Source organism: Netta rufina (genome assembly GCF_964035555.1).
Source record: "Netta rufina genome assembly, chromosome: 16".
Classification (NCBI taxonomy): Eukaryota; Metazoa; Chordata; class Aves; order Anseriformes; family Anatidae; genus Netta; species Netta rufina.
In genome coordinates this window covers 14,037,899-14,182,077 of record NC_140140.1, presented here as the reverse complement: position 1 = coordinate 14,182,077, position 144,179 = coordinate 14,037,899, and the positions used below count along the sequence as shown (strand labels likewise).

At 46.6% G+C, this 144,179-nt stretch overlaps 1 protein-coding gene across 1 annotated transcript; it reads left to right on the top strand.

Annotated features, from left to right (window-relative positions):
• Positions 1-136,446: 136,446 nt before the first annotated feature.
• On the top strand, positions 136,447-137,112 carry BHLHE23 (basic helix-loop-helix family member e23; the record flags this gene model as incomplete). The annotated part of the gene is made up of 1 exon (XM_084296503.1): positions 136,447-137,112. The coding sequence occupies one exon, from the start codon at positions 136,447-136,449 to the stop codon at positions 137,110-137,112; it is 666 nt and encodes a 221-aa protein (XP_084152629.1).
• Between the last annotated feature and the right edge of the window lie 7,067 nt (positions 137,113-144,179).

Sequence of the window (144,179 nt, the reverse complement as noted above, 5' to 3'; positions counted from 1 at the left end):
TAAAAACACAAGTCAGAATCTCTTGAAGGCGCCTTGTTTGGTTGTTTTCATAAGCACGGACTGGGTGAGAAGACTCACTTCTATTTTGTGTGCAAAGTTGGCTGTGAAACTGCATTTCAGTAAAACAGCAATAGCAAAATATAACAACAAATTTCAGAAATGTGCATCTCTACCTTTATGGCAGGGTAATATTTTAAAACAAACGATCGTTAGCTATCTACTTGGTCTCTCACCTAGCGTATGTCAGGAAATGTGTCCCCTTTCCTCCCTTGTTTTGAACCATCCTAAGCAGAGCAAAGAGGGCGGCTGCTTCCAGCTCAGGGCAGTCGCTTTGCAGCTCCCGTCGGTATTGTTCATTAAGAGGTGAAAGTGGTCGTGCAGTGCACCAAGGAGAAATGTCAAAAAAAATCTACTCGTTTTGCCTTTGATAGATCTTGCCCCAAGTCTTGAGCATGAATTCCTGTCTTCTGGATGACAGAGGAACAAAGTGCCTGAGACTTGATGTGGGAAATGATTTTAAAACAAAAGAAACCAAAAAAAACCCTCAGAAATACACATTTTTAGTACAACTAATGTGCTAAAAAACTAATTTGTTGGTTTAAAAAAAATAAATATGCATTTAATAGTGTGGGTGAGGTGTTATCATTATGGATATTCAGGGTACAGGGAGGTACTGCTGGGAAGAGCTGCCCAGAAGCTGGGGCTGTTGCCCTGTCGTGCTCTCCTCATGCATTACAGTCTCGCAGGGAGGCTGAACAATTGCATTTCTGGAAAACACATTTTTATCAGTAGCCACTGCGGATGCAGAAAACACTGATTTAAGCGTGGGCCATGCCCCAGAGTCCCAGAACGGGTAACCTGCACAGAGTATGTGCCTTGTCTGTATTTAGCCATGAGATACCTCTGATAACTCAAGACCAGGGAATACAGATTTGTTGTCTGCTTGGTAGCCCTCTTTGCTAACACCTCTTACACCTACACATCTTTGACATAATACGGATCAGATTTTGCCCCATCCTCCAGAAGCTGTGATGAGGAAGGTTACCAGTTGATTCGGCCAAGCCTATGGGCATTGCCTGAGTGCCTACTGGTGCCTTGTCTGCCTGCAGGTCCTCAGGGACACGTCCGAGGTGTGGCTATTTCCCTGTCCTTACTCCCAATTTAGATTCATCCCCCATGGTCGGCAGTAGTAGGTGCTCAAGTTACTCGGAAAATGCAGAATTTCAAAACTCTTTTTCATGAGACGTTGTTGGAAGGCTGGTTTTTATAAACTGAATCAATCACGAGTTGAAGTTTTAATGGAAATGTCACAATTATTTCTGCAAGAAAACTGTGCCCAGTGTCACACACTCCTGCTAAGAACCCATTTGCGTTCAGACAAAACCTTTTCTGAGAGCCGTCCTGGGCAGCTCCCTAGATTAGATTCTCCCCACCCTGTAACTCTGTATTTTTCTCCATTCCCTGTCCAAGCTAACGAAACAGCTGCATTTTTAACAGCCGCTCTCTCCACCCCAGAGCCAGCCGCGTTGCTCGGGAGGGAGCAGCAATTTGTACAGGCAGTGCCACTCGCACAACCTCGCTGCAGCCTTTGCAGGGAGCACACCCAAATGCCAGCTCAGGACAGCAGCACAAGCAGCGTTTTGACAAGCCTCTATATTGAACAACACCCAAGCAGATATTGCTTTCGGGCTAAGTTTTTCCTCGTTTGAAGTTTCCCACTCTGTTTAATAAAGGAGAGGAGCGCCGGCTTGCTCTTTGGCTGGCGGGGACTGCAGGGCTCCGCAGAGCGCGGCGCAGCGCGAGAGCAAAATGTTCTGAGCCGCAGCTCCAAAGCTGCTTGAGTTCCCTTCTGAAAGCTGGGTACAGCCGTGACGAGCGGCTCTGGTTCCAAAATAACTGCACTTTGAGCCAGTCTGCGAGCCCTGGCTGTGAAGTCAGCCACCCAGCGGGGACCGGGTCCGAGCGGGGCAGGGGCAGCGTTAGATCATTTGCGCTTTTCCTTCTGTAGCCGCCGAGATAAAATACCCTCACGCCGCTCTAAGCCTCTCGCAGGCCAGCTGAGCCAGGCAGCCGGGGCAGGATTTGCTTCAGTTTGCAGAAACCTTTGCAAACAATAGAATTAAAGCCTTGTCCACATCCCAGGCGCGTGGCCCGGGCTTCATCTGTTCCACGCCATTAAGCTGGCACCTCGCAGCTCGAACGAGGCCGTTCTGTGCAGAGGAGGCTTCCTCGGAGCACACCAGGATGCTCCTCAAGGATCACGATTTCCCAAACAAATCCTTCAGGCTGGATTTAAGGCAGGATCTCATTCATATTTAAAGGCCAGCGCCTGGGTTGTGGCAAACTGCCCAGGTTTGGTTCCCCGGGGAGGAAGGTGCCCAGTGGAGGATGTTGTGCCCCGCAGGGATGAGCATGAGGGATGTCCTGGGGGCAGAGGGAGAGCTCGAGGGAGCACACGTCTCAGCTCCCTGCTCTCTCACAGCCTCCCCATGTCCTCAGCTTCCCCGTGGAGGTCCAGATCACAGCTGTCGCATGCTGTGTTGGAAAACACCTCCCCAAAAAGCTTTTTAGAGGAAGCACAGTTAAATTTTCAGGCTGTCTGCTCCTCCCAGCACCATGAGACTAGTGAGGGGTCAGAGCACCGTCCATCCAAAAGGCTGCTGAGGAGCCGTGCCTGAAGGATGTGGGAGTGCAGGGGACTGGATTTGGGGGAAATGAAGCAAGGAGCGGGGCACCTCCATCCAGAATGAGAGAAGAGACCCATGCAGGTCTCGAGGAGGCAGTAACTGCAGCGCACAGCGCCTGCTCCCTGCTCGCAGCAGGCACAGGACCATTCTGCGCCCTCGTTTCTAGCAGGAGTGACAGCAGCAGCTTTCCCAGCTTTCCCTTGCTGAACTGGAGTCATTCTCCCAGCCCAGTTTACAAATCCCCCCTTGTACTCGAAGGGCTTTACCCAGCACCAACCCTGCAGGCTTTGTGGCTCCAGGAGCATCCCCTGATTTCTGCAGAGGGGTTGGAGCCCAGCGGGGCAGGAGGCAGGCAGGGAGAGCCACCAGCCGCAGCACCAACCTCATTTCCAGCCTCTTGCTGGCACCTTCCCGTTACTTCCAGTTCACAGCAATCTCGACATAACCTTGGAGAAGAGTCAAGCAAGAAATCCCGAGGCAGCCCACAAACACCGGGGAGAAGGAAGGGGTGAAGGGGAGGACGGGCTCTGCTCAGCACCTCTCATGTTCATCCTGGGCTGCAGCAACGAAGCAGTGCTAGGACAGGGGGCCAGAACCTGGAACTTCCTTAGAAGTTATTTTGTATGATTCAGGGTAGTCAGCTGGCATTTATTGTAGCCTAAAGCGTGAAATAAATTCTGGCCTCTGACTAGAGGATGGGCGATTTCTCCTTGTTAGAAACATGTCCTCGTGCCTGCAGTAGCACGGTTTTCTCTGAGGGCTGTGTGCCTGTCGTAAATCTCAGCAGCAGCAGTGCAAGAGCAGCAGCAAGTACACCTTTTTTCCTTTTTTTTTTTTTTGCTGCATTTTTGGAATTGAGATCAAATTTCAGTTGTGCTTATTATAGATTATTACTGTGCCCTGGGGGGTGGAGGTTGGGATTTACAGGGAAGTCCTTCAGGACCAAACCAAAGGAGCACCTGAAAGGCTGCCAGAGTCTGAAGTGCACTATTTAATTCCAGGTATCTCTGTTCCCATCACCAGACTGACTCCTGAGTTAACTTCTAATTAACACCTGAGATATTTAAGAGTATAAATGATGAGTCCCGGATCTTGCAATTGATACAAACAGGAGAGCTGCCACCTGAGGCTGGAAACCCAAAGGGCATCCCCAGGTGTCAGCCGGACCCCACGCTGCTGCACTTGCCAGGAGCCACAGGGTGTCCCAAATTAACACCGTAACACAAGCGCAGGAGCTACAGGGACGTGTTGCCTTGTCACGTCGGGCTGGTTCTGCACAAACATCTTTCTTTCGGGCTCATCCGAAGCTTCAACGCTCCGCTTGATTTTAAGCGCAATGATTTTTCTGTCAAAAAAAAATAAACTTTGCTCTCAAAATAATTAGCACATCATCACAAGCCTCATCTTGAGTGAAAGAATGGAGTTATGTGGGTTATTTTTAAATAGCACAACAATATATGCTGGAGAAAAAAAAAAAATCGTGTAAATTATTTACGCTATTTACACCATTCTGCTGAACAGAGTCTTCAAAAACATGTTTTTAAAAAATGGCATTATTAATTGAAGGGGTTTTGAAGAGGATTTTTTGAAGTTTCTGGTGAGCTGGTTAAATACTGAGAACGACCCCAAAACACATCGCGGAGCTCCTTGTTGTTTTTCTGGGTGTTGGGTCTCGTGCAGGGTTTGGACCTTCCCAGGGTGGGCGAGCAGCTCTGCTCCTTGTGAGAAAGGATCCAGGGCAGTCAGACTTCAATAATGCAGGGAACCAGCCATCTGGCCCCAAACAAATGGCCTTCCAGCCTGATCCTCCGATTTTCTCCTGCGAGCAGCCCAAACGGACCTAGCCATGCGTGGAGGAAGATGCCCCGCGTGTGACCGGCGCCCTGGAAAACCTCGTGCTGGGAGGTGACAGCCCCATGGGTTGGGGACCGGGCTTAACCCCATCAGCAGGGGCTGAAGGCTTCAGCACGAGGTTTTGCTAGTGAAAACACTCATTTCAAAACTCAAAGCTCGTCCCTTGGGTTCACAAAACGAAGCTGCTTCGTGCATCCCTGGGGACGGGCGCGGGGGCACCTCCGTCCATGCCAGCCCGCGCGCTGCCCGCCGCCGCCGCGCCCCGGCTCGGGGTGAGATCAGGCCCCAGCTCTGCGACGGAGCCTGACCCTTTGTTTCGGCGGTGTCTCTGTTGGTGACAGATGGTGATGCTGTCCTGGTGAATTTGTTACCTTCTCGATGACATGCAATATGTCTGCATCCTGACAGTGAGAGGAGAGACTCCAGCTGTCCCTCCAGTAATTGACAGCAAGGAGCTGTTTTCACTTCTGACAGAGCTAAGAAGCATTAGCATCATATTGGCTACTAGGAGGAGTTTTATTATTATGTTTATCATTTGAGAAAAGTCATTGTGATGTGGGTTTTTTTTTTTACAACTTCGCTCCTGCACCCGCCCGGGCTTCCCGTCGCAAACCGTCACATGCTCCAGCGGAACAGAAAGGGAAGAAACGCCGCCCGAGCCTCCCCGCTCCCACGAGCTCCTCTCCCGCTGATCCCCACGGCACAACCCCACCTCCTTCCTTCAGGAGCCATGGGGGAGGCAGGAAAAAGGCAGGATTATTTTAGGATAATGAAAGTGCAGAAACTAGGTCACCGAGGTTGGTCGGAAAGAGACGCTGCGCCGCGTCCCGCATCCCCGAGTTGCCTCTCGCTGTCGGAGCGTGGATCAGATCCTCGGCAATTTGGGAGAAAGAAAGAAAATGGTCGTGCTTTTCCGTGGGTTTTAGTTTCTGCTGGCTGGCATTCTGGATGATTTATGTCTGGTTTGCTTCACTTCCACTCTTCCTCTCTCACACACGCACCCCTCGCTAGCAATAAAGGGCACCTCGCCCGCACCCTCATGGATTCGGCAGCAGCGCTCACTCTATAATAAGTCCGTAATAAGATTGGGGGAGTAAAATCAACTCCGAGCCCATAAGTCACAAAGACATCCCTACAACCAAGATTCCTCCCTAAATTAGATTTGAGCTGACCTAAAACAAAGGTTGGGGCTCATTCCAGATCTAACAATAGCAAAGCTACCGAGACAAGCAGTCTCTTCCCGAGGAGCTGAGCATTTCCCACTAGTCCTACGAGCTGCAGTTCCCTGCACGAAAACCACGCACCGGCACACGGCTGAAATGCTATCAGAGGAAATAAGCCATCGCCATGAAATTCATTCAGGGTTTTTACATGACCGTATCCATTGTCCCCTGCGTGTCACCCAGCCGCAGAGGGACGGGACGCGCCTGCTCGTGGGCCGCTTTTATGTTTGCCCAGCACCTGCAGCCGCAGGATGCTGCTCCTGTTCCGCGGGGTGCTGATAGCAGAGACGGGCATTTCATGCCGGATTAAGGCAAATCGAAGCATGAGAATTCAAATGCAGCCCGGCAAAGCAATTTGCAAAGGAAGATTTCACCTGGCAGGGTAACCAAGCCCAGTGCTGCACGCTTCTGTGGTTTCTGGTCGGCGGAGCAGGCTGTGGGCACGGCCACAGCACTTGCCCAGCACCTGGAGCAAGGCAGGAGGGAGCAATGAACGGTGGGTGCTGCACCAGCAGCTTTACCTCTGCAGGGGGAACCTCAACTTCAGCTAGTTCTGCCCGCAGATCACTTGTTCAGCTCTCATTTCAAACTATTTCAAAACCAGGTGTCATATCTGAATACTCTAATCCCGCTGTTTTCACTGTGTATGAGACTTTCAAAACTTCCCGTGAATTTTTCAAATCTCCAAAGAGACTTCTGTGGATTTCTAAAGAAAAGTAATCTGAACGAACAAAATACGGGGGTTCTGCTGAGTTTGCCAAAAGTCCTTCAAACTTTATTCAATGGTAATTCTGGATCCTGCTTTAAAGAAACTTGTGTTCAGCTATTGTGTCCACAACCAGCTGCTCTGTGAAATCAAATCCACAAATTGTTAAATGCAGGAAGTATTTTTCAGCTCTGATTTATGATTAATCCAGGCACTTTAACAATGGCCACTACAATATTTTGCCAGCATCTTCAAACCAGAATTGATTTTTAAGTCTCACTGAATAACTTTGGTGAAAGGTCCTCTTCCCAGGTAGCTTTGTATATGCAAAGATAGCACTCTGTTACAAGGCTGTTTGTGCTGACTAAATTCTGAATGTATCGATCTGAAAATGTAGCACCAACCTCAGAAATTAGCTAGCTTGTGAGCAGCATCAAACTCCCAAACTCTTATCGGTGTTGACACAAGCGCGTGCCAAAAGCCAAGTGGAGCTGGAGCTGCTCCTGGTGTGGGGCCAAGAGCTTGACTCATACCTTGGCCCGGAGTCTGGAGGAGGGCAAGTTTTACTTCCCGTTTGTTTCATTCAGTAATTCCTGGGATCCAAAGCTTTCTGCAAAAGGAAGGCCCATCCCCAGATCTGCATGCACTGCTGTGTGTTCACAGCGTGTCGGCGAGCGCTGCTGCAGAAGTGGTGTAGGGGCCAGGAGTGGGATCTACCAGGGATGCAGAGCCCCTGGAAAACCTTCTGTCCTGAGCAAGGAGGAGGTAGGGAGTGCCAGCAACACACCTGCCGTGCCATGGGAAGCACCGAGGGGTGTGCCTGGCCCTGTGCCGTGACTGCAGGTCGGTGCCATGGAGCCCAGCAAACCCCACGGCTCTCCTCTCCCTTTTGGGGCACCCCAAGAAGCCACATGCTGCTATGTCCCAGTATTACCGGTATTAAATTATTCCTGTTCCCTTTATGTATGATATGCACTACATGTCCCTGGTCTCAATTCTGAAAGAGAGTGAGGGAGAGGGCACGGGACCACGAGCAAGGGGGAATCCTCTGCGTAACCAGTATTTGTCAGAAACGGGAGTAATTGCTGCTCTTTGGTGTGATTTATTGAGGTACCAAAGGTTAATAACAATGCCACTCAGTCAGTTTATTCTATTCATTTTCATGTCATTACAACGTATCAGGCACGGTGCGTGTTGCAGCTGGGGTAAGGGCTGGGGCTCCCCGGAGTGATGCGCCCACCACGGCCCCTTGCTGGGGAGAGGCGGGGGGGGGCTTGGAGCTGTGAGCATCTTCCCCGGGCTGTCGCAGGAATATCTCAAATCTCAGAGGCCTGAGATTTTAGGCAAACAGAGAAGGAAGTAGCGTGAGCAGGGGTTAAGATGGGCCCAACGTAGCGGAGCCGTGCTTTGCTGGAAGCACGTAGGAGTGAGGGCAAGGGTGGGCGGAGAGGGGGTGGAAAGCAGCCTGCGACAGCAGCTATCCCCACGGGATGCCCGAGGGACAGGGCTTGATGTGGGAAGAGGTGGATAATGCAAAGGAGCCGTCTGTCATGCAAATGTGGTGGCGAGAGGAGAAATCCTGGGTGAGCTCCACGGCTCTCCAGCATGATGCTGCTGCCCCGGCTCCGGGAGCAGCCTCCTGCAGGGGCAGAAGCAGGGACAGGTTGGGTTATTTTGCTGTTTTCTCCAGGATTTGGCGAAAACCAAACACCACAACTAAAAATTCAGAAAATCAAAGAGGTTGTTGCTACAAATTAACGAGGTTCGGTCCATTGATGAGGCTGCAGCTACCCAAACTCTCACCCTGGCTCTGTGGACTTGAAATACATTCAGTGAGCCTTCGTTTACCAGCAGCATTCCCTGAAACCTTCCTGCCCCCGCCATCATCTTGTACTGCAAACAGTTATTTTAGGTGATTACAGTATCCTTCCTGGGCTTGCAGAAAGAACTTGGGAACGTAATGGCAGTGTGATTCCCCGCTCCTCGGGGCTGGGCGTTGCTGCTCCGCTGAGCGCGGGGTGCTGCAGGAGGTGCAAAGGGCCTGAGTTTCCAGAGGAAAACCGAGAGCAGCTCCCAGCAAACTCGGCCATTTCCAGAAAGCAAGTGATGTAAGAAATGGAGCAGACCCTTTTCCCCCACGCTGAGCATCAGTGGCCGCATGGGGCTTGGCCCCTCACAGCAATCCTGCCCCCTCCGTGGGCTCAGCTCCGTCCTTCTGTTCGCTTCCACCCAAGCACCTGGAGCCTGCAAATCTCCACGGCTCCAAGTCTTCCCGGGCTGCTCTTTGTATGAGAGAGGGTTAAAGAAAACCCAACATCTTGCTACAGATCATCCCTCCCTTCCACCCACTTCTGCGCTGGCAGTCTCACTCTGTTCTTTCATCCAAGTGGGCATCAGCACCAGCCCCACATTCAGAAGTGTCAAGAGGTGTTGATGCACACCGCATACGGCAGTCGGCTGCTTTTGCCCACCCCGGAGACTAAATGCCTCGCACCTCCGCTCGGCTGCTGGGACTTGGCTGGCTTTCAGATTTTAATTTTTAGAAGGACTTTGAAATTTTTCCAGCTTGCTCTCTGCTGCTTTTCACTGCTCACTCAGTCAGGTACCTGGGCTGCTTTGTTCTCGGAGGCGCGCTGATAAATTAGCAGTCGCCAGCTATGGCAAGCAGCGCTTTTCTGCGGCATTTCACCCAATCTCGGCTCTTGTTTTAAGGCATGAGATGGATGGCAAAGGACAGCAATGCCTCAAAGTGCAAGATTAACAGGAGTCTCTGTCTAATTGCTCCTGCTATAGGTTCAGGGAGAGGTGAAGAGCTGGAAAGCAGGGAAGGGAAAAGCAAGCCTCCACCCAATGCAGTCGAAGCCCTAATGCCAGGGGACAGCATCAACAGCATTGTCTTGCCCCTGGGTGCCTGAGTGAGGTGGTCTCGCTCAAAAAATCTGCCTGCTTCACGTCCCCCCAGAGCCCTGCGGCAGCTCTCGGTCTCAAAGGACTTTTTGGTGCGGGTGAAAGTTTCTTCAGATATTTTTGGACTACCTTGAAAAGTCCTTGAGCATCTTCTTGAGGTTTTGTAACCCTCTGGGGACAGGCCATCAGGGTCCGTGCTTGTTGATGTCTCACAGACATGACAGCAGCCCAGGAGGGATAATGGAGCTAGTTAGTGCCTGGCTTGGGACTGAGAGCTCTGTGCAGACCCAAAATGCAGCCAGGAGCGGTCAGTATATGGCCTAGCAAAGAGATCTGTGTTATTACAGGTACATAAGCTAGCTCATTTAAGTCATCCCTAAGTCTTTGCTTCTCTGAGGCAGTGGCAGCACTTCATGACTAGATCCATGACCCGCTGGTGGGATTCAGCTGCCTGAACGTCGGTGTCCCATGTTCAGAGGGGTGGATGGAGGAGCACGGAGAGCACAGGGCCTTGAGCTGGGCTAACAAAGCTGGGTTTGCATCCACACCCTGAGAGGAGAACAACCCATCTCCTTCTGGCTCTCCTGCCCCCAAAGCTGGCCAGAAATGCCTCTCCCCTGCCCCAGACCTTCTTGTTTTCCCCCATGCGTGCACCTCGCTCACCGGGGCTAAACGCCTGGTGTTGTTTCCAGAGGGTGTTGGGAGTATACAGATGTACAGGGGTGTGTGTGGGGGGATGTTTTTTGGGGGAAATATCCTTGAAAAGGAATACATCAGGGCAAAAAGGGGAGAAGCACAAACGGGGAAGTAAACCACCTCCCCTCCAACCCCACAAGGCCTCGCCTTGGAGCAGGACCCAGGCCTGGAGCAGGCCACGTCCCGCTGACCCCAACCCCGCTCGCACATGGCTGGCTCCCCCCACCCTGGGGGCCTCCCCCCGTGTGCGCCATCAAGGTCTTTCTTCTCCGTAGCAAGGTTAGGCTCTATATGTCTTAACCATATGCCCCGAGTGAGGAATTCATTAGCATTCATTACGCATTCAGAAGAAACAAATGGGCAGGGGAGTGGGAGGTATTGCAATTCGTCTCAGCTGCTCCTTCACACCCGGCCTGCCGGGGGGAGCGAGGCCCCCGCCAAGCGCCCGCCTTGGGCCCCCGCCAGCCCCTGCCACCCCCCCCGGCAGCCCTGGCCCGGCCGCCGCACGCCTTGCACGCGCGTTGCACGCCGCCGCCTGATTTACAAGTTCGCCGCCGCCTGCGCGAGCTCCCCGTCGCTTCATTTAACTCTACAACATAAGCTGATTACGGAGGGAAATGGCTGGAGCATAAATCTGGCTTCTTTCTTTCCCTTTTTTTTTTTTTTCCCTTTTTTTTTTTCTTTTCCTTCCCCCCCCGGGTGTGACACCCTCCCCTGCCTCGCGTCCCATTTGTTCCGCACGCGGCGAGGCCGAGGCAGGCGGCTACCGGCACTGCTGTCCCCCCGGGTCCTGAGATCCCTGCAAGCAAAAATGGGAAATCAGGATGGTTTTAAGGCTCAGCAAGGAGACTTTGCTATTTCAGAGGCACTGGAAGCGAGTTGGCTCAATCTTAGCTGCAATTAGTCCCAGGGTGAGATTCTGGGCCAAAATGAAGTCCGGCAGAGTGTTTTTAAGACATTGTCATGGGCTAAAGTCCTACGGCAAGGGGCAGGAGAGACCCTGGCCCAGCTCTTGGCTCCCCCTGGCACAAGGAAGCCCTGGTTTCAGAGGCACCAGACCTACAGCAATAGTCATTGTTGGCTATTTTTTATTTGACCCCTTGAGAGAGCATCTGGAGGATGCCGGCTGCAGGCAGGACGATGGCGATCTGAGCTCTGCTTTGTGACGCAGGAGGTCCAGTCCTGGGGCCAGCATCCCCCTGGCAGGTGACCCTTAAAATTGGTGGGGACCACCAAGGACAGACGGTCTGGAGGGAGAGATGATGTCTAAAAAGCTCCTGAAGAGACAGAAACACAATGTGCTCAGGCTCTCTCTGGGATTTGGGGTCCTGACGCTCCTGGGAGGAGGTTCTCGCCCCCTTGGGTTTTTCAGCTTGTCATTTCAGAACAGCCTGGACCCATTTTGGTCTCCTTTGACAAAGCCCAGCCCCTGGAGCAGGAGCACGCTGCTAACACCGCCACCTGCTACACTGTCGTTTTTTCCCTTAAATCGATTGATAAGCCTAGAAACCCTACCCAGAAAAAAAAAAAAAATATATGTCTCATCTAAAATGTTCAGTGATAAAATCCTGGTGTCTTTGGCATCCGAGCATCATCTGGGACCCCTGCAAGGTGAAAGACAGCTCTTGGCTGGGGCCGTTTCCGTTCGTTGCTGTGCCGGTGTGAAGCCCAACTTGCCTCCTGGTGGAAGGTCTCATTACAGCAAGGAGCTATCAGAAAAAGCAGGGCACGAGCTGCAAACACCGTCAGAAGAGACTGACGGGAAGAGGGGTGCCTGGCGTGGTGTTAAACCCGAGCCAAGAAGCCACTGCATGGCCCAGCAAACCCCTAAAACCAAGGCAAGCAAAATAAAAGAGCCCACGGCCCTGTGAACCTGTGTGTGCCTGCCAAGGACTCCTCCAGGCAGTAAGTCGTGTGCTGTAGGATGCCTCGTATATTAGCAAAAATATCCTGATGGGTTTTTATCATGCAGAAGGAGGGCTGCAGCCAAGCACACAGAGGAAGATTTCTTCTCTTTTCACCCAGATGTTTTTCTTTTCAAGGATATTTCCCCAAAAACATCCCACACACACCCAAGGAAGACTGTGTTCGTGCAGCTCTGTTCCCCACTGGGTTACAGGACTTCCTACAAAGCTCCACGAGATGTTCAACTGGGTGAGAAGAGCCAGAGTGGAGGTTTTCCTCCCAGAACTGCTGCACCACGGGCACAGCTGCACAATGTTCCCTGTTCCTGTTCCCCTGCCCTCCTCATTGGTGATTCCTTTCCGTTCTTCCCAATCCTTGGCCACGGCTGCCCATGATGGAGATGGGAGATGTTTGTGTCCCCCCTGTGCACCAGAATCCTCAAAACCTAGGTGCTGCCAATGAGCAGAGATCCAGGAGGGCTCCACAGGCACAGGTAGCGAGTAGAAATCCCAGGCTTTGAAAACTCAGCCTAAGAAAACTTCAGCCTAGGAACAGCCATATCCCAGCTGCTCTTTCCTTGCAGTCGGGGCTTCTCTTGCTTGCCCTTTTGCATAAAACAAACTTCATCCGTGGCCTGGAGGGAACGGGATAAGGCCAGTGTCTTCACACACCTCCAAACCTCCAAGCGGTGCTGAGCCTGGGAGCACCTCTGCTACCCGAAAGGGCAGCGAGGCAGGGAGCAGGCAGCTCCTCTGCAGCCAGCACAGCCCCTCGCCAGCCACACGTCGACTCCGAGCCGTGTGGCCCCCTCATTAGCAGGCTAACATCAAGGACTTCCATGCAGCAAAATTAACTATTTTTCATGGGATGTTCAACAAAAGAAGAGATACTAATGAGGTTAGTTAAAGGGTGGCCCTCTTTCATTAGCTCTGCTGGGCTAAGTCTGCCAGTGAGGAACTATCAAGAAGATTGCTTTTTTTAATTACTCTGTTAATTGATATAAAACAAAAAGGACGCAGATTAGTTGCATGCAATTAGCAAATTAATTCTTGGCAATTACAGACTTAATAATGGAGTACTTTTGCTGCTGCATGTTGGATTCCGTGGCCTATATTCATTGCCTGTATGAGCTGAATAATTTATTTTTTATTTATTTTTGGAAAGGAACAAGAGTTAAATATAGGCATGCACATGTTTCTTTGGAATCCTCTCCATGGCACGACGGGGAAGGTAAGGTGCCTTTTTCACCTTTGGCACAGCGGTGCCTTGTAGCTTCTGTACCATCTTTTTAACCCCAAAACCTAAGGAAGGGCAGTGCAGTGCTGCCAGGCAGACACCCTCCCACCCAGCTCTGCCTCCTGTGCTCACCATTTCAGTGAGATAAGAAGTTAGGCACAAGTTTCAGATTCTTTCCGAATGGGCAGGAACATTGGAAATCAGGTCCTTAGGGTCTAACCTCCATCTGGGCCTCTGCCCAGGCTGCAGCACTCTGGAAGAGCGAGCAGGCTGAAAAATACCCCAGTTCTCCTTGGAAAAGCCACTGCTTTGGGGTGGTCGCTATTAAGTGGTTAAGCAGAATAATGACAAATTCCCTTCGTGATACAGAGACATGGGAGGGCAGCCAGGTGATGCTCTTCTTTTTCCTGGGCACTGCAGGAAGAGGAGGAGGAGGAGGAAGGCTGGCAGACAGCAGGACGTCTGTCTGACCTGTCTGTTGGCAGGATGGAGGGGTGCAGAGGGCAGTGTGTGCCCACACAAGGACCAAATCAGCACGGACACTGAGTAAGTCATGCTGTTTGACTCCAGACTGGGTAAATTTTAGGTTACTTAGCATTCAGATTGAGTGTCACCAGGATGACTGTTCTGCAAAACCACCCATTGGGTTACGGCATTTGGGGAGAGGAGGAGAGGTCTAAGCAGGTGGAAATTCTCCCCGTGAAATCGGACTCTGGTCCTTTCTGGGTGTTCAATGTGGCAGAGCCCCTCGGTTCTGCAGTCGGGCCCCCAAAAATGTCCTCTCAGGCAGCTGGGAGACCATACTCAGCTGGAAAACTGCAGTGACTCCATACATTAAAATAGTATGGTGTGGACACTCCATAAGGGACTGTCAGGGAGGCAAAATCATCTGGTGTGCCCGGCTCTCTGCTTCACGAGTGCTCAGTATTGACAGGGAGAAACACACCTGCAAAGGGAACGGATCAGACTTGCTCTTAAAGGACTCTTAAAGAAGGAAATAATCCAACAGCCGATAATTAGATAGTTTTCTTGCAGCTTTCCAAGCACAGAGCTTATTTCCAAAGCCTCCTTTGGTTTCCCCACAAGCGGAGGCTTTGCACTGGGGTGAGGACCATGGGGCTCCCCACGCCCAGTAGCACCCAGTAAGGTCGTCCTCTCTCCCCCATCCAAAGCAGGGCAAGGAGAGCTGGCTGAAATCTCTATTTTTCCCCTCTGGGAGGAAATTTGGACTTGGGAGGCTGCTTGGAGGAGGGTTTTGGAGAAGAGCAGGCAGTTTGCTGCATTGTGCTGTAATTTTGCCGTGTTTTCCCTTTCCTCCTCTCACTTGTCTCTAGTGCGTGGCAAAGCCCTGCTACTGTTTCAAATCTATTCCTTTCCATTTATACAGGCTTTTTGAGGGGAATTATTCCATGTAACTGTCCTCTCTTCACTCACTATTGCTTTCCTGTAAAAACATGTGCCTTGCTTTAAATTCTCTCTCTATTTTTTTTTTCCAAATGAGACATCTTGTTTATTTTTTCCCCTGTCTTTTCTCCCCCCTTACTGCGGCTGCTTCTCCTGCTGGTGCTGCATTGCTGGTTGCCAGAGAAATGTTTTTCTTTCACTTTTATTGTAATTTATTGATTTTTTTTCCCCCTTATGGGCTCAGAACCTTTTGCTTCTACCAAGCGAGGCACTAGGCATTATCAGCCTTACCATATACAATTTATCCATGCATTACATTAATGAGGGCATGCTTGTGTCAAACGCGGTCGGTAAGACCATGAGAAAACCCGAACCACAAAGCAGAAACCAGTGCCATTGCCTGTCCGACCTCTCCCTCTCTTCCCACATGTGCCAACTGCTTTTCTCACTCCTCGGAGGGGCTCTGCAGCCCTGGCCTCACCTGCTGCCCTCTCTGGGTGCTCGGGGTGGAAATGGGTGGAAATTTGCTGGGTTTGCTCACGGCTTCCTCCCCCAGGGTTTTGGGAGGGGAAACTGTGTGCATTCACTCCGAGCAGCCTTTTTCCCAGAGTTTGCACCCTCTCCTCTGTTTCTGATGAGCCTTGTCCCCAGCTAACACTCATGGACCATCAGTTATTATTTTGGGGGAAACTCCGTGGAACCAGAGGAATTTATTTCTTCCCCAGCCCTTCCTCAGCATGCCGTGGAGCTCTGCCCTCCTTTCCCTCACCACTTCAGTTTCCACTCCTCTTTGCACAGGGCAATTCCCCCACACACAAAGGTCTCCATATGATGATCTGGGCGGGTACAATCTTCCCCCTTACAATCATTTCAGTCCTGATTATTACACGTAAAGTTATCTCACAGGTGCCATTGGCTCCAGAGTTGCATGAGCTGAGCTCTTACCCAATCGAGATTTTGGGGGATTGACTTCTGCTAGATCCATCCCCTAGTACCCGTCTCTTCTGAACTGAATTGAAGCTTTTGGAGGCTTCTGTTTGGCTTCCAAAATGTAACGGCTAACTCATCTCAGGCTGCTTTCTTCCCGGTGTTCATTGAAATGAGAAATGCAAAGCTTGGTCAAATGTTCCAATGGAGGAGTCACCTTTCTGCCCAGGTCCCCCTGCTGCCCATCCCTGTCACCTCCGGTCTCTTGGCACAGCATCAGCAGTGATCGGGTTGTGTTGTATCTGTTCGTGCTAATGTTTATGGCAAAATTCTTCCATGAGTAGGTTTTGACTTTTTAAGCTGAGAAAAGTATTTGTGGAGCAGAGGGTGCTCCAGGCCTGGGTCTCCTCAGCAATCACAGTAACAATTATATGTATATGTTGTTTTTTTCCAGATTTTTTTTTACACTAATTGCAGCAGGACTAAAGGAAAAAGCAAAACCAAAACAAAACAAAAGCCAATGTTCTAAGTTTCATCATTTTTGTTCCAGTTTTTTTTCCCCTGCACAGACCTTCAGGGACAGAATTTACCAGTTCATCAAGCCACACATTAGTCTTCATGAGTAGAGGTTCAAGAAGCTGGGTCGAATCCTCCAAGTTTTTCTTACACCTCCGACCACATTTGGTCGATAAATTCATTATCTAGACAGCACACAGAACTAAAATTGGACCGGCAGCTGACAGCCCGGGGACTGAGCTGGGACTGCTGGAGCTGGCAGCGTTTGCTAACGCAGCTAAAGACAGACACCCTCCTCTGACCCGGGAGAGCCTGGCACATTTTGTGGGGTCAGGCAAAACAGGACCAACCCCAAATGCTTCCCAAAGGGTTTCCTTTGAAACGGCAAGATGCCTTGGGTTCAGGTGTCTGAAAGCTTGTGCAGCTCAGGCTGTGTTGTTTGCTTTTTCACAGTCAATAGGCAATCGTACATGACAACAAAATATTGGATCTCGCCTGCAGCGTTGCGTAGCCTTTTTCTTTAATGTGCTGGCACCGAGAAAGAAACTTCCCCAAGTTGTGCGAATCGCTGCTGGTCAAACGAGAGCCTCGCTGTAGCATGAAATGCGAAGTGGCACCTCGGGTACAGCTAATGGAGCCATCGCGGTCCTAAAAGTTACTTAGGGCACCTCAAAGGGATGAGCTCCTTTGCGTTCAGCCTCCTGGGGATGTGTTTCGTTGCTTGTCCCTTCAGGCTCGCTGTTAATCGCCGGGCACTGGGGCTGCAGGCACGTACGAGCACGCTGGGAGGAAGCCCAGACAATGCATCATGTCAGGTGAGGGTAATGCTGAGCTTGTCCTGACCTTGAACACTGCAGATGTATACAGAGCAGGATCTCAGGGATCAGCTGGCATGGAAAGGGTTCAGCTCAGGCCAGGCACCGGAGCGCTGCTGGAGCAGGATCAGTGCTGGTGAACCCCACGGCACTTCTTGGTGCAGCAGAACCAGCACCACAGGGTGCAGGGGGGATGATGGAGGGGTAAACCCAAACGCAGGCAGCCTCTGCCCCCAAACCTGGTGCAAAGCTCGGCCCCAAGCCTGCCTTGAGCAGCCAGTGCTGAGGATGGAGCCCAGGCACGGTCCCAAGGTGAGATCTAGGCTGGGCCAGCAGTGGTGGGCTTGGGTTGGCTTCTTCAGAGCCCACCTGTAGATCAATGAGAAGAATGTAATGGTGGAAATGGAGGTAGAAACATCACCATGCTTGCAGGGAAGTGAGCTAGGACCCCACCCCTGGAGCTAATTAAAACAGTGGAAGCTTTATTTTAGTAATAATCTAAATCTTAGCTACCATAGCAAATGTGTGCATATATATATTTTATTATTATTATTATTATTTTATTTATTTTTTTGCGTGTGTGTGGCTTTGTTTTTAAGTTTTGTGAGTGAGCAGGGAGGAGAGGAGCGTGTGTGTTCCCCCATGGTGGAAGAAGCTGCTCTCAGCTTTTACCTTGACTGTGCAAACGAGGCAGATCCTACAGGAGCCAGCACACTCCTTCTGCTCGTACTTGGGTACAGCCACCAGACACGGAGGTAGCTCAGAGCTCTGGGTTCTCAGCCTGGTCCAGGATGGGCAGATACTTTAAAAATAGTCATCAAAGTAACTTGAAAAAAATAAGTAGCTCATCTCTCCTGAGAAAGGGGTTGGCTCCCACTCCAGGTAGGTTGCTTCTAACCTCATCTGTGCTGCTACTTCTCCCCAGCTGAGCCAGAGATTTCCTTTCCCGTATTTCTAAATGGATTGAGGAACCTCCTGAGGCACGTGTGAGGTGAAGATGTGTAAGAAAAACCTCAATTTAGTATTCTAATAAGAATTAGGTATCCAGATCTCTCAGACAGCTTTGCAAATATCAGGCTTGAGGCATGAAGGGATCTTCTCCTTAGCTCAGGGGCTGCTCCAGCCTTCTCTGTTCCCAGCAAATTTTGGTTTTCGCCCTCCAAGGCTCTTCACTTTGTTTATGTCATGAAATATGGAGTTGTGGAAAAATTCACGGTCATTTAGAAAGCTGAAAAATACTGACAGAAAGGCAAATGTTTTGTGTCCTAATAGGGGAAAGAAAGAGACCTTTCTCTGCTGGCTTTTTTGGGGAAAAAAAGTATGCTCAAAATACTGAGCACAGAAAGATGTGCACATGCAAACCCTCTAGCCTCCTCACATGTATTCACAAGGGGCTCAAATTAAACTCCAAATCGTGCTACTGTGATCTGTACAGATTAGAAGCGGACTTAGATTGCAATTAAGTCAAGGGAAGTCAAGAGCTTAGATAGCAATTATCATTTTTTCCTATTTGGAAGAACCAATTGGAAAAAAAAAAAAAAAAAAAGAAAGAAAAGAAAAGAAAATACATTATATCTGTGCATAAGCACTAATAAATTGTCATTAAACAGTTCCGTCCTTATTGTACAAAGGGAGATAAGTATGAAATATTTGTATTTAGCAACACAATTTATAAAAGCTGCGCTATCTTGGCTTGGTGCTGTTGCACAATCAAATGCAGTTAGGGATTTTGCAGCCATCCATTTTTTTAATCACTGGAGCACTTCATTTTTAGTAAATCCAACCCTAATTTTTGTTATCCCCTGCTGGGCTTTACTTGGGGGAAAAAAAAAAAAAAAAGAAAAAAAAAAAAAGTTTAATTTCATTGAGATCCCCTCAAAATCATCTCTGCTTAATGCCTTCCAGCCTTCTGCAGCCTGCCTGCCTGCTTTGCACGGAGCACACAGCAAGCAGTAATCAGCAGCTCTCCCCGAGTCTTGCAGTAAATGTCATCTTTGTGCCTTGAGATTTTCCTTGTGCTTCTGCGAAGGGTGTAGCAGGATGCAGCCCACATAGGAACAGAGATGCAGCAGCAAAATAGCGTTCATTATCGGAGGGAAGTAGGTAAATGATAAGAGATGATTTAGAGATCCTGAATGTAAAATGTATGATCCAGGCGTGCAGAAATGGACTGCTCCTAGACTATTAGGAGTTGAAGGTCACACCACATGTCATTGCAAAGGTAATTTTCTCTAGATTTTGAAATAGGATCTCAGATTTGACCTCCGCCCCCTGTGTCAAGAACATCTGGGCATCCTTAATACATCTATTCCTTTTCCTTTTTTCCTTTTTCTTTTGTTCCCGGTGCTGTAGGACTGACTCTGGTTTCGAGGACAGAAAAAGACCTACTGATTTTCAGTATTTGCATTGCCATGGACTCGCCTTCAACCCTGGATCAGTCATTTCATGCCTTTTAGTCCTCCCTTGTCAGGAAGAGGCGTTTGGTATAGAAATGCCTTGATATTGCTTATGTAGGTCTCAGTACTTAATTAATTAATGCTTGCAAGTTATTTTGTGATCCTCACATGAAGTAAGTTGCTCACAGTGCATTCAAAAGTGCTTCCATTGGTTTAACAGGTTTGGGATTGAGAGTTGTTTCCCATAAATAAAACAACTTTTTATGTATCTGTAGGAATTGAAGTGCGATCCCACAGCGTACAGAATGGCATGAATAATTCTGAATGCTTTTATTGGATATTTTTTGCTGTCTTTGGAAATTGGAATTAAAATGTCCATCTCTTAACTTCTGCTCTGGTTGAGCTCAGCAAGAAATTCGGTTGTTTAGTGCATCTGCAAGCCAGACCACCATTTGCTGAGGCCAAGCATCCAAAAGCATAGTTCTCTTTGAAACATTTGCCTGTTTTATTTTCCCTCATCTTTAAACTGGGAAAAAAATGAGGTATATCTATACAGAATAAAGGGAAAAAGGAGGAATGGAAAGCATAAAAACAGCTGCCAGGCTGTTTCTGTGCAAGTTTTCTGGATACTATAAGGCACCCTCTCTGTGTGATTTACATCCCAATACCTGTTTCTGTGCAGAAGTCCAGCTCTTCAGAATACTTGGGTTCCTTATTTCCCAGGAAATCTTTATGAACAAGAGGCCAGGGTTGTTGTAAGTCTTCCCAGAGTTCCAAACGTCTCTGTGTATGAAGCAGTACTAAAAATCTGCGGGCACAAGATGGTTGTTGGGCAGCGATTGTCCCCCTCAAGTTCTCTCACCCCCTTCAGACCCCTTCCCAGGATGGGTGGACTTGATGTGTAATGGCATAAAATGGCTTTTAAGATTCTCCAGTGGCCATCAGAAGATGATGAGCTTGTTTCCCTGTGCCCAACTTGCAAACGGGGGCTTTGCTTGCAGTGTGCATTTCAGTGTTTGCAGTGCTGCGGGGCAAAGAGGGTGGCTGTCCCTAAACAGTGTTCTCCCTAAGGCAACAGCTCATTTTGGGAGCAGGAAGCTCACTGCACTCTTGGTGTTTCAGGCTGAAAATAGTGCTTAATTTCTGCTTTCACATCAGCCTTCGTGGGTCCTACCTAAATGAGCACAAGCCTGGAGAAGCTCCGAAGCAGCATGTGTGCTGCTCTGGGGATGCTCCTCCTGTTATCCCAGTTCCCATGGCCATCGCTCTCCTTCCAGCTCCTGGTTATCTCCTCCTTGTGACTGGAGCTAATCAGCTGGATGGCCAGGATGTGAGTTAGAAGCACAAAGGGTTTGAAATCCCTTTCCCCTCTTCAGGAAAGCCTTTCCTGGGTGCTTCTGCGTGCCCCAGGGCACAGCGTAGCAGGTTGTGCCTGGTACCCAGGGCACCGCAGTGATTTACAGGCAGGGACTTGGGGCTCACGTCACACTCCTGGCTAAACCTCCTATCTAAGGTGAACTTAAAAACAAAGTCGTCTTGCAAATGGTTCCCCCAGCAGGTTGAGACACGCTGTTGAGGATAATGTTAACTCCCTGCAGTCTCAGAGAGACAGGGAGAAAGCAGCTTATTTCCATATCTTAATTAAAATTTCCATTAATCCCATCTGAGGCCTCCTAACTTCAAAAACTTGGACAAAAAAACCCAACACTTATTTCTGATAAATATTTTAGACTAATTGTTCTGAGGTAGCAGACATCTCTGGCTGGTGAATATCAACGAGCTGTGGGTCTCGCGTACGACTTAAAGCGAACCGCCAGGGTTTTGTTTGTTTGTCCTCTGCAAATTACCGAGCGCATTAAACACCAGAGATAGGCAGCACATCGAGCAAACGCACCAGGCTGAGCTCATGTATGATTGTTATGATTGCACAGAAATAAGGCTTTCTGTTTTGAGGCTGCTTTTGTGCCTTGCACGTGCCTCGCTGGGGGCTCACAGCCCTGGGGCCTCCCGGATGCTCTGGCTTGTCCTGCACAGGAGCTGCTGGGCAAAGGAGCTGATAAATCAGGACAAGATCTCTGAATGATGCTGTGCAATGTTGCTGTTGGCTATGACAGTGGGTGGTTGTGTAAAAAAAACAGGTGAAAAGCAGGGACTTGAAAGCAAAACTGACCCAGTGCATTTCCCCAGGCTTTCATCTCCCAAACCACCAGCCTGAAGGTTGTGATTTTTGAAAGGGGGGGTGTGGGATTTGGGTTGTGATTAAGGATGGAGAAGCTCAGGTTATGTAGTAGTGGAGCACCCAGGGTGGGACCTAGCATTGCCTGCCCCTTCTGCCCCATCCTAGGAGCCAAGGGTTCCTGTTTTCCTCATGTGCAAAGCGTCTGTGTGGATTGGAAAACCACTGCTCCCCTGGGCATTTGTTCAGGAACCCAGATGAGTTCAAGATTTTTCCCTCTGTGGAGGAAGTAAAGGTGCCTGCTCTTTTAACCCTAGACCACCAGCAATGCCTAAACACCCTCCCTTAATCCCACAGCAGAAGAGCACAGTCAGTGGCAGCTGCAGTCACCTGTCTGGTCACAGGAGGTGGCTAAGAAAAAGCAGAAAGATTTAGAAGAGGTAAAAGAAAAAAAAAAAAAAAAAAAAAAAGGGATTTGGGTTTGCCATTTCAAATCCTGCCTCTGCCCCATTCCTAACCAACAGTGTTTTTAAAGTCTGGGTTGGGGAGCCTGGAGCAGCATTGTCTGCGCTTTTGACCAAAATAAAATATACTATTTTGAGTAGTTTTTGTTTTGTTTTGTTTTGTTTTTTAATTGTTATACTGAGCACCCAAGCAAAGAATAGACCACAGGGCTTGGGGACCACTTCCAAACAAGACTCTGCTGCCCTTCAGCCACTTTCTCCTCACTGCCCAAAAGTGGGCTGCTGATTTGGGATAAGAAAATACCGATTTAGGTCCTGCAGAATGTGGATGTGTTTGGGAGTTGTACTAAAGTGGGCATCAGGGGGTCAGCCAGAGCACAGGTCACCCAGGTCTTCTGATGGGGCTAGGCTGGGAATTTGTGTGCAGCCTCCCGTAGCGGGGACACGAAGGGGACGAGCTCCTCTCCAGCCCTGCACTCGTGTAATGGGCAGCCAAGGAGACGAGCAGCCGTAATTAACCCGTGGTGCCGAGCCCTCGTGCCCTGGAGGTAACATCCTCAAAATGAACTGAACATCGAGAGTGGCAAACGGTGAGGGACGGCGTGACAGATCCTTGGTGGCCGCAGATCTCCTCGGAGTGACAGAAAACGAGACGCAGATCATGGGGAAGGCAGGAGGCAGCGCTGGGGAGGGCGGGGAGGAAGGGGAGAAAACAACCGCTCCAAAAATGAGCCTAAAATCTGCCTGGTTGCTAGGGAAGTGGGACTCCTGGTAGGTAATTTCCATCCGTACCTGTATTTATAACAGTATGAAGATACGCTTTATAATCTGTGTAATAAAGAACCTCATCAGCAACTTCTCAAAGAAACTTGTTATTACGGAGAATGACACTCTAATTGCCTCCAGACATTTAGCTTGTCTAGTGAGTGAAGTAACCTGATAAGCTATTGAGCTATTAAGTGATGTAGAATCAATTAATGTAGTTAGATAAGAAAGTAATACTCTACCTGGGTAAACTAAGTAATATGTGTCAAAGTAGTCACTATTCATTCCGGTCCAGAAACGCACGGTGGACCCACATAATCCCCAGTAACTTTTTGACCAAAGAAAACTAGTTTTCAAAAGATTGTTTAGGAAAGGAATAAGGGCAAATACAGAATTTGTTATGATTTTCATTTTCTGAAGAATATTTTTCATGACAAACAGGTTCTGGGCACTAACTTCGTGAGAGCTGTGGGGAAAACACATCTTGAGTTGATGAGCGTGCATGGGCATGCCATAGGATGCAGATAGCTGGGTGTAACTGCTGGCATCACCTCTTGCACATGTAGCCTTGCACACACAGCAGCAAGCAGTGTGCACATCGCTGTTGGTGTCCCAATATCCCTTCAGCTTCCCAGCAGAACAGGCTCGTACGGTGTGGTGACACTCTTAGCTGATGTGAGGACAAGGCACAGGTGGGGACAGGTCGCGGTGCCGTGTGTAGGTACACACAAGAAATGTGTGAGGTCTGATTCCAGCCCAAGCTCATTTTGTCCCTGTCTGACCCAGCTTTGGGTGTGATTATCCACAGTGTGTTACAGCACGGGAAGGCGGGGTGGGTAAGTCATTCTCCCTGTCCGTCTCGCTGTTGCGGCAGGTTCCCTGCCCTGATGCTTTGTCTCTCCGGCTGGGGAGCGCAGGGGGAGGTTAATGAATCTTAAACTGTCTGCAAGTGGCACCGTGTAGCTCCAAGCAAGCAACTTGTAGTCTGATGGGGGTCTTCCTGCAGGAGCTTGCTCGCACCCAGGCCTCCAGCCTGTGCAGTTCTGCACAGGATTGCACCCCACTGCAGTGCTAGGAGTGTACAGGGCAGGGTTTAGGACCGAGCCCAGGATCTTCCTAAACTTTCTCCCAGGATCATCTCCATCATGGAAAGAGTGTCGTTATGTGCCTATGAGACTTCTTGCTCAGGTGAGAGTCCCACAGTGCTGAGCCAGGGGTGGCACACACCTCCAGGTCCTGCTGGGGTGGTTGGCAGCACGGCAACCTGCTGTGCTTAGGTAGCAAACCTTCTTAAAGCACCTCAAAAAATCCTCAGCATGGCTATTTGTGACTTTGGACACAGTCCTTCGGAAATTTGGGTCTAAAACTGCGGGGGAAATGCCAAATTCCTGCTGGAAGCTTTATGGTGTATAACATTACGGATGATCTTATCACAGAAGGATACTTGGGAAAAAGCTAAACGTTTACATCCCTAAATGACATCCCTAAAAGATATCCCTAAAATGTCTTCCTTCCAGCCCATTACACGAGGTGTAACCAACTTGATATTCTCTCCGTTTAAAAAGATCTGCAAAGGACCACAGCAGCTCCCTCTGGACCACAGGACGGCAGTAAAAAAGACCCATCAGCTGTGTTAAATTCAGTAAATCCAAAATAACAGCAGTGCCTATTCCAGCGCGTCAGCTCTGGCATTCAGATGTGGTAGAGAGGCTGAAATTTTGTTTCTGATCTTCTTTAAGCAAGAACAACTTCCAGCCATCTGAACTGATTTGCTTAATGCGCTGCTCAGCATTCACAGCGTAAATTGAATTGTTAGCCTCTCTGTCTTTGCATTTGAATGTTTTGATTCCAATATTGCCAGCGGAGCCACCTTCCCTAACTGAATTGTTCTCCCCGGCAATGTTGATGCTTCACACTCCCACTCAATTGATGTCATTGTGGCTACCGACAAGAAGGTGCCTGTTAGAGCAACGGGGTTGAGACCGGATAAGAGGAGGGAATGACAAATCAGAAACATCTCATTTCTCCTTATTTCACAAAATCCTTTTCGCCGACCTCCCGTTTCTCACTCCCTGCATTTCTGACAGCACCAGGCTCGCAGTTGCCTTGCACGACTTCTGGGTTGCCTCTCACTGAAGCCGTACAGGGGTCAACCCCCTGGGCTCCAGCACCCCAAGGCTTTGGCTACAGCCCCCCAAGGGTCGGGGCGTGCTCTCCCCGGAGCTGCCCACACCAAGCTGCCTGCTATCAGAGCTGAGGCTGTTCAGGACTCATCTTGAACGTGTCTGTGCCTTTGCGTACACCAAGAAAACGTCCATCATGAACATTTCATCAGCCTCGTGATACTTGTGTGCCTGCACAGGCTTCGTGCATGGTGCTGGGAGAGATTGGGACAGACTGGTCCCACTGCTGGAAGACAGCAGTCTGGTGTAGCTGAGCTTCTCCCAGGTCATCTCTGGGCCCTTATGGTGCCACTGTAGCTCCCATATATATATAGATATATTATTTTGCAGTAATTGGACCTGAAACAGCAGAGGAATGTGCAGCAACCTGGCAGCTGTGGACTTCAGAGAGCAAATAAAGGCCTGGGCTGCGGGGAGAGATGCGAGACCTCCCAGTGTTTTAGGGCATATTGGGATTTCAGTGAGCATCTCTGGTGCAGATGTTGGCTGTGCCTGGACCTCTGTGAGTTGGATCTTGCTAAGAAACGAGCGTGGACACAGCAGAGACTGTGGGGACCAGAGCCTCGGGGTGCTGAAGGGGGCAGCCCAAGTGCCAGCACAGGCAGAGCCGCGGAGAGGCGAGAAGCAGCAGGAGGGACTTTGCAAGGTAAATCTAAGTGCTGTACAGACAGCATGGAAGACTGAGAAAAGAATTTCGGCTCTAACAGAAGCGAATTCACCACGAGATCTCAGCAAAGTTTCGGAGACCTGTTATTAGAGCCAGGGAAACGTGCAGCTCCTCTCCGGGACCCTTCGTGTGTGGCGGCTGTGAGCGCCACGGTGCGCAGCCTTCCCCACAGTCTGATGTTTCCTCCACAGACAGTTGCCAGGGGAAATTTTGCTTACACCATAATTTTCCATTTGCTGCCAGCCTTCAGACAGATGAGTGCAAACTGTTCTTTCTGCAACTCAGGAGATAATTTTGCAGTCAGTGTGAACACTGTGAACCTTCTAATTTTTTTTTTCTTTAATAACAGTTTGGCAAATCAAAGTGTCTGTTCAGTTAGTCAGTAAAAACACCTAGGAACCACGGAAAAAAATTCACAGGCATAGAGATGAACTCTGAGCTGGCTGTGGCTCGGATTAGATATCCTCAGAGATTAGGGGTATTGACCATTTTTTAATTTCACTGGTCTGCGTTGAAAAGGAAGTGCCAAAGATGACTATGGAGGGGAGAAATTAACACACACACGCTATTTTCTGAGTGCTCTTATTTACACAAATCCCTTTATTACATTTTCCAACGTTATGTGAAGAGTGATCATCAAGATAAATTCAGTAATCTAGCTAAATACTTTCTACCGGGAGGAGGTCAAATGGAGAGAAAAGAAAAAAAAAATCAGGATAGAGAATATTTGTGCTCTCTAGGGTGGAAGATGGCGAGACACAATTTCCTTTTTAGCCTTTTAAATAATTTCCATCTTAACCCAACGAAGATGTTGGTGGGACAGCACGTAGGAGGATTTCACCAGTGAATGATTTTTAATTAGTTAAAAAAGAAAAATAGGGTAAATTTTGAGACATTCACCCAGCCTGGTGTATACTCACTAAATAACAGCAATAAACTCTCCCCCTCTACTCCTGCCTTGCACGTAGAGAAGTACGGGCAAGCCCAGGTTAGCAAAACCCCACTTCCTTTTGTTCTCTTTGTTCCCTTTGTTCACCACGCGGTAATGAAAAACGACAGCCATATTTATCGTAACGTTCCTCCAGGAATGCAGAGATAATTACCTGCCCTTAGCACGGGAGAGGAAAAGGAGGGCGAGCCACGGCCCCGTCCAGCTTGGAACGGCGAGCTGGAGGAGCTGGGAGCAGAGGAGCTCTGCTGCCTGGCGAGGGTGGCTGGAGGGCTCAGGTTTTTGTGGCTCACAAAATACCACTTCTGGAGAGCTCACGTGCCTCTGGTAAAGGGAGATCATTTTGAATTCCTCTCCCATTCCTAAAGAAAAGGCGCCTGCATGCTCAGTTGAAGTAAGCTTTACTTTATCAGTGATATCTCTGTTCTCACATGGGCTCTGGCAGGGTCTGCCCAGACAGAGCTGACTTCAGCCCTGGCTGTTTTAGCAGCCATTCCCTCCCCATTACAGGAAACTCAGCCTTCATCCTGTGCGTTATGAAGAGCTGACACGGTGTTTCAGAAAAGTACTGGATTTAACAGCCATTGCAACTGAAAATTGTTAATCCAAAACAACACAGGAACCTTGCTGGTGCCGTGAGAGTTCGTGAGCCCTGTTTGCTCCTCACCTTGCTCGTGTGAACGGTCCCAGCGAGCTCAACTGCGAGCTCCAGCCTGTGCAAGGAGAAGGGAGACGCGAGCCTGCATCGGTTCCCACCGTGCCGACATCCCCATAGCGGGACCCCACTGCGAGGAGAGCTCCTGCTTTCCTCTGCTTTTTGGGGGAACCCCCTGGGTGTGCACAAACCCATTTCAAAGACCTAATGCAGAATACCAGGGGGCTCTGCAGCTCTTGCTCTTTTTTCATCCCAATAGGAGCAAGGACAATCTGTCCCAGCAAGGGCCTCTCACGTAACTAGGTGCCTCCCCACGGTTTTTTATGATTATTTTATAATACGCGTTTCTCTTTAATGGGAATTTAAAAACAAAACCTATTTAGGCTTTAATAAGAAAAATCTTTCCGTATCTTAATATTTTTGTCCTCTGCATTTATTTCCTCAAGTAGCTGGGATTTTTCAGGCTGATTATTTTTTAAGGTATTAAAAATATAATCCACATGATATATTAAAATATAATTAAAAGTGTTATCATATTTTCAGCAGCATGCTATGCCTAGGGAGATTTTACAAGTGCAAATAATGTTTCTGCCTCGCCCACGCTGGAGAGGGGGAGCAACTGACCACTGGTAACCCTTTTACTGATAGGAAAATGGAAACAAAACGAGAGGGAGAGGATTTTGATGCTTCCAGGTGTTTCGGTGACCTCCCAGCTATTTCCTTTCTGATCCAGAAAGTCTCCCAGCGGTGCAGCAAAAGGAGGTAAGAATTAAGTTCATAACCTGGATTGCCACAGTCTTCAGACTGTGATGAAGATGCTGCGTGATGGGGATGCAGGTGCTGGAGCTGCTCGCAGGAGAGCCGTGCAGCTTGTCCAGGGCACAGCAGCTTCTGCTGGGGGCTTGTGGGGCTGGGAAAGGGGGGCAAGGCAGCCCTGCATGGCTCTGTGGGGCTGTACATCCAGGGGAGTCCTTGTGGAGACCTCTCTGTGCTCACAAGGGCTCCCTCACCATGCTACGTGACCCAGCACTTGCCTTTCCCAAAGTGGGAATGGTGAGTTCCTGGAGAAACCCTGATATTGCGGGCTGTGGTTGTGCCAGCTGTACGTCTGGGTGGCTTCACGGCAGGAACCAGCACTAGAGGCTGATCTCCCGGCTCTTTTTTCATGCTCCAGAGCCTGATGGTTTACAGGGAACTCAGCATAAGGCAGGCAGGATGGACATGAACTGAGGGCTTGAACCCCCAGCCCCCTGGCCACCCCCCTTGTACATCTCCTGACTCTCCAGCAATGGCAAAGTGATTGAAAATAAATACAAGCAAAGCGCCCAAGTGTTTTAGGAACCCGTTTCTCTTTATTCCTCCTTTCCTCTTGTTCTCTGTAGCCCCGGGAACTGTTTATGATTCCACAGCTCAGTTTTCAACAGGCCTTAAATAAGTGTTTAATGGGATTTATAAAAACACCTGAGCAGGTTAGGCAGGTTATAATTCCCACTGATTTCACTGACCTCTCTGTAGATGGGACACGGGATCTGTATCACACGGGCTTCCTTGAAAACATTATTCGGAGCATGACAGAAAATGCTGCTTGTGTTAGGTTGGTGGGTTTAGTCCTGGGAGGTGCCAGCAGTGGGACTGGTGCGCAGAAATATAAATAAACATTAGGGTGTCTTAGTGCCTGCCTGTGCGTCCGTGTGCATGGTCTTTATTGGCGACTGGAAACCTACTGCCCGCTCTTCGGTTTTCCATTTTAGCTGGCCTATTATCAGAGATTTCTGGAGTGTGAGTTTCATAAGTAGAGGTTATCATACATTGCAGGCCATCTCTCCTGCTGGGGAGCAAAATGAAGGTTTGATAATGAGATCGCCCAAAGGCAGATAAGAGCTCTAGCTTGCTGAACAGTCCCTCAAGGTTTCCTGTGATGGCAAGAAGGAGGGAATGCAATTTATTATCCTTCCCTCCTTGTACCTTCCCATTGTCTGAGAAGTCAAAGCAACGAACTATGCACGTTCAAAATAAATAAATTAATAATTAGAGTGGGCGAGCCGGCTTGCTGTTATTTTCCTCTGAAGAAGGCGGTCTGTGATTTGCTCTAACGCCACGAACAAAGTCTCTGAACTCCAAATCCTGAAATCCCAGTTAAAGGACTGGCTCTCCCCCCTCCCCCCTTCTCCCCACCAGGATGGATATTCTAAAATTGAGTCAAGTGCTTTATCTTGATAGACGTGGGAGGATGGCTCTGTAACTGCTGCCGATAACCTCCCCGTCTCCAATACTGTTTGCTTCCCTTTCATGCTAAACACTACAAAGTGCATTGCAGTAAAGCGAAAGGTCAGGCTTAAGCCATAAAACATGGAAGATTCCGGGCTGAAGTTGCCACATCATTAAGTCACAGCATCTTCGTGCTTATGTCTCCTCGCACATATGGTATATAAAATCACCTAGTGTTTCACAACCCTCTTAAATAATTAGGCACCACAGGGTTTGCCGGGTGACCACCTGGATGAAGTCAGAGCAGTGGCATCTGCACCAGCCAGATGGGAGTCTGCTGCCATCAGGAAATGGACAGCCGACCGCCACTCGAGTGAACCAAAACCGCCGACTTCCAGATAAGAAAGGGAAAGGACAGGTCAGGAGAGAGCGATAAATGTGTCTTCTTTCAATTTTCAGGTTACCGAGTCCCTGCTGAAGCCGAAGGGGAGGGATGCTGTTCGCCCCAGCCTGAGAAGCAGCAGGGAAGAGGTAAGGTGAATCTGTACGTGATCAGCAAGCCGTGCACATGGCAGTGATGTCCTGAGCGCTGGTTGAACAAAGGCTCGTATTTTTATTTGTTTTTGTCATTTGAAAGAAAAGAGCTGGGAGAGAGAGAATATTAGCAATTCACTGTGAGGCTCCATTAGATCAAATCAGCGCCAATGATAGTCACTTATTTCCTCCATTTCATAATGATTTACTCTATAAATTAACGTCCGCCTATTGAAACACCCTCAGTGATGCAGTTCTGGGTGCCATGGCGATGTGGGATGGGAAGGAGGCCTGAACCCCCTGTTGGGAGGTGCTCAGTGCTGTCCGTGTGCTGCATGTGCAACGATGCTACAGGGATGGAGGGCCACGTGAAAACGTAGACAGGTATTATGCAAACATCTACCAGCTTGAATATCAACCCGTCACTGGCATAACTCGGTGTAGTGGCCTCACCAAAGTCATCACACATCATGGCGTGTTAAACATCCATCACACGTGGAGGTTCGGAGAAGCCAGGAGGAAGCTGGAAGAAGCTCCCAACACCCAGAGCTGGAAGATGCTCACACGTAAGATTTTCACTCCCTAGCAGAGGGTTCCTTTTTCTCACTCCTTCCACTCCAAAAAAAAAAGATGATTCTGAAATAAATTGCTCACAGCTTTTACAGGAAAAGAAAGAAAATCCTCTTGAGCTTGTATGGGGAAAGCTAACTGCAGCAGTAAAACCAAACTAAAATCTCTCCCATAAACATCCACACAGACACAAATACTGCTGGTGGGGGAGAAGCTGTAGCCTGCCTGTGCTACACAGTGGTGATGGGATGTGATCTCTTCTCTGTACATTTAGAGGTCACTTGTCATGATTTTGTGGTACAAAAGTGGAGGGGGATGTAGCCCATAACTCAGATCGGTCCTTCCTCCATCAGAAACTTATCCCAGGTAATAATAACCTGGATTCTCCTGTCCCCACTTTTGCAGGGGGTCATTCCTCTTTGTGACCAGCAAGGTCCCATTCAGGACAGGGTGAGATACCTGTGGGACAGGTGACTGAGGTTAAGATCTTCCCCTGCTCTGCATTTTTTGGTACTTTCAGAGGGCGATGGTTCAGCCATCTCAGGCTGAGTGTCTGGCACGGGCAGGTGGGGATATTTCATTGTTCACTGCAGACTTGGCTATTTTTTGCTAGCATAATGTACGTTTTGCAGCCAGACCAATGGATTGGAAAAGGACTCTGTTTAAGGGTTAAGCAGTTGGTGCTCCATAACAGGTACGGGAGGTGACACAAATCTGAAGTAATCCAGAGCGATTGGCTTGGTCTCCAGTCAGCTCGGTGCTGTAGCCAGGGATAAATGCAAGTGCACAGATTTCTAAAGGGAGTTTACCCACTGCTTGCTGCTCAGCCTGAGCACTCAGCAGTGCATTTACTCACTTTTTTGTGTACTAAAGCAGTACTGATACAGCTCACAGCATCCTCAAGCTGTTGTATAGAGGGTCAGGAAAGAGGCTTAATAGACTGAAGGTGCCTGAATGCAGCGTTACAGTAAGTAACCGACTCTTTAAAAGGAGAGACTGGTAAAAGAAAAAGCCCAGGGAACAAACACTGGATCTGTTGTGCTGTTACCATTTAACCTGCATTCACTGCCAATTGAAATGCACTTTACATTACTTCAGTCAGATACTTCAAGGGAAATCCTGGAGATGGGAGCACTTAAGCAAGAGCACTTCTGGTGGTAATGTGTGTATTTGAAAGCCTGGCAATTGGGAAGGTTGTGAATGCAGCAGCGTATCCAAATATAGCTGTAGCTTGTTATATGTAAACGGCAAGACTCATTCTGATATTCCTGCTCCTATCCTGCCCTTCTTCCCTGCAAAATGGTGTGATTCCTCCATCTGTCAGCATCTCCAGTATGTGTCTTTGCATGTAACAATGTTCGCCTGTGCACATTATCCCACTTGGCAGCTCAGTGAGAATGGCAGGTGTAGTATCAGGTTATAAAAAGCCCAGAGGAGACGTTAGGGAAAGGGTCTTTGAGGAAAGCGTTGCTGCTTCTGCAGAACCGCCTGTGCCACACAGGCCCACGGAGGAAGCCAGAAGTGTCAGATAAAGCCATGTGTGCTGCCGAGGGCAGGCGGAGGGTGTGCAAGGCTGGTGTCTGCTTCGGCTTTGTCAGGTCATGCATCATCAAGAGAATCAGCGGGTGAAGGTGTAAAGCTAGAGCAGCTGCAGCCCTCGCATGGGAGCTATCAGTTTGTGCAGAGATGGGAGCATGAGGCTGGGCAAAGGTGCAAGAGAACACCAGTGAGGGGCAAAGAATGCAGGTGAGACCCCACAGGTACTTAAATGTTGTTTAGGGTCAATCTGCTGAAGCTCACCATGTCATAGAATAGACACAGGACCAAGCGGGACATACAGGGTGCACCATATGGCAGGGGCAGTGTGGAAGGATGGGACAGCATGTGGCAAATCCCAGTGACACGAGGAAAAATGTAGCACCCACACTTTCCTGGTTAACTTTCTCAGACAAATGATGCTGCTGCCTTGGCTTCGGTGTTTGGGTACAATTTAGTCTCTGACTTCATCATCACAGGGGCCAAAAGTTTAAAAGAAAGATTCCTTCTGGTTCTTGGCAAGAAACTTCTCTTTATGGGTGGGTTCATAAAAAGAAACTGAGAATATCTGGCTGGAGAATAAGTGAGCATGACGTCTTGGAGCCAGGAAGAGGAACCACAGCCATTCTTCCCTAGACACAAACGGGAAGACTGTGAGAACACACTGACCTTTATTCAGTGCAATTAAATGCCGTACAAACAAATCGCTAATTCTGTTTAGCAGTGTTGCTGCTTTTATCTCCCTGTGGCATTAACCAGGTAAAATTTCCCTTTGCTGATCTGACCACGTGGTGACACATTTAGGACTGCAGCATGTGAAGGAAATGTCCTGTTTGCTCTTTCCCTGAATGTTTCCTCCTTGGTTTAAATGCTCACGTAGGATCTGGAAGGGCAGTCACAGGGCAGGCACTGCTCCCTTTCCAAAATGCAGGGAGTGCGGAAAATTGGAGGACAGGCTGAGCATTTCTGGGTCTGAGCACCCCAGTATCTGGGACGGTTCCTGCTACACAGGTGGAAAATCAGAGCAGTGACTGCCCCAACAGCACACACCATGAACCTCCTCCAGATAAAAGACATGTTCAGGGAGTAGCATCTCTTCAAATGAGATGGTTTTTCTAAGAGCCTGCCCCAACCTGTATTGCACACTGATGTCCAGGCTGGAGCACACTCAGCCCCTGGTAATGGCACAGCTCCAAACTACTCAGGTGATTCTCTCGAGATCTGAGCTGCTCAAAATAAAATAAATAAATAAATAATAAATTTCTACAGAGCATGTGCAAATAGTAATTCCTCTAATGTGTATAGCATGGCCAAATTTGAACAGATTTTCACAGGAACTTCAAAAGGCAAAAGGCATTTTCCCAGCATAAAATTCTTCCTCATCCCCCTGTAATATTCAGAAATGTAACAGAGCAGATTGCTATTAATTTTTTAATATGGGAAAAACTGCTTGGTTGTTTTTTTTACTCCTCAGAAATCTCTAATCTGCGTTAATTGATTTTTTTTTTCAGCATTCACCCTCATGAAATTTCAGGCCAAATCATAAAATCCCAACAAAATAGGCATGGCAGCAGCCCTGTATTACAGGCAGTTGTATCTGAAGACCCAGATCACTTGATACCCATTTCTACCTTTACCACAGGGATCCTACATGAAGTGCTTGCATTTCTGGGGTAATTAATAGGTGTGAGCTGCTCATTTTGGGGTACCAGGGACACTCTGGAGTATCAGCTGGTCTTAGTGGGGTGCTGAGTTCCCCCAGCCGCCCAGGCAGTGTGACAGAGCAAGCACCCTGGGATGTAAAATACCCAGTTCTGCATCATCAAAAATTGCGTACAACAAATTAGTGTGTTTTGGTGAACTTTCTGCTTGTGACTCAGCACTTTCATCTGTAAAATGGCAATAATGTCACCCTTCTCCTAAATTAATGCTAAACTGATGAATGCCATAGGCAAGGCTGAGAAGAAATTAGTCATTGCCCCCAGAGCAGAGTTTGAGTAGTTTGCTGGAAATAAAATATTGAATAGGTGCTCTTTAGAGCTGCTCTGTACTTTGTGTAGATGGAAATTTTGGAAAATAAATGGCAAAGCATAAAGATCATATGATCATGGATATGCCCAAAGGAATCAAGTTGAGATCATTCAGGTAAATGTAATTTGACATTTCTAGCCTATGTATTACACAAAGATTGTGCATATACCATCTTTATGCTTCATGGTCCCCCTGAATTCCACATTTTAGCACCATAAACTCAGCAAGAACAGCCTCTGGTGGAACTGTACTGCTCCTGGGCCTTCCTTGCTCAGGACTTCCCTCCTCCTCAGACCAAGCTGCTGGCTGGAGCCTGCACTTGGGAGAGTTTTGTAATAAAAATCATGAAAGGGACACCCTTGACTTTCAGATGTTATGATAAGCACTAGGCACGTTCAGCAGGTTTATAATTTTTCCCCTCCTTCCATAATCTCAGCTTCAAAGACTCGGCTTATCCTTATCTCGGCCTAGAGGCCTGCATTAAGCCTGGTGTGCTCCCAGAGCCCAGCCAGCCACGAGTTCCTCCTTCAAGCTGCCCCCAAGGGCCATGGTTTGCGTGCGGCCAATGTGGGAGATGTCAGAGGTGCTCGCTGCACTTCCAGAAACCATTTTTTTCTTTTTTTCCTCTGCATTTCTGCACTGCTCTGCACCACACTGGTGCTGGACATGCGCTCCCTGTCAGACGGCGATGGGAAGGCCTCAATGTTCAGTGCTCGTTCAGTGCTCAGCAACTTCCCACTGCCTGCCATGAACATAACAGTTGTTATCGGTGCTAATTAATCTACGGAGGTATTAATTGCCAGAGGAAATGCTTGCTGGAATGGCACGCCTGATCCAGCACAGCCAGCCAGCCCCACCTGGCTGATAAAGGTGAAAACTATCATGAAAATTATCATAGGGTTATGATTCAAGTTCATGTTTTAAAGTTGAACTTATGATGTAAAAATGCTGGCCCAGTGACCAAGGAGAACTCAGGAAACAATAGGTATTTTTGGTAACTGCAACGTATTGGGAAAAGACATGCAATTTCCCTAGTAGAAGCTTGTTCCTGCTGCACAAGCGAAGTAGCTTTGTTACCATTTTATTTATAATTTCACCAGATACAACCTATTAATTATTTGTAGCATGTTCAAGAGTAAACACGCACTCCAGGGGGAAGTGAATGCTGTTTAAAGTTCAGCTCTTTCTGGCTCCCTTCCCCTATACACAAACGTCCTCCCCGCTTCTCCTGCTGCCTGGGAGCCCAGCAAGGCCATGGTGCAAACAGGAGTCTTCCTTCGTTTGCTCTTTTATCAGCAGCTCAAAGGTAAAAATATTTTTCCTGTTTGTAGTCTGATGTTCCATGCTTAAAACAAGAAAAGCAGGAGTATGTTGCTACCTTGGCAGCATCCTCTCCATGCAGGTCTCTCAAATACGCTAGCAATCAGATGGGCAAATCTGTGGGCAGGATTCCTCCTAATTCACGTCCCCTAAGCTGCAAAACTTTGGAGTTAATTTTATTTTTAATTTCGTAAAATAAAATTAATACTTCAAGTAGGAAACATTTGAGGACAAGTTTCAGCTCGGAGCACTTTATTATGGCTGAGTTTTAATCCTCGGTGCATAAGAAGGATTAGGCTGAGAACACTGACATCACCTTAAATATAGCAGCACGGACATGCTGCTGTAATAAATCTTTTCAGCCTATAATTTCAATTCGGGAAAAATGCTGGTTGAAAATATCTTTTCTCCTAGTAACCTTCCCCTGGCTCAGATGTGCCCACGCTGCTGGACACCATCTGCCCCTGCCTTGATAGTCATCAGCATGCCGAGGCGCTCACCCCAACACAGCATGCCTTGCCAACACCTTCTGCTGGTCCAAAAAGAGTGGCAAAATCGTGGTTTTACCTGTTGCAGTCGCCATATAGAGATAGTGGATGAGGAAGTGTCTGATTAAGCTGTCACAAAACGTAAAACTGACCCACAAAACCTAGGTTTGAGCTAGGAAAATTCCCCCCTTGCACTTTTTGGAGAGGCATCGTGAGGGTGAAGTCTCGGTGCGCTGCTCCAGGCAGTGCGCAGCAGGAGGATGGGGCACCGGCCAAGTAGCCAGGAAGGGCAGATTTGATTTATAAGTGAAGCATCAGCAGATGTCTTAAAAGGTCCCCGGAGGGTTTGCAATACTCTGGAAGAGCTGAGAGTAATAAAATGGAATAAAATCGATTGCAGAGGCAAGTTCCTATCCTGCCTGCCACACCTAGAGGAGAATGTGTGCGGCTGCTTGTGGGCAGAAGCAGCTGCAGCCAGAGTCTGGGTGCCCTCCTCCCCAAAAAGCAGCACGCTAGGACTGATCCAGCCCCAGCTGATGTCTGATGACCTTCACAGGGAGGGCACCTGCTTCTCCGGATATCAGAAACCTCCTTCCTGGCATTCCAGTATCACTCGGCACTGCTGCGATTGCACAGGGAGGTTAATTGTAGCTCTTTTGTCTCGGAGATACCGTGGGACTGCAGAAATGCTCAGAGGCTCGCACAGTGACTAGAGGGAAGATAATATCCAGGTTCCTTGCAGAAATGTCAGGTGTTGAGAAATCGGTCTATGAGTAAAACAATTCCATGTTTGCGGGATATTTGATGGTTATTTTTTATGAATCAGCATAATAGTTGTCATAAATGGAGTGCTACAGAGCCAGCTCCTACGGGCCCTAGATAGCACCAGTTCTGGCCTGCAAGTGACGTGCCAGTAGCATCATCTCTGGCAAGAGATGTGAAATGTTAAAGCACCCGTTTCGCTAGCAAAAAAAAAAAAAAATCCCAGCTCTGATATCAGCCATCTTTTACCGCATATGGAGTATTATCATCAAGCATGGCTGGGAGCACCCGAAGGTTCGAGGCTGCCCTGATAACACACCTAGCATCCAAGATATGTGCAAGACAAACATGTGTAACAGCACCGCTGATCGCCGCTTTGGCAGCCAGCGTTAATGGTACGGCTTCGTGGAAAAGCGCAATTCACAGCATTTGTGGGTGAACATATGCAAATCAGCATATAAATCAGGCTGATGAAGCTGCAGCAGCCACCACAAACCCAAAATAAGTGTCTCTTTCTCCCTTTAGGCTAACACTCGCGCTAGCTGCAGTAACAGCTGCACGAGCCTGATGGGACCCAAGAAGGCCATTAGAGCGCGGCGCTGTGGTTTCCAGCACAGTGGACTGAATGCAAAACCCTCCTTGCAAATTTGTGGTCTTGCTAATTTTTTTTTATTTTTTTTTTAGTGGTGGTGGTTTGATCAGCATTGTGCTGTTGCATATGTTTTCCCAAAAGGGTCCGTACTGGGCTGTTACCTACACGGAGGGGAAAATATGACTTTTTGTCTTGTGATTCCTAGCTTGAAATTAACACTGCAGCCATTTTAAACAGACTCCGTTTCGAGCTGGTAAAACCTTTGGCTCAGCCTGATCGGTCTCCTCGAAGGCTGTCAAGCTGAAAGGAATTACAACGCAGAGAAAATTATTTAGAAAAGAAATTGCTACTTTGCAATTTAACTTTGCTACAGGGATAAAGTTTTAAGAAAAGATTAGCAGCTTGGGTGTCTTTTGTCTTGGGAGCCTGAGGTCCGACTCATTAGAGAGAAACGATTTCCTGAACATATTGAACACCCACCTTTGGAAATCTGCTCTCTGCAGGTAGCTCAAAATGGGCCCTAAACTCCCCAGTCTGTTTAAAAGGCTCAGCTTAGCCTTTGAGATAGATAGATAGACAAAATAAATAAATAACCAACTAAAAAAATAAATAAAAGACTTAACCATGTATAAGAGAATAATTGTGATGCTCCACATGCAGAAAGGTAAAAAGATGTTTGAACAAAGGCAAGTCACTGGTGTAAAAGCAGTGACGATGCTGATGTTAGAAGGAGATAAAATGGAGATAAATATTATTGTGGGATAATAACAGAAGGCGCTGGGTTTTGGTAAAACAAGGGGTGAAGGTGGCTGATGTTCATCAGCTATGTAGACAGAGACGAGGTCTCTGTGATGTTGGGATGTGTTGCTGCTGGTGCTGAAATCACACAAGTTTGGTGATCTCTGGTTGTGCTCTATAGCCACTTGACTTGCTTGTGAGACGATCGCTTTGATGCAGTTGGGATTCTGCTGCTTTAAGAAGGGCAAGTTAAAGAATGTAAAGTCTTAGGTGGGCATTTCATCTTTTAATGTAAATTTAACTAAATAAATAGTCAGGAATAAAAACAGGGACTTGGTGCCACTTCAAGAGCTGAATAAAATGCTGAACCTAACTAAAACCCACCAATGGTGAAAAATAAGCTAGGATTAAAAAATTAATCCCATTATTGTGCTCTAAAACATTATTAATAGGTGTAGGGGTTTTGGCAAATCCAGTTATTTTAATACTATCTTTTCTCCTAAATATTTCATAGCCAGTTTTTATTTCTTTTATTCAATAGTCATTTTAGAAGACAGATAAACTCCCTATTAGCGGGGTTCAGTGGCAGGTGACCTGCCAGGTCTGGCGATGGAGATTTAAAAAAGCATCCGTGGGAATTAGCAGCCACGGAGAAGGAGCGGAGAGGGCCTTCAGGCTGGGCACTGCTGCACCATCCCATGTCTGCCGTCCCCAGCACACAGCTCCGCATTACGGCATGATAACATGGCATTTGGAGGATGATAATATCATGCTGATCAATTCATAACCACAGAAGGCCGGATTCTGTAATCCCCATGCGCGCGGAATAATCACCGCACTTTGCAAGTAGTCCCATTCATTCCAGCGGGACTCTCTTGTAATCAATATATTTGTTTCCAAATTATAGTGTTATTGGTCCAACTTGATCTTTATTCCCGTTAACCAGTAACATGTGCAGAAGGCCTGGAAACGATGCCACGGCGAGGGCTGCTCTCGTCCCAGTCCCATTGTTCGAAGGCTCCAGCCCTCGGCGGCATTGTTCAAGCTGCCAGTTCTCTCCGAGCGCTCCCAGCAGATGTTGGGGGGAGGGAGCAATTTATTTATTTTTTTAAGAAGTTCGCCTCTTTAAGGACCAGCCCAGATGAGAGATTAATTCTGTTTGCTCTCCCCTGCACTGTGTTTTGTCTATTTAAGTTGGAAAATATTTAGAGAGGAAAATGTGTTTTCTTGCTGTTCAAAATAATAATAATTTGCCAGTGGAAATTTATTGCTGACTTCAAAGGGAGCCCTAAATTTGCTGATAGTAAATTAAGGGCAATCCTGCTTTCACTACAGTCAGCGCTGCTATTCTTGTGGGGTTTCATGGGCGCTGATTTGAATGCAGAGCTGTCCGTAATGTGACATTTCCATTCTGCGAGCATCCCCTGAAGTTCAGGATTTGTTTTGTCAGCAGTGGAACAAAAATAAAAGAATTTGTGGCCAGTTTTTGAAGACATACATTTGTATCAAAATACTAGCTTTCAACTCAAAACCTAGCTAATGTAAGAATGTTTCTCATATTTGGGACTGTTCAGTCCCCTAAATAACTAGCAGAGTGCCTTAGGCTGTAACCTGGTCCTGGGATAGTAGTCTCCCTCTCATGAAAGGTTCAAGCTCCTTCTCAAGAACAGTTCTGCCCTCAGATCTCCTGTTTGATGATCTGCTGGACTCCAAATCCAGTGATGGAGTGCGACACTTCTCTCCTTTCCATTCTCTCATGTGTACCTCAGAAATAAACTGGGACCTCCCAAAAAGCTGGTTGATATGGATTTATCTCCGTGGAGCATTTTTACTGTAATGATCCATCCTTTTTGGTGATGTTTCATGAAGATGATGATGTCCCAAGCATTTCAGCTTCAGTGAAGGTGAAGGTGTGGAGCACCTCAAGGAATGAAGCCTACAGGGTCGCCACAGGGAGCTCATCTCCTGCACCTGGAGCTTCACATCCCATCCAAAGGGAACTTCTTGGCTTAGCTCCCTCCCTAGCACTAACCTTATAGCTGAGCATTTAACCAGGAAGAAAACAAAAAAAATTAATCCGTGCCATGTCTTGATTAGGGATTAGAAATGTTAACCGGCCAGTGCCTTTTTCTGCAGGGGTATGCAGCCCTATACCTTTAATTAGAGTAGCCTGTGGTACTTGCCATAAAGCTGATAAGTAATAAATAGCTGCCTTTGTCACATGCAAGTTCAGCATTGTGAAACGGCACACGGACGGCTTTAAAAAGCCTTTGATTAAACCCAGCACTACAGTAAATCTACAAACACAGAGGAAAGAAAAGAAGCTATTTAGTCTGTGCCAGTTCCCGGCATTAAGTATGCAAATTTCTCGGTGTCTTCAGCTCCCAAGAACAGCAGGCGCTGAATGCAGCAGCAGCAGCAAGCGGCACGACATCATTCATTTCAATCATTAAAACAAAAGCGGGATAAATCGCTACCTAATTTGTAAAATATGCTTATCATATAGGCTCTTTGGTCTTTAAGAAAAGCACCAGCTGAATGAGAATCACTGAATTATTCTGGAGAAAAAAAAAATGCTTGAATCAATTCAGGTTTTCCCCCTTCTCCCATTGATTGTTCTTTTCTTTTTCCTTTCCTTGCCTTGCCTCCCTTTCCCTTTCCCTTTCCCTTTCCCTTTCCCTTTCCCTTTCCCTTTCCCTTTCCCTTTCCCTTTCCCTTTCCCTTTCCCTTTCCCTTTTCCCTTTCCCTTTTCCTTTTCCCATTTCCTTTCCCTTTCCATTTTTGCTCTAACCAACCTGTAGCCTTCCCTCAAGCTCCCCAAACCACTGACAACCACTGGCAACCACCACCCCTCAGCTTGGGGTGTTCACCTGCCCCATGATGGTGCACGAGGCTTTATCCCCATTCCTGGTGCTCAGACACCATCTCTATTTTCTCAACAGCAGCAGCGAGGATTACTGCTACAAAGGGAGCATCATCACTGAAACCCTAAGCAGGTTAAACTCTACCACACCTGCATGCAGAGTGCCCTGTGGATAACTTCTTTTCCCAATCAGGCTTCTCTTTTAGCATGAACCACTCCAGCTCCTCCTTGCCTTGTGCCTTTTGGGGTGCAGGGTACAGGGGTGGATTCACCGAGGCTGCCCCTTTAACCTGTCCTCGCCTCCGTGCTCTCTCTGTCTCCTCTCCCCAACTCGTGTAGGAAGGGAAGTGGGCCCAACAACCCTGCTCCTCTCTGGAAAGTGCCCTTCGATGCTTTACCAGCTGTTCAGCCATTCAGTGGCTGCAGGAGTGCCTCTGGCAGTGCAGCTCCCCACTGTTGTTCTGCTGGGGTGTCAGCAGATGGAGCATAGCGCGGTTATTGGAGACGGGTGCGGAGGCTGTCAGAAGCCGTACACTGCCTGGCATATGCAAATAGATCCCAGGCATCTGGTTGTGCCTTGCTCTGGCCACGTTAAAAAAAAATATTCAGAGAAAGCCATTGGTGAGGGAGAGCCGCTGGTCGGAGCTCGGATGTCGCTGTGCCGCAGGTGCCGCACGGTTCCCGATTCGGGAGGTCAGCCAGGGCAGGGGATTTCCCCCAGCAGCAGCTGTAGGGTGGCACAAAATTCATGGCCAGGGTCAGGCATGGCTGTGAAATGCCACCAGGGCTGGGGGCACGGGGTCGTCACCGGAGCTGCGGCCGTGCTGCTGCTGGGAGAAGCAGGGATGGAACGAGACACCTGATGCACCGCATGCCTTCGTGGTTCATTTTCAGCCTCAGCTCAGTTTGTTGCAGGCAGGACACTCCAGAAAGGGACATTCAGTGTTAGCACATCTCCAACATCCATTGGGGTGGCTGCCTGGCACCCGCTCCATGAGCAGATGGACGAGTCAAGTGCATGAAGGGCCCAGCCCATGTCAGTGGGGTTGGTTTTTGGAAGTAAAACCCATCGGTAACCCATGAGCCGGCCGATGCAGCGCAGGACAACCCCACTCTTCTTCTACGGAGCAAGCTGAGAAAATGCTGTTTTCTTTCCTTACCAAGCAATGCTTTACGCTACAGAACAGACACCACAAGAGCTTGCCTTGATTCTCTAGTGGAGATAGGATGGGTTCTTCCCTTCTCCCCTCTGCTCTGCTTCTCTCTGGCTCTTTGGAGTGGGAGCACAACGTGCTCGGTGGCACAGCGAGGGGATGGTGCAGCAAGCCACGCTTCCCAGCCACGCTGGTTATTTCTAACCAGCAAAACCCACCCTCATGGAAGCACTCATGCCCCCCACGGTCACAGAGCAGTTTTCAGTGTCCAGAAGGACCTGGAGAAAGAAGCTGAAATCCAGATTCCTTCCTCTCTTTGGTTGCGGTGTCCTCACCGCCAAGGGCCTTGTAGGAACTTCGGCAGCACAAGCTGTTGGCGCGACGCTGTTGTATAAATATGTTTTATGTATAAATATGCATTTGAATCCGTGTTTGGACTCAAACCTGTCTGTTCATCCAGCTGTCGAGTCACCTCTGCAAACAGCAGGGTCCTTCGTGACAGATTGAAACCAAGAAAACCGCTGCCTGTTCTGCAAAACACAGTTAATTTGTTAAAGAGATGGGGACTTGGCGGAATTAATAAGATGTGCCGGGGAAGAGAGCGGCTCGCCGAAGATGCTGGGTCCCGGGTATGAGTGCGGTTTGCAGCTTGCTGCTAATCCTGCAATTAAAGCTACAGTAGCAGCGTATCACAAAAATGGGATTTGCATAATTTGAAATTTGAGGAAAATCTCTAAATACTTTAATTTTGATAGAAACTGTTTCCACTGCTGACATGTGTCTACACCTATAATTTCAGTTGATAAATTGCTGTAATTTCTCCTCCATTTCATGTTCTTTCTAACATTAATTGTCAGTTGTAGAGTAAAACAGTAGAAAGAGGGAGAGGGAGACGGAGAGGGAGAGAGAGGGAGAGAATAGTGTCATTGTGCTTTTGTGGTGTGAATAGCCCTCTGAGGACTGATTATCTTCCACGCAGATGCAAATAAAAAAACAAGAGAGGGAGACCTCTTGGCTTGCACAAAACTACCGCAGTGGGTGGAAGCAAGGAGCTAAAGCCCCACAGAGGGACCTAGGAGTGGAGGAAACCTTTTCCCAGGCTGCTGCAAGGATGGACAGATGGACGGGGAGCTGCAAGGCCCAGAGGTTGCACGCTGTGCTCCTGCTCCTGTCCCAAGCCATGTCCCTATGTCACAACAACAGGGGACCCTGGGCAGGTTTTTGGGCCAGGTGACAAGAAGGAGGGTGCCCACGTCCGTGGGGATAACGTCAAGCATCAAGTCCCGCAGCACCAGCACCATTTGGGCTCTGCTTCCCGTCCCGCCTCCCCAAACACCACTTTTCAAGCTACTTTTTAAATAAAAGACCCTTTCAAACAGAGGAGTAGCGATACTAAATTATTCTATTAATTTATTATTCATGATGAAAAATTATTCTAATAAACTGTGAAAAATTATTCTAATAACATTCCAGCCTATTAATATTCTGCAGACGAGCAGTTAAACTCACTTCCTGTGGCTGCTCCCCTCCTTAGCGCTGATCTATTTCTTGCAGAGTTTATTGAAATTAAAATCTGCTTCTTTGGAAATGTGCTGCATTTAACAAAGCCGGCAGGGGGTGGGGGGAAGAGCTGCGAGCTGGGAGAGGGAAGGGGGCACCCGCTTCTGCTGCTGCCAGAGCAAGGGGGAGCCCAGGGAGGGGAGAAAAGAGTGTGCATGGTCTGGTCTGGGAGGGTTGTAGCTCTGGATGCTGGTGCCCATTAAAGTTTTGCAGCCAGAGCAGTGTCCCAAAATCTTTCAGTGCAGGGAGAAGGCTCCTTGCTTGTCCACATCCCTTGGCCGGTGTCTTGCAGGCTTCACTCCTGCCCCTACCTGCAAACCCTGAGCTTGATTTTCCTCTCCCACTTGTTCCTCATTGCAAAAAAAAACCCAAAACCCAAAGAGCTGCCCCGCTGTAACTCAAACATCACCCTCCTTGGGGACGAACGGAACTCGCAGCCAAATGAGGGACGAAGCTGGGGACCCGGCTGCCACCCGCACCTCGGGGCCAGCATCCTTCCTTCCTCCCCTCCTCCCGCAGCCTTCCCCGCGCGCTGGCACCGCGAGCTCGCCAGGCTTCGTGCCAGAGATATTTTCCTAATGGTTCTTCTGCCTGCTCCGCTCGCTGCTCTGCTCGCCTGCCAGCTGGCTGCTGTGGGCCCCCGCGCCTGCAGGCAGCTGGGGAAGGGTTTCATGGGTATGCGGGGCCTGGGAGCGCTGCGTACAGGTGGCAGGGCATCCCTGGCACCCGCTGCGGGCCTCCCAAGGGGGGGCTGGGGTGCTTTCGGGGTCCCCATGCAGGATTCAGGGTGAAGAGATGCAGGAGGCTGTGATGGGGGAGTTTCTGGTCCCCAGAGCTTGCTCCTAGTGAAAAATAAATAAAATTATATATATATATATAAATATATATATATATGTCCATGGATGTTGCTTTTCCCAGAGTTTCTCTAATCATCCTTGGGTTCAGTCTGTGCAATATCTGTTCCGTACCAGAGCCAGGTCTTCTTCTGACCTTTTCTTTTTCTCATCTTTTTTTTTTTTCCAACTGCCTCTACAAACCCAACAGTTCCTTGCACAAATATCTGGGCTTCCACCCGCACCTCCCCAGCTGGCACGTGTCGTTATGCCAATTGCATGGCAAATTAGATGCACAAGTGTGCGTTAAATGTTTCCGTGACTCCAAGTCCTAATAAAAAAGCTAACCTCCAGGTGACATTATTATAGCTTTAACAAGTAGAGTGCCTCGGTAAAAGGACTTCATCTCAAAGGACTTTGACTGAAGCCATCTCCTTCTTTGTGTGTTCCTCCCTCGCAGCATGGGTAATTAAAGGACCAGCTCCAGCTCAGAAGATTCCTCAGCTTTTGCGTTTGAGGATAGCTTTCCCTCTATTTTTTCCCTCTTCTCTGATGGCAGATATTAGATCAAGCCATTAAGCAACATCCTCTCTTTCTCCTGAGAATATTCATCAATAATTACGAACAGGGCTTCCTCCGGGGCTGCCCCCGCCTTGCCCAGGAATCTCACCGCTTGATACCACCCTGTTGGAGTAACTCTGGCATTGGTTTTTATTTCTGAAAGTCATTTAATGTATTTCTCTCTCTCTCTGGGATCGTGGAGGCCCTGCCTTGTTCTGGGTTTAGAGCAGACAGTTGGCCAAAGCTGAGGTTTTATCTTCTCCAGAGGGGAAAAGCATTTACATCAAATAAAGCAGAAGTGGAAACTCCTTAATACAGATTGACTGCAGCGGTGTACAACCGACTTACCTCAATTACACAGCTGAATAGATGCATGTTTCTTTCTGCCCCGGTACAATATACGTATTTAACAGGTTTGCATGAAGGCAACTGAAATACTCCAAACAAAGCTTCTTAACAATGGGCTCCTTGGCCAAAACACATCCAGCACAGCCTGCAAAGGGGTTCTGCAAGTACGAGTAGCTTCTCTGAGCGATGCCCTGCTCTTGTTGAACAGGCAATGGATGAAACCTCCGAAAAATAATTCAGCAAGTAAAGGGTTGGATGTGGGCGATGTGGTAAGAACTGCAGGATTAGGATAGGGGCCCATGTGTGCAACCTTGCTGAGGCTGAAAGGAATTGGTGCTGGCCTAACTCTATTTGTACACGCCAATCTTCTTTGCCCTGACAGTTTTCTAGATTTTATCAGGCTGTGAGCATTGTAAACCTCGCCTTGCCCCCTCACAGCATGCCTTGTTGCATGGGGGACGTTCGGGAAAGTCACTCCGTCAATTACACCCAGGGAAATTAAGGTAGACACTACCTTCAGCTCCATTTGCCTCCTACAGCTTACTTCTTCCTTCTCTGAGAAGTTAATCAAGAGGTTTAATTCATTCACATAGGTAAAGGCTTTGCAGACAACCTGGAACACGTACAGGCACCCAGTCCTGCCCCACATGGCCACAGTAAAGTAACTGTATTATTTTATCCAAGCGTGCTTTTAGCTTTTCCAAGGTGAGCATCAGCCCTCGGGATTATTATGGCAGCGGCGAAGGGCAGAGCCCCGCTTTGGTGCCCGACGCTTCCCTCTCGGTGTCTGATGGTTATCTCCTCCCCGTTCCTACCCATCAGAGCATCCCTCAGCTAAAGTCTTGTCTTTGTTAGGAAGATAAGCTATAGCAGGAAGGCAGAAAAAAACAGAAAAAAAAATTCCTCTAGCGTGTTATATCTTTTTCTCCCAAGGAATATCACACAGCTTGGACAGCTACTGTAATGCTAATGTACAAATCAAAACTCTGAGGAGCGAAATAGAAACATCCAACCATATTAAATAAGTTTTTTTGTGTGTTTGAAAGCTTGCAAAAATCTAGATATTAAATTGATGTCCTGGCACTTGTGCAGTGTAACAGGCAGATTCAATTAAAAGAAGAAAATATGTCCAGCCTGTAGTGTGGGCTAAGCAGCAATAAAAAAGCAAATCAATTTTGCAGGAGTTTCAAAGCCTGGTGCAGATTTCCAGAAGGCAGAAGCCAAAAATATATTTATTAAAAAAGACCCTAGGGGCTCAACAGTGTCATTTTAACCAAACTACTGCACCCTCAACATGATGAACTGTCACTGTATTTTGAGAAATACTTTGTAAATAATCCATTTATATGTATAGATAGAGCATGTTATTTATGTATAGATAAATGCATAGGTTTATGTTGCACATATTCAATGTCATTGATTATTGGATAGAGATACAATGGGGTACTGCAAAAAAATATGGGTTGTGCCAACTTTTAGTCATTGTGTTCTCAGATATGCAATTGAGCATTAACATGTAGGTTTCTATGCAGTATTATATTAGGGTGTTGCATTCGTATATGAACATATACATGTTTTTATGAGCATGTGTGTATATAGTATACGTATGTGTGTGTTGGTAAGCTTACACACATTGCCATGCCTGCGTTGATGGATTATTTGCAAAATATTCCAGACATAGATGTATCAAAACTGCTGGTTTGGGGTCCTGAGGTTGGTCCTTGCTGGTGTTTTTTCTAAGTGAAAGATCAAATGTGTAAGATGTTGATGAGAGTTTCTCCAGCCAGCCCAACACAGAACCAAGACGGGCAGCCCCAGCTTCCTCTCCTTCCTCCAGCAGCACACAGCAGCCTTCAGAAATCAAAGGCTGGGAGAGCCCCCACCTGTTTTACCTCTTCATCCTATCCCAGCAGAAATTCCAGGCTTGAAGCACAGTTGTGACCCCACTGAAATCAACTGCCAAGCTCCTGGGTCAATCAAAGAAGGATTTCCACCTCTATTTATATATATTTTTTGAAGGGAACCATTAAGCCTTTTTGTCACTAGTTAGCAGGACCAAATCTTGAAATCAAGACCAGCAAATCCCACTGCCAGCCACGGAGGTAGCCTGTGCCAGGTTAATCCCTGACAACTTCTTCCTCTCCATCTACTTCTTGCTCCACCACCCAGCGAGCTTCATGTCCTTGAAGGTGGGATTTCTGCTCTCTCTTTTCTTGCCCCTGCTTTGTTTTTGTTGTAGCTGGTGCTAGAAACAGATGATCGTAAAACATTACACCGCGCTCAGCAGCAAACTGAGAAAAAGTCATTTTCTCCTGTTACACTGAGCCACAGATTTATTTCCCTGAAGAAACCCAAGTGTGACTACAAAGGTAAAAAAGGAGGGGGGAGCAGCATGGTGGTGATGATTAAGGTGCCCTCCCACAAAATAAGTAACTCAGCCCAACCTGCCGACATCTTCCTGGGGTCTGCATCGCGCCCTGAGCCACTGCAGCACCTCTGTGTGTGACCACGGGGCTCAGCAGAGCAGCCCCCGAGTGCTGGGGACAACGTGGGCCCAGCAGGCACGAGGGCTGTGGGTTTTGTTCAAAACACAGACAAACACAAACAGGGAAAGAAGACGGAAAATCCAAATTTGTTTCTAAATCTATTTACGCTTTGCAAGGCTCAAGATCACCTTGAACCATCTTTAGTGTTTCCTTGCCTTTTTCCTTTGAAGTTGCAAGTTCTACATAAGCACATAAGCCTTTCAGGAAGGGAAAAAAAGAAAAAAAAAAAAAAAAGAGGAAAAAAGGAGGTGTATGAAGAAGCTATTTGTGATATGCATTTTTTAATACTGACATTTTAAAAGGTTGAAATGTTATGGCGTCTTTTGCAAAGTTATGCCATTTAAACAAGATAACATGGCATTTTACCATTAAAGAAAAGACCTTCTTTTTTACTAGTACCTTTGAACAGTTTATCATTTTGCAATAATATCCTTCAGCTATGCAGCTCTCTGTTCATTTTCAAATGGAGGACAACTTCTCTTCTAATTGTGCTTATGATGCCAATTAGCATTGGGGTTTTCTGCTTTTATTAATAAACAGCCCTTCTAAGAGCACTGTGGCTGTCCTAAATATTTTTTTTTTCTCCTATATGGGATTCAGGAAGAAATCGTAATTAATTCCTCTTTCAGTGAAAAAGCAAAGCTATTTTTAAATTGCATGCCTGATCGAATTAACAAACTGTTAGACAATTAACAGTCTTTTTTTTAATTTATTTTTATTTATTATTTTTGTGTTCTTTAAAATGCAGATTCAATTTAATACTGTTTTTGCCTTCTTCCTTTTCATGTGTCCTAATTGTTAGCTAAGTAGCATCAGGACTGCGTGTTATCGGCCAAGGCAGGTGTCAGGGTTAATATTATTAAAGATGCAATTATTCCTTTCTCAAGCACAGCTTGTCAGTTTAGCTCATCAATGTATATATCAATACATTAAAAAAAAAAAAAAATCTCCATTTCCCATCCATAATTACCTCCCAGGGTTCTTGCCCCTTGTTTTGGAGCTTTCTCTCTAACCTCACGAGTCCTAGAGAATAAAATGAGGTCTGGCAGTCCTAGGGAGAGTCCAGCTCCAAATTCTCCAAGCTGGGAGCGGATTTCCAAAAATTCAGCCTGCAGGAATCAGAGGAGCTCTCCTGCATCATCTCCTGGAGCTGCTGCAGGACATGAAGGCACTGGGAAAGTTGTAAGGGAAAATATTTGTATGTTTGTGATGCCCACACCCACGAAAGGGACGACGCCACCTTCCCAGCTTGTGACTTTCACCTTTGGGCTTTTCTCCAAACACCATCATGACTGAATCTCCTGGAGAAAGCACAAGATTGGGACACCAGTCACTAGGAATATGGTTCAAAGTTAACCAAAATTGTTCACTAAGTATGGCTTGTATTCACAAACTGTTTTAGCAGGCAAAGCTGAAAACACCAAAACAGGGTGTTTTCCGGAAATTTCCTAAATGATACACTTCCAGAGTTTTAAAGTGATGTTGTCTTTTCAGCTGTGCCTAATTTTATTTTAAGGGAAGGTTTGGGAATTGGATGTCTCACTTTGCATTGAACAAAGTGTTCTATTTGACCCACGGTGAAGTACACATGCACACATCCCTGCAATTTGGCCAGCATTCAGAAAATCAATTATTTCAGAGTTTGCACAGTGCCCCTTGAGGGAAATTGTTCCCTGACCATTCCTGGTCAGAGGAACCATGTCCTGAAGGTATATAAGTCATGAACAGACAACAGTTTAACAGCTCAGGTTATGGTTTATTCACACATCTTCTTCCAGCATCAGCACACCAAAGGCATTTTTGCTAACACCTTCCTTCCCTATCAGTCTCCAGCAAGCTCCCTCTCAAGGCGGGTGCCCAGAGGATCCACAGCCCACATTTACAGCCACCAGACCTGCATCATACAGTTCAGCGTGAGCCTGATGCATGCTGCCAAGCCAGCTTCCATTTCCCCTGGAAATTTGCAGATTTGCTTTGCTGTGGGACCTAACTGTCAGCCAAAGAGCTCCAGAGCAAACCAAGTGGAGGTTTTTGGGTTTAGAAACACGTATAAATCAAAATGTGCCTTTTCAGTGAAACTGGAATGTTTATGGGACGTGCAGCTTCTTCACTGTTTTCTCCCAGAATGGCAGGACTGAAAACTGTTTTCAGCAAGTACAAATTCAATTCCAAACCAAAAAGCCCAAGAGCCCCTGCAGCCCAGCGCCACGCCATGCTGCACACCCGCTGCAAGCAGAGCCACAAAAGAGGAACTCAGGGCTCAGGGCTGGGGCTTTGAGCTCTGGTGTGGGTATCCTGGTGTAACCACAACCGACCCAGGGTCCTCGTCCTGCCTATCCATGTCCTGGGACCATGCTCATGAAGCATAACATGCGGGGGAAGTGAGGGTAGAGAAATGCATGAGAAGGAAGGGGAACAGCTGGAGTATTTAAAGAAAATTGATTTTCATTTATTTTTTTATTTGTTTTGAAAGCAATTCTCAGCAATAGGGGTTTTAATGTGGAATTTTGCCCAGCTTTCATGTGGGATCAGGATCTGGCGGGGTGGTAGAAACTGTGACTGTAATTAGGAGGGCTGCACATTCATCCTGAGCCTAACTTCTGGCTTAATTCACTTCTCAAGCCAGGACAAATCAGAAATAATTCCCTTTCCATTAATACACTTCACAGGCCTGTGAATGTGATAAAATAGCACAGCCCTTCCAGCCTTCCATCCCCTCTTAAACAGGAGGTGTTACTTGTGCCACGGTGGTGCTGAGGATGGGAAATGGGAGCTTCTGAGATCAAAGTGATGGAGCTGTGTGCTTTAATTTTTTTTTAAGAGCGGGAATAAGGAAAGAAGAAAGAGAGCAACTTCTTTAATGAGAGCCTTTTAATACCGACATGGCAACTTGGGAAAATTCACCTTAGTGCAAGAAGAAACCCTCGTTGGTCCCATTATCATTACAGACCAGAAGGGAGACAAATGCAGGAGCATGCTAAGGGGAGGGCTCCAGGGCTCCCCGTGTGCTGCCCAGACTGGGGACATTTCTGTGCACTGGCCAAACCCTTCCCCTCTGCCACCTAGCACCCTGTGCAAGGAGCCAGAACACCCCTGAAGCCTAGAAGTGGCTCAGTTTTATCACCTAAGTCACTTCAGCAGGTGGAACAAGGGGAGCCACGTCAGGTAACAGAGTCTGTGTCCTGGGAGAGAAGTGGAGAGGTCACAAAGGAGGGGACCTGCTGCCTGCTGACCCTCTGAGCTCACTGAGACCTCTGAGTGCCTCCGAGCAAGAACTTGGATGAGCTGGAGCCTCTGAGACATGGACAGCACTCATTCCTGTGGGAGTTATAGAGCTAAATCCTTTCCTCCCCTTTGAAAATCTCCACCTGTGAACTTTGGGCCTGAAACTTGCCATCACAGCGGTCGTGTTCCTGTTCTGCTCTGAGAGCCACTGCATTATATTAGTGATAGCATTTGATTGTTGCACTTTGATATAACTGAATAGGTAATCAGACCACTCTTTATTTTAGCCTGAGGATATGCCTTTGATTTGTAGAGGTTGGCCATTTCTTATCTGAGTTTGAAAATGGGATTATTTAAATGTGTATTGATGTTTTTCATGTGGTCTAACTGTGCGGTTCAACATGGTAATTCAACTCATAGCTCTACCAGATTGTTATCTAATCTGATAAGATATGAACAGCACAAAGCCGAGATGATGAAACAATCAGGATTGTTGACTCACTGGGGTCCTGCTAAATCCAGTCTGCTTTCATACTTAATTATCCTGTCAAGTTCCTCGAATCTTCACTACTCCAGCACTGTGATGGCGAGAACAGTGGTAGTGACACCACTTGGTGAATACATAAGTTGATCAAAATAATTTCAGCAGATACAATGGCTATTTATGCCTCGACTGCAATATGAAAAGCTGCTGATTCAAATACCCTAGACTGCAAAATTGGCCCTCTTAGCATTTCTGAGATCACCGAAGGCCGTTATTAGAGGCTTCAGAAGTTAATGTTTTGCTAACACGAGCTGCCACCGGACTGCTTCATCCCAGAGGGGGAAGAGGAGTGAGGGAAAATTCTGCTTTCCTGGGAGCCAGGCTATGAAGGTTCACGTTGTTTTTTGCAGCCAGCCCTTACACCAACCCTGAAAACTTTGCTGGAATCTGTAGCCCATTCCTCCCAGTGCTGCCTATGGCATATTTTATTGCTCCTATTACTGTCACTTTTATTAAAAGATACTTAAGCTGTATCGTGTACATCTAAAAGATAAATTTTAGAGGTTTCTCCCCCTTGCAAATAGTTTTGGTCTGTTTTTCTCAATAGTCTAAATGAGTACTCACACGAGTAAGGGTTGTAAATGTACCTCTAACAGGTCAAAGCTGCTGTTTCATATATACAATAAAACAAGCAATAAGGATCGATCAGAAACAGTGAAAATATTAAGGATCTGAACTGAAATAGTACTCCTTTGCATTTTACATGAGTCTTTGCTCTTAATTTGGGGTCAGCATTTTGGTATCAGGCAGTATTTCGTCACAGACTAACCTGGGTACAGAGGAAGTCCTTTGATAGGGATGCTTTCAATGGTCATAGAAGGAAAAAAAAGGCCTATAATGTCCATGGCAATCCCAAAGATCGAAATATTGCTGTGTCAAGCATCTTTTGCTGATTGACTCACCAGCAGTTTCACCTGTGGATGCAGCTGGAGCAATCGTTAAGGGTTTTGTGATGGTGTAGAGCAGCCAGTCAAGCATCCTCGTATATAAAATCGACGCTGAAATACCCAGATACTGAAAGATGCTGCTTTATCCACTACATGCGTTTTAACGGGGAAACCATTGCTTTAATTAAAAGTGTTATCAGCGGTGAGACTGAGTGATTTAGACCAAAACAGTTAATGTTGTCTTTGAAAGGCAGCCCCAGGTGAAAATGCCAAATTTTCAGAGACCTGAGCACCTTGCCATGAAGGCAAGCACCTACCCCACTGCTTAGCATCTAGGCTGTGGAAACTTTTGGTCCCGAATGGTACAGGAGCCTCAATCCTCTAATCTTTCCCGTTGGTCCTCTTGAAAATTGTAGCTATTATGTGTAAATTAATTATGCTATTTTTTGTCAAAATTGAAGAGTGCCGTGCGAGAGAGAGAGCCTTCCCCAGCCCCTGCGCACACGGGGTGACAGGAGGCCCTGCCCTGTTCTTTCACAAAGGCTGTAATTAGCACGGGAAGGAAAGACCAACTGTTGTTGGAAAATGTTAATGCTAAAGGTCTCGTTTCAGCCCGTGTCTCTTGTACAAGCCCATGTCTCTCATACGAACTGATGGGAAAAAAAAAAAAAAAAAATGGTGCCTTTTCTGCTCTGGCAGAAACTAGCAGAGCTCTGGGAAACCAACAGAGCTTTACCAACAGCTTCTCTGTGAAAAATAAGGTGATGGGGAAACCTCTCTGCTCGGGCATTCATTAGGCTTACCCTCCTCTGAGGGTGTCACCGCCGATGGGACCCCACCTTATGTTTGTCCATAAAGCTCTAAAATCTTGCCCAATGCCCCAGACAGACAGAAAGCCGAGCAGACAGCTGCTGCAGCTTCACAGGGGGTGTTTTTTCTCCGTGCTGTCTCTGGGGATTACAGCCTAGAGACCCAGTTCAGCACACACATGTGACAAGGTTTCCCAGCTAGCTGAGGAAAGGCGCATTAGGGGACAAGTCTGGAGACGGGCTTTTCTCCACTTGTCTCTCTTCCTGGTACAGACCTCAGGCTTTGAAAGCTCAGGGTTGTGGGGCCCAGATCCCAGATGTTTTCTCAGGTTGGAAATTAGGAGACATTTCTTCTCAGAAAGAACATTCAGGCACTGGGACGGGTTGCCCAGGGAGGTGGTGGAGTCACCGTCCCTGGGGGTGTTCAAGGAAAGGTTGGACGTAATATTTAGGGACATGGTTTAGTGGGTGATACTGGTGGTAGGGGGATGGTTGGACCAGATGATCTTGGAGGCCTTTTCCAACCCTAATGATTCTAGGATTCCATGTTTTTTTCTGTAACAGGACCACAACAGCCTGTGGCCACACAGCATCCATCCCTCCCACCTCCCTAACCCACAGCCAGGCGCAGAGTTTTGGACCTATGGGGCCATGCTGGTGCTTGGGCAGGCCAAACCTTCCTCTCCAGGAAAATGAGGAGAATTTAGGGTCTTCTGTAAACCCAAGAGGGGTTTTATTGGGCCCCTTGGCCACCCCCAGTTCCTCTGTGCAGCTGCCTGCCACAGCCCCCCCACCCTGCAGACCCAGGGGTGACCCCAAGTCCCATCCACACCTGGGCTTGCTGATGAGGCTCAGAATGCCTAAAACTGGGTTAATTTGTAGGAAAGTGACAGAAATAAATTGCTGGCACTTTTGTGTGCTGATAAGTTTAACCTTTTTTTTTCCCCGAGCGGCTAAATTGCCAATCATCCGGAAACACACCAGAGTTCACCCATTACATAAAGGAAGCTGTTAGTCTCATTTAAAACAATATTGACCTTTTTCCCGTCCTTTCCATCCTGACTAAATTACAGGGTACATTTTTCGAAATGTGGCTTTTGTCTGACTGCAACCAGGTGACCCTGATTTTTCCCTCCCCTCCCTACCCCCCTTAAAGCTTTCAACCTTTCCTTTCTTCTTCTACCACACTTCTTAGCTTAACCACTGAGATTTTCAAATCCAGAGATATTTAAGAAAGAGTTTGTGTGATTCACATATTTTCTGGTTACAAAAATCCACCCCTGGAGCCTGAGGAAAGCTTCCCTGGTGCACCCTGTGGGGGTAGCGGGGGCATTTTGAGAATGACTGGGAAGTGTCCCTGCTCTGCCAAAGCCAGGTAAGTGAGTGTGTGGAGCTCCCATTTTCACTCCAAATTAACTTCGGATTCAGCATTGCCAATAGATTAGCTTCTGGGAGCAAAAAATGCTCCTGCTCATAAAAAATCTGATTTATTCCTTGTTTTTAGCTTTAGATCAGGCTGTGAGTACACATAGCTCCCATGTAAAATTAACCTAACCCATTCTGAGAGATTTTCCCTGCACAGAAACATATTTTTAGTTCATTTCAGATGTCAGCTGCTGAAAACATCACAGTACAAGAGGGAAGCTCCGTTGTTTTTCCTATACCCAAGCCCCCTGACAGCCACGTGGCCTTACAGATATATTCTACTTGCTTTTCCTTTGTTATCTCCTGAAGAAATAAAAAGAGACAAAGTCTTCCTGCTAAGGCTTCCTTCCTCCTGAGCTGGTGCCCATTGGCCTCTCGGCATCGATGGCATTTAACAAAGGGGGCTGAAGCCCCAGATGGGGCAAATAACAGTACTGGGGAGGCTTGGTTGGACCAGCTGAGGCTCAGAGCCACCCCCTGCACAATTGTGAGCATGCTGATGGCACTTCTTGCATTATTTTTTTCTGGATGAAAGCTCAACATATTCCCATGTACGTTCTGCTAGTTCTTGGCTCATGCAAAAACGTCTTCTAATGCCAAACTTTTCTGAAAATTAATAAGAGCTTAATCTAGTTCAGAATCATGTTGGTTTTTATAAAATGTTTTTTTTTTTTTTAATCATTAAAATGGTTTCTGTTTTTGTGGTGGTGGCTTTTTTTTTATCCCACTGAACACTCTTCGGTATCTCGGGTGCTTCTTGCAGGAATCCTGAGATACGGGAAGCTTTGGGGTTCCCTGACAAGGGAAACATGGGTGTTTCCATCAAACCTGGGAAATTCAGACTTCCTAGGTGGAAGCATTTATCCCACTGGTTTGGTGCCACAGCACTGAGAGCCTGGAGAGAGCAGGCTCAGCTTAACCCCATCTCTTCAATATTTGATTAATCTGAGTTGGTGACACTGAAAATGGCTTGAAATGTTTAGTCTTCTGCAGGAAAGAGAGATTCAGGAGCCAGAGTGCATTTCAGATCAAACTGCCAGCAGAGAAAATCATTTCTTCAGGTTGCTTCCTGATACCGTGCTCAGTCCGTCTGTGAAAATATTTGGGTTGCGTTGCCGGGATTTGATTGACTCTCCTGCCAACAACAAAGTTTTAATAAGCTTCGAAGGGACAAGTTTTTCCAGCTCCCCACTCTTTGACCAGGCCTCGGGAGAAGAGGCACTGCAGGGCAGAAGCATTAAATTTGCCCTTGGGGTTGGCAGAGCTGCAAACATGCTGCTTTGCCACAGCTTTGGGGTGTTGCATTTAATTTTAGTAATCCTGGTGGAAAAGATTTCTCATCTTTCAGTTCTACTTTGGAGCACAGGACCCAAACATCCTTTTATAAGCACATGATGCAATAAGAGGCACCCCAGGCTTGTACAGAGATAGGAATTAAATAATCCTACCTGCTGTATGCAGCTGCGTGGGCTGTAGGTTATCTGGTTTTACACAGCAGTAGTATGTGACTGCATGTAAAATTGCCCCACGTAATTATTCAATCTCATGACAACTATTCAGTTTGCAAAGCAAAAATAATCATGTGATTACCCTGTAATTAGCTGATAGTTACTAATCAATTGCATCTGCAGTTCGCCTTCCACTGAGGGCTTGGGGTGGTTTGTGGGAAGGGCGCATTGCCTGCCCCGAGCAGCTCTCAAGGTACAGCCCTGTTGGGTAGGGGGATAGGGGAAGAGCCAGGGGACAAAATCCTTCACTAGGGCTGGAGTCAGGCACCTTGTGTACCGGGCACAGCTTTGGAGGGATCAAAGTAGGACGTGTACAATCCAATTTGGGGGATTGGCACGGAACGGGGGGCTGCAAATGTGGTGGGATGAGGTCTGGGTGCAAATACCAAATGCATTCCCAAAGCATTTTGATATCTCTGTTGTCACTCGTCTTCTCAAGGCTTAGCACAGCCAGGGCTTCTTCTTTCACAGGGATGCAGTTTGCATGGCAATAAACACAAAGTGGTATATATGGAAAATATGCTAGCGTATGTTGGCAATGTGTGTCTGCTCTTCTGGTCCATGGATGGAAAGAGGCCAGTGGAGTCACCTGTCCCTTCACCCTTAACAACACAGGCTGGGTCTAGAATACTTGCATGTGATGAGAAAATGGGATCATCCAGTACCTCTGAAGAATGGCAAACCTCTGGGGCAGTCTTTGACCTCTGGACACGCACTTGTGAAACCCTCCCAGAGCATCCTGGGCTTAAGCCTGAAGGTTTGTGGCTATTTAGGCAGGGATGATTTGTGAAATCAGGATGAGGCCAAGAGCCTCGTGATGCCCAACAGGGCTGCACGGGGGGGCTGAAGCCCTGGGAAGGGCTGTAGGGCTGGGTGCATGTTCACCAGCACATCAGTCCTCCTCGCCTAGACGTCAACCCTCCTCGCCAACGCGCTGCCTGCCTCCCTCCCTCCCTTCCTATCACCCGAACCTCCTATTAAGAAAGATCCTGACAACACCATAAAAATGTCTTGCGTCGATTGAAAATTCATTGTTCACTAAAAGCTAATCAAAGCGCGGGTAAACACAATGGCCCCCTTTCCCCGAGCCTGACGTTTCATTTACACAAGAGCTCAAGCAGTCGCACCGGCGCTCTGCCACGCAGCCGTCAAGCATTGATTGTGCTATTCAGCAGGATGGCTCAATAATTACAGCCCCCGATCTCCAAACCACACCAAAGAGCAGGCTTACCACTGCTAGCCTTTGTTACTAATTGTCCTTCAGGATACTTGAGATGAATTACCGTGGCTTACATTTTCCTGTTTTTCCTTTCTCTTCTATTGGGTTACAAAAAAAAAAGAGAGAAATCTTTCCACTTAGTGGAGCTGGACAGATCAGACAAGTGTAGCGTTGCCTGTTGACAGCACTTCATAAGAAAACCCTCTGACTGCAAACTGTCTCATTGACATGTTCGGCTTGACACGTCAGATTGATTTTTGATTGTTTTACACAGCTCACTTGTGCATGTTTTCATTATCCAGGCTGGGCAGTTTTCATACTCACACTTAGGAAATGTTAGAGCTATTAATATAATTTGATAGCATCTATACCGCGTCTAATTGTAACAAGTAATCCAACAAATTAAGCCTCTTTTGCCAAAGCTCTCCAAAATGGATTGCACTTCTCGTCACTCTTTTGCTTTGTTTGATTTGGGGCTGCTTGAAACGGCAGCAAAATTTTTTGTTCTAACTTCCCAATGCTGGTAGCTGAGGACAGAATTATGGCCAAAAGTTTTAAGTTAAGGATGGAAGATGGAAGAGCGTGATCAGTGCCAGATCCAAACTTCTTCTCCGTGACTTGAGCTGGGTCAGCTCCCGACCCGCAGCCTGCAAGGTGATGGCATGCCTGGGGAAAGGACACTTTGCCTGGCATGGTTCCCATGCAGACAGGTCGGATCGATGCCTGTGGTACATTTATTAAATCTGTGGCCTCGGGCTGCACAACTGCCCCTGCCAGACTCAGGAGTGCACATCCACCGAGCAGCCGGGGGATGCTTGCTGCAGGAGGGTTGCTTTCTGCTTCCTCAGCAGAGAGCCCCCATGCCAGGGTGATGGCCTGCCTCAGCACATCCCCTGTGTCCCCAGATGTCCCCGCAGCCTCCTGGGCTCTCCCATTCCCCATGCTCACCCTACAGGTCCTGCTCCACCACTTCCCTTTCTGTTTCTCATCTCTCTCTTATGACACAAGTTCATCAGAGGCATCTCTGACCTTCCAACAACCACAGAAAGGAGCTTGGGTGTTGCTTGGTCTTTTCCATAAAATGATTGCTTTTCCAGCGATGACCCAAATCAGAGTTTTTGCACAGTGGTAGCTTGGTGCCAGCCCAGACTCCCCCAGAAATTTAGGAGGAACTTTGCTTCCTAATGCAGCTGAGGGCACAGGCTGAGTAGCGTGGCTACTCCGGGTAGCTGGCACCAGGAGAGAATAAGCTCCTTCTGCTAGCCCTGCTTAGCAGAGTTATTCCATGAAAACTGTATCACCTGAACTTCCTTCACTTTTTTTTTTTTTTAAGCCCTGTGTAAAGGGAGGAATGAAGCCATCCAAGATTTCAGAAGTAGCCTACAGTTTATATGCAAAATGGTTTTGCTGCTTTTTTTTTTTTTTTTTTTTTTTTTTAATCTGTGTGCCCAGCCAGGGCAATCAGCACTCAGGCAGCTGAGCAGCACACACTGACCACTGTCCTCTATTTCATAAGATTGCCCTTTTTCCACCAATCATAGGAGAAAAAAAATATCATTCCCCATCACTTTTTCCCCCACTTTTTCCCAATAAACAAAATTCAGTATGCGCTGGTGCCACCCGTCATTTTTCTGAGCCTGAGACATGATTACCCTGATTTCCATCAGCAGGGCAGGCACAAGGAAGGTCCACTGGTGAACAAATGCCCTTCTTGGCTGTCTCTTTGTAAAGCAGCACGGCCCTAAATGGTGTGTAAGCATTCGCCCGCGACTGTGCACTCTCTTCATAACCCTTCCACTCGAGCAAAGTGATTGTCTGAACTGAAATCGCTTCACCGAGATGATTAAATTAGTTCCTACATGCCAGAGATGTACAGAGGTCTTGACATTTATATTTGGGTACTAGAGGCTGACATTCAAATGTAGTCGTGTTTGAAAACAGCATAATTTAAAAAGCAGCGTAAAATCCACTAATAGAACAGGGCAATGGTGAGGGCGATGCTTTCCTTTGGCTGGGGCCGTGCAAAGCAGCCGCTTGCTGTGACTGTGCTGGGGTGGGCAGGGAGCTGGCACATCCCCAGGGTGTCAGCACCCCTGGATGCTTGGGGACACGAGGAGCCCAGGGAAGGCAGCAGGAACCCAGCACCTGGTGGGTGAGGAGTTTGTGGTCACGGTGCGTTGCTCTGACGTGGCACAATCCTCTATTTCTTCCCACCGGTTGAAGTCCACGCGCGGTCGGGATGTCAAACCAACAAGCGCGCAGAGGCGAAAGCTCCAAAAAGGCAAAGCAAACAATTAATTACGCTCCCAGTGAGCCCAGCCAGCGAGAAGCGACGATGCATACACATGCAGCTTGTTCTGAATTCACCCCGGCACCCCTGTAAAGAGCGTCTGACCTGACATCGCGCTCTGTATTATGTGATGTGGATGCAATAGGCTGTTCGTTGCCATCATTTAGAAACCAAAATTACATGGTTTTTATCATTCTTAACGCAATTATACAATTATTTAACTTGTATTTTAAAGACCTCTATCAAATCCAAACCCCACTGTTTTATCATGGCTTGGATACCCAAGCAGGCACTCTATTTTGCCTGGAAATGTAAATTTCTGCTTTTACACAGAGCTGCATTGCCACTTCTCAGTGTTGTTTTGAATGAGAGAATGCAAATGATATTATTCAATTTGCAGAAGCAGTTTCATTCATGATGTGACATTAGCATCTGGTACCTAAAGGAAACATTCTTCACCAACTCAAACAAAAAAAAAAAATCTGATTGATAAATTCCTGTGAGCACATCCCCCACGACGCCAGCAGTGAAGCAGCCCAGAGGTTTCCCCCTTTTGCATCAAAACCTGAGTGTTTCTGTGGGGATATTCTCCGTTATCCCAGAATGTCCCTCAAATGAGAGGGGAAGAAAGTACTTCAAAGGTCCGGTTTCAAAACGGGAATTATCTCTAGAATAGAGGATTAATATTATTCCGTGGTAGCTGCTGATAAAGCTTTGAAAAACTTGATTTTTTGTAATGTGTCAGAAGCGAAGAGAGAGGTCCGTCCATCACGCGGCCTCGCACACTGAGGTTGGGGCACACGAGTGTGCAAAACGCCCTGGCAGGAAGAGCGAGCCCGTGCTAAACACGTGTGCCCACATTCATCTCGTGTCTGCACACATTTGTTATTCTTGCCTGCAATATTGATGACTGAGGACTGAGCTCAGCGCACATGCGTCTTTCCCCCAGATCCATTTTCCTCCACTTGCTCAGCTGAAAAATGCTCAGATTTTTTTTGTTTCTTTTCTCGTTTTCAACCGTGTGAATGAAATGCCCTTGTATTAGTTCCAACTCCTTTTCCTAGGTGAAAAAAAAAAAATAAAAAAAATCCAAACAGCAAAGAGAGAACGTGGGCAGGCCACTGCGATCGATAGCAGATAGGGCTGGGAGACGTTGCGGCTGCTGGTAGCAGGTCAGCAGAGTGGAATATATTGTGAGTGCTAAGCGAGAGCATTTGATTATGCAGGGAAAACCTCATTTTAAAGGGACAGGATAAAACCACGTTAAGAATTAAGATCGGTCTTCAAAATGGGGAAAATGACTCACATCTCTAGGACAACTGGTATCTCTTTTTTTTCGGAGAAAAGCCTCTTAATTAATTGGGTGAAAATTGGCATAAGAATAAGCCAGAATATACATATGTACACACGGGTGTGTGTACATATACATAATACACTTAATTTATTATGCATGTGCCAGAGTGTGTATATGTGTGTGTACGTATGATAAGAATAATGAGCTATAACAAAAATGAGGGGACAATTATTCTGATCTTTTGTAACCCATCTCAACTGCACAAATTATCATCCTGAGCAGTCTGAAACAGAAAACTAAGCATACTAAACTATAGGGAGGCATATTTAAAAAATAAATTAAGGAATAAAATGCACAGAGACAGAGTGCCATGTTTTGTTATGTCATTCCCTGCCTGCCTTTCTTCAGGAGAGAGATTTCAAATTAAATTCAAAGACTCTACTTTTAAATAAACAATGAAAATTGAAAATAGACGTCCTTGTTAAAATATATATCTCTCTATTTCCTCTCTTATTTTTTTAAAGTAATGCAGTGCTGTGCCACCGTACCAAAAAAAAAAGAAGGAAAAAAAAAAAAAAAAAAAAAAGAGGGCATTAGGTATTAGGATTCCAAACGGGATAGTACATCTTTAATGATACATATGATAATTAAAGAATACAATAAACACAATTAGCATATGTTTTAAACAGTTTATTAGTGAAGCTTACCATAAAATCAGAATATATAGAGCTCCAGGGTTTGTTGGGATAACAGCTTCTAATCCTTAGAGTCATAAAATCCCTGGCTTGGAAGAAATGGGCATCTTTAAAATGATTGAATCAGCAGGCCTCGAGTGAAAACGCACAAATTAGCAAACTCCAGCAGTCGGGCACTGTGCAGTGCTGCAAGGCGCCGGGGTGAAGTCATCGCTGACACTGCCCCAGCAGTCGGATGGGGCACAGCGGGGATGTGGGGCTGCTGTGGACATCCGAGGAGATAATGAGTTAACTCCTTGCACACCAGGGATACCCCAAAATTTAAATAAATAAATAAATAAATGGAAAAGTCCCCTTTATTTTGCAAACGGTCACTACGGGGAAAAATGTGTAAATAGGGGGTGGGTGTGAAGGAGATCTCTGACTATAAAGGAGCAGGGGGCTTTGTGGGGCTCCTTCCTCCCTTGCAACCCTCCGAAGGCACCATGGCAAGGCAGCGGTGGTAGCTGGGGTCTGCAGGAGGGATCCGGCCCCGCTCGAGGGGCTCCCAGCCCCCTGCATGGCCAGAGCTGGTTTAAAGGCCGAATACTCTACCTAACCTTCTTGGCCATGGTTCACGCAGCAGGCAACAGAAAAACAACCCTCTTTTCAGTGCCCCTGTGTACTTCTGCTCGGCCTTTTTTCCCTTTTGGAGCTGTCCATGAGCTCCCTTTCTCCCCTTCTTCCTTTCTGCTTCAGGGCTGTGTGAGAAAATTTTTATTATTTTCTGCTAATGACTAACATATAAGCTCTTTGCCTCCATCGCTCCACTGTAGAGATAATTTATTTCCTCTTCTGTTATGTGTTGGTTTGTTTGGAGGGGGCAGGAGGGGTTTAATCCTCCTGCTCAGATATTTTAGGGTAAAAGCAGCCAGGAAGGCTCGGGTAAGTTGGTGTGGGCTGAGAGGAGCAAAGCGCTGCTGCGTTTCTTGAAGGAAAGGGGCAAATTGTCAACTTCATAATGAATCCTCATCAGACTTGACAACTTCCAACTTCACAGCAAGGGAGAAGAATAGCAGCCAGGCGGTGGCTGAACACATCCTTATGGGGAAATCGGAGTGTTTGGATCCCAAAATTAGATCTGAAAGTAGCCAAACATCTCCGTAAAAATGGGAGCTTTGCTCAAATGAAGGAATTTCAAGTTTGCTCAGCACCAGGTCTAATCTACCCGGATTCAATCGCAGCTCAGCACAGGGCATTGCTTTTTCTGCAGCACGGCAGGACTGGGGGTATGGTGCTGCTCCGCCTGCTAATTTGGGTGCTCGGGAGCAAAATCTTCTGAGTCATCTTAGACGTGCAAGGAATACTGAAAACACACAGCATGTTGTGCAAGGAGGTGGTACGTTTCTTCACATTTCACTGGAGTTTGTAGTTTAATTTGCCTAAACTTCCACCACAGACCTCAGGTCCAGAAGGATCCAGTAGCTTGGCAGCAACGCAACGCACAGCGTGAGGCACTTCTTGCCCCAAATGTATTAGTCTAAATTCAAATTTGCGGGACAAATGAAGGCCTACAAAGATGAAGTGACTTCCCCAAGGTCAAACAGCAGGACAGTGGCAAAGGCAGGAATATAAACATGAATTATATTGTCACTCTGCCAGAGGAAAAGGTTGAAATGCAGCTCATTTTTTTTTCCTGTAGTTTAGACTCGGCTTGATGTATTTGACCTCTACTCAGCTGGCCAAGGTCCAGGGAAAGAAACATGAAAAATAGTAGTCGGTGTCTGCCCTGGGGAGAGAGGTCAAGGCAAACGGATGTGTGTAATGGGCTAACTCAATGGTAAGCAAGCACAGGTGGGTCGGGGCTGCTCCATCGCCTTCAGCGGGTTTGGGTCACTATTGGAAGGAGAAAGGCATTTGGCCCAGCACTCTGGGAGAAGGGGAGAAAATGTTACTGCACCCCTTTTTGTGGTGATGCTCTCACACTGCCGGATAGCCCGGGGTGCTTGCAGATGATGGCAGTACCCGAATTGTGGCTCTGTCTCCAGCTTCAAGCAGAGGAATTCAGCATCCAGTGGAGCCTTTGCAGCCAATTGACAAGGAAGCGTAACATAAAAGCAGGCTCAGGGGCTGCTTAGGGTGGCTCTTTAAGCCCAAAAGACCATCATTGAGGGTTTGTCCTTCCCTGGAGAAACGTTCTGCAGATCTCTGTCCCTCAGCTGGCTTTGCAGGCTGCTTTAGGGGCAGAGCTGATGGCCTGCGGCCTGTTCCACCCTATGCAGCCCTCTGATGGTGGCACCTAAGGCCTGCTCACACAGGCATGTTAAAGAGCAATAAATGTGCCATAATAGACAATAAATGTGCCATAAAGGGTGTCCCCAGCTGAGCTGGCAACAGTGGGGGTTTGAGTCCCGCTATGTTGTGCCCTATCCCAGCCACGTGCCCTGCGATCACCACGGTGCCACCAGGGTAAAACTGCAGCGCTCGGGGTCAGGATGCTCAAGAAAAAAGGAGCTGCTCCAGGGAGAATGAACCTGGAGTAAAATTAAAAACAGAATTCAGCAAGTATCAACCACCCCTCTCTGCTCTCACCCTGATAAAGGCCATGACATTTTCTAAACCTGGGATTTGAAAGAAAACATTTTAAATAATAATTTGTTCACTGCTCTCTTTTTCATTCAGGTGCAAGCATTAACTTGATTTATTATTTTTTTTACCAGCTAAACAAGTGCCACAAGCATTTTTGCCATCAGTGCTTGCATTTGGAATGTAAGGTCAATTTAGCATGTGCAAAATATTTTCCTGTTCATTTTCCTCTACAATTTTATATTTATTAGTGGGAAACCCAGAAATGGTGGATATTGAATTCAGCTAAAAACTAATTCTGCACTGAATATTTGACTAAGGCATTGACTTTAAACTGTTATTTATTTTTACAAGTAATCCAAAAATAATGCTGCAGGGTTTATTACCTAGCCATATCACACATAATTTGACATTTGAATATGAGGGCTCACGTGTACGTTAAAACAGAGAGAAAATATGCACAGAACATTTTCAAGACTACTTAAGAATAAAAATAAAAAATCAGAAAATTATTACGTGCCCCAAGTACATTGCAAATTGAAAAACTGACAGTGGTGGGTAGCCAGTACACTGACATTTATTTGCTCAGCTCCTCTGCACAGACTTTTAGGATATTCTATCATGGTTTAATGTCTCTCAGCAAAGAATGTGCTATAAAAGAAAAAAAAGCAATGCAGCTGATAAAATTAATGAAACAAATCATTGTTGAAAAGCATTTGGTGAGGTGTGAATTTGAAAGCTAGTTTCCTAATACAATATTTGTAAAATAAACAGAAATTAATATCCATTAATATTAACATAATTATCTTAACTGAGAATGTTGAACTGTTGCCTGTTTTGTGCTTTTCAATTGCAGCATCTCACTACAACTGTTTTTGTAGCTGGGGAATAATCTGCTTGTGTATGCTGTAATGACACAAGAAATAAAACATAATAAAAGGAATAAAATGTGAATTCCCATCTCAGCAAAGAGTAATTCCACAACACATATATTTTTGGTGGCTTTCCCAGAAGGTGAACACTTCTGCATGGCTTTATTTCCTAGCCCCGCTTTCACTGCGACACTGAGCCTGGTTTACAGGAGAAACTCACTCTGGTTAACACAAAAACCTTTCCCCAGCTCTTAAAACTACTCTGAGTGCTCCTAAATCTCCTAGAAACCCCCTTCCATCCCCGCAGCCCCCATTCAGCTGGGATCCAGGGCCGTGAGCTCCTGCTGCTGCAGTGGTCCAAGCGAAAGGTGGAACACCCACCTGGGAGCATCCTTGCTGCTGGTGGTCCTCGGGTGCCTGTCACACCCCTGAGGAGTGCCCAGGTGGGCATCTCCATTTTTGCATTCACAGTGGAAGTGAATTCAAATCTTCCCAGCTCCGTGCACCGCCGCCTTTCAGGCCAGCTAAAATCTGAAAAAAATATGGCGTTTTCCTTGAGAAACGGCTTATTTTTAGTTCTGCAGCTACCGCAGTGGCTCGCTAGTGAAACCAGGCACTACGTGGACTGAAGTAAAAATACCGACACCTCATAAAGACAAATCACAGACAGAAAATGGGGATTTGTTCTTTACATCACTGAAGCAATATGGCACACAACCACATCCCCGTAGTTAATCAGGTTGGAGTTCACTGGATGCAAACACCATCATGCTACATGGTGCCGAAGGCTGGAGGGACACATGGTCTCGGGCAGCCCAGGGCACACCAGATCCATCCTTCTGCCTTTCAGACATCCCCGTTACAAAATCCAAGAGCAGCCACCTGTAGCACAAGAAATCCAAGCAGGCAGGATGGGGACAGTTCCAGCTTTGGCTTCAGGAAGATTTCTAATTTGCAGTTTGTTAGGTCCCACGTTAGTGTTTGCTGCCTGCCCACACATCATGAGGAACATATGCTTTAGATGGGATCCTTTCTCTGAAGCGAGATGAAGTGCTGAAGATTTTCTAAGCAAATAGCCCCTTCTAAAAACCTTTCCTCATCCATCCCAAGCCCCAAAGAGCAGGTGTTGGTGGGTGTCCGTCCAATACATCACCTGTACCAGCTGTGGCAGGTGTCCCTAAGGTCCAACCCAGAGGGACCAGGGTTGTGTCAATAGCTCACTTCTTGGCCGAGCCACCTCATTAATTTGGCCTTAACCAAAACATTTTATCCATCATGAAAAAAAAATAAAGTTAAATTACTCTTTCCTAAACCTTTATTAACCAATGCTATTATGACTACCAAGCACAGACTGATTTTAAATGTTGTCTTGGGGAACAAAATATCCAAAACATTCCTTTTTGGAAGTGGGGAAGTACATGTACAACTTTTTCCAGTCTCTGTTCCAGCCTGCCACGTTGCCATATTTACCACGGCGCTAACAGTTGTCAGAGATTATCTGGCTGAGTCACAGCTTTTACGGGCTCGACTCCGGTACTAGAGACGCGAAGCAGCTCCTCTGAAACCCAAGGTTTATGTTGGCATCAGTGAGATCAGAATTCGCCCTTCTGTTTACCATTTAGCTGAATCACCCCATCACAGACCAACTGTCATCTGTCACTCCATACTTTTAATGGTACATTGCACTGATGTTGTCTATTTTTTCCCCTTTCTAGCAGCCCTGTCACTCTGGTATGTGCTAATCTCTTCTTCCAGGCTTCTGTTGGTTCTCTTAATGACTACACGACTGCAGTTTAGTTTCCAAAAAAAAAAAAAAAAAAAAAGAAAGAAAAAGAGATTTTGGGGAGTTAGATACAAAATCAGCTTTGGGAAGTGCCTCCCAAGGTGTGCTGTGCTCCTGCCATGGAAGGCACACATTTAGCTGGGGAGCGGAGCGGACAGGATGCATATCACCACCTGCATGTGTGCTGGATAATTAATTAACTTTAAATTTGCTTTCTGTTCTTAATGATAGGGCCTCCCCACAGCTCCATGTCCCTATGGCCAGGGGATCAGAAATCCTTACCCAGTGCTTGGCTTTCTTGGCCTGGTGGTGACGACACTTTGATGCTTGTCACCCCCTTGTCACCCCTGCAGTGACAAGGGGCTCACAAGGCACTGGCAAGTGCATCTCTCACCCGGTTCAATCTCCAGACTTTTTTAGAGGTGCTTTTCTAGCATCTGCAAAGCAAGTATGTTCCTTTTCTCGGGGGATAAATTGCAATAAAACAAGGAGGGCAGTGCCTTGCAAAGGGCAATGCAACTATGGGAGGAACTGCAGATGGGGGGCAATATCAAATATTTCAATAATTGAATATTATTTCCTGTCCTTCAGGAGGTGTATGGGGGGGGGGGGGGGGGGGATTTAAGCTACAGCAATCATCAGGGAGTCTTTCCACCCATTCTTAGATTGTTCATCTAAGAATAGTACATGGCTTTTTTCTTACCAAACATCTACAAAAAATCCCCAACTTTGTTCGTGACCTTTCCAAAATTACCCACATGCATGTGAAATGAGCCTTAACACCGAGCCGCGAATTTTGTGCAAACTGTCTCTTAGCTATGGTGTGTAACACCTGCATGCGTTAACCCACGTGGGGGTCCACATGTCCCTGTACTGGCAAAGGGTTTTGTCCCTTCAAAATGCATGGAAATGTACACACCATTTCGATGAGTCAAAGTTCAGGACAAAAATTGGTTTGCTCGTTCAATTGCTGTATGTGTGTGACATGTAGTATACATAACTTGTAGAGAGGTCCATCTGGTAAGAGAAATAATATTGTGTCATTGCATTATATGTGTCTGGTATGGGTGTATTTCTCTGCACTCCTTCTTTGTCATGATTCCATGGTTTAATTTAAATACGTGTTTCACTTCTCTCCATATTTCAGGTTTATTACAGAGTATGAAAAGCAGGAAGCTTTCTGCTCACTTCATACATCTCCTCCGCAGAGCCAGCCATCAGAAGCCAGCACAGACTCCAGACTGATTATTGTTACACATGATCTATGGAGCAGATAAATTACAGCTTGATTTTTATAAGGTATGTTGAGCCTGCAGGCTTCAGCAGAAACAAAAACAAAACAAAACACAAAACCTTGCTTTAACTAGTAATTTGAGGAAATATGACAAACCTGACATGGAAGTCACAGAGCAAATAAATATGCACATCCATCATTTTGTAAAATAATGCCTTCGCTAGAGAGACCTCTGCTTGCTGCAGTCTGCACTGTAAAATTTCTTTGTGGTTTACCAGTGTCAGATCTGTTATATGAGGGATCAAGTTAGTTATATTTGAAGGAAAGAATTGTATGCATATAAGAACCGGTGTCATACAGTAAAGCAGCACAAATAACAATCTGGGTGAATCAAAACTAAGCTGATGTTAGGACATATTACAGTATTCCTGGAATGTTTAGATGTGGTTTTCCTTCAAAATATGATTGCTAAAACACCAATCTGACAGTCTTTTCTTCCATTGCAAAATAAGCCAGTTCCTAGAAATAAAATCACCTGATGGCTATCATAGATATAAAATCCCACTTTGCACAAAATCCGACAAAAGTCAGTTTCAGGGTCATCTCAGCACAATAGTTTTGTTGGTGCACTGGAAAAAAATTCTGTATGAAATTCTCACTTTGGGAATTAGCTTTTTTTGTGTTTGTGTGTTTGTGAGGTCAGCCTCACCAACAGTCCCCTCCCTGTGGAGCCAGGGACTGCAGTTATCGCCGGGTTCATGCTCACCACACTGTACAACAAAGTGGGAAGTGTTTTAAGATGAGGCTGAAGCACTGGCACCAATGGGAATGTTGCCTTTGACATTTGGAGGAGGGTTTTACTTGGCAAGTTTAAGGGCTAAATCTAACAATTTATGTCAAACTGCCTCTGGAGAAAGCACAAAACAGAACCAAATGTTCCAGTCCTAAATAAGTGCCTTCATCAGAGCCACAAGCACTTTTGTGCTCCCTTCCTGAGCCAAGGAGCCCCAGATTTTTCTCCCTGTCCTGTGATGGTTCTTGAGCAGGCAGGATGGAGAGGAGCCAGGTCACCACCACACACACATACATGTGCTTATTTCCAAAATGTTCCCCAGCCGAGAGGAGACACTGTGCCACAGTGAGCCCCGGTCCTCCTGGGCTCTGGCAGGACCTAGATATCCAGTGCCCTGTGCCTGGTCTCCACCATATTCTGAGAAATCACAGTGGACATTGTTCAGAAAAGAGTTCAAGAGCCTTTGTGTTCAAGAACCTGTTGGGTTCAGGGGCAGAAACCACAAACTGAGTAGCTCAGCCACACCAAAACTGCTGCAGCTTTGAGGATATGCATAATTATTACTGAAGGTATCAGGAAGCTTTAATATAAGTTGGATTGGCAGAAAGTGGAGGATTTCAGGTTAAGAGATCTGGATCTAGGGCCCACATCCCTTTATTAGATATGATGCTCATAGCCTGCCAGGTAGGTCTGCAGGAACCTGCCTGTATTGGACCACAAACCTTCTATCCAACAGACAGTCCTACATATACAGCAAGGTGGTGATCCAAAAAGTAACTCTGTTTGACACCTACAGGCAGCTGGTTTGGTCTGATCTCGGAGTTTTGGTCCGCAAATATGATCCTTTGCTTTGGTCTGATCCTGTAGTGCTGGTCAAGCCAGGCAAATGTTATCTGACCCACTTGGAGCACAGCTTATTTGAAGAGACCACGATCTATTCCACTGCGTCTTCCAAGTCTCACCTTGCAGTTTAAAAGCTAAATGTATGTTCACTACGCTTAGCATTGCAAAGCCAAAATAACGGCTTGTGCTTGTTCCATAAAATTGCCAGCTAAATTTTAATTCTGGAATCATTACTCTAGGTGTTTGTCAAGAAAGATGTACAAAGCAGACAGAACATGCTTAGCATTTCATACACCAGGTTGAGCTGCAGGAATGACAGGTTGAAAAATCTTGTTTGAACTCACAGACTGAAACCATTTAATATAGAAGTCACTGGTGGACTATAAATATGGAAAACCAACGTGCCATATTTTTATAGAAACCCCCTTCTGAATATCTTTTAAACATATTATTGTTTCAGAGCAGCTGTAGAAGCTGAACTCTCCCATTTTTGCTTTGAACATCTACTGTTCTTCGACGAGTGAACCTTCAAAACATGCACCAAATGTGTGCACAATACACAATTCCTTTGAATGTGCACTTGTATTAACTGACCCCACAAAAGCCAACTGTGTTCATTTAGGCTAGGAATTACCCAATTTGCTCACATAATCTCAGCAATTACATGTTCATCTTGTTTAAATATCAGACCTATGGTGTCATTTGCGTAGTATCTGATCTTTCTAGTTAACCTCAAAGATATTAATCTTTATTAAAAGGGGTGAGAGGTGAAGAGGGGGAAGAGATGCTGGTGACAGATATTTTGACAGCTAGGAAAAGTCATTTATAAAGTGAGCATCAGCAAACATTAGGGGTGGCATATTGATATCATCAGCAAGTAAATGGTTGGCCAAGACCGCATAAGGTATTACACCCTAAATAATGGCAACCATTTTTTTCCCAAGGTTGATCTTTTATAGTTTTAAAAGAGAAATTTACTATGATGCATCCTATGGTAAAATGCCAGAAATTTGACTGAGATTTACTTAAAGTGACAGCAGTGCCCCATTTTGTCCAAGAAAGATGATTACTAAATGTCACGTCTATCTACTCTCATGTGGATCACTTATTTGACATGTTCGTGTCTAAGCTTTGCAGTGCTTTGCAACATGTTTTCTGCTGCTCTGAGGCAATCTGGAATCTTTGCGGTGAAAACGTGAGCTGGCCAGCGGCAGTTCATTAAAATAAATAAATAATAATGCTGGGATTTGTTCCTCTGCATCCCAAGGGTGTCAGGCCAGAAGCAGGCATCAGAAGCCCTTACAAGAACAGACCACGAGCGTATGCTTCTGGTCAGGCTGCGAGAAGGCCGTAACTGGCTTGATGCTCTTGCCATCCCAGCTGGAGTAAAAGCACAGGAAAAAGAAAATGCTGACATTTAAACACAGGAAATAACCTCCTGAAATTTGCTCTTTTTTTGTTGTTGTTTGTTTGCTTTTGTTTTGCTTGGTTTTGTTTTGTTTGTTTTTGTTTTGTTTGTTTTTGTTTTGTTTGTTTTTATGTTTGTTGTTGTTGTTGTTTTATATAAATTTGTCTTCAGAACCCTATTTTTTCCTTCTTTCTTCCCCACATTTCTCAGTTCCTGGAGCAGGGCAGAAGTGAAACCCACATGGACTCAAACAGCCACAGCGCAGTCTCCTGCAGGCAGGACTCCCATTTCCATCACCTGCTTTGACGAGCCTCGGAAGTGACCTAAGGCAAGTGTAATGGAAAGCAAGGTGGAAGGCTTTCTGCGCGAAATGGAGTGGTAGCAATGAATAATTCATGGTATTTTACCTACTTTGCCGTTTTAGCTTGTCTTTCTTTGTAGTTATTACCTTCCAGCCCGAATGCTTGTCTCTAGGTTAATACACTAATTCATGCATGTTTTGGAGATCAAAATGTGGTAGCTTGAAGTGTCAGGAATTAAAGCAGGTGCTGGAAGTGGGGATCCCACCAGACCCAACTATTTGTAGCAGCCTCTGCAGTCCAGAAAGAGGTGAATCCTTAGCATTGAACCAGGGTGCCCTTCCTCCCATGCCCTTAGAAATTTCTATCAACCCCACTCAAATACAGCAATACATAATAAAAGAGAGGGCTAAAGAACTGAATGCAAGGACTTTATGAAAATTAAAATTACACGCCTTTCTGTCCACTTCAGCAGCCAACCTGGGCAGACACCCATTTATTTACAAATGTCCAGGTGCAAATTCTGTTGTCACAAAATACTGCAACAATGCTGAGTAAGGGTTTATTTGTTGACTGCACTGCGCTGTCTGTGTGGTTATAACCTCAGCCAGGTTCTCGTGGTCAGTCCATCCCAAAATCACAGCAGCTCTATAAAATTTTAAGTTTTCTTGTATATGTTCTTTGGGATGCCCAGCCAGCACATCAGCACTCACTTAAGTCACAGTTTAACTCCCAGAAAACCTGCAGGAGCAACAAAAACAGCTCTAAATGTATCCTACGTAATATGAAAAGAGGGGGTTTTATCATATGGTGGAAGATTAAAGCCTCTCGAAATGAAAGTAGAATGTGTAACTGAATGCAAGGTTTCTAAATAGGTGGCACATGTCAGCCGGCATTACAACGGTGTCTTTAGGTGAGCCTTTGATATAGACCGTTAAATAGTTCAGCGAGATAGATGTGACCATGAGAGGGTTTCGCAGCCTTGATTTGTTTTCCAGCTAAAATAAATCTGAATAGTATAGGCTTAAATTATCTGTGATTTCTCTGTCTTTAAAAGGACACATAAAAGCTCACGAGATCGCTGCACAACCTGGGGAAAAAAAAAAAAAAAAAGGAAAGAAAAAAAAAAAGAAGAAGAAGAAGAAGAAAAAACAGGAAAACTATGAAAGATTCATTTTAATGGAATCCAGGTTTAGCTGTTTCATATTTAATAGTATTTAATATTTCATTTACTACTGGGGACTCACCTTTTTCAGAAGAATGTAAGATTCGAGGCACCATCGTGCATTAAGATTTTATGTCTGACTGTAGCAATGCTGTGGAGGTTGGCGTTGGAGCTGCTCAGCCTGATGCAGAGCCTGCAAGCACCCAGCTCTCTTGCTTTTTTCCTACAGCCAAAATAGGAGCCGAAGCCCCAGAAAGTGGTGGGGTAGAGCTGCGAATCCTAGCAACAGGCGGAGAGAGAGAACTGTACGTTTCTTCAAGTCCTCCGACTGCTGGTGCCTTCTGGTGCAAGATTTAGGGGGAGCAGCAGAGCTGGGGAGGGCACGGACACACAGAGATGTCCAGTGGGGTGGGTGAGCCCTCACAGCATGGGGGAAGAGCAAACAAAGCCACACTCAAGTTTATATAGTCATTGTTATTGCACTTTCTTTCATGATAATGTACTGCCTATTGATGGTAGGGTGGTTTTTTCTTGCTTTTTTTTGTGTTTTTTTTTTTTCATTTTTCTGAGCTTTTAATCTTTTTTTAAGCTCTTCTCAGTGATAATGCAGGCATCTCTTTTTAAGCGAGTGCTGAATTTTTGCACTCTAACGTGTGATCACAGAGCTCTGTGAGAAAACCCATCATTCTGCGGTGCACAGGCAAATCGTGAGCATCGAGAGCTATCACCAGCGTTTTGCAGAAAGGAAATATAGGCCTGGGAGGACCCCTGCCCAGGCCTGCAGCTGGATGGGAGCTGCCCCAAGCTCAGTTCCACGTGGTGCACGAGGACATGTGGGTGCTGGCAGGGTGGAAATGTCCCCAGAGGGTCATGGTTCTCCATCCTGCCTTGGTGCAAACAGCAGTTAGGTCTTTTCTCAGTCTTTCTAAGGATAAGAGTGACCCCACTGACTTCAGAAATACCTGTACCATTGCCTGAGAATCTGGGCAGCTGCCCAGTGGCACAGATTTGTGCATGGCACAGGAAGGAACAGCCTTGTTTCACAAGGGACAACATCAGGTTGCACCTTCAGAGCCCAGATCGCACATTTTCTGGAAGGAGAGTCTCCTATTCAATATCCAGCAGCTCTTGTCTTTACAGTATTCAACCAGCTTTTCTTCCTGAAGTCTGTCCATACAGTTTGACCTCCCTCTGTGGATATTCCTCAGAGCCTGAAGCTCTCAGATAATCTAAAAGTCTCTCCTGACACCACCATAAGGTGGTTTTCACTCAACTAGCATTGCGCTGGCTTCCACACCACACCAAATATAAAAAGGGACCTCCAGACTTCATAGTCCCATCAACCATTCAGATACGTATCATTTTCCCAGTTCATGCCAGTTTGTTAGATTTTGCTGTGAGTTTTTCTACTGGGAGAAGTGTTCCAACTCTTAGGAGTTTTGCCCGGATGCAACGTGTGGGAAGGGCTTTTAGAGGAGCGGGGATGCAGAGCATTTCATGGTGCAACACGGACTACTGCTCCTGTTAAAAGATTAATTTTGTAGCAAGTAACACTGGTGGGCTGTTGCCTTGGACTGGACCAGATGCTGCAAGGATGAAGCACAACTCAGACAGAAGGTTGCAGCAGAAGAGAAGGATTCGGTTCCTAGCAGCTAGCACCACAGCAGAAGACGGGTGCTGTGAGACCTTCTTTTTGGGGGCATGTTCCAAATACACCCCCCTCCCGGAGCTGCTAGCTTCAAGATTATCTAAAAAGGTGTTTAGCCAGAAGAGGGCAAGCAGCTTTTTGCTAGCAATTTCTCTTTCAGATCTCATCTTAGGGGCTCTGGCATTTGCATAACTTCCCACAGAAACTGAATCAATGGTTGACATCACGGAACAGAATCTCGGGCGTGATTTAGCATTAGTCAGCCACTAGTCATAAGCATACTGTCATCCCCCTATAGCTGACATCTTAATTTAGTTGGCCCCATGCACTCACATGCTCAGCAGCAGCAGATTATTGTGGTGTGACCATGCTCGAACTGTTTAACACGGGCTTGCACACTGAAACATCCCAAACACGCTGGTCCGATACGATCAATTTTCAGTGCATTTTCCTTTTAGGTAAGAAGGGAATTTTAAGTCCTCTTAAATAATTGAAGATACTACTGATACAATCAAAAGTCAAGCTCCCCAAGATGAAAATGTCTAGATGATGAATAAGTTAATGGAACTAAAATCCCAGTCGTAGCTGATTAGGGGACCAGGAGAGTTTATCAGAGATGGGAATGTACAAGCCCAGTCACAGCCTGACCTTGTAACGAATGAGATCTGAAAAGCAATTAATTGAGAAATTATCAGGGAAAAACGAAGTTGTATGGTTGGTTAGGTAAAGCAATATGTCAATGGGCCAGGGATTGATTTGGCTGGAATACCTCAAGGTCTCTGTTCTGATGATTCAGGACTTGAAGGAACTGGCCCGAGCCAAGCAATAAAAATAAAACAGGGTCAGCAGAGGGAGTCATCAGTCAGCACGGTGGATCAGTGTTCATGCATTATTTAGCTGATAGTTAAGGGAAGTTATCAAACAAGAACAGGCTTTAATCCCAACTTTTTCCCCAGGGGGAGAGGAATTGAAGGGAGGGAAAGGAAGATGCTCCACTATGCAAGTGCTCACCATCCTCAGCCGAAACACGGAGCTGGGAGAGGGCTGGTGGGAACAAGTGGTGACTGGTCCTGCTGGCAAAGAAAGACCAGAAATAGAAAGACCCCACTGACTCTCAGTCTTCAGGCACAGTCCCCAAATCCCAGAAGTCAACACTGTGACATCTTCTTCCCTTGCCTTTCCTTCCTCCCTTTGCTGCCAGCTGACTTTCTGATGGGCGTTACAGCCCAGGCATATCTAGAGGCAGTCATGAAACGTCTGCTCTGCTGTGGTTTGACAGTGGACATCATTTTCTGCTATATCTTCTTCCTTCCTCTTGCCAACAAACCATACAGGACCTCGACTCCATCTCCTGCAGATACCCATATATCCCCCAGGCCACTGATGCTGACCTCCTGCCCATTTGTACCTTGGTTTTATCAATCCACCAGCCTCCCACGTGCTATGCATTTAAGAAGCTATTGCTGAAAGCAAGCACGTTAATCTGAGCTGCAAAACATGGCTGGAAACACAGTTCCTCCTCTCCGCAAGATGCTTTAGGGTCTGAGTATGAACCAACCTGAATGAGAATGTAGTATCCTGGAGCTCAAGGGAACAGCACAACAAAACAAATGATATATATAAAGTCTTCTGGAAGGATCAGTGGGCTGGGTGAGAATAGCTGTCTCTTTGCTTGTCTTATGACAATTCACCAAATAACACTAAAACATGTCTCCTCTCCGAAGACAGGAGAAAACCCCCGCAGAACCAGCCAGCACATGTTTCGTGGCAGGAGCAGGGCCTCAGACACCACAAACAGTTCCTTTTTAGGAGCTCAAGATCCTGAGAAGCTGCAGAAAATTTGGGCTGGAGGTTTGCTAGAAAGCTAGAAAGCCAGCTTTCCCATTGGGACAATATTTTAGGTTCTCTGTTTATTTTTTTTTTTAGTTTTGGTGTTGATTTTTTTTTTTTTTTTTTTTTTGAGAAAGGTTTTCTACACAGTTCAGATTTGATACTGCGTCTTTTTGTCATTTCCTTAACAAAACCTAAATGACAACCGCCTCCGTGGCTGAAAATAGGGACGTCATTACCATAGCTATAGTGGGGCGAGAGGGAAAGGTTTGGCGGATAAATATAAAACGTCCAGTGATGCAGATATAGGCTGGGTGTGTTAATGTCAAGGCTAAGGAGGGCTGCGTGGAGATAACAACATGAGGAAAGATTAAAGCAGGGGGAGAAGATCCCGTACCCCCTCACAGCAGCGATGGAGCAGTTGTACTGGGCTTTTCTTCCCAATGGTGGGGAGGACGGCCAAGGGGACCTGGTTTGGTTGTGGGTGTCTTGTAGGGGGGACCGCAGGTGGGAAATTGGAGGAATGGAAGGGAACTAAGGTGGTCAGTGAGAACTGGTTTCCTTGCTGAGGTTGATCTTTGACTGCAGGGAATGGTCAGGTCCAAGAGCACTGATGGGGAGCTAAAAACCCCACTAATGGAAATCAGAACAGAGCAGTGATTTTAGCTAGTTAAATCCTAGAGCAACTCCATTATTACTCTGAACGTAGCCACTGCTGCTGCTTTATCACAAACATGGGTTTTAGAAGGAAATTTCAGCAACAACTTGGAGATAAAGGAGAGACTTTTTCCCCCTGCCTGTGAACATATCTCAGCCTGCACTCGTTTCTGGGACTCGCGGCATGTCATGCTCCACGTAATGCATTTTCCAGTTGTCCTGACCCGAGAGCTTTGCATTCAAGGAACAGATGCCCCAGGTGAATTCATCAGGAGGAATAATAATAACCAATGCCCAGGCTGGGAGCTGCTGGGCCAACAGATCCATCCAGCAGTGTTCACTGGGCCAAATTTCAGGGCAGCAGAAATGCAGTCCCCTTTACTTAGGGACAAGAAGGAAACAGCAATATATTTCTAGCCTGTTTTATTGAAATGAACGAATAAACATGAAGTCTAAGAAACAGCACTTTGCAAATAAGACTAAGTAGCAGTACCCAGCAGGAGGGTCATGAAGCAGGATGTTATTTGGGAATAAAGCCAAAAATTTGCATGGTTTCTGTCATCCCAGCACATCTTCTTGGTGCCGAGCAGGAGAGGAGGCCTGATCTGCACAGGGGATGTGGAGGCATCTGGAGCACTTTCTAGAGCAATGTGTTATCTTACCCATCTGAGCATTTCCATAGAGCTGAATTCTACACATTTTAAAACCAAGAGCTAAATCTTGTACTTCAGGATCATTTCAAAGACAGGCTCACATCCACTACTGACTATTAACAGGGGACCACTGAGAAAGGAAGAGAGGATTCAGCACACTATGGCAGCATGGTCTTTTCTCCTCTGCTTCCTTTTGGGGATTGCATCATTCTTCACCTCCAAGGCCATGCTTCTGTGCAGTCTGAGTCCTGCATCCATGAGTTTATGAGGTGGTGGTGGACGTGTTGGCATGCCCTGGCACTAATCACACATTATCACCTTGTGATAATTATCAAAGCTGATTCAGAAGAAATCCTCTTTGAAGAAGGTCCTTGGCCTGCCCTCTGCTCTGCAAAGTGCACAAGGTGCTCCCCAAACAGGGCACAAGCACAAGGATTGCCAACAGTGAAATCAGTGAAATCCAAATGGTGACAATTTACCGCATGAAGCAGCTGGCTAGATACTATCACCGTGACATAATAAGTTCATGTTGTTATGGTAGGAATCACAAAGCATTTGTAGATACATATAAAAATTTGGTCTCGAGGAATTCTGTGATCCTCAGCTGCTCTGCGTGCACACTTCATAGCCGGCTGCCTGATCTTGCTAATACAGGCACGTACATTTGCAGGCTGCGTAGCTACAAAAACCCAGAGACCAATTCTGTGCATGACTTTTTATTAACTGAAATGTACTGCTACCTGAGATTAACTGAAATGTACTGCTACCTGAGATTCATTTCTTCTGTGAACGCCACTAGAAATAAGACACCAAAGGCAAAAAGTGGTGCCCTGGTGCAAACAGAGGTATTTGTGCCTTTTGAATGGCACAGAAGAGGTGCTGGATTGCATCTGATCTCACATAGGTGGGAAATCATTCCAGGTAGGCTCCAGGTGTCAAAGAGGACCCTTAGTTCAAGATATTTTGTATTTGGCTCACACAAAGCTGGTACAGGGTTTGCAATTCTGTAAATCTCCCATTTGGCTTTGTTGTTGTTGTTGTAAAGGGTTAACAGACACTGAAAAACATTTCTAGGATGAAGTGCTAAGATTTAGTGCACTGAATTAATTCTTAAATTAGAACAGGGGATTTGCACATGATTTCTAGGGGAAATTATCTTCTGGGTAAAATTAATACAGGAGATGTTTCAACATCTGGGATGGCATTATTATAAGCAATGATTACCCAGACATTGCCAAAAGAAAGGGAGCACATCAGACTCTTTCTTTCCCTAACCAAAATAAGCTGCTCACCCTGAAGGAAGAAGACTATTTGCAAAAGCACTGGCTTATTTGGAAACGCACACGAAGTATTACCCTCTATCTGAAAAAAAAAAAAAAAAAAAAGCTGCATGCCCGATGAGGGGTGGTAGGGAAACAAAACTGCAGGCAGCGAGGGTGCCCTGCAACACTTGGGTGCTGCCCGTCAGTCTGTTTTGCCTTCGAGCTCTTCATCAAGGAGGGCGCTTAATGCGGTGCTACAGCTGTCCAGGTGTTTCACGTTGGGAGGTGAAAGAGGAGAGGCGCTGGCAGATGTGACCTGGAAAAGCTCAGCCTGTATCCCCTTGGCATCCCGCGCAGCCCCGCTCGTGCCACTGAGCCCAGCGCCGCGGCTCCCTCCAGCACCGCTCGCTCCCCGCCTCGCATCTAACTAGGGCGCGGAGGAAAACCGAAGCAAGACCTGCTCGAGTTAGTTTGTCAAAACAGTCACACTCCGGGAGGAGCTTATAAATATTTATTTTGCTTCGGAGTATTGCGTTTTGTAACGGCAAGGGGGGAAGGTGCCTGAGTGGGAAAGAGAAGACCGGTGGCATGCAGGTCCCTGCTCCTTGCGTAGGAAAAAAACAGCCATGTTTAATTTAAAAGGGCATGAATATAAGACAAATGCCTCTTTCGTGCTAGGAGCTGGCTATTAAATTACATCACAAGCGCTACGTGTGGGACTGGGAGAGTGCGAGGTTATTTCTGCCTCCTAAGCCAGAGTGCGAGTCTCAAGGTAATTACTTGGGATCCAAGTGTAATTACCAACTGATCTGCAGGAACATACACAGCAGTGACATCCATTCAAGGCAGCATTAGAGCCTGATGATAACACAGCATCATTAACACAGCTTAGCACTCCCGTCCGTGGCTGCGGGCCATGGCTTTCGCTGGGAGCAGCTCCGGGTTGGGGCACGAGATCCGCCAGGAGCCACCCGAGGCCCTGCCACTGGTGGCTGCGTGTGAGCAGAGCAGTGCCGACCGTGTCCATAGCAAACAGGATGCCCTGATCCTGCAAAATTAACCCAGGAAATACATTTTCTCCAATATATTTCTCTTTCTAGTATGTCTGCAATCTGCCCTTACTTTTTCTTTCCTCTGCAAAGCTCTGAACACCCCGAGCAGGCGGGTGCTTCGTCCCGCCGACACCCCTGGGGTCACTGCCTCTTTGCTTAGCTTTGTTCTGGTTCCCTCTGCTTCGCTGTGACAGCATCATGCTAAAATTTTGGAGTATCTTCTCTTCAGCTCACACCTCATCCATCCCCTTTTGGAAGACAGCAGGTATAGGGATTCTCTTTTCTTTATTCTTTTATCTTTTTTTTTTTTCCAAGGCTGCAAGCATCACAGTAAACAACCCATTTATTCTGATGGTCTTGAAAGCTTTCCTTACAACTCCAGGAAGGTCAGAGAAAAGCTTCAGAAAGAGAAAAGGAAAATAAAACCCCCTTTCTTTAGAAAAATGCCTGGTTTGCTACCACACATTCCCAGCAATAGAGTTCTCCAGAGACAACAAAATGCATAGACTAACTTTAGAAATTAAGACATGCTAACAAAAAACAAAATACATTTTTAATTTAGCTTCTTCAGGTGCCTTTATTCGCATCGGTTCTAGATCATGAATGCAAGCAGATGAAAAGATGACAAAACACAGCTTGACATAATTTCCCCTAAGAAGTGTGGGACATGAGCTTATACAAATAAGCAAGGCGATGTCTCCCGGTTCCTGCAGGTAGCAATGCATTCGCACATGGTTCAGGTTCAGTGATGTTAAAGAGAGATTGACAGGGTAACTAACCCCAGAAGGAGGTTTTCCATCTCGGGCAGCCCTGCTAAACCATGCCTGATGCTTGGAATGAGCTCCGTTGCACAGAGATCTCTTTTTTTTTTTTTTTTTTTTTTTTTTTTTTTCTTTCCCTGGTTTTGCTTATGTGCTGGTTTTATCAGAGCAGCTCCGCAGATGTCAGTGAGACAAATTTTGTTTTCAGTTACATCAGTGTAAATCACAACTGATCCAGTGAACTCAGATATCCCCACATAACAGCGATATCCTTGACATTAAGAGTTTGGTGCCATGGTATTATGACAGCTTTAAGCCCCTCCATGAAGAAACAAAGTCAGGATCAGCACTGTCCTGGAACGCATTACAAAGCATGTTTGTTATTGTGAAGAAGACAGCATTTGCCTTGGCTGTGAAAAAGAAAACCAGATCTCTAACAGCTAAGATTTCATCTCTGCAATTTATCCAATGAGATTTCCAATCCTCTTGCGCAGATACCCTGCTGCTAACATAGCAGTCAAGATCAGAGCACTTAATCAATCATTCACTGAGGACAAATATGCGTAATCTAAATTAGAACAAACCAAGGCATATTTTACATGACAGCCGTGCAGATTTTTAAGAAAAAGCATTGGCAAGAAAATTGCACAAAAACAGCGTTGTCTTGTGTTTATGCTTAAAGTGGTAGGTTTCCAAAGAGCTTCTGCAGAACGAGGTAGCCCTGAATATACTGGGCCAAATTCTGCTCTCGCTGATTTTGCTTCTGCATTTTCATGAACAAGCCAGGGCTGGATTTGGCCCCTCTGGCTCTGAAGCAGGAAGCGTGCTGCAGACCTCAGTGCGATGTAGGCTGCTTCTTAAAAACCTTTCATATTTCATGATCGCTGTCGATTCTCTTATGATCAGCGTTGGTTCAAGCTCTCATGAATCAAAAATCAGTTCATGGCATGCATCTTAGAGCAATCTATTTGTCTGCAGGTAGCAAAGGGAAACGGCACTTTGAAGAATAAAACCCCTTTGCCTTCAGAGCGATGCATGGGCGGCAGGGGAGGCTGGAGCACCAGACGGGAGCTTAGACCTCCTATTCAGGCTGAGCCCTGGGCATGCTGGGTGACCTTGTGTTCCCCCATTTTCCTCTGGGTGAGATATTATTTATCCATGATAATAAAGTACAGGATTCTTTAACTACAACTCCTGGTTTAATCCATTGTAGCAAGTGGCACAAGCTCCCTTTGAAAAAAAAAAAATAAAAATAAATAAATCAGAGGCATTAAATGGAGCAAAGAGCTGAGCTTCTTTAACTGAAGCCACTCAACTTTCATCTGAGGTCAGGCCCTTGTAGCCCTGACTCTGCAGGGTGAGATCTCCGTGGAGGAGCATCCTGGTGATAGCCTTTGAGAGGGGATGGATGCTCCACAGCCTGCACTGCATCAGCCCTGGGCACCCTTCTGGGCACAAGGTACTGAGCAGACAGGCAGCAGGAGGGCTGGAGCCCAGCACAGGGCTTCTGAGCAACACCTCGAGTGAGGGCTTTTGCAAAAATGCTGAAAATATCCATGCAAGCATCCCTTTCCTACTACCTTCTGCAGTGAGCTCTGCATAAGTCCCTGTCCCAGTTCTGCCTCTGCTTCTCCAGAAGGAGCAAACACTCCCACAAAAGTCCACACATCACCAAAACCTCCCGTAGACCATTTATTGCTGTGTTTTTGGTACTTTTGCATAAGCCTTTTAGTCCTTGTGTGAATGGGTCAGATCTAGCACACAGCAGGGCTCATTTCCTCTCCTCTGTCTCCAGGTTTTGGAGGCACTGGCCAGGTTTTTCGGGGACAGCCATCCAGTCATCAGGTTCTTCTTCCAAGCAGCTCAGTGAGGCAATGCTTTGCCATCAGTACTGCTGATGTTGGTGGCTTTATTCAAACTGGGTAGGGAAATGTTGGTAGAATCAATGACCCGATATTGCTTGAATTAAAGGCAATGGTAAATGACCCAGAAATGCCTGCAAAAAAAACAAATTCAGGGCAAAAACAAGGGCCTTGGAAAATCTGACCGTGAGAGCCGAAGCAGGAATTTATACACTACCTTTTATTTTTGCGTCTGAAGGTCAGATACAGATTTTAGTAAGGTCTCCAAGCAGGAGAACTGAGTCTCAGCTTCAAAGATCAGAGCTGAATGTGAATTTCCTTTGTGTCTCAGGGAAAGACAGAGCCTTCATTTTGGTCTAAGCCCATCTCAGGACTGAGAGAACCCTTGCTTCTCCGAAGCCTCCTGGAGCTGAACCAAATACCTTCCCATTAGCACAGAGACACTCTGTAAAATGTGAAAATCCTCTCTTTCTTTTGCCTCCAGTAAATGAAGAACCTCTGCCCCTTCCCATCCAGCCTGGATATGTTTTTAAAGTGTTGACTTCTTCCTTGTTTGCATCAGTTTCAGTCCGCCAGCTCCTGACAGCTCGAATCAAACGTCTGCCCAAACCTGGATGGCCCAAGGAGCTGGCATGGCTGAGGCACAGCTTGGAGCAGCTGGAGCGATGCGGTGAGCATCACATCGAGGATTCACCAGCCTGATTTATGAGGTACCCCTGACAGCCCGGTGACTGGGGGAAGCACAAGTCCAAGCTGACACCAGCTCCCCAGGAAAAAAAAAAAACAAACATCGCCGTGTCCTTGTCAGTGCCAGGCCCTCACCTGACCATCCTCCTCCCTCTATTTCATGAGGTTTTTACACAGGCTGGAGCCAAGCATCCGGAGCAGAGAGGACAAAAAGGATCCTGAGGCACCAGCCACCTGGAGCCGTGCTCCTATTTTCTCCATAAAATTTGGAGAAATCCCTCTGAACCACAGTTTAAACCGAGATGCTCGGTTAATCCCCCTGCTAAAGCACCTCAGCGCATGCCCTGGCTTATTTTTTAACTTAGCTTTGTATTTTCAGCTGCTCGGGGTTCACCTCAGTCACTTGAGGCTCTGTGTGAAGGTGCGCGAGGATGGCCAGGAGCATCCAAATGGAGGCCCCCAGACGCGAGCGTTTCTCCCTTAACCTTCCTGCACCATCGGGAATAATAATTCCTCGCAGGGCTGTTGCACAGCTTGATTCATTAAGGCTTATGAAGTGCTTTTAGCTCCTGCACTGGAAGGCTCTGTGCGAGTTATTTTGGACTGCTCAGGTGTTAGGAGCCGAGGCACTGCAGCAGGAATACAAATAAATCAAGAAGCGAAGCTGCCCCCTTCCCGCATGCAGCCCCTGCCCCCCACTGTTCTCCATCACTGCTGGTGTCAAACAGTTAATTTACAAGCCCAGCACTTTACAAAGCCCCTGGAGCACCAATTGTCCCTTTCTCATGCAACATCAGCTCCTCAAAAAAGCCAGCTGAGTCTCTGGGGTCACCCCACTCCTGCCCTTCCCAAGCCCCTATCCAAAACCACACGAATATTTATTTCAAGCAAGTCCAGTCCAGCATCACCCCTGTACAGCATGATGCTGGAAGTGCTGAAATAATTCTGGAGGAAGGGGTGGACACAGTCAGGGTTCTGATCTGTGCCCTGTGCCTTCTTGGAGAGGCAATATTCAATCAGCAAAGGTGACGCAGATACCCTAACGGGGCCGCAGCCTGCCCACGAGCTGCTGCAGCAAGGCAGCATCCCCATGCCAGAGCCAGGCATGGACAGAGCAGCTCTCAGGCCAGCAGGACAAATCGAGAGAGCACTGGGAAAAGAAGCAGGCTTGTGGCTTGGAAAGGTAAAGGCTCTGCAAGTCTCACATGGCTTTTTTTTTTTCCTCCCTCCCTCCGTCTCCCTCCCCTCCTCCAGTCTGTTGCACCGGAGCTGTCGGCCATGCTGTTCCAGTTCAGGGGCTCCTGCAACAGAAAAGATCAGCTGTTGGAGAACCCATGGAAAGCCCTGGGGGAGAGCCATGGCCGCAAGGTAATCAGCAGGCAAAGTTATTACCATTATGCTGCTAATTAATTCCCAGCTCATTACGTTTCCTGTGGCTAATTTGTACTCGCCGCTGATTTGATTAAACTCATCTCTATGCTAATAAATGTGTTTTCCATTTGTTTTAGCGACTGGAGGAAGAGAGCCCGGTATTTACATATTTTGACGTTTATCAAATAAAACGCGGCGCCTGAATTAATTCTGCTCTGATTTATAAGTGGAGGGGAAGGGGAGTGCCGGGACGCCGGGGGTCAGGCACAAACCGTGCGCACGCAGCGGGGTGCGCCGGGGGGGCTGCAAGGATGCGCGGGGATGCTCACCCCCAGCGGTCCCCATCCTGCCCAGGAATGGGGTCCTGCAGACCCCCACAGGCACAGCCAGCAGCCACCCCACTGCAGGGTGATGGCCACATGGATGGAAACCCCTTCGCCTCCCGCAGAGTGCCCTCCAAGCCCATCCTGGCCACCTTCACCATTGTCATGGCCACCACGTCACCTCGCCGGCACCCTGCTGCTGTTGGTGTCCCCTTCTGGCTGCGTTTTGAGGCACGGGGATCTGGTTTGCTGGCACGTTGGATGGTCCACACACACCTCGCCGGGTGGATTTTTCTTTGTCTCTCAGAAATTGCTCCAAGTGAAGAGATTTGCGCTGCAGCCCCTGATTATGAGCAGGGACTTTGTTTCCAAGTTCCCTGTGGCAGAACTCACCGCAGCAACACTCGGCTCCCTGTGTCCTCATCAGGCCCATCCAAGCTGTGGTGCACATACAGTCTGTACATGTCAGGCCCCCTTTTTCTCCTCTCTCCCCATAATAAATGGCAGGGCAGAAAGCTGCCTTCTAAACCCAAGACTCATCTTTGGGACAGATCTTTAGCAACTGCAACTCCATTGGAAACAGTAGTCCTATTCACCATAATTAGCTGGCACAGTATCATTCTGCTCTTTATTTGGGGCAAACCCTAACAGGAAAACACTCTGAGAGTGTTATTCAGTGGAAGTTATGCTCTTAAATCACTCGAAGGTTTGTGAAACCAGCTTTTCCTTTTCCTTGGAAAACTGACCATTATCACTGAGGAAATCCCCTGTACCTACATATGTGTGTGTCCACGTGCATCATGTTGTGTTTGTGCACATGTACATTTATCACCAAGGCTGGAGGCCAAACCTCTGAGTGCTTCCCATGGCCCTCACAGCAGAAATTTCCCAGCACAGAGGGTCCCCACCGATGCCACTCCTCGCTCTGGCACCGCGATACCTTCCACTGTCACTGCCTCACTCCAGGCAGTCTGGAAACAGCTTGATTGCTTAAGTAACAATTAACCGCCTCGTCTTTTGGGAGTGCTTCTGGTGTGCCATCCTCAGCCCCTGCCCCGGCGCGTGTGCTCCCTGCTGTGTTACCCAAAGCGCCTCCCCCCAGCTCCTGCACACCCTTATAGGTGGGAGGGCACCACCAAGCCCACCCTACAGCCACGATGAGGCTTTTTCCTGCCCCATCCCCATCTCCCCCTGCCTACTGTGCTGTCCCCAGCCCACCACCTTGCCCCCAACCCACTGCCCTGCCTCCTCCTTTAAGCTCCTGCCCAGCTTTCTGCGTGGCACAGGACTACCCCTCTGCCCCCTCACTCAGCTTTTTTCAGTGTCACACAGATCTAGGTCTGCTTTGGCTCTGCAACATAAAGGTCTCCAAGGCCTATGTCTGCGTGACAGGGGTGGGAAAGGCTTCAGGAGTAAGTGCAGAGGGCACTGTGGCCATACACTGCCTCCCACCCCAGTGTCAGGCTCATCCCTGGTGCAAATGGGGCTGAGAGCACGCATGTCCCCGCTCAGAAAAGCTGGCAGGTTGCACAGGACACTTGGGCCATCGTCACCAAAGAGCCCTGCTCCAAGCACATCCTGACACGAGCCTGAGCCTGGTCCTGAGCACCACCTCATCCCATGCTCGCACAGCAATGCGGCTGCATTCGAGGGCCCCTGGCACCACGCAGCATTTGCCTGGTTTCATTAGGCTAAGCGGCTAAGCCACGCGCCGGTGCGAGTGCTGGACTTTTTGTATAAAAGGTTTTAAGCCTTTGCAAGAACGGGAAGTATTACCGACAAAAAAAAAAAAATGCCTTGTTTCACATTAACAGACTTTGCTTTTCCTTGCGAAGGTGGGACAATAGCCACACGCCGCGTGGTATCGGTGTCACAAAGAACAGCCCCAAAAAGCTTCAGCTCAGGACAAATAAAAGTAACATTGATTCCTTTTTTTTTTTTCTTTTTTTTTTCTTTTTTTTTTCCAGCTGGTATCAATACATTAAACAGCCACGCTGGAAAAGTGAAATTGATTCAAGGCCTTCAGTGCTCCCTGCCAAAAAAAGCCTCCTGCAAGGATCTATTCTGTATTGAATTACAGTCTGGAAAAGTTCAATAGGTTATTGTACAAACAGAGAGCAAAAGCCCGTCAACAATGGAGCGAGAGTGATTGTGAGGCTCCTTTGTGCTTGCCAGCCCTGAGCCCCTCGCAAACTCGGACGTTAAATCAGTTTAATTAAAACGCTGGGCTTCAAATGCGGCAGGTTTTGTGATGCACGGCCTTGTGCACAGACAGGTAGGCTGAGCAGGCTGAACCTGCCTGCACCGAGAGCTCCTCAGGCCCTTTCTTGGGCTCTAAAGCCAGCAGATTTTAGAGCAGGTGACCACTTCGGACACCCTCGGCTGCAGCCCAGACTGCCCCATGCCTGCCTTCAGCCTGTCTTGCACCAAGCAGGGGGACGGGGACCCCATTAGACCCCAGTCTGAGTCCCAGCCCTGCTGAGTTTACTGGGAGAGCATCAGTTGGTGTCTCGCTGCCTAGGTTTGTCCATCTGTAAAACCCAGAGCCATTCTGGCTGAGCTGCTCCAGGGCCTGGGGAGCTTCTCAGGAGCCGAGCTTTCCTCTTGCAGCAAATGAGCAATGTGCAGAGGTGGCCCCAGGGGCTGCCACGTCTCCCTTCGGCACTGGGTGCTGGCACCCAAGCTGCGTGGTCCTTTGGCCAGTCCCTGCAGGGGGCTGGAGCTGGGCTTTGAGGGAGGATGAGTGCAAGTCCCTTGGCTCTGAGACCCCCCAGTGCTGCATCTTCCTGCATTTTGTCCCTCTGCCAAGCCTCTGGGGACAGGACAGGCAGCAGCAGCCCCCCACCAGCCCTGGGGTTTCTCCCCAAACGGGGGATGCTGCTCCGAAGGGGTGGGAGCAGCTCACGGCGCTGTGCTGCATCACGGCTTCTGGATCCCCCCTCTCCACCTCTAATTAAGATTCAAATTGAGTATAGAAATTATGTGTAAGTAAGATGCTAATTATTAAAGTCATTGATCTCCCAGACAATAAAGCAGGCTAGCTTTCCTGCGCTGCCTGTGTTTTGAGGTAACTCTGAGCCCTTGTGATTGCAAATGCCTGTGATAGCTGGAATATGCCTTTAAGTGTGTAAATGATTGATTTGGTGGGGTGGTGAAGTCCCCATCTTGCTTTGAACAGAATCTCTTCGCAGCATCCCCAGCCCCAGCTGACCCCAGCCACATGTCTGGCTCTCTCAATAACTCAGATACCAATAGCAACGTGCATTAAACTTGCTCTGCTCCAAATCCTCTGCTCCAAAACCATCCTCACCATCTCAGGAAGGAGGCAGCACACTGGCTGGGCTGTGGGGCTGAGCAGGTTTGTTCGTGAGCCCCAGAGCAAGCACTCGGGGCAGAAAGCATCACGATTTCCTCCCCTTGGCCTCACACCAGGTCCCATTTGTGACTGAACATCCAACCCAGGGAATGGGGCTGGGGGAAATGGTGGATATAGCTTGAAAATATATATAAAAGGATGGCTGAAAATGATAGGAAGAATTATATGGAAAGCAGGGCACGGCCACCAGACTGCATGCAAGAGAGCAAAGCTGCAGGCTGGGAGGGTCAGGGTGGCCAGGGCTGTGGTGGCTGCAGCAGGGAGGACTCAGGCCTGGGCTGCAGAAGAGAGAGATGTCAGCCTGGAAACACAAAGTGCAGTACCACACTGCACCAAAACGCTGGAATTAACATCAAAGCAATCCTGGAGCAAATGAGATTACAGTATGCATGTTAATGAGGCAGCAGCGCTAATCAGCAAGGATGCCTCGCTAGGAGGCCTGCACTGCCAGCTCGTGATTTGTATTGTCGGGCTGGACTGGGCTTCCTTTTGGAGAGAAGATTTTGTTTGGTTTAAAAACCGTCAGTATTTTGTGGGGTTTCTGGCAATCTCAGATTTGATTCGATTTCTTCAAGTAGATGTCTGGCCCTCCAGGGTACGGAGAAGAACTTGGAAATGGGATTGAAGTGGTCCCCAGAGCCAAGCTGAAAACCACTCCGAAGTCAAGGAGCAGATAAAAGTTGCCCAAAATGTATTTTTTCTCTACTTTTAAACCTCATTATTTTTAAGCCAATCTCACCACTTCGCAGCGAGCTGAATGCATGACTTTGCACACAACAGGCAGTGCTCTGTGTGTGCGCGTTGAGCTTCCCTGAGGAACCTGAAGCCGCTCGAGATCAGGGGGTCCAGCTCTGCTCACACTCACAGCAGGTGTGTTTCTGGAGCCACAATGCCGATGTCAGGATTATCCTTCACCACTGGGCACGTTGCCCCTTTGAAGCACATGTCCCTGCTCGAAAAGTGGAGCTTTTTTAAGTCAAGAGCCCTAAAAAAAGCACTCGCTTGGGAGTCATGTGCCATGAGGAGAAAAGCTGGGAAAGGGGCAGCCTCTCCCCAGAAGCTCAGCTTCTGGGGGAAAGGCTGGCAGGAGTCGTTGGGTAGGAAGGGCATCGTGAAAAGGGAGGGATTGAGATCAGGACAGGCAGATAATCAGCTCACAAGAATTAAAAGGGCAGGACCCACGACCGAGGAAAGGCATCAGCCCTATCTCTGCTACCGCAGAGCTGCCTGAAACCTGGGATGCTCCCAGAGGCCGGCAGTCAGGGAATCTTTGGAGCAGGGGCAGGAAAAGAGAAACCTTCCTGGAGCTTCTCATCTGTCTCTGCAGCAAATTAACCCCTCGGGAGACAGAGGGAGCAGACTGCAGCCACAGCAGGGGCTGGGAGCCCTGCTGCTGAGGTGCAAACCACAGGGCCATAACCAAATTGTCCTGGGGAATCAGCCCCAGCCCCTTCAAACTGCCCCTCTCCAGCCCTTTTCATGGAGAAATGCCATTCTGGTCAAGTTCCTTTGCAAGGAAACCAGGCTTGTTTTCATCTGTTTTTCAAACAGCCTTTCTCCTTGATTGGAGAAATTGGCTTAAATGGCTCTCTTTCTCTTTTCTTAAGCAAGGCTGCAATTCATTTCTGCTTCCTTCTCTTTTCACTGGTAATCTTATTTGCTGAAACTGTGAATAAGCAGGGTTTGGGCTATGTGAGTGTTTATAGAGTGGAATTACATGTTTTATGTGAAAGTTTGCAATGCAAACATCTCTTCTGCAGGTGGCTCAGAGTAAGGCGCAGCCACGGGCACCAGGACGTCTGGTGCTCACTTCCCAGCCCTTGTCCAGCTCCCAGAAAACACCTGATGGCTTTTAGCTTCAGAAAGGGTGATGATGTGTCCCAGCTTCATGAAGCTTTTATGTGCCTTGATGCGGAGGTGCTGCAGGAGTGGGCTCTCGGCACAGTTTTCCACCCTCTGCTTCCACTGAGTGAACAGATTCGGGCAGAGGGATGGAGCAGGAGCCGAGCACAGCCCTGAGACGGTGCAGATGTACCTCCCTTCTGCTTCGGCTCTACATGGCTGGGAAAAGAAGCTGTTCAGCAGTGCTTTCCGTGCCAGGGAAATCATTAACAAATTAATCATTTACTAATTAAACGGCATGATACCCATGTAAAGGGAGTGTGATTATCCTCTTCTGTAAGTCAGGAAACAAAATGGTGTTTCTGATTTTAGACCAAATTTGCCCTGCTCGCAACCCTGTGACTTCTGCTGCCAAAACCGTCACTCCGTGGCCAAAGCAGCTTCTTTAGCGTGCCCATCTCTGCGCACCAACTGCAGAAACCACCCTGATTTGCACCTTTCATGCCTGGTTGCTGTTCCCAGCTCTTTTTGGAGAGGGTCAAAGGGTACTTTATTTGTGATTGTCATTTTTTTTCTTTGTTTGTGTGTTTGTGTTTTTTTATTTTTATTATTATTATTTGTGTGTGATTTTATTTTTTTTTAATACCCTTTCAATGTAATGCAGATGCTGGAAGTCCCAGCCAAGGAGCTGCAGCTACATCCTCCCTGGGCATCACAAAGACTGGCCAGGTGTATGCACACCCTTTGCCACCCCTCCAGGCGAACCACAGTCTGCAAAAATCCTCCACAGTCAGGAGGAGCAAAAGCCAAAGCCTGATCTGTTTATTTTTGCTCTTCTGATGTTATTTAGGTCATGTATTTGAGATTAAGCCTGTGCTTTATCCCAAATGAGCAGCCTCTGGCAACAGGCAGGATGGGTGAAAATTCATCTGTGGTGTACGAGCACAGATTTATTTTAAAAGCAAGGAAGAGGACAGAGGTAAGTGGGAAAGGCAGAGCAGTGGCAGTACTGATAAGAGAAGACCGTGGCAGTACCTTCCTCATTGCATGCTTGAAGCAAGTCTTTGGGATGCACTAAAAGAAAATCCATAGCCAAAATGCCAAGTTACTGCCTTACGGGGATGTCCATAACTCCCTGACCAGAACACCTACCACTGGAGTGCTCAAATAGAGCAGAAACTCCCCAGAACTGAAGCCAAAAAATTTTCCTCTCCTTTGTGCTCTCGAGGTCTCGAGCGCTGCAGCACATAGAGCTGTCGCAGGTATTTACTTGTGCTAAGTGCAGCTCATTATTATTGCCTCCTCTGGAGTTGTGCTGCAATGAAGATTAATTCCCCATAGCCTTGCCCGATAACTTTTGGAACAATCTACTTTGCAGCCTTCTTTACTTTGTGTCATGGTTTCATATACTCAATCAATTGCGGGTGTCACACGGTGAAGGGGGCCTGCCTGCTGCCAAGAGAAAAGCACGCTGGACTTCGCTGTGAGGTTGTTTGCTTTGTGGTGTATACACAGAACAGAAGTTAATTCAGGAGCAGCTAGGAAAAAAAAAAATAAAATAGAGAGAAAAGAAAAAAAAAAAAAAAAAAAGAGAGATTAGGAGTTCAGAGAAGTAACAGTCTGAAAACCAGAACCTTGCTGACTCCAAGAAAGCAAGGGATATCTAAGATGGCTCCTTTCCCCATCATAGATCAAAACAAATAAATAGAAGAAGGTGGATGGAAATGGAGCACATTATTTCACTCCTAAAGTAACAGACGAGCAAAACCAACTAGGCTAGCTTCACATGTCTTAAAAAGCACCCTAGTCAGCCACTCACTTTGTTCTTTATGGTGGCCATAAATTCTATCAATTCTATAAATTCTATATAATTGCAATTCTATCAATTTTATCAATTCTATCAATTCTATCCCATCTATCCTAGGGTTAAATAACCAGGCAGCCCCGTAGGGCTTTCTGGCTGCACTGCCTCAGCAGGATTTTGTGGGGGCGAGGAAGCTCAAGCGACCTAGAGGTGATGGCCGGGGGCCTCCTCTTCCTCACGCATCTGCTGCTCCTGGGGCTGTGAAGCAGCCCTTGTCCTCTGGCCACGACAGCAATGTGAAGCTCTGAGCAGCCCCCGTGGATGCGGATCTGGGCTTTTTGCTCCTTTCCAAGGCTCCAGCCCCGAGCCTGCTGCCGCATGCACCGAGGACCAGCCCCATTTTTCTAAGTCAAAGCACATCTCTAATTCAAATACAAAGTGAAAGGATGCTGGAAAGCCACTGGCCTTTATGGTTTATTAAGCTCCTTGTGCAGGCATTAAATTTAGACTTTTTTTTTAAAGACCAGAGCATTTCACCTCTGCGCTGCTCCTCATAAAGCCCACCGAGCAACCGTCCCTCCTTTAAAATGATGGAAGAACTATGGGGATCATCCTGCTTTTGTTGCCGAGGGATTGTTTGACTCCATTTTTTTTTTTTTAAAGAATAATAGTCACATTTCTAAACAGCTCTTTATTAAACCGTCCAAACACATCATCTGCACTGGAGGATGTAAGGGCTGACACCAGACAAAACCATCAGATTGCTCTGAGAAAATGCATTGGCTTGTCTTGACAATTTAGGACTCTGTGGAATACTCCGTTCATATTTGCTGTTGATTTTAAGACTGAAATTTGCAGTATGAAAACAGACATGTCCAAGAAAGCATTGCTCAGCTTAAACTTAAAAGGACAGAGATGCAAAATTACAGCGGAGAGATGCAGCTCCTGGCTCCCAGCCCTTTCTTAGGAACCAGCTTTCACTTTGCCTTGGGCTTTTGGTCTATCAGCATCTAATGAAAGATGACAGTGCAGGCTCCCTTAGGGGCTAACGTGGGCAATTTCAGTTCTGGCATTTTAATTTATCTGTAACCAGCAGTTTTCAAAAGGGTAGAGCTAAAAAAGAACTTGGCTTGGTCACACACAGACAAAAAAGGGGGAGCTGTGACATAAAATGCATGAGGAGGTTTGTTTCATTTTAACTCCTTGGGATCCTGGGAGGAAGGCACAGCACAGCCGAGCCCGCAGCGATGGCTGTGCCGTTGGTTTGAAGCTATTAACCCTGTGCACCAGGTAGCTGGTTTGCCTTTCAGTGAAGTCTGCTCCTCCATGGTTTACGGCTGTTGGTTTTAGTGCCGGGCACATCTACTATATTAATGACAGCTAAGGTCCCGACTTCTCCCGTTTATTAATCCCCAAAGTTGCATTCAGACACTGTAAAGGCAAAGGGTTAGCTTAGGATCACCAGCAGCCATAAATCCAGAATTAAAAGCTGTGGGTTCATCTCCAGCCCAGCCCACGGGGCTCGGAGCCAGCTCTGAGCACCCGCACACTCGTTGCACACGTGCAGCACCCCAGATGCAGGGAGCAGATGCCCGGGGGCGTTTTCCTCGCTGGGTTTCCATGTGCTTGGGTGCACATGTGGGACTGAAGGTTCTCGTGGCAAGATCGGTGCTGACACAGCCGGGCGCAGCGGTAATGCTGACAGCAGCGTCTGGCACCGGTTCACATCCGAACCTCATCAGTAGCTGTCGACGTTGCCATTTGTTTGTTCCGCCGCGTTTTCGATGCACCCTGCAGGCAGCTGGCCGACCTCAGGGCACCCAACATCATCAGTGAGCTCCTGCAGGATGGGCCTGATCCAGCCTACACTTGACATGGTTTAGGGCTGCAAAGGCTTTGTTCGGGTTTGAATGGGTTAATTTTTTATTTCTTTTTTTTTTACTTCTTTCCACGGAGGAATCTCACTTTGCCTTTTTCTCCCTGCTGCCTCTAGAGGACCAGGCGATTCTAGGCACAGCTCTAGCAGATGGTTTTGGTGATGTAAAGCACAAGGGGATCGCTCCCAAGAGCTGCTGAGGCAGTTAAGTCAGAAATGAACTGATGCATGCGGCATGCCACATCCCCTGCCCGGCCACCTTTGGACAGTTTCCTCGGCACAGGCAGCCTGCACCTCCCTGCACGTCCCCATGCAGTGACTTACCCGTGGAGATTTCTCTGCATCTGACCCAAAATTAGCTGAAATAGTTGATTGGCCCTTTTATAAGCACCCTGAGCTGTTTGGAGTTAGAGCGAGCAGTGTGTGCTGCTCAGGTGATCGTGCAGCGAGTGAAACCTAAACCAGCAATGCCATCACTGCTCCGGCAGGGCACGAGCTGCAGCAGGGCGCTGGGAGTGCACCAGGCATGGGGCAGTGCCAGCTGCACTTTGCTGCAGGTCAGGAGAAATTTTTGGAATGTTTACAAGCTGGAATGTAAAACCTTAACCTTTTGTCCACAGCAAATATTGCCAAAGTTGTTAGAGAATGAGAGAAGCAAATCTATATTTTGTCAATATTAGTCTGGAAAACAAAATATGAGAACCAGAAGCATTCGGTGCTGAGCAAATGAAAACTAATTTCTGTCACGTGAGAACCGACTCTTCCTCTCAGTGAGATTTTCCTTACTTTAGTAAGAAAATTCAGATCTATACTAGGAAAGCCAAACATTTTTCAGTAGAACTATAGATAATTTACAGACAAGCAGTTCTGAAGTGCATGCAGCATTGCGGGGCGCTGTGCTAAAGTCCATACATCTCCTGCTGCTAAGCCTGGCTCTCTGTGCGGACGCTTCTCTCCAAGCAGCTGTGCACAATGGACCCACGCTGCCTCTCCAATGAAGCTCTCTCCCCTAAATGGTTAAAGACAAGAAACCAGAAATGATCCATAAATTAGGTCTGGCTATAGGTTCAAAATCATAAGTTATGGCCTCTTGACCTCATACTCTGAGGGGAAATCAGAAGCATTTTTCTAAAGAGCCACCACTGGAGGAAGGGAGGTTTAATATATGGCACAGCAGAGTACTGATGCAAATAAATACAACGCTGCATAATTGCAGGGAAAATCAATAAATAGCATGTTGGCTAAAATGAAGATATACTTATTGAGGTCTCTGGTTTATATGTGTGAATGGCTTTTTCCCTAGAAATGAAGAGATTTTTTCCCTGCATAGAGGCTCTTTAAATACGACAAAGACAATGGCTCCTCCACCGTCCCTTTTAAAACGAGCGAGTTTTATCCACTGTCTTCCTCAGAGCAGCTATCTTAAGAGTCGTGATTATTAGCATAATTAATAACTGCAGTTTGCTCATTTGAAAAATTCCAGCGACATTTGCCGCTCAGGCACCGTGTCAGCGCAAGACGCACGAAATCGCTGTGACAACTGTTTTGCAAGTTAAGGCTTTATTGACGAACACCACAAAGAGCTGAAGCCCAGAGCAAGTCCCTTTTCACTTTAATATTTAAACCTCTTTTAAGAGTCCGTCAATATTAACTCTCATAATTGATGCCGACAGTTGACTGTCTGGCCATAAAAAAGACAAGTGATACAATAAAAAACTAATAATAGCAGCCACCACGCACCGGCCATGGCGGCGAAGGGCACCGAGGTCTCACACCCCTGATGCAATCGAAGCAGAGCTGATGCTGCTGAGGGGGAGTGGATCGGGGCCTTTGGGGTGCCGCCAGGCTCTGCTGATGGTTTTACTCCTGACCTCCCAGGCCACCGTGAGAGGCTCGCACTGCTCTCAAGAAATCTGTCCTTGCTCAGCCCGGAGACTGGCCAATGTTTTTAATAACCAAATACCATTTGTAGGTAGTTAACCTCAGGATTTCCAGCATTAAAGATATTTCCCACAGGAACCAGGGAGCACTGCAGGAATGGATAAATGCAAAGTTCATGGAAGTCGATGGGAAACAGTATACAGCCCTTTGCAAATCCCGGCACATGGGGAAAATATCCAGCAAGCGTTCTGTGTTCCAGGCAATGGAAATATTCATTTATTGGGCAGAGCCGCCTGCTTTTCGTTAATCTTATTCTGAGAAATGAGTCTGTTTCTGCTTAAACTTTGGGCTAGAAGTAGTAAAAATGGTAAATAACATAAAAATGAGTTTTAATGCAAAGCATTAACTAACCTGGAGTACGGTTGTTGTCAATGCTTGGTCTACAGCACAAGCAGAGGAAATTGTGCAGTAGATCTCCATCCCCATTTTTTGACTTGCGGTATAGAGTAGTTCTGCTGGCTTTGATTTCTACTAATATACAGAATATGGCACAAAATCAAACTCAAAGATGTATTGAAGCTGATACAATAGTTTGAATGTTTACATTTTTTAAACTTTCTGAAATCTCCCTGGACAGACACATCCCACTTCAGCTAAGCCATTTTTGATACCTCTGCTCTTACGTTCAGCCTTAAACAAAAAGCAACAACACTCCTCCTAGCACCACTCTCCCAGCAAAAGCACTCTTGCTCTGCCGGTGTTTAGCTGTGTCCCAACCAAGGTTTTTCATTTTGTTCCTGATGCTTTTTCTCTGTGCTTTGGGGCTCTCAAGGCGTTTTTCACTCCTGACAGAGGAAGACAACAACAGAGGAACTGGGATTAAAGAGACAATGAGAATTCCTAACTGCTTCCGTGCGGCAGAGAGCAGGTTACGGATTTACCACTAACAACAGAAAATAGGAGAGCTTTGTAGCAATTAAAGCTGGTCAAAACCCAGCAAATGCTAGAGAAAATAGGAGAAAAAAATCATTGCGGTATTACTAGTCTAAAAAAAAAGAAAAAATCAATATTCTTATTGTTCACTGCAGGAGTCTCGCAAGAAGAGAAGAGCCATGCCAAAGTCTCATGGCTGACTGCAAAATAAAAGATTAGAAGTTAGATCCTTATCAAAAATGGCAATGGGAATCTTTTGTTTAAGTTGTCTATTTAAAAGGAAGCTCTCCTAAATACTGCACTTGCATGTGAAAAATAATAAATAAAAGGCAACCCCTGACATGAACTAGCTGGCACTAACTGAGTGTGCTTAAAAAATGATATTACATTCTGCAACAAATGATACCAAGTTAGGACTGCATCCGTGCGTACACACGTGCATGCATGTGCTGGCAGTTTTCATGCCCAGGAAAAAGGCTGGTGGATAAAAAATGGTGATTAGTGCATCAAGCCCCATCTTACAGCTCTTCTTTTTAATTCTGGCACCGCAAATAAAATATCATGTGTACTGTAAACTGCTCCTCTGTACAGTAATGCATTTGTTACCACCGTGGCTCTTATTTAAGCATCTGACTACAGTAATTGTTTTATACATTAACCATACTCCCTGATGGTTGCTCTATTATCTTTATCCAAAATGGTGCTTGCAGATATTAGCAGCTTGATTACTTGTTTTATTAACAATTTCAGCCCTGTGTCAGCACTGATTTGGTGACACGGATGCAGCTTGGAGTTTTCTCTGTGCTTTTGTCACTCGCTGCTCTGCGCTGCCCTCACCCTGGAGCCTGTAGGATGCTCGGGCCGGGCTCGAGGTGTGTGCTGATGATCCGTATGATGAAGGCAGTTTGCTGCAGACGAGCATTTGCATTCAGCTGGACACCAGGGCCAAAGCCGTGCACAAGTGATTTGTGAAAAACAGGCGCAGAAATGATGGATTAGAAAGGGGCGGGGGGGGGGGGGGGGAGGATGCACGAAATAGCAGCCAGGCAGCGACTTGCTCTCCATAAATACTGTGGGTGCCAGTGTCTGTGTGCACATCTCCGTGCGAGAGCTCGAAAAGGCAGGACCAGGTTTACGTGGCCATGCACGGGTGCTTTTTATAGCTGAGCAATTCCTGCAGTGGAAGGGAATGAAACTCACTGCTGGGGAGGCAGGAGGATGTAAGCGCAGAGTGTGACATCCCTTCATCCCTCTGTAAGCCACGGGAGGTACAAGGGATGGATGCAAAATGCGCTGAAAACCTGCAGGATCTGTCCAGTGGCAGAATCAGGCCCTCAAAGGGGCAGGCGAGGTTTCTGCATTGCAAAACCTTCCTGTGTCACTTCTGTCACCAAAAGTAAAACCAGAGTTTGATGCCAGCTATTAAATATCTTCATTATAAGGGCATTCCTTCCAGCTGACTTCCAATTTTGTCGTATCTAGGGGCCTTATGTTAATAACTGCACGCTAAGGACAAGTGTTCTTAAAAAACACTGACTATTTAAATTCTCACAAATAATATACAGCTTCTGCGTTGTGACTGATAGATATATTGTTCAGCCAAGCCACCATAAAGGCAATAAATATATGTACTGTTATGGGTCATGAGTTTAAAAATTAAATCAAATGCAGAAATTGAGTCTTGACAGAATCTGAAGGGATAATGTCTTAGCTTCTCCAATTACGCAGTTCAACATTTGGATAAATCATATGAAAGTAAGTATTTAGCCCCATTTTTCATAATCACTATTAATGAGAACAAAATGGGAACTGAGGGCAGAGGGAGAGAGTTCTGACAAGATAAATAGCATATGGGGTGTGTTGTCAGCCACAGAAAATCACGGCTGTTTAAACCCCCTAAACAGCAGGAAGAAAAAATGCAGTAAAGAGAGAGAGAGAGAGAGGGAGAATATGGGCATGTGTTCTTAACAGCCACAGCCTCTGTGTTAGAGTATTTTAGATCTGGCTTCCCGAACATGACTTAGGGCACAGAAATATCTCCAAGAGCACCCCACAATGGTGCGAGTGACCAATGTCACCTGATTGAACTGGTGCCTTTTTCATTCTCTAAGCAGTTTTAAGACCGTGCTAAAAATATTCATTTAAAAAATAAAAATAAAAACATCCTCTCCTTGGACAAGGCCCTGTGGGCTCAGGACAGGAGGCTGTAAGCATCTTCAGCAGTCTTCTCTTTGTTTTATGGCAATAAAAACAGAGAAGAAAATGTTTTGTTTGACCCGAGGCTGTGTCAGCACTTGTGCCAAGGCACAGGCAGGATGCATGGTGCTGAAGCAAAGCAGGGGAAGGTATGAATTCTGCAGTCATTTTCCATCATCATCTCTGTCTTTCCTGCATTTAATGTTGAAATCTCTTTAAGCAACGGCAGTAGAATTACTCTTAGAGAGTCTCTCAAGAAATTAGATGGTGCTGAACTGAATTAATTTCTACTCCATTTTGTCAGAGGCTAACACCACAAGAGCCAAGCTTGGGGCCTGCAGCTCAGGGCCTGCAGCTCGGGGCCTCCCACTTGCATGGAGCTTTTCCCCATCCCGATTTCATCCCACTCTCTATCTCAGGGAGCACACAGTGCATGAAACTGTGCTCCTACTCAGGTGCAGACAGCAGCTGAGCCCTGGTGTCTGACATCCTAAGGACTGGCTGGAGCCAAGCGATGCGGCCTACGGATACCTGCGCACAGTCACCTGTTGGCACTGAGTTACTGACAACATCCCCGCTGTCGTCAGCAGCAGTTTGTGGTATTAGGCACACACACAGTATCCTCTGCTGCTCTGAAAACGAACGTCGTGTTGTAAACCTCTGCATTAAGCTATAAATACCCCAGCAATCCAGGGGAGAAGGGACCGTTCCAATATCTCATGCAACATTAGCAGCTAACAGATTAAGCGCGTGGGGCCTGGGAGATTAACTCCTTGAATCAATATAAAGCAGGGAAGCAAACAAACAGCTGGCTGGGTTCCCCCAAAATACAAGTGTTTGATTGTGGCAGGCTTCAAAGCTCCTGCTTGACACAAAATAGGTTGGGTGCCCTCCCCTGCTGCATCCAGGGAGCGGAGGGTGGCGTGCAAATAAATAAACATAGAAAGATTACTGCTTACTCCTCCCCCCTCCAAAAAAACACCTCCCAAAGAAAAGCAGGAAAGCAGCGAAAACCGCCCCAGAACATATGGCGGAATCAAGCGCAGGATCCCCCGTAGGTTTTGGTTGTACAAGTAAATATTAATCTGGGGGGGATACGGGGGGCTGAGATCAAAAGAGCTGCTCCGGTTTCTATAGGGAAAAGGAGTTCTTTGATGTCCCAGCGTCTTCCCCGCGCCGCCTAATGAACTGAAATTGTGACACAGTGACATCCTGCAAGGTTTGAAAGCACTTAGCACAATGACACGTCTTTGGGGTTTGCTGCTCGCTTTTTCTCCCTTCCCCAGCCAGCTGGAGGAGGGCAGACAGGGTGGAAGAAGCGGAGGGGGCGCTGGGGGCTGCAGGCGAGCGTTTCCCTGCATTACCCACAGCACGAGCAAAAAGGGACTCGTCCCACTTCAAAACTGGCTGGGGAGCACCAGGTAGGGGCATGAACAGGAGAGAGGAGAACAGCACGGGGTACATGAGGTAGGGGTAGGAGGCACCCAGCAGCTCATGTTCCCAAGCCATTGTGGCCACCCAGGGCCAGCAGGGCCAGGCTAGCCCAGGCCCCGTTCCAGGTTTCAGGAGGGGGCAGATTAGGGTCAGGAAGAGCCTAGATCCCCTAGAGACAGAACATCTCCTCATTGACATCACCCCAAAAAAATTCCCAGGAGGTGGAAGAATCCCCCATAGGCATCTGTAGGTTTCTGGGAGCTTCTCCTCACCCAGACTGAGGCTCCTAGAGCCTGCTGGACCCACATTACACGTAGCTGCTCAACCATCACAGGGTTAAATTGAGATAATCCGTGGATTTTCTCCAGATTAACCCCAATTGAGAGCAGCTTTTGGCCCTCAGTAGAAAGGTCAGGTTTTCAAAGGCAGAGGAAAACCAAGAGTGTTACCCACACGGGGTCACAGGTCGGGGTAAGAAAGTTGCTGAGGCCAGAAGTTAGGAAATGCACCACAGGGAGATCGAGCAGGCTGAGAAATGAAACTTTATTCCATCATCTGCTTTGCTTGTTTCATAGCTGAAGAAATTTGTCTTTTCCTTGGACTCACTTGCACTGTGAAAGCTCTGTGTTGCCACGAGGCAAATAAACTGTTGGAGAGAAGAGAAATGGCGATGCTCAGCTGCAACCTGCAGCACGATGCCGGGCCTGGATGCGAAGAGTGAGCACAGGAATTGCTGAAAAAAAGCCCCACGGCTCTTACAAAGCCAAGCGTGGGGCTTGATCCCTCTCTGCCAATTCATTGGGATTAGAAAGGCATTAACAGGAGTGACAACCTGACGGGTTTTAGCAAAGCGTCATGACACTGTGACATCGCCTTTCCAAAAAAGAGCATATCTGTGTGTATGGAGAACTACAAGCACATACCCAGCCATGTCAAGTGCAGTAGGAGCGGTCTGTAAGGACCGAAGGTGTCAGTACAAGAGCATCAGCCTGGGGCTGACCTGAAAAGGAAGGGCTCCAGGAATGCACCTGCATCATCCCTGCTTTTCCACTGTAACCTCGCTGAGAGGAGGGGATTTGCTCGCACAGAATGCACCAGAGCTGGATGCGGCTCCCGGCTGCTGCTGTGATAGAAATGTTTAATAATCCAAACAGCGGTAATAATGCAGGAAAAAGCCCATCCTGAGCTGATCACTGAGGCAAATTGCTGCTCCTTTGATGCTCCCTTGGGCAGGTGGCTCTGCACAAGGCCACGCTGAGGCATTGGGGTGGCTGGGACAGGTCAACAGCACCCATGGGCAGCCCGGCAGCCACCCGTCACCTCAGTCCCGCTGCCTGCACCAGGAAATGTGGGGTAGGAACAGCCCATCACAGCCGGGTTCTGCTCAGACCGGGGCCTCCCCCTGCATTGCAGCTGGAGGAGAAATAAGCTTTTAGTGCTAAGGTAAATGAACGAGCAGCTCGGAGTGCTGCTGTGCCAGCCAGCCTGTGGGGCTGGAGCAGGCTGGGGGGCTGCTTCTCCCAGTGAAATCCCCCAAGAGCTGCAGAGCCCATGGGATTTGGTCCCCGAGCAGTTCTTGGTTTGAACTTTCTGGGATTTGGGGAGCAAGAGGCATTGGGAGGAGCAGGAGCGTGGCCAGGTCGGAGCTGCCCTTTCCCAGCGCTGCTGCTTCTATCTGGGGCAGGCTCCCTTCAGAGGTGCTCTTCCCCACATCCCAGCCATGATTTCAGCTAAACTGCATTTAATTTTTTTCCCTCCAAATCAGCCTTACACTGATTCCACCCTCTCTGCTGGTTAACCCCTGTGGTGCCAGCACTGCCCAAATTTCCCAGAGGCTTGAAAAGGTCATGGGAGTCCTAAAACTTTGTGGAATGACACAGGACCTCAGTGCAACTGCCTGCTTGCTTAGAAAACATGGCAGAGGTCTCAGTGCCTTATCAGCCATTTTCTCCACCTCTCTCTTATCATAAAACCTATATGTGTCAGCTTAAAAACCGCTGTTTGTATAGCATTAAAGGTTTTTGTACCAGTCTGTAATAAGAAATCAGATGTTCATCCACAATTTTCCATAGCTCGTGGCTTTATTTCATTAGTAAAGTGCAAGGTAACCACAATCAAGTTTATCCATGAGTCTTTTAAAATAATTCCATTATTTCATGCTTGAGTCGGGCTGATAGCAGATGTGAACACCCCCTTCACTGGGACAGGGGGACGGGACAGGGAACCTCACCCCTCTGACAGCTTCCCTAGCTGTGTTGTGATGGATCCCCCCACGTCTGCAGCTTAAATTAAGGCTGTGACGTGTGAATTAAAAGTTCAAAACCCAGCCTGTGCACAGCCTGCATTCTCCCTGCATTCTGCCTGCCCCCTGCCTGCAGCCAGCCTACAACTCTGCTGCACCCAGCCTGCGTGCTGCCTGCAGCCAGCCTGTGACAGCCTGTGTCCTGCCTGCACCCTGCCTGTGTGCTGCCTGCCCCCAGCCTCTATTCTGCTTCCCCCAGAAAACCATAGAAGCGCAGAATGGGTGAGGTTGGAGGGGACCTCTGGAGATGTCCCTCATTCAGTCCAACCCCCCAACAGAGCAGGATCACCTAGAGCACACTGCAAAGGATGGCACCCAGGCAGCTTTTGAATACCTCCAGAGAAGGAGACTCCACAGCCTCTCTGGACATAAACCCAGCCTGTATCCAGCCTGCACCCAACCTGCATTCTTCCTGCACCTAGCCTGTATCCCGCCTGCACCCAGTGCTCATGCTGCCTGCTCCCTGCCTGCATTCTGCTTGCACCCAGCCTGCATTTTCCTTGCACCCAGCCTGTATCTTGATTGTGCCCAGCCTGCATTCAGTCTGCACCCTGCCTGCATTCAGTCTGCACCCTGCCTGCATTTTCCTTGCACCCAGCCTGCATTTTCCTTGCACCCAGCCTGCATTTTGCTTGCACTCTGCTTGCACCCTGCCTGCACCCAGCCTGCATCCTGCTTGCACCCAGCCTGAATTCTTCCTGCACCCTGCCTGCATTCTGCTTGCACCCAGCTTGCATCCATCCTGCACCCATCCTGCACCCTGCCCGCCCCCAGCCCTCCCCAGCCCCGTGCCGGTGCTGCCCCCTGCCGGCCCCGCCGCCCCCCGCAGCCGGCCCCGGGCTCGGCGCCGCCTCCCGGCCGCGGTTGCTGCGGCAACACCGGGGGGGGGGATGAAAAAGAGGAGGGGGGAAACCGGCGGGGGGATGCGCGGGGGGCGCACGGGGGGTGCTGAGGCACCGCGACCGGTGCTGGGGGCTGTGCGCTGGGAGAGGGGTGCTGCTGGTGGTGGTGGTGGTGCTACTGGTGCTGCTGGTGCTGGTACTGGTGGTGCTGGTGGTGCTGGTGGTGGTACTGGTGATGGTAGTGCAGGTGGTGGTGCTGGTGGTGGTGTTTTTGGTGCTGGTGGTGCTGGTGTCAGTGCTGCTGATGGTGGTGGTGATGGTGGTGGTGGTTTTGGTGCTGATGCCGGTGCTGATGGTTCTGGTGGCGGTGCTGGTGGTGATGCTGAAACCCCAGCACATCCCTGCCAAGCACTCCAGGGATCAGCCTCAGTTCCACAGCCTTGCCAAAGCCACAACACCCCAGGCCGACACAACACTGGAGCTTCGAGAAGCCCACCTGGGTCCCCCGTCCCAAAGCGGGGGGCTGCAGCCAGCACCCCCCTTCTCACCGCCTGATCAGGATTCACCTCACAGGCATCCAGAGCAGGGCTGCACCTCCCACCCCAAACAACTGCCCATGCTGTGGTGGCCGTCTGCTCGCAGGCAGCAGGCTGGGATGCTGCAGCATCACGGCACCAGCCACAGGGAGCAGGGGGCTGCATGGTCATGGAGGGGTTGCATGGCCCCAGGGGAGTCTGTACCCCCCTAAGGGGGTCTGCACCCGGGGATCTCCCCCAGCTCCCACCCCCAGAGCCGCACAAGGCTCGCGAGGGTTTCCCCTCACAAATGAGCATCTTCCAGCTGTTCCCTTCCGCATAAAATCCCTTCCATTTCTTCACTTATTGCGTTATATAAACAAACATGAGAGCGACTGGTTCTAAATAAAGTTATTTGTCTACGTAAATTAATATATCATATTCTCTCCTGAAATATAGAGAGCTATTTGTCTCCAGAGAAATCATGTTAAGAGTGACATAGTATAACCCTATTCATTTGCATATGCAGATATGTCTAATTATTCAACTTGCAATTAAAGGCTTGTGTGTCAGCAAATGAGACTAATTAGATACATTTATCTATGATAATCAGCTTTATTACAAACAAAATAGATTTCCCTTCACTTCCCAGGCAAGTGAGACGTGGTGACTGGAGGTGGCCGGTCAAGGGCCCGTGGACAGAGGTCGCGATGGGAATCCCTCCTGCACCAGGTGGGGCAGAGGCAGTGGTTACTGGCTAGTCTTTGGTGTCCCCAGCAGAAAAACTTGGCCAGTCACTTTGGTTTTTAACTTTTTTTTCTTTTGAAAATATCCCTCTGGTGCAATCTGTTCTTTACCATGAAACAGGGCGTAAATGATTACTAGAAAATCCAGCCTGGCGTCTGAGTGATTGAAGCTCATATGTTAAAATGCGTCATGTTTGGGCTCTCTGTGAGCCAATATATTTGGTCTCTCTGTGGGTCTCCAGAGGCAGCTACCTGGAAGTGTGTTTTATAACCCCCACTCTTCATTTTTCAATCTGTTCCAGCAATGCAAGGGTAAAAAAAACGCCAGCACAAAATGGAAGGAGCACTTCATAGGCCCACAGACCTGGCTGGGAGAATTAGGAATCCTACTTCTACAAGAGACCTGAGATCCCTCCGAGGATCCTAAATACTTGCTCTGCTTTCACAGGAGCTCAAACTTCTTTGTTGTTTTTGGGAAGCTCATGGCACCTGAGCACTTTGGGGCTAAAAACACCCTTTTGTTCTGTGTTTCTGTACTACCCCGTTTAGTGGGACCTCATCCACCCTTCAGTCCCTTAATGTTTTTGCAGTAGAGAGGGTGGCAGTTCTGCCTTTTTCCCTCTTTAATATGTACCTGAGAAGCTGGAGAGGCCAGGCCACGAACTGCTGCCCGTCCTGGCCAGCATCCTGCATGATTCACAGCAGGGTTAAATCGGTCTGAGCATCGCTGGCGGGGGTAAGTAAATATTACATAACCTCCCCCCAAAAGCAGAACCAAATAATAACAGGAAAACAAGGTTAGGTGAAACCATTTCAATAATGTTAGAGGCCTGCTTTCAATCAATGAGAGCTGGGAAAATTCAAGGTCTTTAGAGGCTCTCATTTCATTTTAGCTCCCTCCACTGCTGAACTTCCCTGCACAAAGCAATGAGTTAAAGACTTAGCAGCAGATTCATAATACATCTGAAATGTACTTTTTGTGTTTAATATTCACTGAAATGGTTGACTTTGCTGGGTTTGGTTATCTAGAGGAATAATAGTTTTCGGTTTCATTGAAGCATAAGATATAATTCCATTATCTTTTTTTTTTTCTTTTTTTTTTTTTTCTTTTTTTTTTTTTTTGATAAAATAATCTGGAAGAAGTAGAGCAAAATGGGAGAAGAAACGGTTCTATAGACCCCGTTAATTATGTATCCATCATATAAAATAGCAATAATAGCAAAATAATTTTTCATTAAATAGGGCACAGGAATATTTGCAATCTCATGCTGTCAAGTAAGAAAGGGCTTTAAAAAACTCCACTTCCTCTATTTCAAAGATGCTAACTAATTTGGGGGCAATTAGCACTAAATTTTGGTGTCTACTTAGGAACAAGAGGACAATCCCAGAGTTCTGACTTGATTTGCACGTTGGGCCGTACATGTTACACCCAGGTCCATCCCCTGTAATTCTGGAGACTGCAAGTTTGAAGGCTGCTGTAAATCAGGTGCCAGGACTGTCTCCGTGGTGTAGGGACGGGGACCTCGGGCTCCTGCCCGCCTCGCAGCGCTGCCACCCGGCTGCTCCCTTCCCCAGCCCGCGCCTGCCTGCGCAACAACCCCATCACCATATTTTCAAGGACCGTAATTGAAAGAGGTGCCATTCCGCTCGCCCTGCAGGGAGCAGCCGCCTGGGCATAGATCTTCATTTCAGGAGGCTCGGGATGGAAATGAACTAACTCCAAGGGCTGGCCAGCATTTCATCTGCAATGCAAAGCTCCTCTCCCAGTGCCCTGGAAGCTGTTTAGATAGCAGCCTCGGTCTGCAGAGAGGCACTACTGCCTCTGCTCTGCTTTCCAGTTCAACACACCAGTCTGTGGTGATGATCCCAATTACAAGGAGCAGCCATTGTACTGGGCAGCTCCAAGACACCCCAGCTTTTTTTCTTACCCCACTTGCCTGTCAAGGAATGCCATGCCCACATAATGGGAAAATCCCCTCCCATGCATACAGAGCTGTTTTCCCATTGAAAAGAAAACCAGCAGCACACGGCAGACCCGTACCACAAAATGCAGAAGGTTTGGTCCTTGCAGAGGTGCACCGTTAAAAAGGAAAACGGCTGCATGGTGAAGCAAACAGGCAATTTGGTAAAGGGCATGAGAAGAAGGAAAAAACTGCTGCTGCTGCTGCCGCCGCTGCTGCTTTAAATTAAAATGCTGCATCAGCCAGTCCCTCAGGACTTGATAGAAATCTAATTAGTCAGACAATCTGGCACCAAATGTCCTAATTTCCCCAATCCATGTGGGATTTGTGTATTCTCTTATTCACTGCAGTTCTAAGTTTCAACCTGAGCCTTTCTAACCCCTCTCTTTTTTCCGCACAGACATGGGACTCGGGAGAAGGTGATCCCTATCAAAACCTAATTGTTTTTCATAAACCTTTAATTAATTAGACTCAGGCTCATGAAAGACACTTAAAATATTAACAATTTGTTTAGAGAGTAATGCCGGATGAGGATTGCTGTAAGAAACCCAAATGTAATTACCGCAAATGGGCGCGCTCGGTGTGGGGTCCGGGAGCTGGAGTCAGCCCCGAAACACGCGGGGAGCTGGGGCAGGACGAGCAAAAAACTGCACCCAGAGCCAAAGGATGGAGGCAGTGGGCATCCTCTGCCACCGAGGGCTAAATGTTTTAGGAAAGGTTTTAGGAAAAGCCCTGGAAAAGCAACGGGGTCCCCCAGAAGTGGGCTGGATAAGGCACGCTGAGAGCAGTAAACTCATTAGGCAATTATGCCCCATCCTAAGGGACCACGGGCTGCCGGCACAAGGTGCTGAGCATCTCTGCATCCCCCAGCACCGTCGGCAAGTCACGATCCTTGCTCACACAGGATTAAGCCATTCGGGAGTAACAGATTTGATTTTTTTTTCTTTTTTTTTTTTTTTCCAGAGCGGCTATGACCTGTCATGTCAAAGCTTTTTATTAAAGTCTCTTAATCCCCAGATTATCACCACAATAGTTCCACAGGCCCAGTCCAGATAAGGCAGGGCCCATTGTGGAGACGCGCATTGGAGGAGTTTTAATCTGCAAATTATTGGCATGCGAGAGCAGGAGGGGCTGCTTTGCTGTGTCGCCCGTTGCGTCGGGGGGAATTGAATATTTATAAAGACGGCTTCAAATGGGCCGTGCACTCTGTTCCTCCCACACATGGGCAATCCCCGTGCGGCACAGGGCCCCTGCTGAAGGGACACAACCCCCAGCACGGCCAGGACACATGCACGGGCTGCCCCAGGATGCACACAGCCTTTGGGAGAGGCAATGTGCAGGGCCAGGGGATGGGGTGAGTCCCCCCAAACGCCCCCCTTGAGCCACAAAGGGTGGAAGATTGGATTTCTAAGAGAGAAATGATAACGGCGGAAAGGCAGAGCTGGCGATGGAATCTCCATTTCTCTTTTGAATACCGGGGAAGGACAGCGAGCAGATAAAGTCCCCGATAGGGATCCGTCTCTGACACCAAATACACCGTGTGGAGCGAAGGCTTACACTGCAGACAAAGCTAATTAGCAGTTACTTTCTAGATTAGGGAACAACTCAAGCACCTGCTTCACTGCAGCATTTATGTATGTTTTTTTAAGGATGGTTCCCTGCTCCCTCTGTGCTCACCGCACCAAAATCAGCACGGGGAGGCTGCGTTAGCAGACAGAGGCTGGGAGCAGCACAAGGCTGGACAGGGTGGGCTCCATCCTGGGTGGGAGGAAGGTTTTATATACATATATATGTGTATATATATATATTTATAGGTTCTACAGGATGACCAGCTCCTGCAGCTCTTCCTAGCATGGTTGCTGCTGCACAAGGCCAAATCCTGCCTACTGCTGAAGGTGATGCTGAGCCCCCCTTGTTCCTACTGAGATCCCAGCCCCGGGCCAGGCTGCAGAGCAGGCTTGGGACTCAGAAACCATTTTGGGATTTTCTCCTCTGGCAGATAAGGCCGAGGACAGCCTGGGTGATGGCTCAGGTCTCGGTGTGCAATCCCCCACTGCTCACAAGATGAGGATGTGGCCCAGTCACTGGGGATTTGGTGTAGGATCTGCAAACCGGCTCAGCTCTGGCTCTGCCACAGCCTTCCCGTACGACCTTGGGCCAGCTGCTTGGTTTTCCTCCATACCTGTTTCCCATCTGTTAGAAAATGACTGGGTATATTAAAGGGATGGTGTGAAGATAAGTAAACTGTGCAGCTATTATTAGCTATTACACTGATAGGGCCCAAATGTTCCTATTTTCTGTAACAGCCCAGGAACTTAAGCAGGCAGAAAAAGGCTTCAGGAAAATAAAGCATTGCCTTTCAGGAGCCTCCTCTCAGAGGAGAGGTGTGTCTGTGCTTAGAGCCAGCTCTTCATGCATTTTATGAAATTGCAGTGCCCACATTTTCCCTAACGGCCTTCGTTCCAGCCCATGAAATGGCCCCAATAGCCTTTGGCTCATGGAAACCTTCCAACGTGCTTAATATTACCTGCAATGCCTGCATTAATCATAACGCGCACGTGCCAGAGCCACTGGGGGGACGGAGATGGGAGAGGCCAGGTAATTTATCGCTATACAGCCCCAGCATGAGCAGTTGCAGTAGTCCAAAAATTACTTTCCTTTCTTGTTCCCAAAGTTCTTGGGAGTAGAGATCCAGAGAGGAGGTTATCTGTGAATCATCTGTCATCCCGAAAGCTTTTGGCTGCAACCTTTTTGTGACTCATGGGAAAAAAATATATAAATAAAGTGTGGGGGTGGGGGAAGTGACTAGTTGAGTGCAAAAATTAAAAAAACACCTCCCAAAAAAAGCTGAGCTTATTTCTTTAGCAGTCAGTATCCTGAGTGAGGGGTGAGAGGGCACCCGGGATTTGCCAGGGCTCGGTACCCGTGGAGCAGTAAAAGAAGGGCCAGCAGCCAGCAGCAGGATGCAGCAGAGCTGTTTTCATGGGATGCAATCAGAACGCTGCCAAAACGCTGGTTTTCAATACGGGTTATGGTTATGGCAAGTGGGAAAAAAAAATACAGCAGCATTCCCACACTGCTCACCCCACTGCAAAATCAGAGCCGTGCCCTGCAGGGGCACCAAAATCCATGGCAGGGCCCTTTTTGATGAAATTCCATGTCCCCAGCAGACTGGCATTGGAAAGGCTTGGAAAGCTTCATCTCCAGCTAATAATATGCACAGGATATCAGAATATATACACACAGAATCAATATATCCCGTGTGCCAAATGAAACCATTTGTACCCACCTGTCCCTGCTCAGGTTCGATTAATAAAGGCAGCTGAAGAAACAGTGAGCACATTTCCTTTCAGAAATGTCCCCAAACTTGGTGACATTTGGAATCACACAAGACAGCTGCACTGTGAGATAAGTTAAATGATGTATTCAGAAATGGCTCGGTTCAGAAGGTTGCATCTTTCATAGGAGCCTGGTGCAAAAATCTGCGTTGTGTTCTTCAAATGCAGAATAACTCTTCCTCCCGGTTTACATTTATTGATGAATGCACTTGAAAGATGGCTGGATTTCTGTGTAGCGCAGGGCTTTCTTTTCCCGACACATGGATCCATCTGCCAACATCACAGACCTAATTAGTACTCTCTTATTTCTATTCACTGGCTAGTAAGCATGTGGCATCTTTCCACAAGCCTATAAAAACCTCTCTCCGTGCAGACGTACACCATATTGTGATGGGTAGGTTATAACCTCGGTGAAAACTCGCAATTGCAGTTGCCTTTCCATTGAGGCTTAATGTCATGATAGCCAAAACAAGAGGGGCCATCACCCAAAACACAGGCTGGGTTTTGCAGTCTGGATTTATGCAATCTGGAGCTGTGCTGTCCCTCGGCTACCATGGCCCTGTCCCCTATGAGCCACACACTGTGCCTGGGTCACTACAGAGTTTTGTAGGGCTGTCATTGAAACTGGATTTGTGTCATGGTCAAAAAAAACAACAGCAGGAACAACAACAACAGCAGAGAGGCTTGTTGATAAAGGCAGGAGTGATTTCTGTGGTTTAATACTCCAAATGCAAGGTCTAGGAGAAAGAAATGGCAGGGACACAAAAACCCCTGGAGACCCAGAGCTGAGAAGGGAGAATTTTGAAATCCCTTAAATAAAACAGAAAGAGGGTAGAGACATACCTGGCTTCAGTCCTCCTCCAGGCAGAACAAGGCACATCCCCCCCAAAATGTGGTCAGCCCCACGGGTCAAAAATATTGTGCGAATATGCGCCGGAGGTTATTTCTCTTCCCATGCTGGGGAGAGTTATTTGGAAGCCTCCTGCCGGTGTTAAATTAAATTACCCATATAAATAGCACCGGAGGTGATGGACAATAGATCCCACTGGTTTGTAGGCAGGTTGCTCCATAATGGGCTGAAAGGCAGAGATGTTGTAAAATGCCCTAAAAGGCACCTATTTAAGTTAGATCTCATCAAGCTTCCACCTGGTGGAAGCGGCTTTACAGCCCTCCCCCTGCAACAACATCCAGCTTCTGCTGTGCAAGAGCCGAGCAAATACCTCAGGACTTAGTAGCTCAGTGCCTCAGTTACTCTTACAGTGACATTTTGGGTTTCCACTAATTGTGCTAAAAATCTGCTGGAGTCTCTATATTCAAATTTCTCACATTTTAAAGCAGTGCTTCTTGTCAAAACACACGCGCAAACAAACAAAAACGTGCCCAACAATTACACCTACTTCCTTCCTTTCTTTCTTTTTTTCGGTAAATATCCTTCTTACTTTGCAGATTTACTCCCTACCAATCCTCTATTAAATTAAAAGAAGTTTAAACAAGTGGGAAAATGAATTTTCCCCGAGGAAGCTGACGGAGTTCACATCCCGTTGAGCTTACAGCAAGCAACATCTCGGGGACCAGCGATGCCAGATATGTACATACGATGTAAAATGCTTAAAATGTACCGGGAGGAATATTTATAGTGCTAGAAAAATAGCAACAGCGAAAGGCTTGGCAATTTTCTGTTTCGTCAGGGTGCGGTTGTCGTTGCTGGATTTGCACCCAACAACTAAAGGCAGAGACAGGACGAGAGGAAAATTGGAGGCTTTGGTTTTTAAAGTCAAAATCTCACTAAGCCAAATTAACCCCTGATGTGAGCCCACTAAAGTTGATGGTGATCCAAGTTAACCCAGCTCTCTTGGTTTGCTTCCCAGTTATTTTAGAGGAAGCAGCCTGCTTTGCCATTGCTGGCCACGAGTGAGAGTGCGAGGATTAATTGTCAATTCAAGGCTGCAAAGTGCTGCATTGCTGTGAAGTATTTAATTTAGAGCCTTTTAGTGTGTTTCTGGGGATGTAGCCTAAGCTAGCTACAACAAAAAAGATGAAGTGCAGCCCAGAACTGGCAGTGATGTAAAAAATTAGAAGAGGAAAAAGAAAAAAAAAAAAAAAAGAAAAAAAAAAAAAAAAAAAAAAGGAAGGAAAATGAAACAACAAAATCCTATCAGAGAGTGTGAAATTCACCTGGATCGCTCCTGAGGGGTTTGCACGTTTATGTGATTAGAGCCATATTTATAGGAAAATCTTGTCACTTCTCCTCACACCCTGTGGGTCTGCAAAACACATCGCTGCTGCTCGCAGCTTTTGGAGGAGCTGCAGAAAACAGGAGAGGGAGTGCAGGAGGGATGGGTGCTGTCCTATGGGGAGGGTCCCTGAGAGTGTCCCATGGGTGCTGCCCCTGCCCAGGGGTGGGCTCAGGGGTTTAATTATGGTAAGATGCCCCCAACCACTTACCAAGGGGTTGCATAAGGGGCATTTTGCTGGTGTGATGCAAGGCAAAATCCTTTTGGACACTGCTCCAGGGACTTTGCCCACTGTCCTGGGAGGGAGCTGGTAAACAAGGATGTTCTCATTTTGCCTCTGGTCATGGTGTGCAGTGCCAAAGCACTGCAAAGGGGCCAGAGAGACAACTCTTTTCTCACTTGAGTGGTTACATCCTGAATGATGAACAAGAGCAGCATTTCCTGCTGGCACTAACTTGTAAAAAAAAAAAAAAAAGAGCTGGCACTAAAAAATAAATGATAAGATAAGATAAGATAAGATAAGATAAGATAAGATAAAATAAAATAAAATAAAATAAAATAAAATAAAATAAAATAAAATAAAATAAGGGATGAACAAAGGCTCCATTATGAGCATCCATCATGAGGATGTCCAAAGCTTGACATCCTTGGCCACAGGACCCGGTTCATGTGTCAACTTCTAAATCCCAGTGATCTCCAGAAGAGTTGGCCAACCTAATTGGCAGCACATGTTGTGGCCAGTGCTTTCCCAAGCATTTTGTGTTCAGGCACAAGTGGGTGCATGGACAAAGGGGAGCATGAGGAGAGACAGAAGGAGCGGGAGGAGAGGTAAAGAGGTAATACGAAGGACAGGAAGAGCCCAGGCCTGCTCTGGCAATCTTGCCTGCTCATCTAAATTGATATTTGATTTCTGAGCATCCCACGATGCGGCAGTGACAGATCTATTTCTCTTGCAGGGCTGCCTGGTTTTATACATTTCAGGTTCCCAGTGCTACATTGCAAAACCTCACCCAACCCATTTTTTCCCAGCAGGAGCTCCTCAGGCATAAAAAGGGGGTATTTCTTTTTCCAGTTGTCACAGGGATATGTTGTTGGGCAGCTAATATATAACATTAAAAAAAAAAAAAAAAAAAGTGGGGGGAGGGCATACAGAAAACAGCTAGAGCCCTGAACCAAAGATAAAAGCTTAAATAAGTGCATTGAAGTGTAAAGGTTAAACAGAGAGGGAAAAGCCATTAGGGACAGTAGAGCTTTGGAAAAGAGTAGAAATAATTCTTGGGGAGAGAAAGGGGTGGCGAAGTGTGTCTTAAAGACAAAGAAACAGAAATCAGACAAACATGGAGAGCTGCCGTTGGAGCTCAAGGCAACATAAATGACTTTCCCAGCTCAGAATTGGCTCTGGACAAGATCTCTGGCTCTGGAGGATGATTTTGGTTTCTGGTTTTCCTGCTCATGTTCTGCCTTGCAAGGACCGGCTGCCTGAACACAAACAGAAGCAACGACATCATGGCAAAATAATAAAACAGAGCAATCGTTTTGTCGGCTTGTCGCATATTACAGCTAATTATTTAATTACTCTAATTTAAAGTTTTACTAGATTCAGCATCAAAGCATAAAAATCTAGTGATTGCAATGTCAGAAAGGAATAATATAATTAACGTATTTAGTAGTAACATATTAAACTGTTGATTGCACGGCGTTAATCGGCAGAGATGACGCAATACACAGGAGTTGTGTGAAGGATGTGTCAGTACGGGCCAGTGCCATCGTCCTCCCCCTGCCATCACCTCTATGTCCATGGGGTGGGTGCCATGGGTGCAGAGGCCATCACGAGCTCCTGGGAGAGGGATGAGCTTGTGTTTGTTGCAAGTGGCCATGCCAGCAGGCATCACAACACATCTGGGCACAAGGCTTCGCACCAACTTTTCACAACTTTTTGACCAAGCCCAGAAAAGAGGTGATGGAGATGGAGATGTGTCCAGCTGCAGCACATCATGACCAAGGGGAGGGGTGGTGTGTCCCTGGCTTGAGCACTGACCTCAATTATTTCTCCTGAATAGATACGCACCCAAGGTTTTGGCATTTTAATGAATTAGCCTCCGATTCCCTGAGTCCTCTGCTGCACACCAAATTCAGAAGCAGGCAAATTCTCAAAGCAATAGGCTATTTGGCTTGGTAATGTCCTCCAAAACTTGGCCACCAGCCAGTTAGAAACAGAGAAATTGCTTCTGCCTGACACAGCCCACTAACATTTATGTTTTAATTCTGCTGCTCCAGAGCCAGGAAGCCAACAGAGGGAGCCCAAAGCCCTGAGCAGCGCCAGGCACTCGGCTGAAGAAATTCACAGAGACATGAACCAACACCAACCCCAACACCACAAGCTCCCAGTTCCCATCCCTGCCACCGGACACTGCAGCTCTGCTCTTCTGAGAACCCTGCCCTAAAAAACAGCCGGGATGTAAAAATAGGAAAAGGGAGCAAGATAGCAGTAAGGAGACAAAAAGGCCTGGCTGGAAAGAAAGGATGCAACGTAGCGAGAGAGGGTAAGGGTTTATATTTTTAAGATTAAACTCTTCTACAAAAGGCTTCCCTGGTCACAGAGGGAAAGACAGCAAGATGGAAAAGATATTAGGTGAGATGTAGAGGCATACACAGACATGTATATGTAGTAATTACAAATTGAAGCCATTTATTTTTGCAGATGAGTTTCTGGCTGAAAAGGAAGACTGTTTTCCCTTGTCCTCCCTCGTTAAGCATGGCTGTCTGTTTGTCTTTCTTATGAGACAAACCACGTTTTCCAGCAAAATGCAAATAAAGGCACACAACCAAAATGTTCCCTGCCCCAATCCACTTCCCAGACCCACATCCATCCAACCCCACAACCCAGCGCCTGGGCTGTGCCACTCAGAGCTGAAAAAACTTTGTGGGGTTTCACAGCGGCGAATGTGAGGCTGACTCCACCTGGCTGATCCGAGCTGCTGAACTCCAGCCTGCCCCAGCTGATCCCAGCGTAAACAAGGCACTGTTGCAAAACTAGCACCGACTGCATTCTGCAAATTAAAAGAAATCATTTACTTGGATTTTTTTTTTTCTCCCAAAATAACAGAATTTGAATATATTATTTATATAAAAAAAATACATTTTCGTTTTCCACCTCAGTGCGCCCAATGATTGTGGTGTGATTATTAAACACTTCATAAATAATAATGTGACATTTTCAGATTGTGCGTCTGATTAAGCAGCCATTCTTCTCTCCCCGACTGCAACCGTGGACAGATGAGATTGCTGCAGACGCGGCAATCTTTGTGGCTCCTTCCCTGGGGATTAGGGATCAGAAGTCACCCCCGTAACCCAATTAAATCCACGAGGATATGAGCTGATCACTTCAGGCCAGCTCCAAAACTAACAGCCATCGATGGGGAGCCTCAGCGTTAACTTCTCTGAACTGCAGATCTGATCCACGAGCACAGCTTGGTGCATTTTCTAGGGAGGGTATTTTGCATTGTGAGTCACTTTCTCTGCAGTGGGCCATGGTTTTGTTCAGCTCTGGCTTAGTGCTGGGAAGCCTGTTCTAAGAGCAAATGAGCAGGCCTAGAGGAAGGCAGAAGTAAATCCAGGGATCTCAAATACAAGCAAGGGGAAACAGCCCTGTCTTTGGAGAAAACAGGCTCTGTCTGAAAGCAAAACGGTGAACCTGAGAGACAAATGCTCTCCAAATGAGCAATCAGAGTCCTTTGAGAATGAATGAATTGCAGAGACCCTCCTCAAGAAGTCACTGTCTGTCTTTCACATCCAAAAAAAAAAAAAAAAAAAAAAACATTTAGTGAAGTTGTGTATTAAATAAAGAGCCCAAATCCAGTGACATTTATCCCTGGTTATTCCAGTGCCTAAATGCAGCTGTGCTCCTCGGAGCTGTCATGTAGAGCAGCGCAGATGTCAGGGAAAAAGGTACAATCTCCTAGCCCAAATTCTCTCTTGCCTTGTGCAGCATTCAGATGAGTTAATCCCAGTCAGAAAACTCAAATGCTTTTTTTTTTTTTTTTTTTTTTTTCCTGAGCACAATCACCATTTCAGAAAAAAAAAAAAAAAATGACCAAAGAAAGCAGCCCCTATCCGTACACCCTCCCAGCCATCTGTCTGGATATTACTGACCTTTAATATTCTGCAGGCAGGAGGTGGAAAGGACAGGATAAGAAGCTGGGGGGGGGTAGGGGGGGAGGTGTGGAAAAATGTCATTGCCGTAACAATGGCTTATTGCATTTGGATAATCTTGCTTCTTGTACCGCTGCTAACATGGTAATCTTTCTCCACCTACTGTATGTCAATAATGCAATAACCTCCCTCTCCCCCTGCATCAATAACACAACAGCCGCTCCCTGCGTTCAGCGGCACTGATGAATTCTGGAATTGCAACAGCTCAGATGGTCCACGCTAGCTTGTCCCTGCCTCCCACCCTCATTACATTTTAATTTCACTTTAAAGACAGTTGCTATCAGCATTGTTTGGCTGCAGCTTCTGCAAAATAAGCTCGGGCTGTGCTCGAACTCGGGAGGTTCCTCGGCTCAGCACAGGTACCAGGGTATTTTCTATCAGCGTTGTTTCTTTTTCTTTATATATTCTCAGTTGAACAATTAAGGCAAGATTTGCCAAAGACTTTACTGGCCAACAGCTCAATGTATTCTCCAAGGAAGCCTCTCTAAGCTTGGCTCTTCTGAAAATCTGATACTTATGCTTCAGTGCATGGACGGCAGGCCAGATCCTCAGCTCACTCCCCCCATTGAAGCCTTCAGACCTGAGCAGGTTGCACTTACACCAGTCCACTGCTTATTGATTAATCTCTGTTGCTTTAGCACATAAACATAGACAAGTACTCTCCGCAGACAAGTTAAGCAAATTAGGGTTAAAGAAATCGATATAATAACAACAGCTAAAAAAAATAGTTAAAGCCAAGTGATGTGACAGGTTGGAAAGAAAAAAAAAAAAAAAAAAAAGAAAACAAAAAAAAGATCTGAAAGCATAAGCAAGCAAGCTTAATATCAGAGAGCATATGGTAAAAAGATCTTGCAAGAGAATCCTTAATACCAGAGTGGGCCTCACACACTGATTAATATCACCTCCTCTGTACTGTCTAGCATGGAGGGATTCAAGAAGAGGCTGATGATTTTCAGAAATGCCGCTCCTCGTAATGATAGAAGATGAGGTTTTGTGAGTTATGTTGAGAATTATTGGCAAAGGTTAGGTGATTTCCCACCGGTGCTGGAGGGAAAACATTGCTTGCAAATTACCAGCATTTGTCAGGACTAATACCACATCCCCCAGCCACCTAAACTGTCAACATTAATAGGTGCCTTTACAGCAAAACGGGGTGAAGATAGTCAGACTCGATCAGACCCTGAAATGAGAAGAGCAGCACGATCCAGTGCATAAAGAAATGGAAATGCACTCGCAGAGCCTCTCGCCGCAGCTCCGGCATCCCACCCACCGCCGCGTGGGTGGCACCGCTCACCGCGCGCTGCCAATTAGCGCGCTCCCTTCCCCTTCCCCTCTCCTTCCCATCGCTCTTTCATTCGCCAGGTAGATTTCTCTAAGCCTCTTCCACCCTCTTTCCAGCAATTGCTCCGTTTTCACCCTCTCTGTCATCAGCACAGTGTTTCTTTTTCCATCCTGGAAGCGAGCACGGAAGGGAAGGCTTTCTGCACCTGCCAGCCCCTGAGCTGCCCCCAGGCGAACTGTGCCCACACCCCACTGGCCATGACCCCCCCTGCACCTCCCAGGAGGGAGGATGGAGCCCAGGGGCCTTGCTGGGACTCTGGGAGCCTCTGTCCCACCTGGCACAGATGGAAGAGGCTGTGGTTACAGAGCATTACTGCTGGCAGGCCAGTAATCATCACTGGTGCCCAGCAATTAATAACGGTTGTTGCTAAATTTTTCCCTCCTCATTTTCCCTCTGTACATGTCATGGTAAAGGGCCTTCCATCCGCTCCTCCAGCCCTTGAAATCCAGCTCCAGCAACCCGTCTTTGTTCCAAGCAGGCGAAACGAGCTGCGATTTCATTCCCTACATCTTCATCTCCCCGGCCCATGCAGCTGGGGGCACGGCTCAGCCTCATCCCCGCGTTATCGCCCTGCCTGATGTGTGCTTGGTGCAGCCGCCCCCACCAGGGAGCACGCACGGGATGCAGACATCTGCTCCCCCGAGCCTTTCAGCTCCAGAGGTAGCGTTAATTTGGGTCGGCCACAGCCAGAGATAAAAATCATTTCCATTTGACTCCTCCTTCTGTCAAGCCGCATAAAATATAGTTCACTTCTTCACCTCGCCTGGCCCCTGGGTGATTAACATTAGCAAATGCAATCAGCCCGTGGCCACGTCGCCCGCTCTGGATTAATGCAGAGCTGGGGGAGGGCCCCAGCCGCTATCAGCACAAAAAGGGAGCCCTACTTCTTAATGTGCTCGTTCCTCACACGGCTGCCACTGATAAAAGAAGCCATCAAAACAAATGGACAGGCTGGCCGAGGCAGAGATAGGAGTTTTCTGCTGATTTCTCAGGAAAAATATATATATATATATATATATATTATTATTATTATTATTAATATTATTATAAAACATGCTGTGAGCACTATGCACATCCCAGCAATTCCCACTCAAGGATCACCTGAGGCTGTGACGGGGTCCCCAAGGGCTGTAAGCCCGGCTCTGCACACTCCATTTCCCTACTGCAATCCCTCTCCCCACTGCAATGCAGCTCTCGGGGCACAGCCCGGTCCCAGCACAGACCCCAGGCATTGGGAAGAGGCACAGAAAAGGGTCACTGCTGGCACGGGGTGCCCAGGAATGAATGGATGCTGCTACATCCAGCGGTCTGACTCGCTCGCATGCCCCAGCTTTTGCTCGACAGCATCAGCCGAAGCTCCTTTTCCTGGAGGCAGGATTATTGGTACTTCAAACTAGCAGTTTGAGCAATTTATCCCGTGCTGCAGATGGCTGATCCACCATGAAGTGCAGAATGGAAGGCCCGGGCACATTTCCCCCTCTGCTCAGCAGCAGTTAACAGCAGGCTGACCACATGGCATTCCTCGGCTCCACCCCGCGCGGGCAACTGTTAACACAGATGCAAATCCTGCCAACAGCCCTGCACCTAAAGGGCCAAACCCCCAACAGCACAAAATGGCTTGCATCCGAGGGGTATTTGGTTCTAGGATTGTAAATAACCCTGGTGCTGTCGTCACTGAGCTATGAAAATGTGGAAAAAGTGTGAGGTTTAATGCTAAATATCTCATTCCACCCCTGCCTGTGATACCACGGTGCTGGGGCACGCACCACCCACACGAGCACAGGTCTCAATAATCTGAGAAATCATAGTCTGGCCTTCAGCAGCCTCGTTCACCCTCGGTGAAAGGGGATGAAGTGATGTGGTGTTGCCCCAGAACTGGGCTGTGGGCATCTGTGTGTGCAGCAGTACGGCTTGGAGAACGGCATGCAAAACCTCAGCCCGCAGTTTGAAGACATTTTCCATAAAAATATTTTCTATGATCCATACTCGGGTAGCAAAAGTTGTTGTTTTAAGGCAGCTGAATTCATTATTCTTCTCAGATAATGTTAAATGTTCAAATACTATATATTTTTTCTTCCTTTTTTCTTCCCCTTCCTTTCACTACACCCTCCTCTTTGGCAAACAGGACTCCCAAGTCCCTTCTGATCACTAATAACATGGGCTCTCATTCCCTCTTGGAGCAACTGAAATTTCTTTGACGTCTTAACTTTGCACAAATAGATTTTAATGAGGGAATATCACCTTGCCTTGAGCTAACTCTCTTCCTTTGCTCTTCCAAGGCTTTTGTAGTCATTTCCTTACAACTTACAGAACATTAAAGTTCAGCAACGTGTTTGAACGCTGCCTACCATTTCCCCAGGAACTTTGTTTATCTGCTTCAGTCTGTCACTGGAGGAACACGCTTTCAAGGATAGGATGTAAATCATGCAAGGAAGGAACATCTTCTGCAGCCTCCATTGTCCTGACGTGGTCTCACATCTGCTGGGGGGATTGCACACAAAAACCCTTCCCATCAGGTACCAACCATGGTGATGCTACCAATATAAATGAGGCTTCTTGAGTGTAACCTCGGTGACACGGACTTGTCAATGGGATCAGGAGAGCAGAATAGATGTGGAAGAGAAGACACAGCTACTTGCCAGAGGATATATCAGCTCATGCTCAGACTTTCCACAGGCTTAACGAAGACAACAACCGGAGAGGACATCAGCCTCCAAGTTCTGAAATTAGAAGGATATTTTGGATATCTCTGCATCCAGAGACAGGAAACATTGGCAGTGTTCTCAAATTCCTCTCCATGCTTCTCCCTGAGCACCAAATTCAGACAGCAGGCTGAGAAGCCATACAATTGGACAAATATCCCTTGCTGTCATTTGGAGGAAGCTTCCCCACACAGAAAGACCCCAGGGTACGGGCTGCTTTTGGAAAAAAGCATCCTCTGGGGTGGAACAAAGTGTCTCCATGAAGCATGGCAGAGAACCGAGACCCTGGCCAGACGCTCACTGAACCCATGAGTGGGATTCAGCTGTCCCCCTGCAAACCCATCCCTCTGCCGGTAATTTGCTGTAATTAAACCATATGTAAAATTATTGCACTCTGTCAGAAGCAGAGACCTTCTGCTGCCCATATGCCAAAAAGACAAATGAAGGGCAAAGCTCGCATGAAGAAGGCAAACTTTTGCTTCTTGGTTAAGGAAAAGCAAAGACACCTTCCATAACCGTGTTGGCTGGTTTTTCAATATATGAGCAGAATCCACGCAGTGGGACATGAGGACCCCCTAAAAACAGCTGAGAAACAGTCAGTGGCCACATGTGGGCTTGCAGTTCCCCCATTGCTCTAGGAACAGGGTGTTATCAGCATCAGGCTTTATCCCAGACACAGATTACTCAGGGCTTGCTCACTGTCCAGCCTTACACCTGTGTGTAAGGGGAGAGGAGCAGTGGGAAGCTGGGGATCAGTCACCATTTTGCAAGAAAGAGCATAGCTGCCTTACTTCTTGGGGTCCTGGTGCCCTTTCCAAAACAACTGGGATTTAACTCATGGCAATAACCCCCGCTTTGTCTTTTGAGCACTCATCAGTTTGACGCAGCATTGCAAACATGCCCGGTTCTGTCCTGATTTTTCCTTCCAGAGCCTCCGAGCTCCCAGAGTCATGCAATTAAATGAGAATTGCTACTTCTGCTTAAAATCAAAGCTCCCTTTTCGTTGATCTTATGGCCGGAAAATATTCTGAATTCTTAAAATTTGAAAAGGGAGTGTATGAAAATCCCCACACAATGTCTCTGCTTTTGTTCTTGAGCCTGTTCAGCCATGAGAAGAGAAGGATCAGGGAGGACCCTACACGAACACCTGGAGATGGAGTCAGGCTCTTCTTGGTGGTGCCTCATGAAAGGACAAGGGGCAATGGGGACTAATGGAAGACCAGGAAATCCTGTTCAAGTGCACAAAATAAATAGATAAATAAATAAATGAATAAATTACTGTAAGGGTGGTAAGGAACCAGTTGCCCAGAGGATCAGAGAGTGGGGTCTCCATCCTTGGAAACATTCAAAGCCTGAAGGGACACAGTCCTGGGCAGCTGGCTGTAGGTGGCCCTGCTCAGAGCACTGGGGCTAAACTAGAAGATCTCCAGGGGCCTCTGCCTACCTCAGCCATCCTCTGATGCTGTGAGACAAATTCATGATGCTACAGAGAGCATACGAGGGAGGGAGCCTGAATTTTGTGCTCCTGGAACTGTCAAAACTGAAATTATTCCAATTTCTTAAAATACAACAGGAAGGCGTGTTCTCAGCTATAGACCATTTATTTCTGCAGACCTGCCAGGCAGGAGAGGTGAATACTTTGCTGTTGTTGATCTAACTGCGCTTCAACAGGGTAAAAAAAAAGCTAAGTGAATCTGAACCTTTCATGGAAGCCACAGTAAACTGTTAGATGATATGTTTTTTAAAACTGTAAATATATAAATAAGGGGAAGAATCTGGAGTTTAGTGCAATAGAAACAGAAAGCTGATTCAGCAGAACAAGGCATAGTCATAAAAGATTTATTATGCTTTATCAGCAATATCCACAGTCTTTCTGTGATTAGAGTTGCATTGTGTGTAATTATCTTATAGAAATTCAGCTCTTTGATGTGCTTTATCCACCATGCTGAAATACAGTTCAATTCTAGGGGGTTTTCATGGTTGACTGGAATTTACATTAATTCCTTTGGGCCTGCAGGGCCAGCCTGGCCTGTCACTAGCAAGCTTTTCATAAATATTTATATATATATATATATATAAACATTTTTCTGTAAAGTCCCAGAGACTATGGCCCAATAAAATAGGAGAAAACAAAGAGTCTGACTTCAGTGATCTCTGATTAATATTCCATATTCCAGCCTTCCCTCCCTTTTACCATCAATTAGCGAGTGATTGCAATGTTTACAGCAATTTGCCAGCAGAGGTTACACTCTGCTTTTGATTTAAAATGTCCAAGCAAATTGAGGAAACAATTTCATCTCATTTCATTAAGTTTGATTTTCCTCAATCAGAAAAAAAAAAAAAAAAATGTTCTCTTTTTTTGTTTGGCTTCTTAAAGTTCCCTGATTTTGTCCTTACCCCCTATGCCCGTGAATGGTTGCTATCAGCCAGAAAAACTACAGGTGTTTGCAGGCCAACCTGTGTCGGATGCAAATGCTCAGAACTACCTCGGTCGTGTACCTGATTGTGCTTTTGTGGATTTCAGCAGGGGGGGAGCAATCACCTTCAATGGGAACAGAATCAATTTTCTGAATAATCACTTCGTCCTTGGGAGATGCTCAGCACCATGCAGGAAGGAAAAAAGAACAGAGAGCAAGGGGGGACAGAAGTTTAAGGAGCTGGGTTTTTTTATAAGTAAAGCTCATTTTATTCCCATGTTTGATAACTAAATGCAGGACGCTCTCATTGAATATGTCCAAATTACTCTGAGAATCACAGCTCTGTGCCATTTCATGCTGAAAACAGTTAAAGTGAATGTAGAAGACGTAATTCTCCTTGGCCTGAATCTCTCTTGTGTAGCCTATCTACAGGTGTTCTGTGGATATGATTTGTTTTTCAATTAGTTATTTGATATTAGCAGGGATGGAGTGTTGTTATAATCCAGAGGTGGAAGAAAGCTCAGAACTAAAAGCAGAATCCATCCCTGCAAAACTGAAGGGCTTCTCAGCCTAGAGTGTGATTCTCTTTGTCCAGCGCGACTCCAACAGCTCCAAGTGCTGGAGCTTATTCCGCAGTATGGTAATACCATCAGGAACTTGTGCTCAGCCCCTTCCTTCAGAACTGCAGGGAACACTTCATCCCCTACCCACTGACTCTAAGGTGTACCTTGAATTAAATTAGGTTTCAGGTCAGTTCAAGGAGAGCACACCAACCTCCTCTATCCACTTGGCCCGGTCGTCCCCTCTTTCCTCCCAGCCCTTCTGCGTTCATTATGTTCTCCTTTCCAACTCTTCCTATGACAGGTTTCTTCAACAACACAAAATCAGCAGCACCCAGATAATTAATTTGTCTGGTTATTGTTGTTCACAAGATCTTGATGTGCTTGTGGGTGGGGGAATTTTAAATCCTGTTTCCTAACTGGGCATCTGCACTGCTTCTCAAGAGATGGGGGGTGATGGAAGGAGAAATCAGCCCTGGATCTTCACTCCCCGGTGTTTTTTCATCTGGGTGGCAATGGTTTTAGCCACTCTGAACAACATCGGGGCAGCAGAGGAGGACTGACAGTGCTGTGCAGCAGGTTTGGGGAGAAGACACCAGTGAAAATCCTCTGTGTTACGAAAAAAACGGGGAGAGAAGAAATCAATACATTTGAGTAAGAATTGAAACAAGTTAAGAGCGGTATGGTTATTAGCTCCTCACAGCAAAATAATCTGCCATTGAAAGCAGACAGGGAAGAATATCCGAATGGCTGTAATGGAACACAGATCGGTTTAATAGCATCACAAACTCTTTTGAAGGCAGCTGTGTAGCTTAGAGCAGGTGGGTGCAACGCGACGGGGAAGCCTATCTCTAGGTAGAGACTTTGTCAAAGAGAAAAAAAAAAGGGGGGAGGGCGAAATTGAAATTCTGTTGTCAAGTAACATCACGCTTTAATTTCATGCCACATTATGACAATCTGGTCTGTAAGGCACTCCCAGTGTGTGGCTGTGGAGCTGCCGTATTACAGCGTCTGCTTGCAAAGCTGATAGGCCCGGGAGACCTGCAGCCCTCAGCTAATTGTAAACCTGATTAAATAGCAGTGTGAAGAAGTTTGATTAATTCAATCTATCTCCATGCATCAAGACCACAACCAGACGTGGCACGAGCCCCAAATCTTTGGAGTATCAAGTTCTTTGTTCTTTGTGCTTAAAATTAAAAAAAAAAAAAAAAAAAAGGAAGAACTGAAGTACAGGAAAATGATGAAATTATAACATTATGACATGATGAAACATAAGTGACAATTCTACTTTTCTTCCTAGAAAATCCCCAATCTTTCTGCCTTTAAAAAATACATTAAAAAAAAAAAAATAACTTTCAATTAGCATCTTTATGTGCTTACCCAGATAAATTACCATACTAATAAACTTCTGATAGACTTTCAGGGGCTGCTTAACCAAGGGCTTCTGATCCAGCTGAATTCATGGTCTTTTGGACAGGAGGGATTTGGACTTGATTAATTTCAGTTGTTTCAGTCGGAATGAAATTGTCGATTGCTCTCTTCTAAGTGCGTGTGAGACAGAGACAGAGAAAGAGGACGTAAAGAGGGACTGTTCCTGGCTGACCTTTTGGAAACCACAGCACAACGCTCTCAGCACTGAGCAGTGCAATTTTGTGCCATTCCCCAGCAACACGTTCAATTTTACACACTGATAAAGGCATAAGGTGTCGCTTTCCACTTCCTGAAAGACTGGCGAACAGTATATCCAACTTGTAAATTCATGTGTTTGAGTAGCAATTTTGATCAAAACAAGTGTGAATATTCTTGGGGGATATGCCATACTCCATCCTTTCCAAACACCAAAGAAACTGAGGGATTTGCCCATGCTCAATTTGCAAAAGAAAAGAGAGAAAACTATCAAGTTGTTTTTTATCATTTCTTTTAGTCTCTCACTACCTACAAGAAGTAAGAAATGGCTCAAGGAAGAGGTACTCATTTCTGCATCTCATGAAGTGATCTGCACACACGTGTCTAACTCTCCCTCCCACTCTGTTACAGCCTTACTGCAGCTGAAGTGGCTGAGTTCCTCCTGCATCGTGTATTAATAGCATGACTTGTAATAACACTGGTAACACAGGTATACAAAGAGTAATATTAGATTATTTCTGCTATTCATCAGTATCACAGTTGGACAGAATCCTCTTAAATCTACCTAAAGTGGCTTCCCATGGATGCGAGTGCTACCACCAAAAAAATAATATATTATGCATACACATATAACTTCCCAGCTACCCCCCAGCTGCTTTTTGTGCACGATTATAAAATACCTGCATGACCCTCCTAAATTGAATATGATTTGATGGCAGAAGCTGAGCAACTGCACTACTCAGAAGCCTTAAATATTTCAGAAGCCTTCTCCCTCCTCTTCCCTTTCTCCCCTCCTAGCGATCGCAGAGGACTTCCCAGGCCCCACCACGCTCCTGGAACATGTTCTCTCAAAAAACCCACTGAACCTCAAATTATTATTCCATGATGAGAAAAGCAGTGAACAGTAGAAAATGACAGTTTACCCAAATGGAAGTGAAAATGCACTTTCTCCTGTACTTAAGAGAAATAACGGCTTTCGTCAAAGATCTAAATCCTAGCAACAAGCACTACATAAATGCAAAAAGGACATTGCTTTGTTAGAGGAAGGTTGCTTTGCTGAATGCTTATTAAAAAATAATAATCCACTAAAGGAAATTAAGCTTGGTAATATTTCTGTTGCATTTGTACCTGTAGAGAGCAGATCTGTGCACTCACTTGCGGTGCAAGAACTTGAATGATGATTGACTGGAAACAACTTTCTTCTTTGAGAGGTACAAGGACAAGAATTAAAGACGTGTTTGAAACAAAAGTCTATTTAGAAACAATTTGGGTGCTGCTGAGCAAAAGCAGTAGCTGTCAGGTGAGAATTCACCTGGCTGGCAGGAGAGGGGCCTTTACCCACCCTTCAACACAACAAGTGCTCCCTCACCCCCAATGTAATTTGTTCCTTCTCTTTCCCATCTAGCCAGACCAGCATCTGCCTTGACTTACAAAATTTAAGGTAAAATTCTGGTTCCAGTAAAGCCCACGGCAAAGCCCCTTTTACCTTCAAAAGAGAGGGAGGACCCCAAAGTTTTAGAAAGGGCAGGCTCCAAAGCCACAGATTTCCTGTTTGAACAGAAAAACAGGCTGGGGGTATGGAGAGAAACAAAGGCACAGAGGGCTGATCTGCCTAAATCCTTATTAAGCAGGAAAGTACATAAGAATATGTTTAATTTTACTCCTAGTCAATAAAGTAGGAAGCTCTGCAAGACGGGTTGGATGAGCTGCTATGCTGAAAGAATCATCACAAGGAGCAGGGAGAAGTAAGATGAAGAAGATGAATTCTGAGAGGAGAAAGGAGGGAATATATAACAGAAAACTTCTCAGAAATACCCAAAAAGTCTTGGTCTTGCAAAGGAGATCAAGGAGAATACAATGAGTTATGGGCTGCATGAAATGGTCCTGACCAACTCCAAAACACTTGAGCCAAATGCAGAAGGAAGCAGGTGGGGAAAGTGAAGCAAGGCAATACCCACAGGATTTATCATCCTGGCCTAGACCCCTTTAATTCTTGTGTGATTCATTACAACAGCATCCTCCCATCGTCTTCCCTTGGCCAAGCTGCATCTCCCAGATAACAACTGCTTAGAAACAGCCGTGTTTAAAAAGACATATATATAACACTGGCTTAGGCTCCTTCTCTAGGTCTCTGCTCTCCTTTGGGTGAAACTCTGCCCCCTTGAAATCAGCTGCAAACTCCTCCTGACTTCATTGGGAGCGCTTTTTTAGATGGTCTTCTGGGGAAATAGAAGCGGATACCTTCAGAGCCATTAAAAACGCGGAGGATAGAAATCTCTGGTCAATAAGAAGCTAAGCCTAGGAAAATAAAAATACAATTCTTTGTCACCTTGGAAAGATCAACATCATTTGTCCTGTGGTGTTTATTCAGTGGAACAACAACTGCATTTGTGCTTTTCAAGGGAAATGAAAGGAGAAAGTAGCAGGAGGGGGGAACGGGGGAGATCTGAGCACAGGAATGTACTGCCACTCCAGCCTGCTATCATTAAACCACATCAGAACTTCATAATCATGGTGTTTAATTAAACAACAGAGGCATGGGTTTATGCATTAATAATGAGGCCTAGCACTTTAGCATGTCAGGCTAAATACAGTTTTAAATTAATAATGTAGCACCGCAGCATTAGTGAGAAAATGAAATCTTATTAACAACTTAATAAAGTCCCTTATTTGCTAAAGTTCTAGCTCTCAGGGAACAGTGTTATAGCAAAGCATTTGCTTCCCTTAAGGGGGCAGATGGGAGGAGGTGTTGCTTTCTCACACCCTCTGTAATTCCATTATATATAGCCAGCATAGTCACTAAATATTGCCTAGTGTCTGCCAAATAATGCCGTATGCTGCTTCTAAACCTAGGTGTGACGTGGTGGATAATCTGCACAGCTTTTTTATACACCCAGGAGAGGCTTTTACTCATTTTTTTCTGTTACTGTACCATCTCAGCTGCAGCACTGGAGAATAGGCATGGGACTCTAGCACTATCTACACTACCAGGTTTGCAATCACTTGTGTATGATCCTCTCTGGCCCCAGGACTGCAAACACTGGTATTTTGAAGGTGAGGAACCGAAGCACAGAAAGCAGCCTAGACTATGGGAAATAACAGAAAGCAATTGATTTACTGTGCCTTTTAGCTGATCCCTAATAACTGTCTACACAGGCATTCTTGGACCACTTGCTGGGGAAACAAAGAACAGGCTTCAAGACCCTAATGAAGTGGAGTGGACAAATCCTGCCTCTGATTAGGTTCATGGGACTATTGAGCCAGTTCCTCTTCCCTCTCCTGTTGTCTCCACCCACTAACATTGCTCCAAATTTGCATCAGCATGAAATGAAAATTATTTGCTTCAGAAAAATAACAGCCAGGAAAGCAGTCATTAGGATGAGATTGCTCCAGCATTCCCAACCAGGGCTGTAGGCACGGTGCAACCTGGCTGCCCACAGCCTGGAGCTTGCAGGCAGTGTGATGCCCATGAAACCCCTCAATTTATTACTCTGTCATTGGAAGTAAAAGTGATGCAATGATAGAAGTCAACAGAGGGAGCAATATCTTTCAGGGAGTCGTCAAGCTCAAAGCTGGTTCCTGCAGCCCCACATTCTGGGAGCAGATTTGCCCTTTTGCATGAATACTGCAAGAATTCTAAAGACGAAGAAAGTTAAAAAAAAAAAAAAAAAAAAAAAAAAAAAGAAAAGGAAAAGCATGACAGATTGTACATAGATCTTATTTTATCTCTGTTGCACGATGTACAGTAGCAACATAAGCAACCTTTTCGGGTACAGGGAGAGAACATGAAAGATTGGAGGCAGACACATAAATTTCTACTTCCTTTGCATAAGACCCTTGCAAGACCTCTTATGGTAGCAACTCCTTAAAAAAAAAGGAAGTTCTTCCATATTGAAGTGTTTCCACACTTTTGTTTGCGTATTCCATGTGTATCCTGCTGCAGACAGGATGCTGATCTGGCAGATGTTGTATGGGAGATCCTCATTGTGCTCTTTCTTTTATTCAAAAGCTTCCCAGCTCCCCTGGAACAAGGAAGGAGATGAGGCAGAATGAGAACTGCAGATCTCACAGGGGCAGAGTTCCTTGCAGATTCTGGGCACATTAAAAGTCCTAATCTGCATGCCAAGGTCACCTCCCCACCCCTGCTCCAAAGCCTCAAGGATGTGGGTTTCAGCTGGGGGCCGCAGAGTTCACGGCAAGTAGCAGCTTGTGCAGTGTTTGTGCGGAGCGGAACATCGAGGACATAAAAATCATATTGGTGTGCCTGGTCTTCCATCTCCTCATGTTAAATAATAAATAGACACCTAATGGGATTGAGTCTGACTGCGGGATGCAGTGTGAGTGAAGCCAGAGTAGAGCTGCGTGTTTCCCCTTACTTCATCATCAGTGAGCAAATGGGTCACCGACAAACGGGACCTAAGTAAAGCTCCATCCTCTCTGTTCTGTGTTTATATTGAACCCACTGCGATGGGATGTGGCTCAAATTCACACAACCCTGCTACAAAACACTACGGAGAAATATTCCAAATAATCTCTCCAAAAACCTCCGATATTTCTACTCTGAGCTCAAGAAAACTTGAGGAAACAAAGTTTTTCATTCTGGAAATCCTTCATTTGCTTTTTAATTGTGCAGTGGGATGTCTTGGGATCTGGTCTTTTTCCCCTTCTTTTTTTTTTTTTTTTAATTTTCTATTTATTAATATTTAATCTCTGTACAGTGCAGAGGAAAATCATTTCTGCAATAACATCAGAATGGGAGGGTTAGAAATCAATAGCCAAGCTCTCGCAAGACACATTCAATCCCTTCTTAATCCATTTTCAACTGCTCCCCTCTCTTATTAGAACAGCCAAGTTTTCCCACACTTGTTAGGTTGGGATATTCACGTGGCAGGAGGGAACTGAAAGCACCCAGACCAGAAACCTCCGTCCTGGGAAAGGCAGGAAAGGGAACACGCTGTTTGCCTTTGGGAGAGGAGTCTGGGCCTTAGTCTGAACCCAAATACCTACTCCAAAATTTGTCTGGCAGGTAGCCATGCCCCATTTCTGTGAACAGTGACTTGTCCTGCATCCTCGGTCAGTCCTGAGCCACACTGGGACAATTTTCCATTTCCAATTCCCCTAAAGGCCATCTGCCACGTTCAACCTTTTTCTTTTGGCAAACTGGTCAGCAGCACATTGTGACGTGAATCCCCCTGTGCCCGGAGAGGGCCTGGAAGGGACATCTCCTCTGCTTTGGTTAGGTACGGGATCCCAGCTGGCCATGTACCCGGGTGCAGAGCCCCTCTTCTAGCTCAGAAAGGGGCTGTGTTTTTAGCTTTGATTTCAGTGAGAGAAGGCAACATTTTAGCTTGGACTCTAAAAGAGCAGCAGAAATCCTCTTCACTCTCTTTTTCCTCTTTAGCAGTAGGTTCTTGTTCTGGGATTTTGCTCTGCATGGCAGTGTCAAACTCGATGGACAACCAAGCACACCCCTTTTCCTTAGCAAAAGCAGTGGCAAGTGTGCAGGGGCTGTATCCAGAGCTAAGGGCACTCTGGTTGGCATAACAAACTTTGTCCTGTTGTTGAAGGGCTGATGGAAAGAACAGGAGAAAAAGCTGGAAGTTAGGAGGAGTCCAGCCTTGCTATCAAACCAATATCCGGGCTGCAAGCCGAAACTGGAGCTAGATGCCTTGGGAAAGAGAGGATGGTGCCCCCTTGCTCCGGGAAGGAACAGGGGCTATTTTGGCACTCAGGAGGCTACACCGAGGCCCTGTCCCTCCTTGCCATGCTGTCTGCAGCTGCAGGAGCTCCGAGGAGAAGCCGCCAGGAGCCGCTTGGCCAGCAGAGGGAGCGCAGAGAGGCTGCGGTGCGCGGGGGGGGGGGCTCCGGGATGCTCGAGCATCCCCCAGCCGCTGGAGGGTTCGCCAGGCTCGGCTGGTTTGTTTGCGGAGGGACTGCTAAATAAATCCATCGACACGGGGAGGCGGTTGTAAACTCTCTGCTCGATGTATTTTTTTATTTATTTATTTTTATTTTTAAATAAATAAATAAATCGACTCCTTCCAATTGTTTTTAACCATCTTCTTGCTGCCACCTAGTGAAGGGCAAGAAGTATGAGCAGCGGGGGGATGTAAGCAGAGCAAAATCTATCCCAGCAGCCTGTCTGACTTTGATAAACTGCCCCAAAATAAGCTTCCAGGTTGTAGGAGGCCTCCCCTGGCCATCGCTTGTGCCTGAAGGGCAGCGCAGTACTGAGCAGTTTGGGAAAAAAACTCCTCGGGGTGCTGTTGTTCAACCCTAGGAATTAACAACAGTTGGTGCAGGAGCTGATGGTAAAGGAAGATTTCACCGCTTTTTATATTATTATGAATGCCCAGTCAGTAGAGCCACCCCTTACACATCCACCTGACTCCTCAGGCAGGTTTTGCAATCCAAATTGAATGCCCTGTTAGTACCTGAGGGAGCTTCGGGCAGCACTGAGGACAGAAGTCTCATCTACGGAGTCCTGTGCCTTAACCGTAAGATCTCCCCTCCCTAAAACAAAAATGTTATCCCCGCATCTTTCCATCTTTCATTTTTTATTTCATTTTATTTTTTATTTTTCATTTTATTTTTATCATATTTTATTTTATTTCATTTAATTTCAATTTTATTTTTGAGATGAAAGCCTTAGCAGCGTAGCAAAATGATAGCCAAGAACTCAGCAAAAACAACAATCCTGACACTTCAGCAGCTCCACTTCTTCCTACCCTCCTGCCATGCTCCTAGGGGACAGCTACAACCTCCAGCTAGCCCAGACCTCTGTGTGTGTTTGGGCAGACACCCTCCTGCTGCCCACAAACTACCCTCTGCCTGCTTGTCCCTGCTCTGAGCCCCTGTCCTCTGCCTACCCACCATCTGCAAGCAGCCAGAACCAGCACAGCATGGCTATAGATTGCGCTTTTCCTGCCTTGCTGATTTTATTTTATTTTATTTTATTTTATTTTATTTTATTTTATTTTATTTTATTTTATTATTAATTTATTTTTTATTTTTATTTTATTTTTTATTTTAATTTATTTTATTTTATATTATTTTATTTTAAAATTTTGTTTTATTTTATTATTTGTTTTATTTTATTTATTTTATTTTATATTTTTCACTAGGACACCCGAGGGAAGGAAGGGACCACGTTCACCCACTTTTCCCAGCACCCAGCAGCGTAAAACGCCCCCACTCCTCCCAGCACCACTTTTTCTCAGCACCAGATGATCCACTGACACGCCTTGAGGCTCAAGCACCTCTGCACTTCCCACTGCCCATGTGTCTGTCTGAATAAGAGGAAAAGCTCCAAAAGCCTGCCAGACCCATTGCAGTGGCAGCAGCCACCAGGAACAGGGGCAGATTTACAGGGCAAGGCGTGCAAAATACGGTCTGTGGAACCCCAGCCCCAAACTCACAAGCACTCCTGGGTGCTGTTTGGGTCACTTCTGAATTTTTGGTGCTCTGCATCCCTCTGCTGTGTTGGGGAAGGTGCCAGGTGTCTGCCGGGCTCTGCAGGAGGCTGTCGCTAGGTGTCAGCGTGGCACTTCGCAGGGCTCTGCTCCGAGTTACAGCCCCAGCACTGGGTCTTTCAGATACCTTTCTGCCCGGTTTTCTCAAGACAGTCTGTTTTGTCACATTTTTTAACATCTGAATCCGGCTGGTAGGGATGGAGACAAAATTTTTCATTTTTTTTCGATGGAAAAAATATCCCTTTGTAGATTGGTCCCCATTTCAAAATGCTCTTAATGCGATATGCAGCGAAACTGCTGGAATTTGTAAACGCACGGGGCAGTCATTGCAACTGTTTTAGCCACTTTGATAACAGGTCCTGGCCAAACCCTGAGGTCCTTTATCTACCATGTCATAGGTAAGGTGACTGAGTAAAGATTTGTGCTTCACTGCATGGTCTTATCTCATTCCAATTCCTTCAAAATTCAGCCTGTAGGCAACGACACTGCAAGACGCATTGTTTGACACAGGTGCATGGTTTTAGAAATAAAAGAAAAATTCAATATATATATATACACACACTTATTTTGATCATTTTCTCCCACTCTTTGCATCAAAACTGAAATAAACTGTACTCAAACTCCTCCTGTAGCACAAGTGCTACCGATCCCAGACTGCTTTTTTCCCCGAGGGATGAGAGCAGCCTCCAAGCTGCAGCGGCACCTAGGAGCTGTAGTCCTGACACAGCCCAGCCCGTGATGTTCCTGATTTGGTCCTGTACATGGTCAGGTAAAAGTGTTTCATTTTGTGGGCTGTCTGGCCTTGTTAAGCTAACAGAAATCCCATTTATTAAGGAGGCAGATATGTCAATCAAATCATTAGCACTGCGTATTATTTATGAAATGTTTGTGGCACAAAGGAGTCTTAATAAAGGTACGGTTCTGCCTTGAGGAACTTGCAGCTACAATAACTGTTATAATTCTAGCTGTAATTGTCTGCTATTAATTATTAAATATTCATACCAGTTTTGAGTATGTATAACAGCAGAAGGAAGAATCCCACTTAGAAGCTGGCAAATACTTCACAGTACATGATAAATTTACGTCCTATTGCATATGTCCATTTTTCCCTGAAGCAACTGGAAGAGATTTGATTTTCTGCAATGTTCTTCCATATGAGTCACTCCCTTCTGCTATTTTTTTTTTATCTCCCCTTTTTGTTGTTGTTTGACAAGTCAAAACCCAAATCAGATGTTTCTTTTTCTCAGAGAGCAGCCGTGTCATTTTTAAGGGAGAAACCAGATCGAATACTTTCAAAGCTACATATTCACAGCTGAAATTTAAGGGGGAGGTCCAAAACAAATTCTTCATTGTACATTTTGTAGCACATTAATCCTGATTAGATTTCATATTCATACAGACTCCAAATGAACTCTCTCAACTGTGTGTTTTAGAATTATATAAGGCAACAAATCTTCTGCTCTGTTCTGTTGTAGTTAATCTGCCTCCCAAGCTGCCCTTTGGTGTTGAAATAACCCTTGAAGAACTCATCGATTTATCAAAGCACTACGGAGCCTATGTGAAAAGTGTTCACTTCTAATTTTCAGCCCACTGCTTCTTTTAGCATTAGCCTTGCTAGATGCATGACATACTTTGAAAGCTAGCACTACTTGTACCGTGTCTTTACAACAAAAATTTCTACAATGTTGAAATACTGCTGGTCCATCTCAATGCATTACAGATTTTTTTTAATTATTTTTTTTTCCAGCAGGAAACTTTTCCAGCAGGGTAGAATCCTGCTTTTAACTGTCCTTGCACATCTCTCTTTTTTTTTTTTTTTTTCCTCCTATGGGAATCTATTGATGTAAGCAATAATTTTCTAGTACTTCTCTCTGTTTGTCTGCTGTGACTTGGAGTGTGGGAGTGATCCCAGAGGTGAACAGAAGTTATGCTGTGCTCACCTGTATTTGAAAGTCCACATGAATTTTTACAGTGATCTGCCCTAGGAGTAGTCAAGTGGTTGATTTCTCATAAAACAATTAATTGACTAAAACCAGTCTTCATAGTCTAATAAGCCTGATAAGAGCAGCAAAAACAGAGACGTGATAATAGATCAGACACTGGAGGCAAGATGAGAGAAAACTATGATGCTCAAAACTTGTGCACATGCTTGCACAACTTGTTTTATGTATTACACTCTTCCAAAAATCTTCTGGACTTACATTCACAGAGGGGAGCAGCCTCATTCTTGGGCTGCAGCTCTGCTACTACAAGCAAGTGTGCATCTGTCACCGCAGATCTCAGCACTCGTGGCTCTGATGTGGAGAAGGAAGAGAGACAAGCTCGTCATTTCACGTTAGCACACTGCATAAAGGGAGGTGATGGGGAGAGGACAAGCTAACTGTGCTTTGTAGAGGCTCTGATAAAAACAGAACACGTTCTGGAAAAAGCCTCGTGTCACCTTAACGCACAAGCCATTGTTTACTCCAGGAAATCACCTACCAGGTACATCGGCATCAACAGGTTGTGTCTGCCTTTAGGCATTACCCACCCGCTCACACCTGGATGTATCCAGGATGCATCCCATCCTTTCCAAGAAGGCACCTGAGGGGCCTGGACCAGGCATGTGGCATGCCTGCAGAAAGCCTGGGGTGCTCTTATAGTGCCTGCACACCAAAACTCAGTGCAACCAAACAGTCTCAGAAGCCTAGAAAAAAATCCTGACACTGGGACCTCGTTTTGTTGTAACACAAGGATTCCCCACAGCCATGATTTCTCTCACTGCAGGTCACTATGCTACCAAAATGGTTTTGAAAAATAGATTTGTTTCCTTTCTGAGCTTACCACTCAGTTACTGGTACAACTGGAAAGGACAGAGAGTCCCTTCGGAGTCAGACTGAGTCAGGAAGGATCACATTTCTTTTCCTGGTACATGGAATGGAGGAGCACAGTGAGCCTTTGAAGGAAATGGAAATAGACGGGGCCTTTGCCTTGGAAATCTCTCATCACAACAGGTGCCTCCACTGTCATCCTCACCTAAATCAGAGCGACCAGGGCAGCAAGCCATGCCCACAAGCTGTCAAGACCTTGCATGACTTTGCCTCCCATTGCAATATGTACCATTTAGTGACTGGTGGTCCCAGGTGTGGGGATGGGGAAGCGTTCACTTCTCCAGTTGACACTAGGAAGCTCTCTCCCTCTCAAATATGTGTATATATACGCATAGATATACACAGATATGTATGTATGTTCCCTAATCAATTCTTTATTTGTTTTGGGGCTAATGAGGACTAGGGTGTGGTGGCCATTTCCACAATAAGACAGACTCCTGTATAGTCTCCAAATGAGACCAGACTGGGGAATCGCACAAACCATTGATCTGCCCCCCTTACACTGGGTTCAGCAAACTCTGACAGAAAGCCAACCTTGACATCCTTGCTAGCTTTCTGTAACACCCTGTGTGACAGAAAGGGGCTCCAGATAGTGTCCCAGTGCAAGAAAGGCTGAAGCACTAGCTCAATGGTTGCCTTCATTTTAGAAAGGGAAATGTAGACATTTTAAAAGCTCCTGTAAGAGACGATATCATGACGGGACAGGAGCGTGGTGACGGGGCAGGAGTGTGGTGATGGTCAGGAGCATCGTTACAGGACAGGAGCATCATGGCAGGACAGGAGTGTGAGGACAGGACAGGAACATGATTCCGGGACAGCAGACCCGGACAGAGCACACCAGTGACAAGACTTCACCCCAACACTCCCGCAGCTCCCCTCTACCCGTAGTGGAACACCAGTCCCCCCACCCCACAGCCCCGCGGCCCCCTCCTCACGGCCGCGCTGCCCTCCCCACCCCGCTCCCCTCAGCGCCTTCCTCAGGCGGCGGGGCCGAGGGCGGGGCCTCGGCCAGCGCGGGGCCGTTCCCGCCGCCCCTTTCTGCCCTCTGATTGGGCGGCGGGGCCTCGCGCCGGGCCGCTCTCTGCTATATAAGCGGCGGCGGGGCCGCGGCCGCCTGATAGCCCGCCCCCGGCGCGGAGCGGCGCGGAGCGGAGCGGCGGGGCCGCGTCCTGCTCTTCATCATCACCATCCTCATCCTCTTCCTCCCTCAGCGCCGGGGGGGCAGGATGGCCGAGCTCAAGTCTCTGGCCGGCGAGGCTTACCTGGCGCTGGCCCCGGGTTACGCCCCGTCGCCTTTCACCTACGGCGGCGCCCAGAGCCCTCGAGGAGCCTTGTCGGGGGGCGGCGGGGCGGCTTTCCACCACCCCGGGGCGCTGGGCAAGGCGGCGGAGAGCAGCGGCGAGCAGAGCGGCGACGAGGAGGATGCCTTCGAGGCCGGGGCGAAGGGCGGCGAGGCCTTGGAGCGAGAGGGCAAGCTGAAAGGGGCCGCCCTGGGCAAGAAACCCAAGGAGCAGCGCTCGCTGCGCCTCAGCATCAACGCCCGGGAGCGGCGGCGGATGCACGACCTCAACGACGCCTTGGACGGCCTGCGCTCCGTCATCCCCTACGCCCACAGCCCCTCGGTGCGCAAACTGTCCAAAATCGCCACCCTGCTGCTGGCCAAGAACTACATCCTCATGCAGGCGCAGGCTCTGGAGGAGATGCGGAGGCTGGTGGCCTACCTGAACCAGGGCCAAGCGCTGGGCGCCCCACTGCCCGCCACCCTCAGCCCCTTCGGACAGTCGGCCGTCTACCCCTTCACCGGCACGGCCTTGCCCAGCTGCCCCGAGAAATGCACTGCCTTCACGGGAGCCGCCTCCGCCCTCTGCAAACACTGTAACGACAAGCCTTGACTTCTGCCTTCTTCGGGCTTCTCGGGTTTATTTTTCTTTCTCTTTTTTCTTTCTCCTCTGCGCCTTTCTTTCCGCTTGCCACCAGCCCCAGCTTCCTGCCATCAGTTAAGTCTGGGTTTTCTGTTTGTTCGTTTTTCTTAAATCACCCCCTCGTACCTCGTTCGGAGATGCTGGGACCCAAAACACACCCACCGTTAACTTTTACTTTCTTCCCTCCCGTGCAACTCCATCGGTAGTCGTTTCCCTCCCAGCCTGTTAGCAGACTGTGAGCGTGGCGTTTCTATTCTGCCTGCTCTGACCTGCAAAGTTTTTGAGCAGTTTTTAAACTACAGAAGCACAGGGAAGGGGGGAGAGAGAGATCTGGAAGTGGAAACCTCAGTGAGTTTTCTTTGGACTGATTGATCTGGGTTGAAAACAGCTTAAAAGGAAAGAAAGAAAACCCAGCCCCGAAACTATGCAATGTTTCAGAGCCACATGTAAACGAGGGGCTTCATTTGTAGCCAGACAGGGCTTGCTTGTGCCCCAAAACCCGAATGAAAATGTCATTTGGTCAGCTCCTGGGAGGGAGGCAGTCTGGTGCTCTTGATAAAGCTATAGATGCTTCAGAATAAGATGCATTATTTTGCTCTTTAGAAAATAATCTTGAACTGGGGGGACTCTGATTGTATGCTAATGCCTGCTTTTTGCCTGTTTCTCAGCTTGGTTAAGTTTTCCAGATTTTCCAAAGTCGTTGCTCATCATAAGCAAAGCAAAGGTCACTTAACATATTTATATGTATTTATAATAAATAAAAGACATGAATAACCACTTTCTCTGTCCTACATGTCTCTAAAACCAGCTGGCAGTCCGAGCAAAGCCCTGCTGAAGTCAGGTAACGAGGAGGTGCTGTAGCAGTGCTTCGCAGGGGACCAGCGCTGTGAAGTTAGGCGAGCAATCATCGTGCTTTAAAAAGCTTGTGGAAATCCAGCTCCTTCTCAGCAGGGATTTGTTGTTTTTTTTCTCCATCTTTTCTAACGAATCTCAAGCACACAAAAGTGATGTTTACAGTTAAGCAGACTGTGAATGCGTGAGGTGTAGCTTCTGTATTTAAATGCTTGCTGGAAAATGTTTTGCCCCCAGTGCTGGAGCTGCGTTTAAACGGGGCTGCTGTAGCTCCGAGGACACCGGTGTAAAACACGGCAGGGAAGGAAAGTGTTTAAAGACTCTGCTCGTCCCTTCAGCTTGGTTTTCTGTTATATCTGCAGCTTGACCCTAGACCTACGCGTGGTTTGGGCTGCTTAATGTCACGGCTAAATGAATAATCTCTTGCCGAGTGTTGACTGCAGTAGTACGAGTTACCAAGTGAGTCCCTCGCCGACCAAGTTTTGATGTCACTGTGCTGGTTTACTTGGGTTTGCTGTTTTATTATGTTTAACGCTTTGGTGCCTTGTATGCTTCACTAATCATTATATAATCATAATTGAGGTGCATTCAGTGATTTCTGCTCAGATAAGAATACCCACCCCATGTCAGAGCAACCACATAAACTGGTACAGTCGCAGCCCGAGGGGCTCGAGCTGTCCGTGGCCATTTGTGTTAGGAGTGGGGTGTAACTATTTAGGGTTATTAAACCAATTTCCATGGCTGTCGTTAGTGTTATGCTAATTTGAAAAGGACTGCCATCCCTCTAAAGCTGCTTGTCGGTGGCACTTAATTTTAATTAATACATTTCCAAAAGACTTTTTGTGTTTGGAAAATGAAGTGTGTGATTCAGCTTCATTCATGAAGACGTATGCTTAAAACTGATTCTTGCTCACTTCCAATTTTATACCTTCATTTCCTCTTTTTTTTTTTTTTTTTTTTTTTTCAGAACAGTTTATCTGTTGTACCTCTTTCCATAAAAGAAAGTCTTGAAAATATTCTTTAAAGGCATCTGATGAAGTGAAAGCCAACCAAAACCACTCCTGAAGCAAAATTGACTGGAAACTGCAAATCAGCAAAGGTCATTTGATATCTTGCAGACTGAGTTGTTGCCAGAAATTATTTTGAAAAAAGAAAAAGGGGGGTCTGTGTAACAGAATCATGATTTTTAGCTAAATGTTTATTAATTCTGGTTAAAATTATTGCAAATTGACCAGTTGGGAATATTTAAATGGAGAATGGTTTAACTTATGTTTTATCAGAAACTAAAATAGTTGGAATATTTAACAGCTTAATATAAAAAAAAAAAGTTTGGATTGGTTTAGGAACTTACACTAATAACAATTGAATTTATAATTGCTTTTTTTCCCCTCAAATAATTATGGTAAAAAGTGGCTCAATTTCAGAGCTGAGAAAAGTCTTCATAGTCTTGCAGACTGTTATTTTAAAGATATTTTTGGAACAATTATTTTTAGTACAATGATTAACTTCTCCTACAGTTTCCATGAGAAAAAGGCTTGCTCACATTACTGTATCTACCTGGAATCCTAAAAATTCACCTGCAGGGAGTCCTTGAAATATTCAGAAGGTTCTTTGAGAACCCACATTGAATTAATTGTTTGCAGGAGGCTAAATGTAGAATTTCAAATGCAGAAGTTAAAACCTTTTTTTTAAGAATATTTAAAAAATTAAAAATAGCAAGCCTGAATATCTAAGTACTGTTAAAAGGCTAAGTATTAAATACAAATGTAGAACTTATCAAAGTAATACTAAAGTAACGTGTAAATAATGATTAAAATCTACTTGAAAGTATAGTTGTTTTAATTCCAAAGTAAAAAGAAGCCCAATTATAACTCTGCCACAGACGAATTAATATTAAACTACAAGGTGACTAGCTTCTGAGATAATCTGAAAGTTCAGTTCCGTGACTTGTTTCTAAGCCACAGTGGACCTGCAGGATTTTAACTCTTTTTTTTGTACAGAGCTCGAACCCATACCGAGCCCTTCGTGCTTCCTGTTGACAGGAAGGCATCTGTTTCGGTATGATTTGCTCTGCGTTGAGCTGCTGCTAAAACTGCTGCCAAGTGAATGCCTGATACTGCTGGAAAGATGGTTTTGTTGGGGGGAGATAAACTAGCATCTGACTACTGCATTTGTGTGCGTGAAGCATAAGTGTTAACCTTGCAAATGTGGATGGTTATCCTGGGGATAAGATCCCGTGACCTGTCATTTATTTTTCCCCAATGAAAAAAAAAAAAATCTGTTATGTGTTCCATGTAAGGTTTCAAGTGTCTGGTTTTGGTTGGTGTTTCAGAGAATATAAAGGGAGTACTTCAAAATGCTGAAACTCCCTTTTTCTTCTCAAATGTCATTGTTATGATTCCTGTTTGTTTTTTATAAAGAAGGATTTATGATGTATGCTGGGATGGAACTGAAATACAGATCATGTGTTCTAATCTACTTGTTACCCTGGTATGTTCAAAGAAAAGACAATGCCAACTTTTAATTAAAGAATATATTGTTTTCTTACCTCCCTTAGTTTTTCTTCAAATTGCAAAAATAGTCAGCATACGGTCTCAGTAGGAAGAGATGCAAAGAGGAGATGCTACTCACCTGCCTGTTGCTTTTGTATGATATGTAATATCCAAAACTAACGTTTTACTAGCCAGTGTAACCTTACTAAGAGGGATTTGGAAACTGCTGTCGGTTTGCACTGTATCAGTCAAGGTTTGGCATTACTAATCTTGAGCTTGCAAGGTAAAATCTTCTTGAACCAAATACAGCGAAGCAACAGGTTTGAAGACGGAGGGCCCGGATGGCAGCTCTCTTCTCCAGATACTGGTGAAGATTAAATTGGTTGTGGTTTCTAGAAAAGCCATGAGAATCATGCATTTTCCCTTGTTCTTTAATCCATATTGCTGTTTCTGTGAAGGACAGGCACAATATCTGCGTATTGCCGCTTTGCTCAGCTCATTTCCTAGGCTTTACAAAACAAAGCTCATCATTCTCTGATCATTTTCAGGATTGTTCTTTACATATACATTTCTAGGATTTCCACTGTAAAACAGGAGTCGGCATTTCACGAGGCTGAAATGGATGCGGGGTCCAATCCTGCTGCAGCATTACGAACTGGGACACCAGTGGAAGTGAGACGGGGCCTGATGCTCCACAGCTCCGTGTGCTTTCCGAAACCAGGGTAACGCTGCCCTCTTTAAGAGGCTCCAGAGGACCAGAAAAATCTGTGCAAGCTTGATCCCTTTACCGTATTAGCCTTGTAGCATAGCTGTGAAGCACAGAGCACGGTGGATAAAGACACTTAAAAACCTCCACGGCTCATCAGAGCAAACCTGCTTATTGCCAGCACAATCACGAAAGTCGCAGCGCGTGCCGGGAGGCTGAGTTCTCCCTGCGGCACCCTGGACAGCAGATTTCTAGCACAGTTTTCCCCAACTTTAATCATTTTGCTTACAATTCAGGAGAACAAAACTAAGCACTCCACGCTGCACTTTTCCCTCCTGTTTTTGTGGCATATATTCAAACAAGTGTGTTTCCTGGATGTGCTCACAGAAATAAGAGGTCTGACTTTGCAGTGTTATGGAAATTTAGCAGCATTATTTTTTTCTGTGCTTGCTGTCTGCCATAAGAATTAGCAGAGCAAGTGGTGCTCAGATCTCAAATGAGTGAAAATATTTTGAGAGAAGGCTAGATACACCATCCAGTATTTTTAATTTTCAAAAGCGCTTTTATTCTGTTATCTGTCATTTGATAGAATTTTGATTAGTGTTGCTCAGTAGAAAAGTTTGGGATTTTTTTGTTTGGTTTTCTCTAATCCTGATTAAGGCTAGAAAACACTCTTGATTACAGTAATTTTAATAATGTAAATTTGTTTGTGATATGTCTTTAGTCTTTAATCCCCTTTGGCATTCCGTTCAAAGGGAGATGAAAAATTCAGGGATTTATAACATTTAAATCAATCATTCCATGAATGCTTCTTATTCAGTTGTCCTCCTACGTGAAACAAATTCCTAATGCATATATAACAAAATATTTTGCTATCAAATTAGAAATATGTTTGCAAGAGAGTGTTTTAGAAAAATAGCTTAATTTCAGACATTTTCTCTTTACAATAAAGCATATGTGCATAAAGAAAATGGTAACAATTATAAAAACAAAGAATATATTTGAAAGATCTTTGCCATTCACTGAGGTGTTTTGAATGATTTTCACAATTTCCTTTATATAATCTTTTCATAATCAAAATTCATGTATTTATTCTTCTACCTGTTACCTCAAAATCTTGCCTTTGTATTTATAAATACACATAGGTTTTAAAGTATCCAGCTCAATTTTTTAAATTTTTTTTTCTGCAATTAAGAATAGTCAGGTTTGAGTTAATGTTTATTCCTGAAATGCTAAATGGTTTCATACATAATTCTAAAAAAAATTCTTTAATATCAATTAGATAATTAAGTATCAGTATTGAAAAGCAATAATTTAGAGATTTAGCCAAGATTTTTCAGGGGAAAAAAAAAGTTTAATATTTTGGCTATATTCAAGGCACTGAAAGTTGCAGAACAAAGACTTGCAGGAGACAAACCACAAGTACATGAGCTCTTACACAACACAAGCGTGCTGGTCTTCAGACTCCCTAGCAGAAGAATTAAAAGATACATATTATATCAAAGCTTATTTTCATTTTTAGGTATTTAATTTCATCAGCGATTCATACTCATTAGAACCTGCCTCAATAATGCCGTTTGGATGGGTTTAATTTCTGTTTCCCGACGCCAGCACTAACGTTTTGTGTGTTTATGTGTGTCGATAGGGAACTGCACCGTGAATATAACCCAACCTTGCCCAGCTACCAATGGGAAAAAACTATCTGCTCTTTTGCCTTAAGTATTTCAAAGGGAAAAAACATGGCCGAGCAAAAAAACATCACCCTAGTTTTTCCTCCAAGCCCACTTTTGTCTAAAGTAATGAGGCCATAGTCAGTTGGCTCCGAGAAGCGTTGTGATTTAGTGTGACGTACAGTGAATCATTGCAGATCCATTCGGACTGCATTCGTTATTTTAATGAGACAGAGGCAAATCTGGGTTTTGGCCGCAAACCTTAAGATGCAAGCATAATGCGAAATGTTTGTTGATTGCCACAAGGCAACTGACATTACAGATTTTTATCGCCATCATTACGTGGCTTAAAAACCTACCGCATCCCAAGACATTTAGCCTCTTCCATTTGCTCCTGCTAATGACACGGAAGTTGCCACGCTGACATTTAAGGGAAGAAAAGCTAATCTGGATAATTTCTCCACTTATTAAAACCTTAAACTGCATCCCAGGGTCTGCGCTCTTTTCTTCACGCTTTCGCATGGAAGCAGGGAAGCCCTCACCACCACCGCAGCGCGGTCACCCAAAAAAGGTCACAGTCAGTTGGGCGACAGCAGCACTAGGTTCCCCACCAGCCTTTGCTTGATGTAGTATCAGAAATGACAATGAGGCGGGCATATCTTTGCACAAGCAGTAATCACAGTAATGGTGTTCCGCAGAATTTACTAGTGCTGAACTTTTCGGCGTGCTGTAGTACCGCTGCTGCTGCTTCTTCTTCCCTGATACCAGGGAGGAAATTCATTGTGCTTGATTTGCCTTCCAGCAAGTGGCAGTCAATTGATTATGGAAAGAATAAACTCCTAAAATTACATCACACTAATATATCTGGTTGTGTGTATGCGTGTATACCCGTGTAAAATGCACATCCCTTGCATGTTAATGTATATTTGTGATGCCTTCCCCTACGCTGCATGCACAAAGGAGTATACCAATAATTTATTTAGCCAATGTGTCTTTTTTTCCATCAATTCTTGCTCGCTTTACTGCTTTTGTCATGTTTTCACAAAACTTTGTGCACCACCATCTGACTGCAGCCCAGCAAATGTCATTGCGTAAAAACCTCTGGACTCCCGAAACATTGCCGTGACCCGTGCAAGCTGACAAACCACGGATAATATTTCTCCTTTTATTTCACCTGCTAAAGAAAAGCAGTGCCTTGGGAGGGGGCAGGACAGGCTGCTAGCTTCTCACTGCCATCGGCAGTTTCACAGAGAGAAGGATGGAGAAGCAGCGTTATCGCTGCTTTCACTGGATGCCAGATGCATGCATCCTATTTGT